Here is a 143,611-nt window from a genome sequence, read left to right as displayed (position 1 = left end):
TCAAAAAGAAACAAAAGGGCTCATGCTATCATTGTGGAAAGCCGGGACATTTCAAGAATGAATGTCGATTTTTAAAGAAGAAATCATCTTCTAAGGCTGATAATAACGAAAAGTTCGTTGCAATGATATCTGAAATTAATATGGCACAAGATGATAATACATGGTGGATTGATACCGGAGCAACCAAACATGTGTGCAAAGACAAAAGCATGTTCACAAAGTTCACACAATGTGAAAATGACAATGTCTTGTACATGGGAAATTCTTCCACCGCAACAATTAAAGGCAAAGGGTCTGTTGAACTACAATTCACTTCTGGAAAGGTTTTAACCTTAAATGATGTATATTATGTACCAGAAGTTAGGAAAAATTTAGTGTCTGGAAGTCTGTTGAATAAGTTTGGTTTCAAACTTGTTTTTGAGGCAGATAAGTTTATTTTGTCTAAGGGAGGAATTTTTGTGGGAAAAGGGTATATGTATGAAAGTATGTTCAAACTTAATATTATTAATAAGAATAAAAATACTATTTCTGCTTATATGGTTGAATCATTTTGTTTGTGGCATTATAGATTAGGTCATTTGAATTATAGAAAATTGAATGACATGTATAAATTAGATTTAATTCCTGTTTTTAATAATAATATTGAAAAATGCAATACCTGTATGTTGACTAAAATTACAAGAAATCCTTTCTCTAAGGTTAAAAGGAAAACAAAATTGCTTGATTTGATACATAGTGATTTATGTGACTTGTATAATACTCCTACATTAGGTGGAAAGAAATATTTTGTTACTTTTATTGATGATTGTTCTAGATATTGTTATGTATATTTATTGCATTCAAAAGATGAAGCGCTTGATAAATTTAAAGTTTATAAATCTGAAGTTGAACTTCAGTGTGAATCATTTATCAAGTGCTTAAGATCGGATAGAGGTGGAGAATACTATAATCCAAGTTATTTTGAACTCACTGGAATTGTCCATCAAGTTTCAGCCCCTTACACACCACAACAAAATGGTGTAGCTGAAAGGAAAAATAGAGTCTTGATTGAAATGGTAAATTCAATGTTATCATATTCAGGTCTTGGACAGGGTTTTTGGGGAGAAGCTGTTCTAACAGCTTGTCATATATTGAATAGAGTTCCTAATAAGGAAACTAAAATAACCCCCTATGAACAATGGAAGAAAAGGAAACCAAACCTTAATTATTTAAAGGTTTGGGGTTGTAGAGCTATTGTAAAAGTTCCAACACCTAAACGTAAAAAGTTAGGTGAAAGAGGAATTGAATGCATATTTATAGGTTATGCACATAATAGCAAGGCATATAGGTTCATAGTAATTGAACCAAATGATTCAATTTCAATTAATACGGTTATTGAATCAAGAGATGCTATTTTTGATGAAAATAGATTTAATTCTATATCAAGACAATTACAACCACAACAATTGATTCATTCTTCAAATGAGAATGAGATTCCATTGAAACAAATTGATAATAATGATGAATCTTGTCAAGAATTAAGAAGAAGTAAGAGGATTAAAAAGGTCAAAGATTTTGGACCAGATTTCATTATGTTTCTTGTAGAAGGAAAAGGTGAAAGTATATGCAATAAGATACCTTATTGTTATAATACCGAATCTGATCCTATTACATTTGAAGAAGCAGTGAAATCTCAAGACTCTGCTTTTTGGAAAGAAGCAATAAATGATGAAATGGATTCAATAATGGGAAATCAAACTTGGATCTTAGTTGATCTTCCACCAGGTTCCAAACCAATAGGTTGTAAATGGATCTTCAAAAAGAAAATGAAGGTCGATGGAACCATTGATAAATTTAAAGCAAGATTGGTAGCAAAAGGTTTTACACAAAGACAAGGTATTGATTACTTTGATACCTATGCTCCAGTAGCAAGAATTGCTACAATTAGACTATTAATATCACTTACCTCTATATATAATTTGGTTGTTCACCAAATGGATGTTAAAACTGCATTTTTAAATGGTGAATTGGAAGAGGAAGTGTACATGGAGCAACCGGAAGGATTTGTTGTTCCAGGACAAGAGCATAAGGTATGTAAGCTTGTTAAATCTTTATATGGGCTTAAACAAGCACCAAAACAATGGCACCAAAAGTTTGACAAGGTTGTTTTAGCTAATGGCTATAAAATAAATGAATCCGATAAGTGCATATATAGTAAATTTGATAATGGAAAGGGTGTTATAATTTGCTTATATGTAGATGACATGCTCATTTTTGGCACGGATTTGGAACAAATAGAAAACACAAAGAAATTCTTGTCAAACAACTTTGCTATGAAGGATATGGGTGTAGCAGATGTTATTCTTGGGATTAAAATAACCCGAGATGAAAGCACTATAGCTTTATCACAATCACATTACATTGAAAATGTGCTTAAAAAGTTTGATCTTTTCAACTGTATACCAGCATCTACACCCATGGATCCTCAATTAAAATTAGTATCTAATGCTGGTAGGAAAATTGATCAATTGAAATATGCAAGTCTAATTGGTTGTCTTATGTACATAATGACTTGTACAAGACCAGATATTGCATATGCTATTGGAAAATTGAGTAGATACACAAGTAATCCAAGTAGTTTGCATTGGCAAGCTTTAAATAGAGTACTTAGGTACTTAAAGAAAACTATTAACTATGGATTATGTTATAATGGATATCCTCCAGTTTTAGAAGGGTATTCGGATGCTAGTTGGATTACAAGTTTGGAAGATCATGCATCTACTAGTGGGTGGATCTTCAATCTTGGTGGAGGAGTCATTTCTTGGGGTTCCAAGAAACAAACATGTATTACTGATTCCACCATGGTAGCAGAATTTATTGCATTAGCCGCTGCATCTAAAGAAGCAGAATGGTTAAGAAATTTACTTTATGATGTACCTTTATGGCTTAAGCCAATTTCACCTATTTCTATCCGTTGTGATAGTGAGGCTACTCTAGCAAAGGCATATAGCCAAGTATATAATGGAAAGTCTAGACACATTGGATTAAGACATAGTTATGTCCGACAATTAATCTCTGATGGAGTGATCACTATTAATTATGTGAGGTCAAGTGAAAATTTGGCAGATCCTTTGACAAAAAGTCTTGCTAGAGATGCAGTAAAAAGGACCTCAAAGGGGATGAGACTCAAGCCTATTAATTAGAGTCACCCATGATGGAAACTCGACTCAACACTTGGTATAACGTCAAGTCTTGAGTTCAATGAGACAAAGTACATCATTAGTATGTGACTGTTAGCACTATAAATAAATCCATCCTAAGATTAAAGTGCTAGGTACCCGTAATGATAAGGGAAGGATGAGTAATGTACTCTTAATGGACCCATAACATAAATATGTTAGAGTATTATAATTACGGGAACACTTTTGATGGGATCTACTTATGTGAGTGGAAGTGTGGCCGCTTCTAGGAGCTTAAGGGCTTGGCTCTGACAGCACTCATGAAAAGAGGACATAGACACATGGCTATAATAGTGTCCCTAGATACTATGCATTGACTGATGTTGAAATCATTGTGTGAGATGTGTTCAGTTAATCAAATGGAATAGTTGGTTCAAAGCTTAGTCTACCATACAATTTCGATTAATTTTAACATGTTTTCACTAAGTGAAGGTTCAATCGTAAGACACCTTTATTTATGCAAATTGATTTCCAAGAATATCAAAATCTAAATATTTTGAAAATGGGGGGAGATTGTTGGAATATTTTCAAATATTTATAGTATCCCAATAACTATAAATGAATGGGTGTAATTAATCAAAAGATAAAACTTTTGGTCATTGGTCAAAAGTTATATCATTTGATTTTTTAAAAAGAATTATAACTATTCAAAAAATATTATTTGAATAGTTACAAAATTAAATGAATAATTATTATTATTTATTTATTCATAAAGACACCTATTGAAAGATGTCTCTATGAAGAGACATGAAAATTCCTATAAATAGGAATGGGATTTCATTTGGAAATCATATCAACAAATTCTAATATTATTTCTTCTCTTCCTTCATTTTCTAATATTATTAGATTATTCTATAAAGTATTGCTGCAGAAATCCTTTGTAGAAATTGAGTTTTTGTTATACATTACTCAGTGCATAGTGGACTATTCTCATCAGTGCAAAACGCAAATAGTCATTGGCTTCATTGTATCCTCGAGGTTAATTTGCTTGGAACTCGTTTGCACACTGAAGATAAGTGGGGGCGAATATAACCTTAAAGATAGTGGCTGGATACACGCCTTGGAGCCTGTCCTATTTCTTCTTTTTCTTTTCGAGTTCCGATTGTGTGTTCGAGTTTTTTCCTTATCGGAGTTTTGTACTAACACTAATTTGCAAGATCTACTTTCAAATTTGAAAGGCTACTACTAATTTACTTTGTGAATACCTGTAGTGTGCAAACAGAATCTGTTGCAGCAAAGATTGCTCCAATTGCTGAGGATTGTAGGGAACAATATAGTAAGGCAATCAAAAATGAAGAAAGCAAATTTGAAAACTAATTGAGCTATAAGGGCAGATACCTAGAAAATCTCCAATATCCAAGGAGCCAATGTCCATTTCATGTAAGTAGCACCTGTTTGAAGCATCAAACTTTCGTTCACATCCAACCAATACTAGGATTTTAATTAACAAATTAAGCCACACTGTAATATTACCAACTATGTTCCTTCATTATTTTTGAAGTATTTGTGTCTGAAACTTATGTTTGACATATATTCAAACATCATTATGGAGATATGACCCACTAAAGACCCTCCAAATACAGAAAACTTGAAAAGGTTAAACATTCTCGTGCTGTATACAAATCCGTATCCGCACTCACACCCAAGTCCGAATAACATAGGCCATCATTCTCTACAAGCGAAAACAAGAGAGAAAAGGAAAAAAAAGATTGTATCTGCACTACTGTAAACTGCACCTGTAAAGTTCTTAAAAATACCTAAAGATATAACTGTACAGGATATTAATGTACCAATAGCCCCAAACATCATGATGGTGATGAAGTTACGAAAAAATTGCTTCTTTTTCACCTTGAACCTGGTAGATAAAGCAAAGATTAGAAGGGCTTTAGACGATAAATAATGAACGAAATGAAGTCTTTACTTCATAATTTTAATTAGATAAACCCCCAAGATCATAGCACACTTTTATCCCTCTATTTATAATATTGAAAACACAGGGAATTTATTGTTAAGTTCAAACCAGAATATAGAATAAGCAACAAGCATGCGAAACAATTCTTAATTGTTGGTACCAAATATAAGGCAGCAGATTCGGTGGCACATGCTGCAGTAAAAGCTCGGTCTCATCATGTTAATAAAAAATGGCTTGGTGGTATGTTAACAAATTGACCCACTATTGACATGAGGCTTTATAAATCAAACAAAATAAAGTTTGTACATTTAACTAGTGTTGCATGTACATCTATTTTAGTTTCTACAAGCTAAACAACTTCCATATTCTTTGTCTAGAGAAATGGAAATGAAAGAAAGAACGAACTCACCCAGCATTGAATATATAATTGGGGGAAGAAGATAAATAAAGAAGAGATCTTCACTGAAGACTAAAAGACGTGAGCTTTTCCCCCCACTTCTCCACAAAATAATAACCCCAGTACAAAGGCCCTGCACATAACATCAATTAAATCAAATGTACTAAACGAGTAAAACACAGTCTAGTCAGAGTTGGATGGGGCTATGCGTTTGACATGACAATGTTGAATTGTTTTTCTTTTTTTTTTCTTATCTTCGAAGAATCCTTGCAGGATCATATCCCGTATCAATGTTCGAATATGTTTTGAAAACAAATGTTGAACATGAAAATAGATTAAAGCATATAATCCAAGCAAACAAAACTTAGCTGAATTATTCACAAACAAATAAATCTATGCCAATAAATGTCAAGAGAGAAACTCACAATCACAAGGGTGTAATTGATTCATTCATCCATCGATTCTCCTCCAAAAGATGACCGATCACGATACAAGCGCAAAGAAGAGCGACGAATAGGTTCAAAGAGACTACAGAGGCATGATCTGAAGTAAATAGTGTTTGCAACTTAGAAAATACAACAGCTAACGGTGATGCCACCATATTGATCTCTTTTTTGTATCAAAATATACTTTACAACAAGCTGATTTTTAATGTAGTTGTAATCCAAAGCTTTAGGCTGAGATTTTCCTTCAACACTGTGTATCTCCAAAAGGTTGTATGGCTCTCATGGCTGGTCGTTGTCATTAACTCTTTGATTAGACAAAGTATAGAATAACGAATATAAAATTAACACGAAAAAAAGAGAGAGAAAATAATTAATTTTAATTAGATAATAATGATAGTTAAAAATGTAGAAAGGATGAAGCAAGGTGAATCATTTAGAAACCGATATTTTTATCATGGAAAAAACAACAAAATATAATTTCTCTTTCGTTTTTCATTCTTGCACTTTCTCATCAACCAAACAACAAAAATAAAACATTAAAAAAATTGAATTAATTTGGAGCAAAAACACATGTACAAATTTAAACAAAAAAATTCCAAATATAAAATACTGTTTAAACCATTTTTTTGAAAACGAGAATCGACTTAGTTTGAAAACAAAAATTAAAACGGGAGTCGCTACCGATCTTTATTTGGTGTGATCGGATCACCCTTATTTTAATAAAACAATTTTAGTTTACTAAAACGGCATTTTGGTCTACGAATTTCAAGAGAATAAGTTCGAGAGTCGGTTACGTGTGAGGAAGGATTAGCGCCCCCGACACGCCCAAAAATTGGTACCGAATAGATTAGTTAGTGTCTTAATGTCGAAAATTGAAAATCGAAAATGAATTTGAAATATGATCTTTTCTATTAATATTGATTTTAAAATTTTTGAATTAGCTTAAATCAATTGTTTAAAGATTTCCTTATCTCGAGATATCGGAGTATCACATCCTGTAAGTTAGGACACAATACCATGAACTCCCGAGCATAAGGTCGTCTATAATTTTAATTGGAAATACATGTATTTTAAAACTCAAAAGGATATTTGGCTATTTAGAATCAACGAGGGAACCGAAACCCTGTAAGTTAGGGCACAATTCCTCGATGTTCCAAAACGCAAAACATTACCTTATTTTGAAATCCTCTTTTTGAAAAAATAACGAGTATGGTATTTTACAACGTACATTTATTTTGTTCAAAATGAAATAAAGCGATCTAAGTCGGATAAATATGTTGGGGTTTAATATACGATATGATTTAAACTAGGTAAAACAAAGATATAACGTAAAGCATGTAATAATACAATACGAATACGATATTATACAGGGGAATGGCAATAATATGTAAATATGAATGAACAAATTATAATACTCAATAGCAAAAACCCCATAACACATATTACTCGGATACCATCAATAATAATCAAAAGAATGAAATAAATAACATAAAGCCATTTAAAATAAATAACAAAACAATTTTAAATAAGTAATGCATAAAAAAATAAATTAAAAAAGTAGATATTATAAAAAAACAATTTAAAGGGAATAGTATAATATAATCTAGAATAATTAATACACAAAACAATTTAAAAATACAACTTGAAACGAATAGTATGTATAACAGTTTAGAAGAAAACATAGAATATCTAAAATAAACATTATATGGAAAACAAATTAAAAAAAAAGTATATATAATATATAAAAAGTGTATGAAATAATTTAATATAAGTAATATATATATGAAATCCTAAAGTAAATAATGATGAAGGTTTGTAATAAATAATGAAAGAATTTAAAATTATTCACATATATAAAATAGTATAACAAAATAATATATAAAAACGTAAAATAGATAATATATAAAATGGTTTGACGTAAATAACGTATAAAAATAATCAGAATAAATAATATGAAAATAGAAATTTGAAATAAATAACGTATAAGAACATTTTAAATAGAAAGACATATGTATATAAATAATCCTAAATAATATATAAAATTTAAAGTATATAAATAGTTTCAAAATAAATAATATGTCAAGACAGATTTAAAAGAAACACCATATACGTAGAATAATTTTAAGTAAATAGTCATGAACAATTTTATATAATAAAACAATTTGCAATAAATTATATGAGCACAACTTAAAATATATGAAGCAAATTTGAAAGGAATAGGCAGTTTATGATGAAGTAATGTAAAAAGAACAATGAAGCGATAAATACATTAACAAACAAACAAACAAACATTAACTAAATTGGTTTAATAATACAATCATAATAACGTTAATAAAATAAATTATTCAACACTTATAATGATGAAGATATGAATGAAATGAGTAATTTATGAAAGAAAGTAAAAAAAATGAATAAATAATAAAATAATAATACAAAGGCAAATGAAAATTGAAAGTAAATAAAAGAGTTATGAAATGATTCTAATTACATAAACTAGTAATGTTCATTGATGAATAAATAGACCATAGGTATATATAAACCAATAAATAGATGTACGAATAAATAAATTCGTACTAAGTTGAAATTTAATTAAAAGTTAAGGTAAAAATAGTAAGTAATGAAAAGAAGGCCAACAAGGACTGAAATGAGTCACGCTGAAACGAGGAGGGACTATCTGGGAAATATTCCCAGCCTTTATGCACATCATTTCAGCAGGGACTCAAATGTAATCAGAAGAAAATTATGCGGCCAGATTTATAAAACATAATAAAGTGGATGAGCGGACCAAATTGTGACGCGCACAAAGGTAGAAGGACCTCACACACAAATATCCCAATTATGGGAAACACGCGGATCCTGGTGCCCCATGTGGGTCGGGTCGGATTGGATTGACCCCCCAAAACGACTCCGTTTTGGGCGTATGGGGGGCCTAATGAAACTACGTCGTTTCGACGTTATATTTAAACCCCGCCTTTTTTTTTAATCCTCATTTCTGCCCTCTTTTCATAAAAAAAACTAAAGGAACCTTTAATCTCTCCCCTCTCTTCCCCATGCCGACGATCGGTTTCTTCGTCGCACCACCGCACCACCACCGTATCCGGTGGCCGGTAATGCGCAAAAAGGGGCTTTTAGCCTGCTTCAAACGGATCCAAAGCAAGGCTCTCCAAAATCCGAAGAAAAACGAAAGAAAAGGCTTCTCCCCTTCCCTTTTAGATCCGATCTAGACGAATGAGAAGAGTCTTTCGACGGTGTGACCGTGGGTTCTCCGGTAAGGTTCTTCATTTTCTTTTTGTGTTCAAAAGCAAAAATAAAATAAAATAAAACGAAAATTTGAAAATAAAAAGATCAACCTTTTTCTTGCTTTTGTTCTTTTATTTCTTAAATGTGCGTGTCCCAAAAAAAACTACAAATGGATGTTTCGACTTTTATAACCGAATTACATAGATTCATTTTTTGTTTTTTTCTTCTTGTCTGCTACTTTTTCTTCTTCTTTTCTTGTGTTTCGCGTGCTAGTTTCGTCTTGCAGGTGTCAGACGCGTAGAAGGCCGATGGTTGGTGCCCCAAGCGGTGGTGGTGGCGCGCGTGATGGCCAAGGGCAGAGGGGGGAGTGGCGGCTGAACTTTGGTGGCTAGGGGTAGGGTGGCTGCTGAAAAAAAGTTTAAGATAGTGGGCTGACTTGGGCTTTAGGGTTTTAGGTTATTGGGTTTATTTTGGGCTAAAATTTGGGTATTGGGTTTTAATTGGGTTTTGTTTTAATTTTGGGCCATGTATTGGACTATTTTTTTGTTTATTTGGTTTGGGTTCTTTTGGGCCAAAATTGGCTATTACAAAGTCAATTTGTTCTCTTCTTTTACTTCCTATCCTTTCTTCGTATCTCTACAACCAAACATACAAAAAAAAATCACCTAATTTATTCGGAGGATCAATAACATGCATGCGGAAAGCTTTCGATTTCAGCTCTTTTAAACTATATTTCCTTTTTGTAGATTTTATAAAAACAAGAAGGAATTTTGAAAGACGAATGAATTCGAAGAGAAAGCTTAGCAAACAAAAAAAAAAAGGAAAAGGAAACCTTTATTTCGAAAATTTCAGACGTGAATCTTCGAATCTCCCACCAATTTCGCAAAAAAATTGCATCAATTTTGAAAAAAATAATAATGAGAATTTGCTGCAAATAATTAAAAGAAGAACAAAAATTATGGATAGATTAGAGAGGAAAAGAAGTAGAGCGGGTTACGCGGGGAAATGGTGAAACACTGAACACAAAAAGGCATAAACATAAATTTGAATTAGGACCGTCGGATTTGTGAATCACGTGGTTTTTAAGTGATGGTTTTAATGTAAGACTCTGTGCAGCGGAATATGGTGGTTAAGATATAGAAATTAATAACGGTGTTCAATTTGTTAAAAAACGGTTTTGTTAAAAAGGGCAAACTTCTATCAATTTTATTAAACTATTAGTAAATTTATGTTGTAGTCATTAAACTTTAACAAATTACAAAATAATCATTGAATTATTTGAAAGTTTTTATTTAAATCGCTGAACTATTTGAAAGTTTTATTTAAATCATTGGGATGATAAATTTTTTTTTTTTAAGTTTGGCTAGTGAGCTCTAAGCGATGATTTGATGATCAATACGGTAGATTAGTTCCCATCGACAAGTAGAAAAAAAATATCTTAGATCCAAGCTGATCTGACAATCAATGTCGGAGATCGGAGAATAAAATTGTTTAGATTTTGATTAATAGATTTGTGATGTTAAATATTGTTTTATAAAGAAACTGAACTATTAAAGAGGAGAATGTAAACTTTTGATTGGTGTAGGCAGTATAAACAGAGAAGACTATATAGTAGCGATTTTAATAGCCCAATGACTTAAATGAAAACTTTCGAATAGTTCAATGACCATTTTATAACTGTTTAAAGTTGAGTGACCAAAACGTAAACTTATTGATAGTTTAGTGACCATGGGCGTACTTTACTCAAATAAAAAATTTGCAAATAAGATTAAAATAAGTGCCTTGTTTATTTTTTAGATTTAAAAATCTTATCAATGGAGTTAAAAAGTTCAGGTATATTGTGAAGTTAAAAAGCTCCATTAATGTCGATTAATTTGAGTCTTAGTTGGCTTCGGCATTATTTTAGTATAGGAGAATGTGGATTCGAGCGTAATAAAATACATTTATCTATCTATTTAAGGGAGGGGTTATAAATAATTTTAAGCCTAATAAAAAAAATGAAATAAATATTCATGCATGGCATTCTTCATTGAGCACTCTGTCATATCTATATGTATTTGATACATTTTTATACCATTAAAAGGCACTTTTAAGTCTAAGCAAACAATTATCATTCACTAAACCATTGAGTAAACTTAAGTTTGAAGCAATAATTTCTTATGAACAAAAGAGTCAAAAAAGTAAAAACACCCAATATATATTATTTGAACCAAAATTATAAGTTGAACTCCCACTTAATAATCTAGAATTTGATTTATAGTTATATATAGATAAAATAGCTATTATTCAAGAACACCTATGATCATATATTGAAAATTTGAGTCGATTGTTTTTTTCAGCAAAATATATGTTTTAAGAGACTCACTTTAAAATATATAAATTTGTTAAGTTGATCAGGATGCCTTTTATACATTATATCTCTATTAAAGGATAACTTTAAAATCTTTTTATCTCCCTCTTTCTAAACTCTCACCTTTATTGACTTTCAACATAGTTGTATGAATCATCGTCTTCTCAAATATGTATTAATATGTTCGGATTATGTAAACTGTAATATTTTTGTGAATTAAATGAAAATCATTCAAAGTTAGACATGAGATAAAACAAAATAAACCAAACAAGAATTCTTATCCTAATCTTTTTCACTGATAATTACTAGGGAAAAACAAATAATTTATATATAACAGCGTTGTAAATTAAAATATCGAAACTTGCATTAATTGGTTTCTTTACTTGATATGTTTAGGTGTATTCGGTATTTATTATCTTGGTAAAAATATTACAAAACTCCCTGTATAAGGTTAAGAAGCGCCTTTTAACTTGTTTACTGAAAATTAATAAATTAATCATTATATGTTAGATGAGTGAATAAAGTAGTCCTCCCATTAAAATTTGGTATTTATATATAATGAATAATAACAAATTTTAATATAAAAATTTATTCAATTTTTATTAAAATATTTTAAAATATAATTATTTATATAAAATTTTCAATTAACTTTTACAATCTTCCACGATTTTTAATTTTTTTAAAACTTTTACAGTAATTTACTATTTGATTACAGTTTTTTAAAAAATTCTAACAATTGTTTAATTTTTAAACAATTATATATATTCATGTTTTATATTTTTAAATATTTTTAGGGTTTTATTCCAAATGATTACATCATCATGAGGTCAACATATGCTATGTTCCAATTTATCATTAGTTAGATATCTCAGTCGGTTTTTTATTAACATCCAAGAATTGAACCGGGCTGGAGGTGGTTCAGCAGAAGAAGCGGGGATGTGATTTAAGATTCTATGATTGGATTACTCTGATGAATACATAGAAAAAAGAAATCGTCAAATGGGAGTTAAATTCAAGGAAAGTTTTGTATATACAATGAATGTTAGACTTGCAATGTAGATGTACTGATAAAATTCTTTAAATGGTGAACATTCCAAGGTTTTGTAAAGTTAGCTGTAAGAATCCAGCTACCATTAAAGAATATCCAGCCTTTTAGATGATAATCACTAGGGAAACAATGGTGTATAAATGAAGAACTTGATGTTCTCCAATGGAAAATTTTTCAGCTTTTTCCCCCCCCCCTCTTTCATATACTGTAATTATATCTTTCTTCCATGGTGTATAAATCTTTATAGGGTCTACCATAGCAGAAAAAAAGAAGAGATGAAAACACTTTATACATGGCCGAAACTTGCCACCTTGTGCTGCATTTATTGCTTCTTTTTTATTGCCTTTGCTTTTGCTGCTCCTTCACCAGATGTTGCAGGTTAAATTTCTCTTTTTACTCTTTTTACTGTAACCCATGTGTTCGTTTTTTTGTTTAAATGAAAATTTTGACCTTCTGTTTTGGTCCTGGATTTAAGCTTTGCTTTGATGATTTGATAAAAGATGTTGGGTTATGATAATTGATCTATAGACATTAGAAATTGGATCCAAATTTATTGAATGCTATCTCTTAAATGTTGATATCATGAATAAATTTTGGCTTCTGAGTTTCCCATAGTTTCAAGAGAACAATTTAAGTCTACTGTCAAGTCTACTGTCAATTTTCTGCGAAGTGCACTCATTTGTGTGTTGCGACATATTAATCACAATCTGATTCAGATTGTTGGGCATGAACATATGATAAAAAATCATAAGCCAAAATTGTCTTATTTGGGTCACAAATCCTCAAAGTGTTGTCACCTTTAAGTGCACTTTTAAAGTTTTGATAGAAGTTGTAGATGGTAGAATCCAAAATTATAGGTCTAGGGATATAGATAGAAGTTGTAGATAGTAGAATCCCAAATTAAACTTGTCAAATGCCACTTTAAGGTGGCTCATGAATCATTTGAGTTAAAATTGAGATTCATCTAGTTTTTAGATAATAAATTAGGGTTTCTTAAATCTTTTTTTTTTTTGCTTTTAAATAAAAGAAATTAGAGTCTACTGACATGAAAAGAAGTAGTAGATGCTAGAATTCAAACCTAAATTTGTTGAATGCCACATCTTAAAGGTGATTTCATGAAATAATTAAGTTAAAATCCAGATACACTTGGTTTTTAGATAACAATTTAAGTTCACAAGGTTACTTGTTTTTACAAAGAAAGTGGTAACCTAAAGACAGAGGAGAGAAATGTTAATACATAAATTCAAACCCAAATTTACTAAATGTAACCGCATAAAGGTAGCTATAAGAATTGAGTTACATTCAAGGTTGACATTGTTTCTAGATACCAATTTAAGTCCACATGAGCTGCTTCTTTTAGTACAAAGATCGTTGCAACTTAGATATAGGGGAAGGGTCTATTAAACATCACTTTTTAAAGGTGACTACATAAGTTAACAAAAATAAACTCTATGTTGACTGTGTTTTTAGATAACAGTTAGGGTCACCTGAGCTCACCTTATGCTTGACTTAGACATTGTAAGCCACTATTTTCCTTTTTTTTCTTTTGCTCAAACAATTTTGATTGAAGATAATAACAAAGGTTTTGCTAAGATGGTTTTGGAGCATGATGCCTGAAAAAATAATGTATAGAATTAGAAGGTAAAAGCCATATCTTCAATCTTACTTTGTTTTATGATTTTGGCTCTATCAACCGTAGATATTTATCATAATTGATTATGACAGACGTGATACAAAATGTGTCTGTCGGTGCAATTTAACAAAGAGGCTATTTGTTTGCAGATTGTTCCTTGAATTTCACTCCATACCCTTACCTACCAAGTGGTAACTGCATTGGTGAAAATGGGAAAGTCATCTTATGGGGCAGTATATCTTCACATCTTTGCTGTCGAAATGCCCTCAATGCCTTGTTTCAAGTTCTTGCAGTTCGAGCTAATCAAATACCAGACAGTATCATCTTCATTGGACAAGATTCATGGAACCAATGCAATTCTCCATTTCCATCACAACCATTAGTTTCCCTACACTCTTGTGGATTTGACAATTTTTACTCTGGCAGTTCCAAATGTTCAAACCTATCCCTGTCACAAATTCAGGGCAGTCCACCTTACTTGGAAGCAGTAAAGTTATGTTCTGACTTAAGTTCTTCATTTGACAACACCTGCAAGAACTGCACTGATGCCATAGCAAAGGTAGCTGAATCTCTGTTGGCACTAGTTCAAAGGCAAAAGGATCATACTGAAAGAACATTATGTAGTTTAGCTGCAGTTCTTTCGGTTGCTGCTGCAAATGTTACTGATAGCTCTTTTGGTCCAAATTTGTATAGCTGTATGTCTTCTTTAGATGATTTTGGTAAGGACCATAACTTGTTTAGAATCCTTTTTTTGCCTTACATTCAAGTCTATGTTCCAAGGACTCGCTAAATACCTGAAAAAACTCAAAAACATACTCGTATCTGATACTTACAACCGAGTCTGAGTAACGTAGGTGTTCAAGTTCCCTAACCCTGACTTTGAGCTTTTCTTTGCCTAACAGATCCAGGCTATATCAAACTCAAAAGTAAGTTGATTTTCTTATCTCATCTCTTGCATCTGTTTGATTCTGTTGAAGTCAGGGATTTAAACTATGGTTGCGGTTTAATCTTGGTGAATATTTTATAAAATGCTCACTGAAGTAATTTTATAGGGAACCTAGCAAAAGCACTTGTTGCAGTCTTTGTAGCAGCCATGGTGCTGATTTTGATCCTAGTCTTGGTAAAATTTGTGACCCTAAAGAAAAGCAAGATCCAAAAAAGGCTTCCAAAACCACTGCTACCAAAGGACATCAATAACTGGTCTTGCCTCTACATCTTCTCAAAGGCTGAGATTGAGAAAGCTATAAGCATTAACAATAGAAAGAAGAGTTTAGGCCGAGGGAGTGCCGGCGAAGTTTTCGAAGGCAGGTTGCCTAGTGGACAAGTTGTGGCCATCAAGCAGATAAAGAAAGGCAACTCTTTGGATTCTTTCACTAGGGAAGTTGCCGGTCTATCCCGGATTCGGCATCCGAACCTTGTGTCTTTGCTTGGTTGCTGTATCGAAGGCGATGAGCAGTATTTGGTCTTGGAATATTGTCATTCAGGGAATCTTGCTGACCATATCCTACGTAAAGTTTTCTTGCAACCATTACATGTTTGTTCTTTCTATCTGTAATTTGCTAATTTTCTATCCCAAATTGCAGTTTTCGTGCTTTAAGAAGGGCAGTGGCATTACAGATGCTGGGTTCGGGTCTCAGATCTTTTGAATGTCGCCGTTTAAGAGCGGAAATTTATAAACTGACCGAACTATGTTTCGTTTTCAGGGAAAGACACTGTCTTGACATGGGAAAAAAGAGTTAAGATCCTAAGAGATTGTGCACTCGGGCTGAGGTATCTCCACAATTACATTGATGGATGCATTGTGCATAGAGATATTAAGGTAACACAGATTATAACCTACTAATCTGTCTCTACGAACTATGCTGCTCCGACTTTTCATTTTCAGACACATATTCAGACATGAGTATGTATGATTCTGACATCCGAGTAACATAGTATATGATAATTGTTCCTGATACTGAATGCTTGTCTTATAGCTCACAAACATCCTCTTGACTGAAGATTTGGAGCCTAAACTCTCAGATTTCGGGCTGGCAAAGATGCTAGGAATGGAGGAAAGCAAAGTTTTCACTGATGTTAGAGGAACAATAGGTTATATGGATCCAGAATATATGAGCAATGCTAAGCTAACCTGTGCCAGTGATATCTACAGCTTTGGCATTGTAGCCTTGCAACTTCTTTCAGGACAGAAAGTTTTTGAGTTGGATCTCGATGCCAGTGAACAACTTACACGCAAAGTACATATTTTGAGTCTTTTAGCTGTCAATATTCACTGCAATTGATTGCCAACAATAAGTTTCATTTAAATCCGAATACTTGATGTAGGCAAAGGATGTGAGCATGGGAAATCGTCCATCAACAGATTTCGAAGATCCGAGGCTTCATGGGAATCTCAATAGGAAAGATTTCGAAGCCATTTTACAAATTGCAGTACTTTGTGTTGCCAAATCGAGTAGGGGCCGACCACCTATTGATGTTGTTTTTGATGAGTTAGAGAAGGCTTGGAAAAACACAGTGGCTGACATGGTTTAATTACCTTCAATCCCTTTCATTGTTTACATCTTATATATAGTTCAGAGCTGAATCACGTATTAATTCGTTGAAATATGTATACAGAAAATGAGGAAAGAAATTGGTCCATCAGCAACACCACAGTCAAGGTCCATGGAAGTGACTTCATTGTGAACGCAGAGGTTTCAGAAGGGTAATTCGGATACTTGTTTATAATAAAAGTTGTGGTAATATTATAAAGATGGAAATTAGGAAAAGTTATTTTCTTCATTAGACATTTTTGTGATTCACAGGAGAGAGTGAAGATTTAAAAAAAAAAAAAAAGAGTTTCAGAAAGAAGGAAGAGGTCTTTGGTCCTTGTAAGAAACTGGGAAGTTTATGTCAATTACTAGTGAATATCTCATTGACGCAGGCATATATATATATATATAGAGAGAGAGAGAGAGAGAGATGTGTATATTTGTTGATTTTCTGGTTTTCAAGCTAAAGTTGATGTTTTAAGAGGAAGATGTGAAATATTATGCAAGTCTATTAAGCTATGTGAGTTTTGCTGAAATATACTGTATTGTATTTCTTCTCTTAAAATATAGTATTTTTTAAGTGTCTAACAGCTTAAGAAACCAAATATTCATAAATTAGACTTAAAAATAAATTCATGAATTAGACTTAAAAGAACAAACTGGGGAAAAAGGGTTAATTTCAAACCACAATATATTCATTAATTATATGCAACATATTGAACTTATATTAGTGTATATTTTTCCGACATATTATATGCTGTTGGAAAATTAAACAAGCTCGGTCCCAAGTCTTAGTTCTTTATGTACACAGACCATCAGTGTTGAGAAGCAATGTAGTCCTTAGATTTCAACTCGATCAATGACACTATCATCGCCATTCTCTGACTCGGATTCTCCTCGATATATGATATTCATGATCGTCTTTGTGGCTTGGCCAACGGCATGAGAAGTTTTTCTAGCAGCCCCGGCAAAAACGGGTTGTATAGAGATGATAGGTAGACTAGCCCTTTCCTGAATCATTGCTGGGTATAAGAGGAAATGAGGTTAAATAAAATGAAACCAATACCGAGCCTTTATGTCGGGGGCGGTTCAAGAGCGAGTTTTGAACTTACACATGGTCTGTTGGTGGGCAAGCGAACCGATCTGTCGAATTCCAGCTTCAGCGGCCTGCACAGCTTGAGCTGATTTGTTCACACCATCGGCTATCTCTTGGCTAAGTGGCAATTGCAAACCAAAAGCATTATATTATTGTGGCATCGGAAAGGAAACAGAAATATCAAAAGTTGACATCATATTTATTATTCATTTAAGAAGTCATTACATCTGTCAACTATAATATGCAATGACTATGCAACAAAAGGATGAAAATACGAGTGTGCCAGTGTCGGATATAGGTATGTGTCTGACATGAGCATGTTCAATTTTCTCTTAATTTTTTTCTGATATCCTCATAACGATACTCCCGTACTTCAAGAAAAATAAAGACTCAGAGCAAAACAGTGCAAGAGTATACAACAAAAAAGACAAAGAAGATTTAATTGTTACCTTAAATCACTGATTTCCATGCCCGAAAGCCTAATCGCAGCCATTGTACTGGGAAGTTCCTCTCGAGCCGTATCTGCGAGCTTGGAAAGAGAAACTGCAGCTCTTCTCATGGCCTGCAAAACAGGAAACAATCAAAATAATTTTACCGATTATTAAATGCAAACTAGACATAATCATTATATCGAATTTGAAAACCTATCGTCAATTTTATCTCAACTGATGCATTCCTTTCTTTGATTGAGGCTGACATAGACTTCCTAATTATCGCATAAGGGGTAGTTTAAAATATAAAGTATAGTAGGCATAAGCCAAAATCCCCATGAACAACCTTGAACTAACTCATCACTGTTAAATTAGCATATAAAAACTACGACAAAGTTACAAATATGATGTCAGAACACTTACAAACAGTGTAGGAACAGCTGCAATGACCAGACTTGTAAACGCCAAAGAAGCCTGCATGTATCCAAGTGATTGGTGTCAACCAATCCGAAAATATAGAAAATTGAAACACCAAACATAATACTTAATACCAATGCACAACACTTGAATTTCTACCACTGCCTGCCTATAGAAAGAATCTATCTGATTTGCAGTAACAAGCCAAAGAAAACTGCAAAAAATAAAAATTATCCAACAAATTGTTCAAATACCATATGCATCCAACAAACTGCAAAAAACTGATTATAACAATGAAACTATAATCAACAAATGCAAAAAGAAATGATACATGAGAAAAGTATAGACTATCCTATGTTACTAAGACTCGAACATGAGTGTAGGATACGAATATGTTTCTAACACGAGTAAGTTCAATTTTTTCTAAGTTTTTATGTGTACTTGGAGGGCTCTAAAGAAAAAATAGAATAGTGGGAACGGCATACTATTATCAAGTTACTATTCCAACATTATCAAACATCAATTTCATATATATATATAGATATATATATATAAGCTACATGCAAACAAGAGCTGCTTATCAAATTTTGAAAATATCCATTAAGCAATAAGAAGCACTCACATAAAACATGCCCAAAACCAAGAACTGCCCTTAAACAACCTCAAAATAAACACTAAATAATCTCAAAACATTAAAGAACAATCCGTTTACAGAACATATTTAGCACACCTTCCAAGTAACGAGACTATCAATCAAATATTCTCTCTCACACATACGCACATATATAGCATGAAAATTCCACATACACACATATATAGCACACAATAACCTGAAAAGCCTTAAAACCATACCGTACAAGCAATAAAAGTGAACAGATAGAAGGCTTGATCACTCAAACTCATCTTTTGAGTTGGAATAAAATTTGGGACGATTGGATGACCAATCCCCACATTGTAATTCTCATTGGATTCTCCATCAAGATTAGATTTTGAGGTTTGGGGCAATCCATTGGACTCCAAATTGAACTCCTTTGTAGTTGAATTAGTATAAGGAGTGGAAGAACAAAGTGGGACGAAACAAGAAGAAGAGGATCTTGAACAAAAGGGAAGAGAAGAGGGTGCTTTCAAAAATGAAATTTGGGCTTTTGTCTTACAATGGAAAGAAAGGAATTGGAGTGAAGAATTTGATGTGGGGTTTGCGTTTAACAAGAGATTTTCTTTCATTTGAGGGGATTTTCTTGAAGAACAACGGTATTTTTGAGTTTCGGGAAAAAATGAATGAGGTGTGAATTTTTTATTTTTAATAGAGGAACTGAATTTTTATTTATTATTTTTAGGATAATGTTGTCTGTCCAACAACTGTTAGTACATTTTTGCTTACTTTGCTTTGTCTTGTCCGAACCTGAATACTTTATCCAAAAAACAGATTCACATAATAATAAATTTAATTTTTTTATAGCTAAATTTATTCTTCAATCTTTTAAAAAAATTGAATTTAATCATTATTTTTTTTAAAAATAAGTCAGATTATTAGATTTTAATAAAAATATTAATTAAAATATTAAATTCTTAAATATAACCGCATACATGATAATCTATATTTATTCCATGCGCTTTTTTAAAAAAAAGTTTAAAATTTTTTAAAAAAATTGAATTTTTTTATTTTTAAAATATTTTATCATTTTTAAATTATTTATTGACTTGTGTCATGTCAACATCAAGCACATAAATTGTCATGTGAGTTAGCACGCCAACATTGTTAAAATTTTAGTATTTTAATCAACATATTCTCTATAAAAAATGATTTTGACTTTTTTTTTACTTTCAAATTTAATTAAAAATATAAGTCAAATCGACAAAAAATGTAAACTTAAAAACTAAATTTATCATTATACATTCTAAATTTATGGTGACTAAAATAATTCAAAATTTTTTAAATTTTGAAATTCTGATTTATGTTCTAATGCATTCTTATAATAAATACATTATTGAATTTTTTAGTGTACTTATTTTTAAACTTTTACAATAAAAATTTTTATTTTTTAAATTTCATATCCGAATCAACTATAAGTAGAATCAAGAATTATAAAATACAACTTTAAAAATAATTTTGAGCATTGAATTTATACTTAAACCGATATTGTACTTAGATTATTATAAAGATTTTGATTAAGTTAGGACCACTTATAATCGGATCTCAACTAAAATAAATTATTAAAATATCTTTATTTTAACAAAGTGAAATATTAATTTAAGAGTTATTTTGTCTTTTAATATAAAATATAAAAAATCATAATTATAATCGAATTTGAACCCAAAACACTAAATATCTACTCTCCCGACTTCACCATTTCAAGTAAAGTAACATTTAGTTTTTATGCAAATTCTTAATAAATATATTATATAAATATATTCACTCACATCGTGGGTGTGTCATAATCTTATTAATATCGTCGTCGATTGAGTTAGTGTCACGAGTCAACTTCTTATCAACTCAAGAAAAATGGCAATGCTATGATAAACAATTGGAGTGTATTTAATATTTTTAAAATGATATATTTACCTATTTGAATTCCTTTTACTCACAACTTTTTTTAATTTCATACATATTGCATATGTGTTTTTATTTTTATTTTTAAATCTTATATTTCATTATTTTTTGTATGTTATTTATAAATTTATCCATGAGTTCTAAATACGTTATTTTCACATATAAATATACACGTGTGTGATAGAATTCTAATTGTATTTAAAAGTTATTTTAACAGCTTTAACCATTTATTTTAGAATTAATTTTGAGTAGAAATATTTTGTTGCTTTGAATAAATAAAAAATTGTGATTTTATAATTGTGAGATATAATATCAAAAATTATATTGTCTTTGGTGCCTTTCTTTTGACACGTTCTTTTTCTGCTCGTGTGGCATGCACCGTCTTTTTCTTCTTTTGTCTATGTCAGTTGCTGATTTAGTTAACTGTCTGTTTGGTTGATTGGGCCCTATTGTGGAGTGTTGGCATATGAGTAAGGAATAGCGGGACTTTCTCTTGGTGTTGGTGAAGAAGAGCCTTGGCAAATCGATTTTGGAGTTGATGACGGTACAGCAAGTGTTGTTCAATTTCAACTTATGAGGAATACTATGGCTAATGTTCAGCATGAGAGAAACGCTTCCTCTTTCAACTTTTCTACGAGATTGACGTGGATAGGGTGATTTGAGGAAGTCCGTACGTGGACTTTTAACAATCATTTTTTGCTTATTCACCGTCTAGGCGATTGGGGGGAACTAAGGATTGTGTCGTTTTTCTTGCACTTTTGGGTGCAAATCCATGATTTGTCAACTGGTCTCTTCTCGGAAGCAATGCCGCAACAATTTGAGAATTTTCTTGGCCAGTTTGTGGACTATGATGCAGCTGCGGTCGCTAAGGGATTCCGTGCCCAAATGCGTGTGTGGGCTCGCCTTGATGTTTGAGTTCCGTTGAAGCGACAGAAAAAAATAATCATCTCCAACCAATCCCATGTGTTTGTTCAGTTTCAATACGAGCATTTAACGCTATTTTGTTATGTATGTGATCGGCTTGGTTATACGAGCTTCAGTCACACGACAATGAAGCCACGTATAGAAGAAGCCCTAGCGATCCGAGAGGCTTTGTCTTCGTTGAAATCTTTATTGATTATAGAATCAAATTTGGTTTTGTAATTCAAGATTGTTATTGTGTTGTACACTTTTAGACTAGTCGGGATGCTACTAAGGAAAGCGGCTCATATCCTATTTAGGGTAGTTTTATCTAATTGACACATATGACTAAAATTGATATAGTTATGAATGTATGGAATAAGCATGTTAGCTTTGACGTAACGCTACTTTGAATTTTTTTTACTCTTTAGTTATTAATGAATTTTTTTTTAAAAAAATTTTATGTACCAAGTTAATTACCTATAAGGGATCTATATTTTTAATATATTTATTAATTAATAGTAAATTGGTTTGAATTAAATAATAAATATTTATTTTAAAATATTAAAATATTGTTATTAATATATTATATTTTAGACGCTCAAAATAAAAATAAATAAATAAATAAGCAATTTAACACATTACATAGTTCAATCATTTTGGTCTCTTCTATTAAAATCTCAAACAAAAATCTAACATATGTTTTTCTTTTAAATTTTGATTTTTTTTTCTTTTTCCTGATTCTTCTCCTTTTTCTTCTAACCCTAGTTGTCGCCAGTCAAAGAGCTCCACCACCAATGCTACGATGAATACAAAACCACTATCCAATGACAAGTCTTCACACCCTCAATCTATCTTTCTGTTTAAATTTTCCTAAAAAGCAACCAAAACCTACAAAACCTCAAGCCAAAGTTCTAAGTTGAAAACCTCAATCCACTGACGTCTACAGGTGGATCATTGCAACTTCAAGATATGTTGTTCTCCTCAACCCCTACTTTACCTTCATTCAGATTATTGAATAGAGCTCTAATGCCCAAATAACTAGTAAGCTCTAAAAGACAAGTTCTTCTCTCTATGCTTTTTTCCTTTGTTATTCTTTCTCTAATTTTTGCTTTGCTTCTAACTCTATGTCTTTTACTAGATTTTTTTTTGCATCCTTCATCCATTATAGAGGCTTTTTTTTATTTGCTTTTTTCGATTGGTGGTTTGATGGTTGTTGGTGTATGTGGGGTGAGGATTGCTCACGATTTATGTAACAACCTAAAATTTCAATGGTGTCGGAACAGTAATTCGAGATTACTAAATCCGATAAATAAGATTAGAAAATTAAATAAATATAATAGTTAGAAGTATGTGAGATATTAGAAATATTTTTAAATAGGTGAAATTAAAATTTAAGGAGAAAATATTAAATAAATTGAGTCGAAAATGAGATATCGAGACCCCGATTTCATAAAACCAAGTCGAAAATATTTTTATAAATATTTATAGAGTGTTAGTAATGCAGTATTAAAATTTCATTAAAAAAATTTAACATTTGGGTGGTCAATTAAATAAAAAGAACTAAATCAAAAAAGGTATAAAAGTTGCTAGAATGATTAAATAGCTTAGTTGTCAAATAAGAAAGGACCTAAAGTGTAAATAATCTCAAGGGAGATATTTTGGGCGGCACAAGCAGAGAAAAATCAGAAAAATTGAGGAAATAATGTAAAATTGGAAAATTACAAAATTAACTAAATAAAGATAGGACTAAAGTGGAAATATCTAGATTTCTCTTTATTTTCTTCATTCTCATCAGAAAAAAATGCCATAGGAGGGTTTTCTAAGCTCGTTTTCATAATTTTTGCATCAAGTGAGTAAATTATTTCCTTTTTCTTGTAATTTTTGTGTTTTTAAGACTTTTACAACTAGGTCCTACTATCTAATTCATTAGTTTTTGATTCTATGGATGATCTTGGAAGTTTCCATGGATGAGTGCTGAAATTTTATGATGAATTATCATGAAATTGAAGCTTTAGTTTGGTTGTGAGATGATTTATTTAAGTAATTTCAATAGAAATTGATGTTTAGGACCTAATTGTGAAAATGTTGAAATTAGATTTTGGTATTTAAATTCTGATTTCCAAAGGTTATGAAGTAGTTTAAAATGATATAATAAAGTCTTAATTGAGAAAATCAGCTCAACTGAGAGGTTAATTAAGTAGGGACTAAATTGTAAAAGCTGCACAGTTTAGGGTAAATATGTAATTTTGAAAATTGAAGGGCATAAAGCATGGATTGAATTGGAATTGAAGTAGATGCTGATGAGTAAATAATTTTATATTCTAGATTAAGAATCGAAAGATAAATGAGGAAAAGAAAGTTATCGAATAGCCCCTGAAATATTACAACTTTTACAAATTGGCCTAGGTAAGTTCATATGGTTGAATTGTACGACTAATTGTTAAATTAGAAATGAAGTGATGTTATCTATATGTTGCTATTGTATTATTAATAAAGTGAAACATTATAAAGATCGAATTGGAAGTTCAAATTGAGGAAAACGCAGGATTGAGTACGTTCGTGTTGTGACAAGTGATGAATTGACGAATAAGACCATGGTTAATTGATGGCAAAGTTATGACACGTAGGTATGGTATTATCCATATTGAGTTATGATGCATAGGTATGGTATTATCCATACCGAGTTATGATACGTAGGTATGGTATTATCCATACCGAGGTATGATACGTAGGTAAGTATTTTCCATACCGTATTGTGAAACTTAGGTATGGTTTTAACCATACTGAGTTGTGAATCGTGGCACTGAGCAAACGACGTACTCAAATTTGTAAGTCGTCCCTTAATTTGACATGTGTGGCTAAGTGATAGTTGAGGCTAAGTGTTGAACTATGAATTGATATTTGGGTATTGAGCTCAATTGACTGAACTCATCATTTGAAATTGTATTTGGCAGGAGTTGAATTTTTAATTTTATTGACTGAACTCACAGAGCTTACTTTGTGTGTTAATGGTTCCTGTAGATTTGTGTGATATCGGTGGATCAGATCAACACATCGGGATACACTATCCAGAGTTACACTGGTAGATTTTGAATACAACCTTTGATTTATATGGCATGTATAGGACAGGGTTGAAAGATGTAGTTTTGAAATATTGAAATTTGTATGTTTGAATATCTATGTTTTGAAGTTATTTTAGTAAGGTAATGAATGAAACCATTTTGACAAAATTAGGATAAAATAGTATTATGGTATGTTGGTAGATGAAAAACTTGTGTTTTGATTGATTTGGTTGATTGGTTTGGACATATTTGTGTATTTGAAGGTAGGTAAATTATAAAAAGGGTGACAAATGTGGTCTTAAAATGACTTATTTTTGTCCACACGGTTTGCCCTACGAGCATGTGTTGTAGCCATGTGTCCCCTGCAGCTTAAAATTTAAAAGTAGAATACTCTGAATTAAGCACACGGGCAGAGACATGAGCGTGTGTCTCAGCCGTGTAGGTAACATGGTCATAGACACGGCCATATGATTTGGCCGTGTGAAACCTGCACTTAAATTTAAAATAGCCACACGGCCTAGCACACGGGCGTGTGACTTGGCCGTGTGACTTCAATTTGTTCATAGGATGTAAGTTAGAGAGTTACACGAGATTAGGACATGAACATGTGTAATCACACGGCCTGCCCACATGGGCGTGTCCCTAAGCCACACGGGCGTGTGAGCCATGCATGTGTGAAAAAAAAATTTAGTAGTTTCGTGAAAATTTCTCTGAGACTCCGAATAAGTCCCGACTCGATTCTAATGTTCATATTGGGCCTTAAGGGTCCATTTAAGGGACGTTTGAATGTTTTCATTTATGAATGGTAAATTTGACTCGAATTGAGTATACATGCTTAGTTATCCTCAGTAATACTCTGTAATCCTATTCCGGCAACGGATACGAGTTAAGCGTATTACAATCTAAGTTTTTAGTTCTTTCCGAGTCAATTATGCTTTGCTTCTCTGAGCTTCATCTTACTTTCTAGAAAATTCACTTCTTAGAGAATTGCTCGCGAAAATGAGCAAGGCTGTGGATTTTAATAAAGTTGGAGATAGTGACCATTTAATTCTAAGTGCTTATTAGGATTGTCGCCACCGCCCCCAACATTTTACCATTAAATTCGATGAATGTTTGCAGCGAAGCAAAGAAATTGAAGTTGATATAATTTTGCAATTTAAGGCTAGATGAAAATACAATATTTTATAATTTAATTTAATTTAAATTTATGTCAATTTTTAAATTACTTCAAGAGTGGGGATTAATGCAGAAAGAACCGAATAAAATCGAAAGGAAGAGATTGCAATTATAAATAATAAGACTCAACCCTAAACCCTCTAAGTTCAACAACTTGACCTTTGTTAACCGTATCTATTGACTAAATAAACTAATATTTAAATAAAAATTTTACATATTTTCTTTTGTTAATTCATCATTATGCAAAATTTGAACCAACATTGAGTTAACATACAAATAATCTATTTATAGATAAATAATTTTTTATATAATATTTTAAAACAGAAGGCAAAACAATGATGTTTCTATAACATAAAAGGTGACTTTTTTTCAAAACTAAAGTATCATAATTAACAACAATAATTAATTCCCTCATCACTCCATCACTAGTAGTAATTAGTCCCGAATTGTTGAATTCTCTCTAATGAAATAAACTGTCACGCCAATGGAAATTTACCTGTATCATAGTCAGAGAAATTATTATATGCCCTTCACCCACGGTTTGCCCATCAACAAACCTCACCAGTCCAACTCGTTGGCACTCTTTAATCCCCGGCACTTTCGGCAAAGCTACCTTTGCTCTCCCCACCACGATGTAGCCTCTTGACGGCCCCGGATTCCCGCCGATCCGCATAACTTCCAGACTCAAAAACTTAGGTTCGGATGTAACAACATTGATCAATGGGATATTAAATAGTTGTTCCCATATAAATTTAGGATACCCTCTACTTGCACCAGTCTCGTACTGATCTGAAGGGTTAACCCAAAACACCACTCGATAATTCCTCCAATGAACTTCCGAGTACACGCTCGATGGTTCAATCTCTTCCGCATAATGGATGTGTATTTGTAGAATATAATTTGTTTTAACGAAATTTGGGTCTTGTATTCGCCTTATTTTTTGGATTGAATCTAACTGAGCCATTTTGTTTTTGTGCTGGATTTCCTTTTTCTCCTTCTCCACCTATAAAAAAATAAAAAAAAATTCAAAAGAATATTGGTTTCTTGTGCATTAAGTAAGAGAGAGAAAATCTGTCAGACTATAAAATTTACCTTCTTGTTTAGGTTCAATGCAAACATGGTTGAACTTTGAAGAAGAAATAAGAAAGATGAAAGCTTTAATTTTGTGTGTTAATGGAGATTGGGCGGTGAGTTTTAATTATAAATGTGATATAAAACAGTTTTAGTGAAAAAGGAACTCTTTCTATATATGGAATAGATTAAGATTAGATTAGATTACATTAGATTAGATTAGATTTAATAAAATAAATAGAGTAATAATTTGACCATATAGAGAAACTTTTATTTTATTTTAAGGGTGAAATTGCGTTTTTCTCCCTATACCGAAAAAAATGCGTTTTTCCTTGTACATTTGAGTGGTGGGGCAAAATGCATTCCAGCTTCTAACATAAGAACCTCTATAATATTATTACAGAAAAATATTCCATTAAAATCACAAGGATTTTTCTGTTTATACAAGTGAGTTAATTATTATGTAAAGCAATTAAATTTGTGATTAAATCAAACTAATATTATCAAGAAAATGTTGCAACCATATATTATTAATTATTATATGAAAGTTGACAAATTAGCGTATATTTTTTCACTGTGTAAATTTTGTAAAAAAAAATGATCATGTTTTAATCAAAATTATTTGCCTACTAGATTATAGATTTCATTCGATTCGGTCAGTGTCATGACTCGAGGAGATATCAAACCGGCTTCCGCGTTGGTTCGACTCGATAAGCATCAGAACGACTTCCCGCATGGTTGGTCTATCAGAAGGTGACATGCTTGTGCATATTAAAGCAATTTTCATGACTGTTAACATATGACAGACGGTTCTGTCATCTCGTTGATTCAACCGAGAATCGAGCATTCCAGGTGATAGCGAGTGATCTCGGATGTAATGTCTCACCCATGTTACGAGGTCGCCGCCTTGATCTAGTGGTTGAACTGGTGTTCTGCCTGTTAGTAACTCCAATAGGACAACTCCGTAGCTATAGATGTCGCATTTTTCGGTCACTTTCATTGTGTATGCATATTCTGCATTTTAAATGATCATGGCTCATTAGCTAAAAGCACACAAAAGCTTAATGTTTGCAACATTTTTATGCAGTAAAATTTTAATTACCTGGAGCAATGTAGCCATAAGAACCTGCAATTGCAGACATTGACTTGGATTGTGGCACATCCATGACTTTGGCTAATCCGAAATCACCGACACGAGCTTCAAACTTTTCGTTGAGCAATATGTTATTCGATTTTATATCACGGTGAAAAATCCGAGGCTTGCAATCATGATGCAGATAAGCAAGGCCTTGAGCAGCTCCCAATGCAATCATGAACCTTGTTCTCCAATCAAGATGGCAGGATGTACCATGAAGCAGCTCCCCCAAGCTACCTCTTGACATGTATTCATAAAGAAGGAGATTCGAACCTTGGTGATAGCAGAAACCGTAAAGCTTCACGATGTTCCGGTGCCGGATATTCCCCAATGTTAGAATTTCAGCTCGAAAGCTGTTGTCAACGTTATTATTGCCTTCCCGTTGTGAAGCAAGCTTCTTAACAGCAACGGCTTGACCACTTGGCAAGACAGCTTTATATACAGTTCCACAAGCTCCCCTACCAACAACAAAGCTCTCGTTGAAATTTTCGGTCGCTGCAACCAAGTCCTGGAATGTGAATCCTTCCTTTGGGGAGAAGTAAATGTCCGAAACTTGAGTACTTGGTGGCTTTTCTTGCAAAGTAGCAACCGTTCTAACCGGCCTTCTCATGAAATATATAATGACTGCTATTAAAACGAGAGAAACTCCACCGATAGTTGCTGCAATTATGGCAACAAGTTTACCTAACCGGATTTGTTTATCTTTCGTATCTGGCACACGAGGGGATGAAGATAATGGTGGATTGCAACCACCAAGAGGACCTCCACAGAGACCTCTGTTTTCGATAAAGCTGCTGATAGCCAGGTTGTTGAGGCGCGGTAGTGATGGTATAGGCCCTTTTAAGTCATTATATGAAAAGTTGTATCCGAATAAGCTTGGTAGATTAGCAAAAGAAGCAGGAATTTCGCCACTCAAATGGTTGTTATTAAGCATAAGGTATTCCAATAAAACGAGATTGCCGAGCTCTTGAGGGATTACTCCAGAGAGATTGTTGTAGCTGAGATTTAATGCAATTTGCAAGCCAGAGAGGGAACCTAAAGCAGCTGGTATATTGCCACTGAATGAGTTGCCCCCCATTTGTAACTCTGTCAAACGAATAAGATTTCCTAGCTCGGGAGGTATTATCCCGGACAGATCATTGTCTGAAAGCTTGAGAAGCTCCAACTGAGATAGTGCTCCAATCTCACCAGGTAAATTCCCCGTAAATCTGTTCCTGCTGAGATCGAGTCGTTGAAGCATTTTGCAGTTAAACAGTTCTGGTGGTATCCTTTCTATGAATGAGTTAGATGAGATGTTAAAGCTCGCCAACTGAGACAGATTACCGATCTCTCTTGGCAACTCTGATGTAAAGTAGTTATAATGAAGGTGTAGCCTTTGCAAAGCTTTGCAGTTCCCGATCTCCGCCGGAATCGGTCCTCTGAAGTTGTTCTGGCCTAGCTCGATCGCAGACAGATTAACTAACTTGCAAAGATTTGACGGAAGACTCCCTGTAAGGCTGTTTCCGGTTAAAAGAAGTTGAACTAATGGTAAGCAGTTTGTAACACCGGATGGGATATTCCCAGTGAGCTTGTTTGTCCCAAGGTTGAGAAACATCAGGTTCAAGTTATGACAAAGATGTCGAGGGATCCTTCCTGTTAATTGATTGTTGGATAAATCAACAACCCAAAGCAAGCTATAAGCCCCAAGTTTCCGAGGAATGGTACCGGTGAGTGAATTGTCAAAGAGCTGAAACATGATCAGTTCTTCCAAATACTGAAACCCGACCGGAATCCGACCAGTGAGATTATTTATGGAAAGATCAAGCTTTGACAAGTTCTTCAAACTGGTAAGCTCAACAGGGATAACACCAGTAAGCTGGTTTTCGAAAAGATAAAGCAAATTCAACCCTTTTATGTTGCTAAACTCAACCGGTATTTCTCCGGTCAACAAATTCTCTGAGAAATCGATCTGTTCGGCAAATGAAAGGTTCCCAATCTCCCTCGGGATCGTTCCATTCAACTCATTTCTGTAAAGAAACAAGTGCTTGAGATTTATAAGGTTCCCAAGCTCCTTGGGGACACTTCCAACAAGCTTGTTCTCATACAAAGCAAGAGTACTCAAATTCGTGCAATTGACAATCTCTCCCGGAATCGAACCAGTGAGTTGATTATCCCAAAGGATCAACTCTCTCAAACTCGTAAGCATCCCGATCTCCGCCGGAATCGAGCCGGTTAATTCATTTTGTGCAAGACCAAGGTACTGCAAACTCTCACATGAACCTATATTTGAAGGTAAACTCCCCGTCAACCGGTTCTGACCAGCTCGAAAACTCTTTAGGCTCTTAAGGTTGCAAAAAGAACTCGGCAATGATCCATTGATATCGTTGCTATATGCAAGCAATTGTGTCAAAGAAGAAAGGTTCCCAATCTCATCAGGGAAAGGCCCTGAGAATCTATTATTGTATATCTTTAGAGTTGTTAAATATGAAAGGGTGCCTATTTCTTTGGGAATTTGAGCTTCAAATTCATTGTCATTGAGATTAAGAATCTCCAAATTTGAACAATTCCTAATCTCTTTTGGGATGTTATTGGACAACCCATTGTGAGAAATATCAAGGACAGTCAACTGAACCAATCCACCAATGCTAGGAGACAAGGAACCAGACAGGTTCATTGAACTCAAGTTAAGAGACTGAACTACAAGATTGTAAGAATAATAATCAATGGGGGAGCAACTTACACCATTCCATCCACATGGAGTTGGGTCATTAGGGTTCCAATTGCTTAAATGATGGAACTTGTCAACAAGATTTCTCTTGATTTCAAGCAGGTATTGACCCTCTGAGTTAAGCCCTTTGGATTGATGAACTAAAAGGACATGAATAAGTACAAAAACAATGAACAACCGTCTCCATATTGATGATTTCCCCATATCCAAAGGTCTCATTCACATGAATATTTTCAAGCTGAAATCAGTATATAAAATCAAATCCCACAAACCTGGAGTTAAAAAGGAATGTTTTAAACTATGAATATATCAATACACATGTATTAAATTGTAAAAGTTGAATAGAATGAAATGCATAAATTAAACAGTAAACTGCAAATAAAACAAAAAGAACAGAGCTTGACATACCTCCATAGAGTTCATTTCCCAGAAAATATTTACACAAGGAAAAACTCAAAAAGGCTACAACTTTGAGTGAAGATATGAAATGGGGTTTTATTAAAGAAATGAAAAAACTATTTTTCAAATGGACTCAAAGTTGAATAAACTAAACAGCTTTTTATTTTTAACTTTATGGGATTATGCTAAAAGAAACAAAGAAAAGCCAAGGGTTTAGGATTTGTCTTTGTTTACAGAATGATTTTCAGACAACCCTTTTTTGTGCTTATGAAGGATTTTTATGTAAGAAAGAGATGGTCGATAAAGCATGATCATGTTCTTCTCTATCACTCCATCATCTCTTTGCCATTATATATTTTAGTGCTCCATAAAAGCTTTAAATATGAATATTTATTTTTTAAGTCTTTCTTCTTTACTCTCGTTCCAATCATATTACAATGTGTTCAGTGTATTTAAAGAAATCTAATTTTTGAGCGATCAACTTGCTTACAATGGAGAAAAAAAGGTACTATGTATATAGTCATCAGGTAGGTATAGTTAAAATTATAATTTAGGAATTTTCATATTTTAATTTATTATGTATTTACATTGAATTAGGAAATTAATATACGAATATATATGAAGAAATCATCTCATACAAAAAGTCTTTATATTTAATATGAAAATTAGAGAAAAAAATTACATATCCTCTTAAAATATATTTAAAAAATATAAAAATAATTAACATGATATAAATAAATAAATATATATATATAACATATTTATAGAGTTTAAAATTTATAATTTCAAATTGTGAGTTGCTAGAGATTCTTTTCAATATCAATAAGGCAACCGCCCATGTGAAAAAATTAATATTTTTCCACCTTATCTCCTCCCTATATGTTATTATTTTATAAAATCTATACTCATGTCAACTTGTAATCAGTTAGAGTTTGGATTTATTTAAAAACAACAATTTTTTTGAATTTAAATCTTAATTACTAATACAACAATTAATCATACTTAATTAACTATTTTATAACCTTTTTCTATATAAACAAAAATATTTAGAACATCATTCTCTAAGTTGTATTTTAAAATTTGCTTAATATAATATTTGATATCTAAATTTGGTATTTTTTAAAATTTGATATCTCAACTTTTTTTTTCCAATTTGATACTTAAACTTGATATTTTTTTCCTAATTTGTTACCTAAGCTTTTTTTAGGTTCAATTTAGTACTTAAATTTATTAAATGTTATATATATTACGCAAAACACTAACATTAAATTTTTTTTTGTTATGCTACAAAAATATTGTAATAATTTTTATATATATATAAACAAAAAAAAATTAGAACATCATTCTCTAAGTTACATTTTGAAATTTGATGAATAAAATCCATCCTTAAATTTTTCATTCTTTTTAATCAATAGGGCTAGATATTACAAAATAGAAGAGAATATCATTTATATATATATTTTTTTATATTAATCGAGCTAAAACTATATAAATTAATAAAAATTAACAGTTTAATCAAAAACTGAATTAAGATTTTAATATTTTTGTAGAATTATATTCTAACAAATTAAAATTTATAAAAAACTAATTTTTTTAATATATGTAAAGTAAGGAGATAAAATTCATAGTTACACCTAATATAGTAACCAAACAAAGTAGGTCCCTTTCCATCTTCATTCATTCTTTACCATCCCAAATGAAAATGGGCAAAGCCCATTGTTTATATTTGTTTATTTATTTATCTATTTTTATGATAACTTTGAATAATCTTCATTCTTTCCCTTAGTCAAGGTTGAAATGATATGCCTTTTTTTTTTTATATAGTTAAAGCTATACATATCCAGTATCCCCCATTTTTATACCTATGAGTTCCACTTATATAATTAAAAAACCATGAGTTTTTAACTTTTATATATTTTTACTCATTGTGTCTTAATTTGATTAACATAAGTATTATTATCATGAGTTATAGAATTATTTATAGTCTCTCTCTAACCCTTAACTAGGAGGATAATGTACTTTGGCGCATTTGAACTCACGTCCTCTTATACTGGCAACAATGCCTATATTAATCGAATTAAAACTCAATCAATAGATTACATTTAAATTTAATTATAAAAATATATGTTTTTTAACGGAGATTTAATTATAAATAAATAAATATTTATTTTTTTATATATTTAACCCCAATTTAATAACCCTTCTCACTAAATTAATTAACTAAGATAGTCAATGGAACCGAGCAAATTAAGTGAATTCGATTATTTTGGTTATGATATCATAAAAAACCAATTATCAATCATTTTTCATTAGACTTGGTTAAGTCGATTTTCAATTTTTTTTAGGTTAATTTTTTTATTAGTCTTTATGTGTAAGTCGTATATTTAGTCCATGCACTTTAATTTGGTTATTTTTATTTGTTACATTTACTAAGTTTTGTTATTTTCAAAATTTGATGCGACAAACGCATTATTATATATAATGTTATTTCAACTTACTATTTTCACATTTTCTTGTAAAAAAAAAGAACCTAGTTGGTGATTTAATAACTAACGTTTGCATAAGATTGAAGTTTTAAATTTTGAAAAATATAGGGACTAAGAATTATGAAATTAAAGAATATTGACTAAATCTATACCTATACGTTTAGTACAAGACTAATAGTAGAATTTAATAGAGATTTAACTGCTAGAATTTGGGTCGAGACGAAAATTTTAAAATCCGAAAGTATAGGGAAAAAAATTGATTAATTCGAAAATTATAGAAATTAAAATTGACCAAATTAAAGTATAGAGCTTAAATCCATTACTTATACATAATATAAGGACTAACAGGAGAATTTGACCATTTTCTTAAAATAATATTTAAAAGTATGCTCTTTTTTTTTGGTTCGAAATATTTATATTCTCACGACTGAGATGAAAGCCATCACATCTCTCCTTTATATCCAAAAACTACACTAACAATATGTTTAATATTTTTTTCGTACATATAAATAAAATATTTATAATAAAAAAACCACTCAAATTGGTTTTTGTATTGTTTCAAAAGTTGTCTTCAAATTGACTAGTTATGATTAGGTAACAACCCACTTATTTGATCAAGTCCATCCCAATTTTAAATAATTATTGATATTAATTTTAAAAATAGATACATATTTGATCAGTTCTTAGTTCGATTGATATAAGTATTGTTGTCAATATAATAGGACATAGGTTTGAGTGTATTGAAACGCATTATCCTTCTATTTATGGGTTGAAAAAAGAATATGAGTAATTCTAAATATTATATCAAAAAAGGAACAGACATGATCAAAACTTATAATAAAACCGTTTTAAAAAAATAAATAGATATTTTAGTTGAATTTGAGAGTTGAGAGGTTGGTATGTTTATTAATTATAAATAAATAAATAAAAACTCAACAAATTTGCATTATTTTTTCTCCCACCGCAACAAATTTATTCAAGGAAAACAAATATCATAGAAATTTCTTGAGTCTAGTAAGGTTCAAAAATCTAATTAATTGGCCATTAATTCTTTGAGAGCAGTGAATAAAAATATTAAATTTAAAAAATGAGTTTTTGAACAAAAAAATATTAAATTTATTTAAAATATGAAATCAATTTTGATAAATTCTAGCAATTTTTAATAATATTTTATTAAATATTATGTAAATTATTTCACTTCAAAATTAAATGTATAATAACATATAATACTATAACATAAACCTTATAATACTATAACGTAAACCTCACAAATATGTTAAATTATTTATGCTTAAAATTTTAATAAAAGAAAAAATATAAAATTATTAAATAGTAATAAAAAAACAACATAAATTAATTTTATTTTTTTTAAATATCGATAGTTTAAAATAGATTTAGATTTGTCATTTATAAATATAAATGGAATTTGAGTAGATTTTAAAAATTCATATTTCGACAATTGGTTGTTGACAAAGGCAAAAGCCCTCAATCTTGAGTACTTAAGTTTAATACCTACTATATGCAATTATATGCATGGGTCTTTAAATCCTATCATAAACTATTGTTATATGTGAGTTTTAGTTTATTTCGTTAATTTTAGTCTAGATTATAATGTTTTTAATCTGTTCGAACATATTTTTTGTTATACATCAATAATCATCGACATGAGTCCTAGAAAGGATCCAGGTCTCCAACCTGCGACTCGGATAGGTCTCACCAGAAGATTGAGTGTAAGGCAAACCACAAGAGGACAGCAAAGTGAGTTTGTGGATCCAGCTCGCGAGGCAAAGCCAAGGACTTAGCTTGCAGTAACCTAGGGAAAGTCTTAGTCTCAGCTCACATACACCCAATGAGCTTGCAGAAAAGACTGCATGCTCCGCAGGCCATCCAAACACTTGTCCAATAGGCACAGAGCCCACCTAGAATGTCAGTCCCAAGAACAGAAAGGACCACGTGCTCCGCAAACACATACCCAACAGACTTAGAGTTCGTAGAGAATGTCAGTACTAAAGGCAACAGAGTCAAGACAAAATAGTGAAGCCCTATCATGAGCTGTAATAGCATCTATAACAACATGTATAAATATTTGAACACTCGTATCAATAAGATACAAGAAAATATTACTCAACATATTTATTTTGTAATGTACTTATATTTCAAGTCACTTGAAGAACATAAATTATATTAACCTCATACAAGTCAACCGGACTGAAAATCATGGGCATTATTTCATTTTTTGATTTTAGATGTTTGTTTTATGGGTTATGTCGAGGTCCAAGACAATTTTCTTAAAAAATGTTGTTTTTAAAATTCAAATTTGTATTTCTCTTCAGGAGTGTAATGTATCTTACCTCTATACCTAACACTTATTATTACGTACATGATAATATTAGATAAATTTAATTAACATACAATGGGATATGAAAAATTAACATGAAACATAAATTCACTAGTGTTTTAAGCTTGAGTCCAACCCTCATTTTAAATACGCTTAATTTTTTTTGCTTGATCTCATTTTTCAAACTTAATTTTTTTACCAAACTCTCCTGAATTTCGACCAGACCTTCGAGCCTAATGGATAGTCCAATCCATTAAAAGATCTAGTCAAAACCATACTAGTAAATATAAAATTATAATATAATACAAAATATTTGAATCTAATATAAATACACAAATTCCTAAACAATCATCTAATAAAAGCCAACAATATCCTAACTCATTTTGGAAGGCATAAATTTTGAAAGGGTTAATATACTACTTGGTACATGATTTTATTTTTACTGTTTAATTATTTAAAGTTTTTAATTGTATTTTTTTATCTCAATTAAGTATCTATGTTTTTTTGAATAATTTCATTATAGGTTCTGATTATATATGTTTTTTTTCCAGACAATGTCTAGAGCACTCATATCCCTTCTTCAACCCATAAATAGGAGGATAATACGCTTCAGTACACTCGAACCCATATCCTCTTGCATTAGCAAAATGCTCATGTTAATCGAACTAAGACTCAATTGGCAATATCTATTTTTTTTACTAGAGCTTATGTGTCAAATATTCACTGGGTCACATAATATCATTTAGCGTGGACACCAAATTGAACATTGAAGCCAAACTCAAGTATAAAATAATTTATTAACCTACTGTGAATGAGCTAATCTTCCTTTTCCTATTTTGCAAATTCTTTTAAATTTATTTTACTCGTAATTTCAGATTACACAATTAGAAATATTTTTTTTATATTTTATAAATTTCACCTATTTATCTCAAAATTCGAAACAAAAAAAAACCATTAAGGTCTAATTATTAAGGAACCCCTTGAAGATATTGCACATGCATTTGCTATTGACTTTATCATACATAAATAATCACTTTTAGTGAGTAGCATAACCCAACTATTAAGCAAAATAATTATCAACATTAAATATTAATAAATATTACATCTTAAATCTTAATTATCCAAATTTTTTTATATTTTAAATTAATCTTACAGGCAAGAAATCAAGAGCAAATGATAGCAATATGAATTGAATCTTAACCAACTTTTTCCCTTTTAAAAAAATAATTTAATTTTATTTCCCCTAAGATGCCAAACACCACCCGTGAAGGCATGGATGACACGTACCCATCAACATTTTTATTTTAACATGCCAATATATGCTTGAAAATTAAATAATAGATTTAAAAAAACATGAATAATGCCATCAAATTTTTATTTATATTTATATTTAAATAATTAGATTTTAACATGGCGAGATATGATAAAAAAATTAAATAATTAGATAAAGAGAATATTAAATGTAGAATAATTTCATCAAAAAATTACATGAATATATTTAAAATTTATTTACTATAGTCTTTTTTTAAAATATATTTACTATAGTTTTTTACTATATTAAATTTGATGTAAATATATAATATACCATGACAAAAAAAAAACACAAATTATTCAAAAAAAGTACACAATTTGTCAAAAATTTATAAGTTTATTTGGCATAATTATACAATTAGTTTTTAATTTTTTATATTTTTCAATTTAATCTTTATTTTTTTAGTTAAAATTAGCCTTAAAATTAAAAAAAAGTCAAATTTGACCCTAGCCATTCAAAAAAGTTTAATGGTTAGTTTTTAACAAAAATTCGACTAAAACATTAATTTTTAAATATGGGAGCGTATATGACAATCTACGTGCATTTCATGCTACTATTTTGAATATTTATGAACTTTCTATATATTTTTTTTTAAGTTTGGTTTTTTTGAATATTTATCATTTTTAAATTATTTATTAATATGACATATAAGACAAATAATGTCATGTTAGCATGAAACATAAACTATCATGCAAGTTACTACACCGGCATCAATAAAAAGTTAATGTTTAGCCAACATTTCTATTAAAAAAATTATTTGACTCTTTTTAAAAATTTAAGGATCAAAATAATAAAAGATGTAAACGTTGAATGCTAAATTTGTTATTATGTAATTTTAATTTTAGTTTTATCCAGGAGGAATTATATAAATAAATACATTTGTGAGATGGGTGTAGCCAAAGGTCCAGGGAGTGGTTTTGGCCCTCTTTGACTAAATGGATTAATTTTTATTTTAGTACCTTCTAAATGTAAATAGCTCAATTTAATATTTTTAACTTGTTTTCAGTGTAGAAAATGTAATTTTGACCCCTTTCAAAGTTAAAAAATATATAATTTAAATAATTTAAATTTAAAATTTTTAACTTCAACCCCCAATTTTTTTAGTTTTATCTCAACCATCACATAAATCCTAGCTTCACCCCTCTATTTGTGAGCTTGAAATTTTCCTTAACGAGCTGACAGGCCAAATTTGTTCCCAAAGAAATATTTATAATCTCCTTTGGCATTTTTTTAGTGAATTTTTATTTTTATTTATTTTACATTGACTCTTTTTTTGGGTACAATTTAATTTATTTTTGGTGTACAATGAATCCTTCAGATTTCTCTTTTGGTATCAAATTGATGTTTCGCACTATAGTACGTTATAATTATATATTTTTTAATATTAATCATTATGTATTAATTAAAGATTTGATTTTAATATTTATGGAAAATATTATATAATTTTCTAGAAAGGACTTTTAATAATAAAGCACAAAATGTCCCTCTTTAATATTATTTTTGATACTTCCATGTTCATTATATTCAAAATTTATAGTTGTTCTTTTTAATAATATCGTCTCTTTTCTCTTCGAAAGTATAATATATCTTACCTTTACACTTAGCATTTACAATATATTAAAACAATATATCAAAAGCGTGTTTAAATGAGGAAATTATAAAAAATAATCCATAATTTTTTTTTAAGAGGGGATTTCAACAACTCAATTTCCTTTTTATTCTCATAATGTGGAACCAAGCAAGCCAACGGCCAAGTCTAACAGGCCACCCATAGAGAGGTCCAGGACTATTACTTATTTTTGAAAGTAGGGTTATCACTGATAGGCACGGGCTTTGACTTCCCTTGGTTTTGTAAAATTCTTTTTTTTTTTTTTGGTTTTTAAAATTTGTGAATTTATCAATAAAATATTTTTTATTTCTCAAAAAATTATAATTTAATTTCAGTTGTGTTAATATTTTTTTATTTTTCCAAATTAAATTTTAATAGAGAATAATTTTTTATTTTAACCAAAAAATTAACTTATTTAGTTTTTTCGATTTTGATTTATTCAAGTGAGACGGATTAGTATGTTTTAATTTTGGTTTAATTGGTTAATTCAATCGATTATCAATTTTTGAATCTCGAAATTAAACTGGCAGAAAAAATTGATTTATTTTATATTATTTTTAAATTATTATAAAATATAATATATTTTATAATATATAATCATATAAGCCCAAGAGTCAGTTAATTGAAAAAACTGATAAATCCAGCGGTTAAATCCGTAAAAGCCTAAACTAATTATTAAATAATACTAATCATATTGTATATGCTGCATTTGACTTTTCTTTTGCATTTTGTACCATGATTAGCTTCTTCATTTTTGTTGTATAGTTTAAAGAAAGTTCAATGGAATGGGACCGAAAACTCAACTATATCAGTACCACTTATTTGACTTTATATAAGTTCATAGCAAAAGAAGATAAACAAGCAGTGGGAGCTAGTCAATGGGAGAAAGATATTATTTCTGTAATGAACCGAAAGTTACGGTATCAGAAATTGAGTCTTCAGTACTATTTCCGTGAAATTTATTCATGAATATTTATTAGAAATATTTATGAATTATAGTTGAATGGTTATTTAGTGTTTAATTAAGTGAAGTAACTTGAATTTAGTTTAAAGGGCTAGATTGCATAAGGAATAAAAGTTTAATTATAGATTAAAGAAGTAAAAGGGACTAATCTAGCAATTAGACCCTAAGTGCCATGTGTGTGAATGTATGATATAACATGTGTAATAGTTGGTACATATATCTGTAATAGCTATAAGATATTTTATGTTATAGCTATTACACATGTTAATTTTATATTTATTATAGGTTAATAATAATATAATATAGTATAATGAATAAAGAATAATGAGCAAAGAATAGAAAAGTTACAGAGAGCAAACGTGAGAAAGAAAGAAGGAAAGACAGAAAGAAATAAAAAAGGGAAATTTCAGGATTAAGGCCCTAAAGTTTGATTGGTAAGTTGTTTTAGCTCATTTTCTTATGATTTTTATGTTTATGGATGCCTAATTCAAAGTTCTACATGTATGAGGTTAAAATGAAGAAAAATAGAGAATTTTTAGATATTGATTTAGTTGAATAAATTGAGGTTTTATGGGTTAAATTGATAGAAATTGAAGTTAGAAGTGATTAGTTAAAGGAATTTCTAAGTTAGGTTTAAATAGGGACTAAGTTGAATAGAGCTCAAAATTTATGTTTTATAATGAATTTTATGAGTTAGAAATTGTTAATGAGTTGATTAAAAGAGAATATGAAGCTTAAGTTAAAGAAAAAAAGATTAGTAATGGAAAAAGGACGAAATTAGAATTTTTGTAAAAGTTTGGTAGAAAGTGAAAATGTGTTTTATGAATTAATATATTGATGATTTTTAATTATATGATTGTTAGTAGCAAACGTAGCACCGGATACGTCATCAAAGAAGGGAAAAGAGAAAGTGATCGAAGATATCGATTAAATTCGATAAATAATGGTTTGCATTTCTATAAACCGAGCTTAATCGTTATTGCTATATTTGATATTTATATTGTATGAAAATGTGAATGAGGTAAGTATTTTTACCATATTGAAATGAATGCGATTTTGAATACCCTATTAACAGTGTCGGGCTAGTCGGATATAGTTGACATGTCATAGGAATTGGAAGTATTGGGATATTCCGACATTGAGTCGATGAGACACTATGTGTCGACTACTGTTAAAGTTTCGGATTTGTTCCGATGAAGTACTTTGTGTACTATAATGTTAAAGTTCCGGATTTATTCCGATGAAGCACTATGTGCTTATCCCGGAGTGTGGGTTGGATCCGTGTATCCGTCAGTGTCCGAGTTATGTTAATAAGGGTAAATAAAGTAAAGGTTATTAAAGTACTGATTGATATTGAATAATAGCAATAATGTGTTTGAATTACCATGTTTTAAAGTTGATTAAGCTATTGTTTATAGAAATACCACTGAGAGTATTCTCAGCGTACGGTTTGTTTCCGTGCGCAGGCTAGGTACGAAAGTATAAGGACTCAGCATACAAGCCGATCCCCAAACTCAAATTGGTGAAGTTTCTATCTTTTTGGAAAATGGCATTGTACCTAGGATGTCTTTTGGTCATTTTGAAAGTATCTAAGTTGTTAAGTGATATTTTGGTATGTTTTGTAAATGTTACCAAAACCTTAAGTATGGTATGTTTTGATATGTTAGTGAAGAGTAATAAGAGGAAGTGTTGGTAAATATTGTAGAGAGAAGAAATGAAGATGTTATAAACTTAGTTATCAACATTTTATACTAAAACAGATTTGGACAGTAGCGGTAGTCCAACTTTGAAAATATACCAAAAATAGTATAAAGTGAATTAGATAATGAATAAAATTTGTAATTTAAGCTTAATGAATCTATTTTTATATGGAAGACATAAAATAGGTAAAAGAGTTGTGTTTTATGAGATATTTACGTTTTGGTGAAACAGGGTTAGAACAATTTCTGGATTCCCTGTTCTTACTTTAAAAATTCACCATAAATTGTGGATTAAGAATTATGACTCAAACTTTATTTGTATGGATTCCTTATTGAGCCTATTTTTAATTGAAACAAATGGCATAGTCATTGGATTTCTGTACAGGAATAAATTTGATTCGTAGTGCACAAGGGTCAGAGTAGCCGAACCCTGAAACAGGGGAGACTTTTTCTAATAAACTGTACTAATTGGCCTGACCAAAAATTCTAGAAAAAAATTAGTAAGTAGATATATGAGTCTAGTTTCAGGAAAAATTTACAGAATTAGATTTTGAGTTTCGTAACTCGAGATATGATTTTTTTAGCGACCATGACGCAGATGGATAGTTTACTACGAAAACTGTTTAAGTGCTAAGATAAGTTTTGTAATGTCTCCTGCTCGACTCCGGCGACGGTCTCGGATAGGGGGACGTTACAAGCTTGATTGGTATCAGAGCTAATTAGGTTTAGTCGGTTCTAGGACTAAATCGAATGTCAATGTGAATTTAGAGGTATATGCCATTACTGAGTCAAATTTGAGTTGGGATTGGATGCTGATATGTTTGTTGAATATTTTCGTTTTATAGCATCAAGAATGTCTGATAAAAGCATTGAGGATACTGATCAAGAGATGTATAGTGAAGATGATGAACCGTATAATGTGAATGAATCGGAGTCTGCAACTCCAAGTGTGAATCCGGTAGGAAATCAACCGAATGTTGGAAGTGATAATACTGAAGTCTTTAGAATAATCGTCGATGCCCTTCAAAAAGCGGTAAGAACTATGCCTGCTACGTCCTCTATCCCTATTACCCGAAGAGCTCCAATTAAAGAATTGAGAAAATATGGAGCTACAAAATTTTTGGGTGCGAAGGGAATTGATTCGACTATTGCTGAAAATTGGTTAAAGACTACAAATAAAGTTCTGAAGCAACTTGAATGTACACCACAAGAAAGCTTAGTGTGTTTTGTCTCATTACTACAAGATGAAGCTTTCGTATGGTGGGAATCAGTGATTCAGAATGTACTTGAGGAACAGATAAGTTGGGACTTCTTTCAAAAAGAGTTTCAAAAGAAGTATTTGGGAGAAATGTACATAGAGGACAAAAGACAAGAGTTCTTAACACTGAAACAAGGTGAGATGCTCATAGTGGATTATGAACGAGAATTTCTGAGATTGAGCAGATATGCCACTGAGTTTGTACCGACTGAAGCTGACCGATGTAAAAGATTTTTAATAAGATTACGTGATGAATTTAGACTACAGTTGATGCCTCTTAGAATCACTGAGTTTGCGGATTTAACGGAAAGAGCTAAGATGATTGAACAAATTCTCGGAAGGGATAAAAAGTCTGAAGTTGCTCGTTCGACTGAAAAACGTCCCGGAATGGTTAGTTCAAGTCCGCAGCCTAAGCGGTCAAAGGAATCACGAGGTAATTGGAGATTTAGTTCTCGATCGGAAAGGAGTGATCGAGGTCGGAAAAGACAGACTACTGTGTCTACTGGCAGTATCCGAAGTCCAGTTCAGAATACTGAAATTCCAATATGTGAGCATTGTGGAAACTGACACAAAGAGGAGTGTAGAAAGTTGACTGGAGATTGTTTCCGTTGTGGAGCTACCGATCACTTTATTAAAGATTGCCCAAAGATATCTGGAACAACACCGACAGTAGTGCAAAGATCTGAATTTGCTTCCAGAGGCCGGGGATCAGGCCGAAGTAGTTTGTTTGCTAGAGGTGGTACTAGAAGAACTAGTGAGAGTGCTACACAACAATCTGAAGCTAAAGCTCCAGCTCGAGCGTATGTTGTGAGGACTCGAGAAGAGAAAGATGCTTATGATATGGTGACAGGTATATTCTTATTGAATTCAGCACCCGTTTATGCTTTAATAGACCCTGGGTCATCACATTCATATGCTAATACGAAAGTAGTTGAAACAAAAAAATTAGAGTCTGAATTGTCTAAAGTTATGATAGAAGTGTCTAGTCCACTGGGACAAACTACTTTAGTGAACCATATATGTCGAAGATGTTCGTTAATGATTCAAGATAGAATATTCCCTGTTGATCTGTTGATTATGCCATTTGGCGACTTTGATGTTATTTTGGGAATGGACTGGTTATCAGATCATGGAGTGATTTTAGACTGTTATAAGAAGAAGTTTATTGTTCAGAATGAAAGTGAAGATAGAATTGAAGTAAATGGTATTCGGACTAGTGGATCAATTCGTATTGTTTCGGCCATTAAAGCTAGCAAGCTTCTTCATCGAGGTTGTAATGCTTTCTTAGCATATGTGATTAATTCGGATTCAGTTGAAAGTCAGTGTAGTAAAATTCGGACTGTATGTGAATTTTCTGATGTATTCCCTGAGGAATTACCTGGATTACCCCCTGATCGAGAGGTAGAATTTGTGATTGAAGTCTACCCAGGTACAGATCCGGTATCGATACCTCCGTACCGTATGGCACCTACTGAGCTAAAGGAATTAAAAGTACAGTTGCAAGACTTATTGGACAGAGGTTTTATACGACCTAGTACATCACCATGGGGAGCTCCAATGTTATTTGTTAAGAAGAAATATGGGTCGATACGGTTGTGCATTGATTATCGACAACTCAACAAAGTGACTGTCAAGAACAAGTATCCACTTCCCCGAATAGATGATTTGTTTGATCAACTGAAAGAAGCTTCCGTATTTTCAAAGATTGATCTGAGGCCGGGATACTATCAGTTGAAAGTAAAAGAGTGCGACATATTGAAGACGGCATTCCGTACGAGGTATGGGCATTATGAATTTTTAGTGATGCCATTTGGACTGACAAATGCCCCTACTGCTTTTATGGATCTTATGAATCGGATTTTTCAGCCATACTTGGATCAGTTCGTAGTAGTTTTTATCGACGACATTTTGGTGTATTCCAAGTCAGAAAAAGATCATGAGCAACATCTCCAGATTGTTTTGCAAATACTACGAGAAAAGCAATTGTACGGAAAATTGAGCAAGTGTGAATTCTGGTTATCAGAAGTTGTGTTTCTTGGTCATGTCGTATCAGCGGATGGAATTAGAGTGGATCCAAAGAAGATTGAAGCAGTTATTCAGTGGAAAGTTCCTAAGAATGTGTAATACCCCGAAAATTTTACAGTAAAATATTATCCGTGATATAGTAAAATAAGGAAATAAAGTGACAAAAAGGGAATTTTTGAGTGATGTCAATATTGAGAAGTATATTATGATATATTAATTCAAGAAAGAACTAAATTGCAAAGATGAGAAAAGTCTTGTTGCACAAGAGTAAATACTCAAAATTTAAGGGGTTGAAGTGTAAATATAAAAAAGTTGAAGGACAAATGGTGCAAATATTTTAAGGATGGAATGATCTAGAAACCAAGAAAATTTGATGAATTAGGACCAAATTGAATAGGTAAAAAAATTATGAGGGTCTAAATCGCAATTTTACCAAATTAAGTGATGACTCAAGGATGGAATTCTAAAAGATCATGAAGGGAAAAATGGTCAATTAGTAAGAGAGAGAATTCTAGAATGTAATGATTATGTTGATGATATTTTAAATTAATTCATTAGATAAATATTATTTTATTAATATTTTATGAGATGTTTATTATTATTATTATTATTTATTTAGTATAAAAGGAAGGAAAGATGAAGAATTATCAACACATTTCCTTTCCCATGCAAACTAACGTAAGATAAGAAGAAGAAAAGAAGTTTGCTTTCTTTACAATTTAGTCCTTCCACCAAAAATTCATTATTTTCACCTAAAAATTGAAAGAATTTCCATAGCCATCAAGAGAGAAAGATAGCAAGGAGATGATGGGGAGCAAGAATATCAAGTTGGATTCAAGAAATTGAAGCTGGAGGAGAGAGAAAAATCAAGTTAAAGATTGAAGTCAATAAGAAAAGGTAAGTACATCAAGATTTCAATATGTTTTTAAGTTTGTTATTATTGATAAAGCATGGAAATAATGTTATAGTAGAGTTTTCTTACATAAGGTCCTATGTTCTTGATATGTTAGTGAAGAAAAAAATAAGAGAAAGTGATGAGAAATGGTGTAGAAAAAGAAAATAAGGATGTTATAACATGGTAATTAATATCTTGTACTAAAACAGTTTTGGACAGCTGCAGTAGTCTAACTTTGAAAAATCATCAAAAATTGTAGAAATCTAATTATAGGATGAATAAAATATGAAATTAAATCTTGTTAAGTATGGTTTCTTATAGAAGAAATTATGTAAGCAATGGAATTCTAAATCATGAGATATGATGAATTTTGTGAGACAAGGTCAGAGTGATTTCGGGTTCCCCTGTTCTGAATTTGTAAAATCATAAAAAATATTGGATAAAAATAATTAGGGGCTTAAATTTATATGTTTAGAATCCTGAATGATTCTATTTTAAATAGAAACAAATATGAACATCATTCGAATTCTGTACAAGGAGATAATTAATTTTTAGTGAAGAAGGGTCACAACTGTCAGACAGCAGAATAGGGGTAACTTTAAAGAATAAAATGTACTTATTGACTAAACCAAAAATTCTGAAAATTTTATGGTAAGAAGATATATGAGTCTAGTTTCAGGAAAAATTAGTGGATCTTAATTTGGAGTCCTATAGCTCCAGATATAAATAATTTAGTGACTATGACACAAATGGACAAATTGAATATTCATAAAAGTAAATAATAAAGATTATAGATAATGTTACTTACAAGTGTGCTACATACATCAAGGATGTGGAATGGAGAGGAGGAGGAGGAAAACATATATGAATATTAATTAAGCATGGCTAATTTGCATATTTTAGGCTTAGGGACTAAATTGAATAAAAGTAAAATTTTATGGGTAATTTTGTAAAAATGTCAGAAATGACCAAATTGCATGAAATGGATTATTTTATTATTTAAATTAAAAAATTGAATGAAATTATTAATTTAGTTCAAGATCGGGGGAAAACATGTTTTAGGGATTAAATTGAAAAGTGTTGAAATTATGGAAAATTCTGATATTTTATAGAATTCATGGGCTGTTATCAATATATATGAGAATAATAGCTGGAAATAAGGATTAAATTGCAAGAATTTTATTTTCCTGACCCTAAGGACGAAATCGTCATTAATTAAAAGTTTAGGGGCAAAATGATAATTTTGCCTAGAGCATTAATTAAATGCATTAGAAGATGAAATGAATGAAAATGATGATCAAATTTATTTATAAAGATCCGGGCGACTCAAATATGAGACTTGATCGTAGAAAAGAAAAGATATCGGATAAATGAAATTATAAACACAAACAAGCAATGAGGTAAGTTTGTGTAACTTGAATTGTATTTTAAATACTTGAAATATGTGGTTATGTGATGAAAATATGATTTGAATGTTCAATTCATGATATTTGATGAAATATTGATAATACTCGATATAAATTGAAAATAAATCCAGTTGAATGAAAGGAAAATTCGACGGATCTCTGAAAAGGAATTGACGGTAAAAAGGATCTAGCCCGGACGGGTGATCCTATTCTGATATAGCCCTCCCGAAGAATACGTGTAAAATGGATTTAGCCCAGACGGGTAATCCGAATTAGGGTCTGAATTTAGCCTGGACTAGTAATTCAGATCCAAGCTCATTAGAGTAATTGTCGTTGCAGGGGATTTAGCCTGGACTGATAATCCCGACAATACTCTATGAGTTTATATTACAGGGGATTTAGCCTGGACTGGTAATCCCACTATAAGGATGAGGTTCGCGGGAATGTGCTCTCTGATATGAAATGTGTAAGACCATGGTTGAAAGATACCATGGCAGCCTGATATGAAATGTGTAAGACCATGGTTGAAAGATACCATGGCAACATGACAGAAAATGAGTAAGACCATAGTTGAAAGACACTATGGCATCATGTCAAAGATAAAGAAGACCGTGGATGGGAGACGCTCTAACATCTGTTGAACAATTGATATTCAAGTAATATGTATCAGATGACGAATGGTTATATGAAATAATTATGAAGATAGATAAACGAAATAAGTATAAGTACATAGAATATAATTTATGTTAAGTTTGATATAAGCTATTACCAGAATAAATATACATAAAATATATGAAAATGATGGAGTATGAAATATTGATATAATGAAATGAATGATATATGCTTATGAAGAAACGGTAAGAGCATGATATGTTTCATGACATGTACATATATGATTATCTTTGATATGTTGATACAAGGAAATTATGTAAGTTGAGACTATTATTAAACTCAAGTGCGATATGTCGAGAAAATAGATATATCAATGTTGAATTTATATGAGATATGTGCAAGTATACTAACAATGTTGCTGTTCGATGCTTATACAAGTGTCAAACTGTTGATTGAATGGTAATATATTTATTTATATGATGCATTGAATCGGTAAGTATTTAAATTATTATTTTTAGTGATCTGTAAATGGTTGTAATGCTCCGAAACCCTGTTCTAGCAGCGGATACGAGTTAGGGGTGTTACAGAATGTATCAGAGGTACGAAGTTTTCTCGGATTGGCTGGTTACTATCGAAGATTCGTCAACGGATTTTCAAAGATAGCCTTATCGATGACCAAGCTGCTATAGAAGAATATTCTATTTGTTTGGAATGAGCAATGTCAGAAAAGTTTTGAAGCATTAAAACGAATGTTAACAGAGGCACCGGTGTTGACTTTACCAGAATCAGAAAGAGATTTTGTAGTGTACAGTGATGCTTCATTGAGTGGACTGGGATGTGTACTGATGCAGAACGGGAAAGTCATTGCTTATGCTTCACGGCAACTGAAACCGCATGAACGCAACTATCCAACTCATGATTTAGAATTAGCAGCTGTAATTTTTGCCTTGAAGATTTGGAGGCACTATCTTTATGGTGAAAAGTGCTATGTTTATACGGATCATAAAAGTTTGAAGTATCTGCTTTCGCAAAAAGAATTGAATCTGAGACAAAGGCGTTGGATAGAGCTTCTAAAAGACTATGATTGTGTCATAGACTATCATCCAGGGAAGGCTAATGTAGTAGCCGACGCACTGAGTAGAAAAGCTGCGATTGAATTACGAGCAATGTTTGCACAACTTAGTATCACTGAAGATGGAAGCCTTTTGACTGAATTAAGAATAAAGCCAGTAATGTTTGATCGAATCAGATCAGCACAGTTAGAAGATGATAAGTTGTTAAAGAAAAGAGAGATTGTAACACCCCTATCCCGTAACCGTCGCCAGAATAGGACGAGACGTTACCAGAAATTAGGAATCAGATCAGAACAGTAAAATTTTGAACCTTTTCTTAAATAAAAGATCATTTATTTATATAACTAATAGACACAAACAAATATCGAAGTTAAAACTTATAAAAGTAAACTTCCATAAGATGCCATATTCGCATGGCTTATATACAATAGTCAAAATATCATTCTATTTATAGCCTATCCTATACATGCCATAAGCTAAGTCCAAATCACACGATTACTACAATAGTAGATAGTGTGACGAAGTGCTGACGATCCCCGAGCTAATAGTAAGAGTCAACGATCTACAAAAATAAACAGAGAAACATAACATGCAAAGTAAGCTTTCATAAGCTTAGAAAGTCTTAAGCAATTTAAACAGTTGAACTTAAAAACAAACCAAATGTTCGAAATCACATAACACTTTCTGAGTACAATACTATTTGGCTGATTATGCACAAACATATATCATTTTACTCCGTTTATACTCAAACTCATATAAACATAGTATTTACAAGCTTCCGGATTAACTTTAATTCTTTCAAATTTCACTAGTGTATCATTTCTTACCCACACTTACTTTCAACATTCATAGTTAAATAGCATATCGAAAACTATCTTGTAACTTTGCATAATAACTGAATGCACACATATACAAATATACATATGAATTTTACAACATCTTTTCATATGCTTCTCATTACACATTCTTAATTCCCGTCAGATCAATCTCACATATAATATATATATCACATACCTGAATCACTTAATGTGCAATACGAGTTCAATTTATCATCTTAGCATAGGATCTCGTAGTCATATACTTTATCAATTTCACTAACACTTGGCCTGCGAGGTATAAAACCCAAACATAACACCAGCACGAAGCCTACGGGACTTTAAACTCAGATATAATACCAGCACTAGGCCTGCGGGATTTAACCCGGATATAATACCAGCATGAAGCCTGCGGGATTTAACCCGGATATAATCTCAACACAATTTATTTTATATACTTTTTACTATCTTTGGCCTCATCAAATATCTAATAATACCCACTTTTCACAATTGGTCATTTGGCCCCATTATGTACACATAAACATATGTACATTTCACACTTGCCCTTCGGTCGCAACACATACACAAGTACATATATAAGATAATGCTTTTATCATTACTTGCTAATACATCATATACTTTGCTTTCATTTAAATAACCACTCATCCATATTACATTTCTAAGTAACCATTCAGCCTCACTATACAAATAAGATAGCACACATTTTCATAAAGGCCCTTCAGATAACTTGCACACATTTAATATTAGCCATTTCGGCCTCACCACATATACATATCTTGTACATCAATTTCATCATATCAAAATCACTTATATATCATTTCCTAACGTCACAATTCAAAATTCACATATGGTTTTAATCAATATCTTATAAGCAACTCAAACAGTTTTATCAATGATTACAACATAATCACAAATTCACTACAAGCTGTCTTCCTGAGCAATAGTCATTAAATTATTTGTAACTGGAGCTACGAAACTTCAAATCAAGTGCCGTAAATTTTCCCTGAAAATAGACTCATATATATTTCATCCATAAAATTTTTAGAATTTTTGGTTTGGCCAAACAATACCAGATTTTTCTTAAAGTTTCCCCTGTTTCACTGTTTGACTAATCTGACCACTCTTCACTTCGAATCAAATTTCTCATTGTAAAGAATTCAAAATATGTTCTCGTTGATTTCATTTGAAACTAGAGTCATTAAGCTTTAATTACATAATTTTTTTTAGCCTCTAACTCAACTCCGACAATTTATGGTGATTTTCTAAAATCACGCTATTGCTACTGTCCCAAGCAGATCTATTACAATTTACTCTTAAATTTCCAAAAGTTCAAACACTTAAGAACTTACTAAGATCTCAATTTCCCTTCTTAAATTTCCTAATCACATTAGTAGTTTCACTTACTTGTTAACATTAACCCACAATTCATCTCAGAATTCATTCGGTAATTTCATCACATAATTTATTAAAATACCATTTCCTTATATTGATTTCAAATACATTCAAGAATTTGAAGCATAATTTCATAGCCAAATGTAATCACTATTCGGCATTTACAAGAAATTCATAGTAATTTATTCGAGTCTTAACTCATGATACTTTCAGTTATTCCATCTTATCTTATGTATTCAAAATACCATTCACACATATTAGTTCATAAGACATTTGGCTATCACACAAAGTCCTCACTAAATTCATACTCATTCTATTTACCATTACTTAACCGAAACACAGAGATCATATATCATTCTCTAAAACTCTTTTAGCATATACCTCATTTCCATGCACAATTCAATCGAGTAAGTTATCCTTTCGGCTCATATTATGAACATTACTAATCATTCGAAAGTATATATATTTATATATCACATATACTAAAACTTTATTCTATATTCATTTAATCTTTACACACATAAATTCAACTTAATCGTTTAAGAGCTTACCTCAAAAGTTATCGTACGGCTATATCGACTACATGACTACCTTCGTTTTTTTTCCTCGATCCGAGTTTGTCCCCATAAGCTCTTGATGCTCAATCAACAATTTTTAACTTCAAATTTGCAAACAGCAATGTCATCACTTTACATAACAGAAATTAAATTTCATTACTTAAACTATCCACGACAATCACCTTCCGAGCACCTTAATTTTCTTTAAGCTAAACCACCTCATAGTATACATATACACATTCGGCTAATTATAAAACAAATCAGCACTCATAACCGAATCATTAACTAAAATCACATTCGGTAATATGCTTAAATAATTTCAATATTTATTAACATCTAAAACTAATTTGCTTGGGGTGCCATGAATTATTCAAATCGGCCGAATATCATTGAATTTCTAAAATCATGCTTATAACCACTTGGCCGAATTTCACATATCAAAGCCACTTATATATATTATTCAAAATATTTAACAACACTTAAAAATCCAAAACCATAAAACTCAATTCATATAACACCAAACTCAATGCTAAATCACCCTAGGCACATTCGGCACTAGCACTAGCACAAGCACACACACATTTAACTTTTCTAAAATTCAACTTTTAACAAGCTCTCTATGCTTCCATGATAAAAATCGAATGCTCATCTTACCACCAACATGCATATTTAATTATCTCAAGCCTCTCTTAATCAATTTTATTCATAATAGCATGAACTCAACAATCCATTACTCATACAAAACAACATAACCGAAAATCCCTTCATGAACTAATCACTCACATGTAACATACTTTTCAAAAACAAGCTCATAAACATATGAATTTCGGTATCAAATTGTCCATTGAACATTCGTTTACTATCTTCTATCCTCAACTCAAATTTCCTCACTCATTTTCACTAAGGCCGAATCTAAAATGCCTCATAAAAATTAAATTTATCAAGTGGGTTTCGCTAGAAAAAAAAGAGAAACACAAATTCATCAACAATTTACAAAACCACATCAAATTACCTTCAAATTTGCCTCCAATTAACCGAATGGTCCCCAAAACCATCATTCACTCTTCTTCTTTTTATGAAATTCGGCTAGGTGAAGAAACAAAGATGAGTTCTTGTTTTCTTCCCCCATTCTTATTTTATTTTTATCAATAACTATATAATAATAAATATATCAATAAACTACTTAAAAAAATATCAATTCATTTTTATACATATAAAATATGCTTATTTTGCTCACCAAAACCATCATGGCCGGCCACTAACATTAAAAGTGGCAATTTGACATGCAAACCGACTTATTTGCATCATTCAATAATTAATCACTTAAAATAAGCCACACATATATTCAAAGCTTCTCACATAAGTCCTTTTTATTTAGAAACACATTCAAATTAACAAAAATCAAAGCATTCAAATTTCACACATGCATGATCATATATTTTAGACATAAAATATTATATTCAAATTTTTTTTCTGTGACTCGGTTTAGCGGTCCCGAAACCACTTCCCGACTAGGGTCAGAATAGGGCTGTCACAGAGATGATTCGGGATGGTACAACAGAAAATTTTAGCATTGATGGAAATGGCTGTCTAAGATTTCAGAATCGACTTTGCATTCTGAATAATTCTGAGTTGAAAGAGTTAATTTTTCGAGAAGCTCATAATAGTCCATTTGCATTTCATCCTGGAGGTATGAAAATGTATCGTGATTTGCGTGAATTGTATTGGTGGTCGGGAATGAAAAAAGATATAACTGAATATGTGGCAAAGTGTTTGACTTGTCAACTAGTGAAGGCAGAACATCAAGTTCCATCGGGATTACTTCAACCCATCAATATTCCTGAATAGAAATGGGACCGAATAACGATGTACTTTGTGACGGGATTACCGATGTCTACAAGTAAAAAGAATGCTATTTGGGTAATAGTTGATCGACTTACGAAGTCAGCTCATTTCTTAGCTGTGAGAACCGATTGGTCGTTAAAGAAACTTGCTGAGGTTTATGTTCGGGAAATCATTAGATTACATGGTATTCCAAAATCAATAATTTCTGACAGAGATCCAAGGTTTACGTCAAGGTTTTGGAAGCAATTACATGAATCTTTCGGTACTCGACTTCACTTTAGTACAGCTTTTCATCCACAGACTGATGGTCAATCTGAACGGGTAATACAAATTTTAGAAGATATGCTTCGAGCCTGTATGATTGATTTTGAGTATAACTGGGAATTTTATTTGTCATTAGCCGAATTTGTGTATAATAATAGTTTCCAGTCAAGTATACAGATGGCACCGTATGAGGCTTTGTATGGACGAAGATGCCGATCACCCGTATGTTGGACAGAACTGAATGAGAAGAAGATGATTGGACCTGAATTGGTTCAAGAAACGGAAAGTACAGTTAAGAAAATTCGGGAAAGATTGAAAACTGCTTTTGATAGACAGAAATCGTATGCAGATTTGAAACGACGGGATATTGAATACTCAGTCGGGGATAAAGTATTTTTAAAGGTTTCACCTCGGAAGAAAATTCTAAGATTTGGTCAAAAAGGAAAATTAAGTCCTCGTTTTATTGGGCCTTACGAAGTTATTGAGAGAATTGGACCAGTAGCGTATCGATTGGCCTTACCTCCTGAACTACAGAAAATGCACGATGTCTTCCATGTTTCTATGCTAAGAAGATATTGATCAGATCCTTCACATGTTATTATGACCGAGAATGTAGAGATTCGACCTGACTTATCGTATGAAGAAGAACCAATTGAGATTCTAGCACGAGAGGTAAAAGAATTACGTAATAAACATATTCCTTTAGTAAAAGTGCTATGGCGAAGTCACAGTGTTGAAGAAGCTACATGGGAACCGGAAGAAACGGTGAGATCTCAATACCCCCATCTCTTTTCAGGTAAATTTCGAGGACGAAATTTATTAAGGGGGAGAGAATTGTAATGAATCGAAAGTTACGGTATCGAAAATTGAGTCTTGAGTACTGTTTCTGTGAAATTTATTCATAAATATTTATTAGAAATATTTATGAATTATAGTTGAATGGTTATTTAGTGTTTAATTAAGTGAAGTAGCTTGAATTTAGTTTAAAGGGTTAAATTGCATAAGGAATAAAAGTTTAATTATAGATTAAAGAAGTAAAAGGGACTAATCTAGCAATTAGACCCTAAGCGTCATGTGTGTGAATGTATGATATAACATGTGTAATAGTTGGTACATATGTGTAATAGCTATAAGATATTTTATGTTATAGCTATTACACATGTTAATTTTATATTTATTATAGGTTAATAATAATATAATATAGTATAATGAATAAAGAATAATGAGTAAAGAATAGAAAAGTTACAAAGAGCAAACGTGAGAAAGAAAGAAAGAAAGAAAGATAGAAAGACTAACAGAGAGCAAACGTGAGAAAGAAAGAAGGAAAGAAATAAATAAATAAAAAAGGGAAATTTGAGGATTAAGGCCCTAAAGTTTGATTGGTAAGTTGTTTTAGCTCATTTTCTTATGATTTTTATGTTTATGGATGCCTAATTCAAAGTTCTACATGTATGAGGTTAAAATGAAGAAAAATAGAGAATTTTTAGATATTGATTTAGTTGAATAAATTGAGGTTTTATGGGTTAAATTGATAAAAATTGAAGTTAGAAGTGATTAGTTAAAGGAATTTCTAAGTTAGGTTTAAATAGGGACTAAGTTGAATAGAGCTCAAAATTTATGTTTTATAATGAATTTTATGAGTTAGAAATTGTTAATGAGTTGATTAAAAGAGAATATGAAGCTTAAGTTAAAGAAAAAAAGATTAGTAATGGAAAAAGGACGAAATTGGAATTTTTGTAAAAGTTTGGTAGAAAGTGAAAATGTGTTTTATGAATTAATATATTGATGATTTTTAATTATATGATTGTTAGTAGCAAACGTAGCACCGGATACGTCATCAAAGAAGGGAAAAGAGAAAGTGAACGAAGATATCGATTAAATTCGATAAATAATGTTTTGTATTTCTATAAACCGAGCTTAATCGTTATTGCTATATTTGATATTTATATTGTATGAAAATGTGAATGAGGTAAGTATTTTTACCATATTGAAATGAATGTAATTTTGAATACCCTATTAACAGTGTCGGGCTAGTCGGATATAGTTGACATGTCATAGGAATTGGAAGTATTGGGATATTCCGACATTGAGTCGATGAGACACTATGTGTCGACTACTGTTAAAGTTTCGGATTTGTTCCGATGAAGTACTTTGTGTACTATAATGTTAAAGTTCCGGATTTATTCTGATGAAGCACTATGTACTTATCCCGGAGCATGGGTTGGATCCGTGTATCCGTCAGTGTCCGAGTTATGTTAATGAGGGTAAATAAAGTAAAGGTTATTAAAGTACTGATTGATATTGAATAATAGCAATAATGTGTTTGAATTACCATGTTTTAAAGTTGATTAAGCTATTGTTTATAGAAATACCACTGAGAGTATTCTCAGCGTACGGTTTGTTTCCGTGCACAGGCTAGGTACGAAAGTATAAGGACTCAGCATACAAGCCGATCCCCAAACTCAAATTGGTGAAGTTTCTATCTTTTTGGAAAATGGCATTGTACCTAGGATGTCTTTTGGTCATTTTGAAAGTATCTAAGTTGTTAAGTGATATTTTGGTATGTTTTGTAAATGTTACCAAAACCTTAAGTATGGTATGTTTTGATATGTTAGTGAAGAGTAATAAGAGGAAGTGTTGGTAAATATTGTAGAGAGAAGAAATGAAGATGTTATAAACTTAGTTATCAACATTTTATACTAAAACAGATTTGGACAATAGCGGTAGTCCAACTTTGAAAACATACCAAAAATAGTATAAAGTGAATTAGATAATGAATAAAATTTGTAATTGAAGCTTAATGAATCTATTTTTATATGGAAGAAATAAAATAGGTAAAAGTGTAACGCCCCAATTTTCGGGAATTCTGTGAATGTTGGTAAAATTTCATGCTTTGATTTTGTCATTTATGAGTGAAATTATGAAATAGAACCTATGTGAAAATGTTTGAAAATGCTATAGGCTAAATTGAAGTGGCCAAATAAATAGGAGTGCAAAATAGGAGGATTTGCATGACAAACCTCCCATTTTACATGAAGTGGCCAGCCATCATGTTGTTGTAGACAAAATGTGCACTTGATATCCATAATTTATGGTACAAATTGATACAAATTGATAATAGGTTAGGTAAATGTTCCATGATAATGGGTTAGGTAAATGTTTCATGATAATGGGTTAGGTAAATGTTTCATGATAAGAATTTCATGTCTTTTGTATTAAAGAATTAAATGGATGAAATATGAAGTTTTATTAAAAGAAAAACGGGTGAAAAGAACAAAGTTTTGTCCATCTTTGTTCATCATAGCTGAAAGTTAGAGAAGAGAAAGGAGAGGAGAAAGCTCTTGAGTATTCGGTCATTAGGAGGAGGAAAATTGAAGGTAAGTTCTTGGTACCTTGCTTCTATTTTGAGGTTCATGAGTTCTTCTTGATTCTACCTTAACTCTTGAAGTATATTTTGATTTTTAGTTCTGTTGTGAGCATTTAGTCTTGAATTAAAATGAAGGAAATGGTTGTTGTTTCATGTTCTTTTGATGAAAAATGGAAGATAGGTGAAGTTGAGCCAAACAAATGAGCATGCATGTGCCTTAGATGTTAAAGGGAAAAATCAGCTAACATGTTGTGCTTTAAAATGATGAAATGGAGATTATACTTAAGTAAAATCATAGATATGTGATGATTGATTGGTGATATACATGTTTAAATAACATGCATGCAAGGTATGTGTGAAAGAGTGATTTGGTAATAAATCTGCTTGGGACAGCAGCAGTAACTTGACTTTGGAAAATCACCATAAATTATGGGAGAAGGATTAGAAGCTGAATAAATTATGTAATTAAAGCTTAATGAGTCTAGTTTCAAATGGAATAAACGAGAACATATTTTGAATTCTGTACAATGAGAAATTTGATTTGTAATGAAGAGTGGTCAGATTAGTCAAACAGTGAAACATGGGAAACTTTAAGAAAAATCTGGTATTGATTGGCCATACCAAAAATTCTGAAAATTTTATGGATAGAATATATATGAGTTTATTTTCAGGGAAAATTAACGGCACTTGATTTGGAGTTTCGTAGCTCCAGTTATAAATGATTTAGTGACTGTTGTTCAGGAAGACAGTTTGCAGTGAAATTATGATTATGTGGTAAACATTGACAAAAATTTGTTAATGAGTTGCTTATTAATTTCTTATAAGCTTACTATGATCTGTAGGTGTGGTTGGTCGAATATTGTAAGGGGTTAATATGTAGTTCGTATTTGAATAGTTAGATTAACGTGTTAGTAATCCAATTGTAGGCAGTTCGTGTGTGGATCTCGTCAGCATATCATCGCAAATAGGTATGTAACTAACACCCTCTTTCTTAGTCTAGATCGGCAAAAGCCGAAAAGCTGAAATGCCGAAAACCGGTATTTTGTAGATTTGCGAGTGTGCGAATGCTCGTGAGGTAAATCGATTAATGTTTTTGGTAAGCTGCAATGTTTGGACTGCAAAGTGCATGATTTCTGTGCCCTCGATATTTTTAGGCTTAATGGGCCAAAATTGGAATGATGGGCCAACGGGCCCAATTCGGTAAGAACTCTCGATACGTGATTCTGTTAGTACGTGAAAAGTAGAAATATGCATGAAAACCCCTAAAATAGATAAATTACTGAAATACCTTTAAAAGTGGAAAATTTACAGTTTTACCCTTAGTAGATAAATTACCGAAATACCCCTAGGGTTAAATTGACCTAAATGCATGTTTGACTGTTGTTATTTACTGCATGCCATGTTGTTATTATCTGATGCATGGGATTTGGGATATTGACGGAGGAAGTACTGAAAGTGACTTGTCCACGTACTGGAGGCTTTGCCTCAATTTACTGTTAACTGAGCAGCAATGCTGCAACTGTGGAGTGTTGGGCTGGGTGGGTTAAGCTATCCCCACATGGAGTGTATGGCTGGTACAGGTGGAGTGTAGTGGTTGGTGGGTTGAGTAGTCTCCCCAAATGGGCTTGCATATGTTATTGATGTTGCATGTATTTTGAAATGGGCCTATGGGCCATACTGTTATCTGAATAAGGGGCTAAGGCCCAGTTTATTGTAATCTGAAAAGGGCTCTGGTCCAGTACCACTGTTACCTGGATGGGCTTAGGCCCAATAGGCTTGAGCTGACTTGGGCTTTGAATGGGTTTTCCTTACACACTGAGTTTCCCCAAACTCACCCCTTTTATTTTCATCCACGCAGGAAATCCCCAACCATAGTGGGCTTGGAGCTGTGAGGGAATTCGGAGTGGCCACCCGTTCTGAAAGTTTGATTTTCTTCTGGTGAGCTGGACATCCTTTTATTTACGTTTGAAGTTTTGGGTTTTTAAATGTAATAAAGCCGCTTAATTATTTTTTATGGTTTTAATATGTATTACTAAGATAGGTATTATTTATTTTAACTGTTGAAATTGGATAGCTTTAGGGCGCATTTTCAAAAACAACAATTGATTTCAAAATAACACGACAACAAATAAAGCTTCCGCAATGAAAGTATTTTCCAAAATTAATCACTTTTCCTAAAAATGACTTAATCAAATCGGTTTCCTAGAAATATCCATGACGTTAAGGTGTGGCAATGGCGGTATGCATGTCTAGGATTGGATCCGAAGGGAGCTTGGTACTTAAGCAGTCCGATGGACTCACCACCTCTTTTCCGGTTTCCTACCTGGTGCACAACTTCCATTCACTTTAACCTATAATGAAATTATCTTTTAAAACACTAAGTAGGTTTTTCTGGATCAACAATATAAAATGTTTTTAACGCTTCGATGTGGCATGTCGAATCCAGCCATAACGTCTGGGCCGGGTTTGGGGTGCTACAAAAAGAGTTGTATTTTATGAGATATTTACGTTTTGGTGAAACAGGGTTAGAACAATTTATGGATTCCTTGTTCTGACTTTAGAAATTCACCATAAATTGTGTATTAAGAATTAGGACTCAAATTTTATTTGTATGGATTCCTTATTGAGTCTATTTTTAATTGAAACAAATGGCATAGTCATTGGATTTCTGTACAGGAAGAAATTTGATTCGTAGTGCACAAGGGTCAGAGTAGCCGAACCCTAAAACAGGGGAGACTTTTTCTAATAAACTGTACTAATTGGCCTGACCAAAAATTCTAGAAAAAAATTAGTAAGTTGATATATGAGTCTAGTTTCAGGGAAAATTTACGGAATTAGATTTCGAGTTTCGTAACTCGAGATATGATTTTTTTAGCGACCGTGACGCAGATGGATAGTTTACTATGAAAACTGTTTAAGTGTTAAGATAAGTTTTGTAATGTCTCCTGCTCGACTCCGGCGACGGTCTCGGGTAGGGGGATGTTACAATTTCAGACTTGAGTGTCGGTTTGATGTAATGGAAAGTAGTTATTTTTTCGATAATTTAATCAGTTGGAAAGTTATTTCAACATTTGATATATCAAATTTTATTTATTTCCGTTGGAATTTAACTTTCTTTTAGGAGTTACTTTTCTGTAAATATGGCAATGTGATTCCATGATAAAAAGTGATAAAGTTACTTTCCTAGGTAGATTAGAAAGTTAAAAAATTATTAAGACAAAATTAATCCTATTTTGTATTGATTTAGGGTATTAGTCTATCAAAGCTATCAATTTTCAAGTCCGAAAAATCAGCTTACCAATTGACTTGCGATGCATTTTTAAATGAGGTTCAGACATTTTTGGAGCGATATATCTTCTGCTCGAAGAAAGAGTTATCTCTTAGTTCCGAAACGCATTTTGAATCATCTTATTTTGAGTTCAGAAGCCCAATGTATGATCGTTTTAGTGAAGGCTATGTAAGCAAAATTTTCAGGATTTTGGTTAAAACATTAATTTTGTGTTTTGGACTTTGTTTAGCTTTTAAATCATATTGAGTTCAATTTTAAGGATTAATTTTGATTATATATAAGTCCCATAATGTATTTATGAAATTTATATTTTAGGGATTTATTTATTATGAGTTTTTAAGTATTTTAGATTAATTTAGTTTCAAGAGTAAGATTATGACTAGATCAATTTTTTTAGAGACAAAGGAAGGGCTATTTCCTTGTTTTTCAAGTATTTTATTTTGTGAGATTCAATTATTGTTTTTATTCCGAAGATTCTCTTTACTTAATCTAGTTCAAGATTTTGAGGGGAAGTTCTTCTAACTCTGGCTTGCCAAGGATTCGTTCTTGGAGTGTTTGTTAGAGTTATTGATTAAGTTTGTCATGAAATCTTTCTCGAAGAATTCAATCAAACACTTATAAATTTATTTATCTCCATCGGTTTATCTATTCCATCTCCCATCTTTATTTTCATTACCTTTATTTATCTTGCTATTAAGTTTTGTTTTAACCATTATACTTGTTGTTTTCGTGTTATTAGGTATCAAGAAAGCATATTTTAAAGCTTAAAAACTCACATTACTTGTTGCTCAAGACACTAGATTCGGTCTAAATTCACCGAGTTAAAATCAAATCATCTCCTTCGAAACAACTTTGGATTAATTTGAGACTTGTGTGAAGGCTACCCTCTTACCAATACTAGATATATTTGGTTGCACACTTTGAAAACCAAAAATGAAACGGTTAATTTTTCAAAATCATCACCTTTAGAAGAAAAATTTTTGTAACAGTAAATTAGTTTCATTTTATACAAATGATGGTGGTGAATTTTAGCTTGTAGAACTGCATCTTACTTCCCAAGATATAAAATATCTCAAATATCCATTTTATAACGCATCACTGTTGCTAAACGTTGCCATAGACACAATAAAAATAGCTAAAACGCTTGTTACGCCCAACATTCATCCCATTTAATTTTTGGAACTTCACCTACAAATAGGGTAGTTAGGAGGCTCCAATGAGACCCGGTCCTCTTAAATCCTTTAAAATTTTTAAAAATTTTAATTAGTAAAAGTAAAATTACAATTTAGCTTCTTTAAAAATGATAAAAATTTGATTTAATCCTTTACAAATTATAAAGATATAAGTTATTCAAATGGTGAAATTATATTTTTACTATTATAAAATTTATAATTTAATTTCAACCTCTAAAAGAATTTTTTGATTTTATCCCTACCTACAAATATGCAATTTATCTCTTAAATAGTCAACCCACAATATTTCTCCAAAATACTCCTTGATGATGAAAGAAATTAAAAAACATTACAAGTTTTTGCCTACTTTTATCATCCATAGCTAAAACCATATCAATGTAATTTACCACCAAGTGGATTTTCATAATTAAATAAGATGGAAGAACTGAGCTTTACAAAGCTCAATTATTGCTAGAGGGTACACTTAGCGAGAAGGTATGGATTATCATTCTACTTTTAGGCCCTTCATTAAGCTTACCACCATTATCAGTGGCTATTCCAAATCAATAGCCACTACAACAGACTGTCGTCAACAATGTCTTTCTACAAGGCAATCTTGATGAATAGGTTTATATGAGGCAACCATCGAGTTTTGAAGATCAAAACCATTTGACTATTTTTGTTAGTTAAATGATACATGGACATAAGCAATCATCTTAGCAATGAAACACAGAACTCACAAATTTTCTACTGCAAATTGGCTTCATACTATCCGCCTATGATGCATCCTTATTTATCCATGATGACTTTGGTATTTTAATCTATCTACTTGTCTATTTAAGTGATATTATTGTAACAAGTAGTGATTCACTAGTTGTTGAATAGGTTACTACTTTTGTTTCACATAGACTTTCACTTAAGAAGTTGGTTGATTAATTCCTTTTCCTTGAAATTAAAGTAATACTAAATATAGATAGTTTATCCTTATTATAAAGCAAATACATTTAGGATATCCTAAATAGCATAGGGATGCAAGATGGCAAAGGAATTCTTACTCTACTGAGCTCCTCTCACCATTACAAACTTCAAGGTGCATCTAACTCTGTTGATGCCACTGTATACCTGTGAACAATCATTCTTAGTTTTTGCATCCTCTATCATCCAGACATTGGAAATCAGTAAAACACAACTTCAATACTTGAAATGAACCTCCAACTATGGTCTTCGATTCACACACCATTCAGATCCAAATCTTTATATGTACTCAAATTTTGATTTGGTAGGTAATCATATTCATAGCAGTTTGACAACTAGATATATTCTTTGTTTTGGGTAAAATCATGTAAGTTGGTCTTCAAAAAAATAATTATTCATTGTTTGCTCCTTCATTAAAGTTAAATATAGAGCGATCGCAACTGTTGCCCCTAAAATGCTTTGGATAATGAATTTGGTAAAATATCTCAAACTTTTGCCATCTCATAATGTAACAGCCCGTTTTTCAGTGGTATCGGAAACAGTGGTTTCGGGGTCACCAAATTCGACGAGTGAGTTTGTAAATATTATTATTTAATATTTACAAGTCAAATGTGATTTAAAAAAAAAAGTTTTTGATTTGATAATTTATGTTATATAAGTGATTTATTAAGTTCAAGTGGTTTTAGAAATTAAGGTATCGGGACCTTATTTTTATAAACTGAGCCGTAAATATTTTTATAAATATTTACGAAGTGTTATTAAGGTGGTATTAAAATTTCGTTAAGAAATTTTAATGTTTCGATGGTTAATTAATTAAAAAAGATCAAATTAAAAAAAGTACATTCTTGGGACTCCGTTCCCGTAAATTGGACTCGTAAATATTTATTATATTTACGAAGCTAGTTGTGTAGTTTATTAGGTTTCAATTAAGTGAATTTGCTTGAATTAAAAGTAATTAGGTATAAGAACTAAATTGCATATAGGGTAAAAATTAAATTATAGATTAAAGAAAATTTTAAGGGACTAAATAAGCAATTATGTCATTGAATCATGAGGCGGCATAAGTATGAAGATATTTATAAAATTTAAAGTTAAAATATATATTATAATATTATAATATTATATATTAATTATTAAGTATATATATTATATTATATTATAATGATAAAATAAAAGAAAAAGGAAATAGAAAAAGAAAGAAACAAACGGAGAAGCAAAACGAAAAAGAAAAAGGAGAAAGAAACAGACAAAGGGCCTTAGGGTTTCAAAAGTTCAAAGTTTAATTAGTTAGTAAATTTAGTCTCTTTTTCTTATAATTTTTATGTTTTTGAAATCTCGATGTTAAATATTACCCGAATCATGTCAAAATTTTAGAAATTATTGAATTTTTAAGTGTTGTCTATGTTGAATAATTTGAGTATCGAGAACTAAATTGATAGATTAAGTTAGAAATGAAAAAGGATTGAATTGTAGAATAAATTGTAAATTTTGAGTAATAGGGACTAAGTTGTGAAAATTTTGAAATTTAGGGATTTAAAGTGAAAATAGGGAGTTAAATTTAGTTTAAAGTGAAATTTGTGTGAAAATATAGGATTAAATGTAAAGAAATAAAGTTAGTATCAGTTTAGGGACTAAATTAAAAATTAGGCAAATATTGAGAAAAAATTGAAATATGCAATATGAAATTGAATTGTTTTGTATTGATGAATTTTTAATTGTTTTAATTCAGTAGCTAACGTCGTACCGGAAATCCTTAACTAAAAAGGGGAAAGATAAAGTCGACAAGAAATAGCTCGAAATTTCTGGCTTGTATTTCTATAATCCGAAGCTAGTTATTAATTGTTGTAATTTTTTTTTAATGTATATGGCAAGTGTTGAGGTGAGTAATTGATATTTGGATAATTGATTGAATGAATTGAATTAGTATATATATATTGAATGGATTGATTTTTGAATTGAAATGAATATATGTGTAATTATGTGATTATATATAAAAAAAATCAGTATTGGATATTGATTATACCTAAAATGTGAAATTAAACCCTATTAATTGTATCGGGCTGAGTCGGATATAGATGGCATGCCATAGGATTGGAAGAGTTCAGGATTTCTTCGACTTCGAGTTGATGAGACACTGGGTGTCAATTTACTACTTCGGATTAATTCGAGGAGGCATCGGGTACCAATTTACTTCGGTTTAGCTTATGAGATACTAGGTGTCAAATTATTACTTCGAATTATCCGATGAGACACTGGGTGCCAAACTGGTATGTTTTGGTTGGATTCGTGTATCCGTCCGAGTCCATGATATGTTAATAAGGGTAAATGAATAATAAAGTTTATAATTGATAGTGAAATGGCATGGTATGAGAAATGGAAGTGAGATAGTGAATTAAAAATAGAATGTGAAATATGTTGCAAACATATGGAATGATTAATGCAATTGTATAATGAAATGTGAAATAAATTGTGAAAAGCTATTTATATAACAAGTGATGAGAATTAAGTATGGTATAAAATGATGTATTTATGATTTGAGTATTGAATGGTTAATGCTATTGTATAAATAAATGTGAATTTTAGATACTCAATTGTGCTTAGTATTTAATTGTGTCTATTATATTATTTTGTCTTTAAATATTTGGATTATAGAAATAACACTGAGTTTATACTCAGAGTACGGTTTTGTTTTCCTACGTAGGTTAGGCACTTAACTTTTGATCGCCAATTCAGCATCCAACAATGATCCCAAACTCAAATGTCGTGATGTTTATCATTTGTGTCTACATAATAGTTATGTTGTAGTTTGATTATAAATGAGGTTATAAGTTTAATTTTGGTTGGTTTTATACGTATAAATATGTGTTTGTTTTTGAAGTCATATTATAGCATGGTAAATTGAACTAAATCTAGATAGGTGCATGTGAATTTAATTCTATGTTTAAGTGCTCATGAACTAGGCAAATTGATTTGGATTTGGTATGTTTATAATTTGGATTAAAATGATGCTTTGATGACTTGTTTTGAAGATATGAAATGTTTGAAATTTCTGTTTGTTTGATCTGTGAACTCCTGTAATACTCCGCAACCCGGTTCCGATGAGGGATACGGGTTGGAGGTGTTACATATCCTCCAAAAATCTTCTATGATAATTAAGGCGTGGCTTCTTGCAATCAACATTTGATATTAATAGCAAAATAAAGTATCTTAAGAAAAAAATTACATTTCGTTTGTGACCATACATAACATAAAAATCTCTATGTCACATTTTCACTATCAATCATATTGTTGATACACTTATAAAAACACTATCCAAAGAAACTTTCACATATAACCTCAACAAGCTTGATGTTGCTCCACAATCCCAAAGTTAACGAGACATATTGACTAACCAAGTTTTTTACTATCAACCTTTTCTATTATTTAATTTTAAATTTATTGAAATTAGTCTATTTTATTTAGGAGTTTTGTTAGTTGATAGTTGTTAGCCTCTTATTTAGAAATAGATGCACATTTTCACAAATTTTAAGGTGTCTTTAAATAGACGGTGTATTTATTTCCAATAAAATTAAAAATAATAGTACTGTTGATATTAATTACTGTAATTGTGAGATAAAAATTTTATTGCATCATACCCATCACCCATCCAAAAACACCCTCAATGGAGATGGAGCGGTGATCCGATAGGTTTTCAAATAAACCCGAATGAGTTTAGGTAAAGAAATTCTAGCATCCTTTTATCATGCTTGTTTGGAACAGTGAAGTGATGATGGTAAATGATCTTTAATTATTCATGAAAAAAACAACATTAAATATTCCATTAACATCCTACCAACTTAACCTATGTATATTCATCCTTAAATAATGTTTTGAGACCAAAAGTAATTAGGCGCCGCATAGTTCGATGTAAGGTTGTCCTTATTGTTTTTCCATGTCTCTTATTAGGTTGAAAGTTACCTAATGGTAACTGTTGTTAATTTATTTCAATCTTTTCTCCAATTGTGTTCCAATTATAAGATTTAACTGTATTATTTAAAGCTGATTTTTTAGTATTTATAAATAAACCGCGACGAAAAATAAATAAAATATCCCCAAAGGGAAAGGATCAATTGATACAAGAGACTCGAAAAAAAAGTCTACAACATAGATAGATTTATAATTTCATTCAAACAAGTTTCTATTTAGATTTCAATTTTAAATTGCTGTGTAGATGTCCATAAGGATTTAGACTTTAGTGAGAACGACATGTATCACTTTACGTTATTACTAAATAAATTAATTTTATTTACTTCTCAGCTTATGATTGAGATCGAAACAATTCATTATATTAACATTTATCAAACCCAATTTTAATAAACTCATTTTACTTTCTACACGTTTATCATATATGATAAATTAAAATCTCATATGCATTATATAAAATTTGGTACAACTATTTAATGACCATCAGAACACTTTCACTGACGCTTCCTGTAGTTAAGCGACTATGAAGGCACCAAGGATAATGTAAAAGACTAGTTTATAATTATTTTTACCGACACTTGCAAATTAATGTGGACAAAAAATGAATGATGTTATAGCATACATCTCTATCATGGAGTCAATGTGTCATCCACTTTCCTCCACTCATTAAAACCTAAACAAGTTATTAAATGCCTAGTCTATTTCATACAACCTGCTTAGTTTGAAATTTAAAGGATGATGATGAGGACATTCAAATATTAATGCTACCAAATATAATTATCCCAATTAATTCAGTTTCTTTTTGTGTAAAAATAAAATGGAGTTTTGGTCGAATAATGTTTAAGTTAAAAGCTTATTATTTCGTTAATAAAAAAACGAGATATCAACAAATTAAGAAGAAAATCGATTAACCCAAACTACCAGATTCACTTATTATTATTGCCAAAAATGAAAAAGCTACCTTATTATTATTGACACAATTGACTAAGTCATTATTAACAAATTTATGTTGTAATAAATGCTAAAGAAAGTTGCATGTGAGTTTTATTAGCTAATTAATGTGGGATTAGACTCGAGGGTCACATGAAAAAAGCGTAAATATTTAGTGAATTACCATTGATTTTAATGTTAAAAACCATTTAATTATTAGAAAATATATATTTCATACTTTATCTGTATCGAGTTTTAAAAATTGTTTTAGTTCAATTGATACTAAAATGCATTATTCTTTTATTTAAGAATTGAGAATGAATTATGAGTAATTTTAGATCTTTTATAAAAAAAAATTATACTAAGATTTATATTTAAAAAATGCTTTATAATTTATTTTCTTTGATGTCACTTCATAATAGTAATTAGTAAATAGCATTGTTTTATATGTTTATGATAAGGGCTAATTCCAAGTGTTGTTTGGGCTTAAAATGATGTAATTTATATGGCCTATTAGATTATAATATGGGTGAAATTATTTTATAACAATTAAATTTATTAAAAATTTAAATAAGAAAGAAATGAATTTTTATTTAAATAATGAAATTAAAAATTTAAGATTTATTATGTTGAAGATCTAAAGCTTTCCTCATGTAATTTTGTATCGATTTATTAAAATATATACCATTGTGATAATACAATTTACTTTATAAAATAAATTATTATTTTTTGGTAATTTTTTAAATTTAGTGTTCGATTGACTTATAATAACAATTTCATCAAGGTTTTAATATAAGTAAAAATATAAAAATCATATAATAATATAACTTACTTTATAAAATGAATCGATTTTTAATAATTTTCCAACTAAGTTGATTTCTAATCGGTTCGTAACACCAACTCAGTCAAAACTTTAAATATAAGTATAAACTAAAACATTACATTACAGTTCATCAAGAAATTGATTAATTACAACCAAAGCATTAGGAAGGACACAATAGAAATCCATGGCTAAGCAAATACCCAACAAGATTTTTTTTTCCCTTATTATCCTTACTAGAACATGTAAGTACTTTAAACTAAGTCCTTGGAATGGTGTCCAAAGCCAATAAAGAGCTTAGATTCATGGGACTCATGTAATTTGTCGACCCTCTCAATATCATGTTGACGATAATCCTGTTTGCCTTCTCCGACGGATGGAACGGATCCCAAAAGGCATACAAGTCACGGTTCGGACACAAATTAGATGCTATGGTACATAATCCTAGTCCATTGTAAGGTCCTTGCCCACAACATGCTATCTTTGATGTAGTAAATCCTGTGAATAAAATTCAAACAATAAGATATGTAGGCTTAGAGTAGATTTGTTCTTAAGCCGAGGTAGTCGCCTAAGCTCGAGGCCAGTCCAAATTTTGTGAGGGCTTGGGTGAAAATATTAAGCCTATTTAAAATATGAATCAAGCTCGGGCTTGAACATTTAAGGCTTCAGCTTGACTTGACCTATTTTTAAGTTTTTAATGTATTATATTATGTAATTTAAAATGTATATAGAAATTAAATCTATATAGTAATATATAATACCATAATGTAAACATTAAAAAGAAAAATTAAGATGTCTATAAAATTTTAACAAATGAAAAAATATATACAATTAATTAATCATTAAATATTAAATTAAAATAATATAAATATTTTTAAAAAAATTTAAAAATCATATAAGTGGGCCTAAATAAACTTGGGTTAACCGATTACAAAAATAAGTGAGATTGTACAAAATTTTAAGTCCTTAGCTTGAACAAACATAAAAGTGCTTTAATATCATACTTAAATCCTATGGGATTCAGCCAATGAATCGAAATGCCTCTAGTTGTGAAGAGAAAAACAAAAGATATCCCTATACTAATTAGCAAAAAGGTAAATTGATTTAATATGTTTCGAAAGGTTTAAATGTGTAGCAAAAATCCAAAATATTTGGTAGCATTCATAATGATCATTGGTAGGTTGCCCTAATAAATGAAGTTTGGGTCCTTTTTTAATTTTATTTGATTAATGAGCCATATTGTTAGTGTGGAACAAATAAATTCGAATTGGTTTAATTTAATTGATTTATACATTTGTTTTTAAAAAATTATATTTAATAAATTCGGATTAGGATATACGTACCAAAGGCTCCGGGGTTACTAATGAAATCATTGGTTTGTTGTTGTGTATTAGCAGCAATGAAAACATTAGCACCAAGATCACTGTTGAGTCCATTTATCATTTGAACCAGTTGTGGGTTAAACAAGCCGGCAGCTCGTTGCAACTCGGCTGCACATTGACCATTCGGGCTCCGCATGGCTAATTCGGCAGGAACACAACCCAATGGTCCGGTGCCGGTCACCAGAACCTTCCTCGCTCCAAGTTCGTACAGTCTCTGCAACATAATTTTATGCCATTGTTTTTTGTTACATTTATGCAAGTTCATGTGGCACATAATTTGAAATTAGGGTTTTTGAAAATTTTACCATTAGAAGTTTTCTGTACTCGGAGATAAGATATCTAACGTAATCCGGTAGACTGAATTGTCGAGATCTTGCGGAAAATGGGACCAAGAAGTAGTTGTTCACAAAATCATTGCCGCCGACAGTGATGAGTACGAGAGCTTCTGATACAATCCGCTGTGCTTTGGTGGTACCGACGAGGTTAGCTAACCGGCCCTGGTATTCTTGAAAGTATTCAAATTGCCTGAACATTCTTATAATGTTTATCTGCAGTGTCACAATGCCATGGACTCAGAGATTAAATTACGGTCCCATCGTCATTTTCGGACTCATAAAATAACAATCATAACGTCACGAAATGAAAGAAACTTGAGGACTTACAAATTGTATTCCGGTGTCATTAAGGATACCAATACCAGCCGAAGCAAAGTTGGCACCAACAAGTAGCCTATCTCCATTGAGTTCCGGACTCAAATACGGCAGTAGCGGCTCCGAACCGAGTGCTTCACCTGATTTTATAATACACACACATTAAGTCCATATGATATAAGCAACATAAAAAACAGAACAAAAGAAGCAGAAATCGATCTCAACTGATGAAATCGGGTATGTTTTTGCCATTCGAGAAGCGACCAGTGGGGCGACGACCCGGAGTGTCAATGCCATAAGGAGGTGAATCGGCTCGAGCAGTGGTAGCTAGATAATTGTTGTTGCCATTGTCGACCAACGAGTCACCGAATACGAAGAATGCCCTGGCAGCTTCGACTTGAGTCTTTGAAACTGCCATTGCAAGGGTTAAAACTAGAACCAGCCATGAAACAAGAGCCAGTGAACTCGCCATTATCGAAGAGCTGAGAATGAGAGTAATACACTAAAAGCCACTTCTTTATTGCAGTCTTTGCCTTGGCTTGTGAATATCAAAGAATAGGCAACTGGTTATATATATAGGTAACATGACATACACTTTATGATATCTAAACTTGTAATAGTACGTTCGATATGAATATATTTATTTTTGTACTCCTTTTTTAATATATATCGAATATGTGAATACTTAAAAAGAAAATGAAATATCCTTGTTTGTTTACCATTTCTATTGAATTATCTACTTCTAGTGCTCTAAATTAATGAAATACATAATTCAATGATTTAAGGGTTGCAAATGGTCATTTGGGGTTAGCTTGTCATAAATGTCAAAATGGGTAGGTTTTATTTCCCCTAAAATAATAGCCTTTAGAACAGTTGAACATGAAAATGTTGAACAATATATGATTATTTTTACCTAAAAAATTTTGGGTTTCAGGTGCTTTATTACTTCTATTATTATCTTTTTACGATCTTTGAAACTTTGCTTTCCAAAAGTTTGATTAATCACTTTGAACCACTTCAAGTTTGTTATTTGGTGGCAAATCTTTTAATTATATATTAAAAGTGCAGTAAATCTTAAGGAATAAATCAGTTAAGGTTGTATGTCAATACTTTAAGGATCAAAGTTTGAGTCGTTGGCTTGATAGTTAGGGTGTTCACCATTTCAGATGTAATTTAGGTTTAAATCGTGTTAATTGCGTTGTTGTTATGGGTTTATCTTCCTCTTGTAATTCACGATAATAATAATAAAAGCACTTACTAAGATATTTCTTTTCTCAATTATAAAATAAAGAGGGTTAATGTATTAAAGTTTATATTATTAAAGTAATAATTTATTATATATTTTTTTATAATTAGAGGTAAGGGTTGAATTGATAGGGGTTGAAAATCATATTAAATTAATTCATAATAATGCTTATATAATATTAAAACCATATGTCTTAAATTTATTTTTAATTGATTAAATTAAAACATTTTCCACAAATAAGAAAATTAATATAACAAGCATGGTTAACACAATGTGTTTAAGACATATTATATTTGTGTAAAATCTTTTTTATATATAGTATGTTTTGTATTATTATACATTTAAGCATATTCGAATTTACAATTTTCAAATTGTTACAATAATAACAATGTCAATTAAGTTAATACTTAGTCATTTATAATTTTTTAATTATTTATGTTTGCACTATTAATACCAAAAAGAAATATGTGTCAAAATATGATGTTAGTCCAATTATTAACACTATTATTATTTTCCATCAAAATTTATCAAATCAGTATGTTTATTTTCCATCAATTACAGAGCCGAAATTAAAAAATTATTTTAAGGGCCAGAAATTAATAATCTGTGGAGACCAAAATATAATTGACTATTATACTAATTTGTAATTTAATAAAAATTGAAGGGATTATATAGAGAATTTTCCATTCAGGGGACCTAACCAGTGCTTACCCCTTGTGTTTATCCTTGATTAATCATATGTCATGTTATATTAGGATAACTTAATTAAAATACTAATTTTTAAAAAATAATAATAATTTTTAATAAAATTAATGATTAAACTAAAAATTTTAAATTCACAAAGTACTAATATTTAATTAAGGGTTTAAGAGAAATTATAAATAGTTCTGAACATTGTATCAAAAAAATAGATAAGATAAAAATTGTTAAAAAGAATTTTTTAATATAAAAATTAAAGTTCAAATATTATCGAATGCTACCATATATTTACTAATTGCCGCATTAATTATTCTCCAATAATTGTGTATTCACCAAAATATCTACTTTCCTTTCTAACAAACACCAAAATATCTACCTATCTTTCATTTTCAGCCATTTTAACGTACTTTTTAATAAGGTTTTTTTTTTCATATAAGGGGAAAATTCCACCAATGTAATTTAAATAAAAAGATGCATAATTATTGAGTCATAATTTTTTTATATATTGAATAATTAAGAAAAAATCCTCTTTTTTTCTCTCTTTTTCATTTGTTTCGTTATTATTTCGCTATTTATTGCATATCTTTTTCCATTTAATGTGGCTTCTCTCTTTTTAGTTTATAGATCTACTTATGAATATTATTATTGTCTTCACAAATTGTGATGGATAGATAGTGGTGTCTGTCGTCACTGAAACTCCACCGACCACTAACAATTTCTATTGGAAAATGGGTGATTTTTTTGTTGACTTCTTAATATGTTTTTGTTTTGAAAGCATTTCAGAATAATAAATGATTTCATAAGTCGATTTGGATTTGTGCTATTTTGAGTTGTATATGTTTTTCTTGTTTGTTTGTTTTCTATTACTTCATAAATCTTCACTTTTAGAAGTTTTATTTGTCTGCTCTTGTAACACATTTACTAGTCTTGCTTTTGCAAGCAGTTTTAGGGATGGTTTTGTCGCCGTCCTCTCCAACTCTAGTTTGGTGGATGCTTAATTTTTTGTCGATTTTTCCTGCGTGCCGCTTAGGATCATTTAGGGTTGATTTCCTTATCGTAATAGTTGATTACATGCCTGAGTTGTGGCAAAGTCGATTGCCAGCATGCCATAATGTTCAATTGATATTGAGGTTGAAGCCTTTGTCTTGTTGATGGAGGTTGCCCTTCACCGCTGTCGACAAATGTTTGTTATTTTTTCTTTTACCTGAATTGTATGGCCCCGTTCATAGAATGGAGTAATGAATTTTTCCTTTCAATTTTCTATTGGCAAAATGACTTATTTGGCCATCCAACTTTACAAAAGAAATCATTTTAGCCTTCCATTAAATTTTTTTACCTTTTTTTACCATTAAACTTGTAACACTACAAAACCTGACCGAGAAGTTTAGATCGAATCTCAAAGGTTACATTGATCGCCAAATTGTTTTGAAACATTTCTAGTTTAACAAAATGGAATATAAAACAATACTTAAGTTACATAAAAATCTCAGAAAATAAAGTCCCAAAATTACAAAATATCCAGTCCAAGTAACGCTTAAGTGCATATAACACAAAATTCGTACCATAGTTTTCAAAACCATTTATTTAAAACTCAGAACTAAAGAAAATACTTTATTAGCCCGTTCAAAAACATGCCCCTCCGTGACTTCCGACATGCCAAGTCCAACTACAAATATCGAGAATACCTGAAAAGGGAAAACTCAGGAGTGAGCTACACGAGCTTAGTGTGAGTTCGAAAATGACATAAAAACGATAGTCAAGTGTCACAATAAAAAATATCTCATTGGCAACATGATATACGAATAGACATCACAAACAATCAAACGTATCAGTATTAAAACACATCAATCTATATAAAATTAGCCTCGCAGTTAGACAGACGGATAGAATGCATCAATATGAAACCCATCTATCCAGCCAAACACCTCTCCGACCCCCATTCACTCCACATATGAGCTAATCAAGCTCAACCAACCATGCACACTACATAGGACCTCGAAAGGCCCATCCAACCTTACACACCACGTATTTGGACTAAGCCACTCAAATGATAATATGCAGCCGAGCTAACATATGTGTAGTACAGTACGGTAAATCGTTGTACAGATAAATTGCAGTTAAAATTGTCAAATCAGAATAGATCAGACTTCCTTCTCTTTGCAACAAAACCCAAAATTTATGCTAATGTATGTATGCAGACAGACTTTTAGATTCAAAGAGCACGACTTACAGGCAATCACACAGACACTAAAGCTTATATACAGTCGATCAAATACCGAATTCCATGCGATTGCAAAATGCACACAATTTGGAATCAGACATACAGAAACATAGTATCGATTCAGAAATGCTCTTACACATACACAAGCTAAATATCAAATTTTCTCAGGTCCTATCATCAGGCGAGGTTTCATTTCACAATGCACATTACAAATGCGCTTGACCAAAACGAAAGTTTAAGACTACATTTACAAATAATCACACGATCCTAAGCCGTATCGGAGTCCCTAACACCCAAACGGAGGCACCAACAAACGTTGGACGACACAAGAAAAGAACAAATCAAGTTATGCTACAAAGTGAAAATATACGTAATAGGGCCACACGGCAGTGTAACTCTCTGTCCATTTGTGTTAAAATAAGGTGCAGGGCAGACACGACCGTGTGAAAAACGACAAATAAATCCTTAAATCTCTAAAATTAGCCACACGGGTGTGTGGCCAGGCCATGTGGCACCAAAATTTGCCCAAAAACCCTAATTCCAAAAGCACACAGCCGTGTGAACCACCTATGTGAGGCACACGCCACGAAATCACACTGGAACAAGCTGCAATACGTGCCTTTCATGCCGAAATGACCAACTGCCCTCGATAACTCAGAAATATATCAAACCACCCATAATTTCAAGCCATTCCACGATAATCGACCTTTCAATTGGTCGATTTCAAAAACACACACAACGTCTAATTTCACAGAAACAAGTCGAAAATCTGATAACGAAAAGGAAGGGTTTCCGAACACCCACACGAAATTACTGAATTTCATAGAATTGAATCAACAATTCGCAAATAAATTTAAAGATGTTCAAACTCACACCTTAATTCACGATAAAACCCCAAACGATCAGTGAACCACAATGCCCTTTACTTGATACTCAATTGTATCTCCCTCTAAAACTCAAAATGATTGAAGACGATGAAACCACAACAACGCAAAAAGGAAATTCGTGAGAAAAAAGGTGTGGACTCGAACTTGAAACCCTAGACTAAACTAACACTCAACCTACCACCAAATCAGCAGACTCATTCTAACACTAAAACGCAAAAACACGCATAATTGGTCGAGCTATGCACTGACCCTAATCACAGAACTCAAAACTTCTAACCTCGAAATCTGGGGTGTTACAAAACTTGTCTTGTTTTGTCAAATCACCTCAAAATGGATGAAAAAAATTTAACATTTTTAACTTTGTTGACATGACATACACATGGATGACATGTCAACATTTAATTTAAAAATTCAAAAATATTATAATTTTTTTAAAAAATTAAAAATCATTAAAAAATATAAAAATATATTTTATAAAAATAATTAAATGCTGACATATCATCCACATGATAATCCACATGTATGCCACATCAGCAAAGTTAACAGATATTAACTTTTTCATCTATTTTAAGGCGATTTGACAAAAATACAAATTCAATGGTTAAAAGAAATAAAAAAATTTAAATGAAAAACTAAAATATTTTCTTTTATAAAGTCGGAGGCCATAAAAATGATTATGCATTTTTTATTTACGTTTACACATAACAAAAGGAAAATACAATATTTATACACTAATTGCCACATTTTTTAATTGCTTATTAATCTTCCAACATCTGTTTCACATCTTATTCACCAAAATATACATTCCTTCATTTTCAGTCCTTTTAATGTACTTTTTAATAAATTCTTTTTATATTTTTTATTTGAGGAATTTTTTTGGCATAATTATTGAAACAAATTATTATAATTTCCTCTTCTTCTTTTTTTCAAATTTAACCTAATAACAAGTAGGGTAAAATTGTAAGGATATTTATCTAAACTCTAAAAAGCATTACACTACAATTATAAGAGCTATAAAGTTGATATTGGCATTTTGACCATCACTGTACAAAATTCCTTTGTGTTAGATCTTCATCGATTTTCACCCATTTGGTACGTTATTAATTTGGACCCACCAATGAAATTTACTACATGACTGCCATTGTCGGTTTTTATTGTGGTGGACCTTTTTGAAAAAAATAATAAATTAGTCTTTAAATTGGTGATAATTGGATACCAATTTATGTCTTATAGATTTTAGTTATTTGTTTAATCTAGACATGATTTTTGCAATTTAAATTCCATTATTTTAATTAATAAATAATCATTTAACTTTTGTTTAAAAATAATAATAATTTATAAATTAAGTATGATTTTTTTTCGGATTTTATTTTAATTTAATTTAATAATGTATATCTTTTGTCGCCTGATTTAAGTTTAAATATATATTTAATTATAATTATTTATTAATTGAAGGAATATGTTTATATATAGATTCACATTTGCTGGAAAATTACTTATTTATGATTTAATATATTATTCAGTATTTAAGTTTGATTTTTTAAAATATGGTATATATGTTTTTTATTTAATGGAGTATTTGTATTTGACAAAATATTATTTTTTAGTGTTTAATTAAGGTTAAAGTTCACTACTGATATTATTAAGTTTGAATTTTTATGATTTTATTAATAGAATACATTTATTTTTAATTATGAATTTGTTTAATTTTATCCTTAATTTGTTAAAAGCTGTAATTTTTTCGGGTTTTAAACTTGATTTGATAAAAGTTAATTGCTAATGTTATTAGTTAATTATGATTTTTTTTATAGAATCAATCCTAAAAACCCAAATTAAACGCTAAATATTTGACACCGTTATTTTTAAGTACCAAAATATATAACTTTTGCCAAATATAAATATCACATTGAAAGTTGGATCAAAAATATAAGTATTGCATTAAAAAAACAGTTTTAAATTCGAGTACCAAATAATGCATTAAAATATTATTATTGCTATTTCTCTTCAACCTGTTATTTCAAGCTCTTAATTTTTTTTAAAAAAAAATTACCACAGCTACAAGAACAATTAATATTTATTCTAAAAAATAATTAATATTAGTTTTTATCTTTTAGAGCAATTTATATTTAGCAAAAGAAAATAAAAAATAAATTATTTAACAATTTTTTATAAATAATTTCGTTTATATTAATTAATTAATGATAAACTAAGGTTAAAGAATGGAGTTTTTATTTTAATAAATATTGAAGTGGGTGGACATGTATTTATTTAAATTTATTAGATACAACTAATGATCCAACAAAATTGGGGGCTACATTTCATTATTAAATTTGAATATCATTTCATAATTTAATTGTTGAATGTCCATTCTACCAATAATAAAAACCATTAATTCAACTATTATTTTTTAGAAAATATATTTGATATATTATTAAATTAAAAAAATTAAATTTTATGTTGAAAATCAGTAGTCTCCTATGCCACAGGTTATTTTTCTTCCTTTAAGCTTTTAGGTGAACTAACTATGTCTTCCCTTTGAATCTTGAAATTACCATAAAAAAAATTTACACAAGTTTTAACTAATTTAATAAACTAATGATACAATCATAATCATAATGGAAAATTGCACCATATTACTTTATCACTACTTTCCATGAAGGACTACATTATTCATTCCATCCCTTAAAACTTAAAACCCTGTATTTTAAAATTAAATAGATTTTTTTTGTAATTTTAAATTTTAAATTTTAAATTTATCATTAATTATTAAAAATATTTTTTATTGAAATTTTCATTTGAAACATTAATGTAATATAAGTGAGGCATGACACTCAACTTTCAAAAGTTGATTAAAAGAGAATCTTTTATTATTATTATTGTTACTTTGAAGGTACAATGATTTTAATTATCATAAGTATCGAATTAAATAAAATTTTATACAAATAAAGTAATTATATTATAATAAGGATAAAGGTTTTTAAATATAAGAATTGAGTTTTGAACATAATATTAATCAACTTGAAATTTATATGATTTTATTGTTGAACCAAAAACACGATTAGTTAAATAATTAAATAAATAAATCTAATATTGAATCCGCACAGTTACAATTATAGATTTTAATATTTTCAAGACCTCATCATGGAGATTAAGATCAAATTAATAACAAGTGTTGATATAAACAGACAATTTGAAGGTTATTGAAGTTATCCAAATATCGAAATCAAGGCCTTCCAGCTCATCATTAATTAGGTATATTCACCACTTCCTAAAGAATGTAGGGAGCTGACTATTGGAATACATCCCTAGAGAAAAAAAAAAAAAACATCGAATAGCGAAAAATAATTTTAACAAGGAGGAAGGGTTGTAGTTGTTTGCACAAAGTCTCTTTATTTTAATTTAATTTAATGTAACTTTTTTATTTTTTCTTTAAAAAAATAAAGCAATAATTCATTTGCTATTAATATTTGTATGTTTTAGGTATTAAGAATTAAATTATTCTTTAAATCACAATAATAATAATTCTTGTTATTTTTGTGATGTGATGTGATGTGATTTAAAGGTGGTAGGAAAGAATGAGAAAGGAAACAAAGCTTAAATCAACCATGAAAGTTAAGTATTTTTTATAAGTTAATATAATTTTGGTATAATAATAAATTTATTTTTAATGTTTATATTTTTATTAATTTATCGTTTATTTTATTTTAGTTAAATTTAGATTGTAAATTTTTAAAGTAGTTAAATTTAATTATCGATTTTTCAAAATAAATTAAATTGTTTTTTAATAAAAATACTGACTAAAATACTAAATTATTATGCATTACCGCCTGTATGTTAATCTACATGTTTTTCACACTAATTTTTTTATAATTATATATTTTTATATTTTTTAATAATTTTTTACTTTTTACTATTTTTATAATTTTTAAATTATTTATTGATGTGACATATACGATAAATGTGAGATGTCAATACTAGCATTTATGTTAAAAAGGGTGATTTGACTTTTTTGAATAACTAATGATGAAATTTAATTTTAAAAAAAATTAAATTGACGAAAGATATAAATGTTGAGGGCTAAATTTATCGACCCCTAAATCACCCTTTCGCCCCTTTAAAATTTATAATATTAGAAATAAATAAATGATAAACATTATGTCCGTCCCTCCCAAAAATCATAATTCAATTTTGGCTTCCTTAAACAATATTCTAGTTTCATCCCTATTTATCATTATGCCGATAACTTTTAGCCATTGAATTTGACTTTGATACTTACATTTTTTTTATCCACTTTGATATTTAAACTTGACAACTAAGCTTATTTTAATCATTGAATTTGACAAATGTAAAAATTTAATGATATGGTACTATAAAATTGTACTACATCATTTAATCTTAATAAAATCTAAATTTAAAAATCAAATTAAATCTAATTATCAAGTTGAAGCATAAAAAAAGAAAAAATATATAAATATTAAATAACAAATTCACCTATATTAATATGTAAAGGTCCACATTGCGGTGCAGATATTGGTGTTTAGAGGAATGGATGAAATGAAAGCCACTTGTGTCCATGTGAAGTAGGTTGACTTTTGTAAAACCATTCCCACATAATTGGTTGCCATGTGTCAGATAAGTTGATTATATGTGGTTCCACAACTAGGATTGAATCCAGCTCTTTTCTTTTGGGCTTCATACCTCATAAGGCCCAGTGATTTAACAATAACAAAATAATAATGAAAAATATTTGGTACATTAGTAAATTTTTTAAATCCTACAAATAGGATAATTGGGTTAACAAGTGTCTTATATAGAAATATATTAAAATATTACAAATATATTTAAAAAAAACATGATGATTATTTAATGTTACTTGTCAAATAAAATAAATACATGATCAATGTACCAAATACTAATTTAATAATAATAGGAAAAATAACAAATACTTGATAAGTGAAGTTTTTAAACTCCACAAATAAATTTAGGATGATAACAAGTGTTCTACTTTCATAGAGTATAAAGAGGATAGAATTCGATACACTAACAATATACTTTTTTAATTCCAAAAAATAAACTTAAAAAAACTGCCATGTGTCTTATTTATTTGTCATCACCCTAACTCTGTATATGGAGTTTTTAAATTTCACTAATAGTTTACTAAATATTTTTTCATAATAAAAAAGTATATTAGAGTACCAAATATTAACCCATAATAATAATAATTTAATTTATTATGTTCTATTAATGTATTATTTTGGTCTTTCTAGTTTAGTCCAATACTTGAAGGGTTAAAATGGGTTAGCGAGACTAATCCTAGCCCATTACCAAATAATGGCTCTTTTGTCCATGAAATATTCAATTTGATTGGATTGTCATATATAAAGGGAGGAGGATTAAGTTGTCTAGATTCAAAATTTTTTTTTAAGGACAGAACTATGTATATGTTGGGAGGGGATCCTGATGTTATTTTATGAGAGCTGGGCCTTGCTAGTCCCTTGGAATCGCCACTGACGTCAATTTATTATTGCATTTTGTTATATTTTATTATTATTTATATTTGGCCGTATTATTTAGTCTTAGTTATGTCTCTACTTAGTTTTAATGTCAATTAACAGGTAAAATACTTTCTCACATTTTCTAGCTACCTTCAAAAATATTCGAAATGAGAAAAAAAACATATTCAATAAGAATAATTTAAATTTTTACCATAGCTTACTCATTAACAAATAATGCATACAATTTGAAGCATATCATAATCGTAACAAATTCTAATGTGACACTAAATAAAATAAATAAGAAAATTCAATTTTTAATAACTGAGTCGAATCTAAATTTAATTTAAGTCATTCATACAATTACTTTTAAAAGACAACATTTTATAAATTTAGATTCGAATCTCAGTATTTATGAATTCCAATCTTACTTATATCAAAAAAAAAATAAACCGGAAAACAAAAACCCAATTAAATAATAGAGAACTAATGTATTTTAAGATATGCTAAACCCTTGAATCTAATTCCATGATGGTACTAAGGTTCATTGGGTGCATGTACTTAGTTGAACCAGTAATGATCTGTTGTACGATCAGCCTGTTAGCTCTTTCCGAAGGATGGAATGGATCCCAAAATGCATAAATGTCTCGATTCGGACATAAGTTTGATGCAATCGTGCATAACCCAATACCATTGTAAGGTCCTTGACCACAACAAGCTATCTTGGACGTAACAAAACCTAATCAAAACATGCAGATGATTAGTATGGTTGAGAGTATGGGGATTCGGGTACTTGTCTTGTAAGATTTTTGGAATGTCCCTCGGCTTCTCAAGGTTGCAAATAGCCATTTTTAGCTTTAACAATAAATATTGTGCAGTGCCTGGGGGCCAATCGAAGCCTTTAATTCTCAGTTGGATCTATAATGGCATTTATTTCAATATGGTCCCACTATTTTATCTGTTTTTCAACAAACATCTTTTACAGTTCGGTAAAGTTATTACATGTTGCAATGTATAGGCAAGCATTAAATGCCATGTTCTAAATTTATATTTTTTTTTTATAAATCTTAAATTTATATGTAAATTTTAATTTAATGTATAATTATATTCATAAAAAATTGGGAATAACATAGATTAAATATGGAAAGAAAATGTACCGAATTGTTGGGGGTTATTGATCCAATCCATGTGCATTTCATTTGTATTTACTGCAACGAAAATATCTGCTCCAAGCTCATTGTTGAGTCCGCTGAGCATTTCAGCAAGTTGTGGGTTGAACAAAGCTGAGGCTCGTTGCAGCTCGATCGCGCATTCACCGGCTCTGCTGTGTTGAGCTAGTTCCGCCGGGACGCAACCTAATGGTCCGGTTCCAGTCACCAATACCCTCCTTGCCCCTAACTCATACAGCCTCTGCAAAGTAAAATACAATATGTTATTCAACTTTTTTTATTTTTCTTAAGGCATTTGTGTCCAAAACGTGAATAAATGCATTAATTTGAATTTAAACATCAAAATAAATCTACCTAAATCCGAAATTTAATCTAATTAATTTATGAAAATTACAAATTAAATGTGACATTTACTAAGATTTAAATCTCCACATCTATAACCTTTTTCCCGGATTTTAATTTTATTACAGAAAAAAAAATGTCTGTCGGCTTTAAATGTATCAACTGAAAAAAGTACCATAACGCATGCTGGCTTCACCAACTAAACCAAACTTGATAAATAAAGTAGAGTTAAATTATGCTATTAGTCCCTATGCTTTTTTTGAATTTTAGATTTAGTCCATGATTTTAAAAGTTAAAATATTCAATCTTTCTATTTTTTCAATTTAAAAATCTTAGTCTAATCATTATTGATATTGGTAATTTCGTAAAAAAAATTTGCCATCTTAACATTTTTATTTTCTGTTAATAATATGCCACGTCATATGGTGGTAGTCTAATCAATATGTCAAATTGATAAATTTTAATGATTAGACTGAATTTTTTAAATCAGAAATGTAAGAGAACTTAAATTTTAACTTTTTAAGTATAATGATTAAATCTCAAATTTTATCAAAATATAGGGAATAACAGTAAATTTTAACCTAATAGTAATTCACCCTCTGCTCTTTCTAGATTCCATGAAAGCTGGAACGGGGAAACTTGTCTATATATATTGTTTCTAGTGCTTTAATTGGTGATCACATTGTGGCATTTTATCTAGATTTACTAAACCGGTTAGAAAGGGCAGTAGTTGAGCACAATAAATTCTTCAATAATGATGGAAGGCGAGAACAAAATATATGGTACGAGCAATGGGCAAGTTTTTACCAAAAGAATTTTCCGGTACTCGGAAATTATATAGACGACGTAATCAGGGAGTGCGAATTGCCGTGACCGTGCCGAGAACGGCACCAAGTAGTAGTTGTTTACGAAGTCGTTGCCACCTAGGGTCATTAGAACAAGTGCTTCATTCACTAGGCGTTGTGTTTGTTCAGATCCAATAAGTGCACTCACTCGTTGCTGATATTGCCTGAAGTACTGTAATTGCTCGCCGATTCTAATTATATTGACCTACAAAATAAAACGAAGTTTAGTCCAGTTGGTCCAGGTACTCCAACCACATCTGTAACCTGTTTTCTTATAAAATGAAAATAGACTTACGAATTGGACTCCGGTGTCGTTGAGAATGCCGATTCCAGCTGAAGCAAAGTTGGCACCAATAAGAAGCCTTTGTCCGTTTAGCTCCGGGCTCAGATATGGCAATGTTGGTTCAGAGCCAATTTGCTCACCTAAATAACCCATGAAAACAGCAGATTGAAACATGTCATACTTCAGACAGACCAAAAAAAGACATGTCTGAAAAAAAATGAAGGAACATACTTATAAGATCTGGGATGTTAAGGCCATTAGAGAACCGGCCAGTAGCTCTATGAGTAGGATAGTCGATACCGTAAGGGTAAGCATCAGCACGAGCCGTGGTAGCTAGATAGTTGTTGTTACCGTTATCGACTAATGAATCTCCGAACACGAAAAACGCCCTCGCGGCCTCAGCTTGAGGACCTACATTGCCTAAAGTAAACAGCAGACCGAAAATCGTAACCAATGTGAACGAGTTCTCCATTGGAAATGGCTCTAAGATAAACTGTGAAATGGTAGATAGCACCGTTGCCTATATATAAGCTCTCTTTTTTTTTTGCATATATGCTGTTTCCATTAATGCATTTGTCTACCTCCATTGATGTTAGCTAAGATAATGGCTACCATAACACTAATGCCAGTTTAGGTCGGGTCAAGGAACTTTTTTATTTTTACTTTTTTCAAACTCGATTTGATTAGACTCGTAGTTTTAAATTTATTAATTAATTAATATAAAAGACTTTAAATTACCATAGAAGGGCTGGTAATTGTCCACAAAGTCTCTTGTAGGACCATATGTTTGGGATAGGTGACAATGAAAATATAGCTGGCATGCAATGAATAAAATCATGTGGACGAAATTTAGGCAAATTTTAATAGAAATAAATTTTAAATTTATGAATTAATCAATATTTCAAAACATTAACTAGTAATAATGTTGAACTAAACAAAATCATTAAGTACCATTAAATTAGCTAGATTATACGTGGTCTTTTTCTTTTCTTTTTTTAAATTGTGTCCATAGGATTAATGTATTTTTTCTTTCTTTTAGATATGATGGAGTTGTTTTAGGATGATAAAAATTGAATCGTTTATTGAATTTTGAATTAATTCATTTAAAATAGATTGAATTTTATTCATGAAAAGTGGGTACATGGTGGGGTGAATTTTGTTTGCACAGTGGGTATGAAGCAATTCTCGCCTAGCTATAAACAAATTATCATTTTATCTTGTATATTCATAACTATTATAACAATAAATTTGTTATAAAAAATTTCATATGTTTATATTTAATTTTTTTTCCTGATTGAAAATATTAGAAATAATTAACAAAAATTAAATTGAACTGAAACGAGATAGAACAAGGACGAATGCATCAATATCCATAGAGGCAATAATGATTTTTAATATTATACGGGACAAATGCTATAACAGAATGTGCTACCTGTAAAAAATTGTGTATTTCATTGCCATCTGAAATTACTGTTCAATCCATTCATAGGCTGGTATTCCTATTTAATAAATATATTTTAATTAAAAATATTAATATTAATATAAATATAAAATAAATATTTTTATTTTTTATTTTTTTAAACTAAAAAGAAATTCAAGTACTTTGATGATATCCACATATAAACTATAAATGCATCAATTCAATTAGTTAATTCAGCAATATGTGTGTACAGTTGAGCACTAAATTACAAATATTGAAAAATGGGGTAAGTTTGTCATTACAAATATTGAAAAATGGGGTAAATTTGTCATTCACCTGGCAGGCTACTGTACAAGAAAGCTAATAATTTGTTAGGGATTGGCTAATAATAATCCCTTTAGGAGGTGAAATTTGTCACTCTCATGACCCTAACCTTTTTGCATGAAGGAAGAAACCATTCAATGCTATCATGCATGAATTTGTTCAATTATTGATCCCTTCATGAAACCCATTTAATTATATATCACTTGAGCTTATATTATGCCTTAAACTTGAATTTTAATATTTGGATGGTTATCTAACCCCAAGAATGAATAGATGTAATTATTTGGTCAATTATGTAAGATGCGATAGGTATGTCTATGTTGTGCTAAGTGGAATAATTGTGGGTATACTAAATAAGCAATTATATCCTAATTTGTAGACTGAAGTCTAATCAAGCAATATTATATGCTAAATAAGCAAATACTACATACTTGTATTATGTGGTCACACACAAAGTTGTTGACAGTACCTTTCAGCCCTAATATATGCTAAATATGCAACCCTCTTACGTTAATATATGCTAAATAAGTAATTTTAGGATTGTTCAAACGGTTGGTTCGATTAATATTTGAACTAAATTATCATTAATTGAATTACTCGAAATAATTTAACTATTAATCGAACTTAAGTTTTTTTCAAATATATTAACAGAATCAAAATTTATATGTTTTTTTGTCTTTTAATTAAAATAAGACATTAAAAAAATTACATAAATCTTGAAAGTTAACAACTAAACAGAAAGTTAATAATTATATATAATAATTATTATTTATTTCGGTTAATTAGTTAATTCAGTTAATTATCCGATTTCGAATTGAATTAACCGATCAATTAACCGAATTAGATCGGTTCAATTAATTAATTCGGTTTTAACTGAACTATGAATATCCTTACTCAACCCGACCTATGGATGACTCTAGTTAACACAGTTAAACTCTCGTTGAAAAAGGGAAAAAGAAAAAAAACCTTTATTATTAGAAGTATGTCAATTTAGAGTGAATTCACTGGATATTTGATTGCCATGAAAATGTTGTTGACGTGGATCGTCATGTTAAAGAGTTTTATTGATATAATTTAAGAGTTTAAAATTTTAATTGAATGTATTTTTCGTAAAAGGACTTAATTGATTTTTTATTAAAGCTAAGAGATCTTTTAACCCTTAAGTCCAAATTATAAAAAAATTAAAATAATAATTTAATGATTTTCGATAGGTGTCTTAATACTTTTTATTTTAGAAAACAAAACAAAGTGATAAAATATTTAATGGGAAAAATCCACGTTCCTTATCATCTCATATTTAAAAACTAATTATAATCAGACAAACTTAAAAAAAAAATGGATCCACTTGATTTCTACCATAGGTGGGTTAGTTGGACCATGTGATTAATTTGCATTGCATTTAATTTCGAAAGAGAACTTTTATGGTTGTTGTTATTTTTTGAATTTGTATCGATTGAGTAATAGTTTGATTAGTATAAATATTGTTACTAATATAAGAGATTGTAGGTTTGAATGCGCTGAAGTACATTATCGTACTATTGATGGGTTGAGGAGGGATTAGAGGTAGTTCTAAAAATTGTATCAAGAAAATAGATATGAGTAGAACCTTTAATGAGATTATTAAAAAAAATCGAATTTATCCTTTCATTATTAGTTTAATTGCCGTTGTTGTATATTGGAGAGATCAATAAATTACATTAGAGGGTTAAAAATAAATTATAAATTCTAGATTAATATTTTCTTTGAACCAAAAGTTAATTAATTTATCTGAATTCTTTTGAGATTCGTATAATTATGTTTAAAAAGAGAACATTTAACTACTAATAAATATTGTGTGCACTTGTAAAATAAATTATAAGTTGAGATATAGAGACGAGATTATTAGAAAAAGCAATCAAAATTCTATACATAAATTAAAAAAATAAATATAAACGACGAAAGAAAGAAATTTATCGAATTTAATATTTACAATTTATTAATCTCAAAATTAAGCTTTTGTATTAAAATAATTTAAAGTGAAATATAAGAATTGGAGAGTTGTATTGTATGTGAAATATTTAATAAGACCAACTACTTTCCCCAACAAAATTTTAAGAGGCAAATTAATTCAACCATCCACCAATTTAACATTCATTTCCAACATATTTTTCTATTATTTTCCTATTCCTATCCTAAGTTAGATGGCATTGGAATTTGTACCTGTTCAATCTTTTTATGCTTAAAGTTTCTGATAAATTTACTTGTAATTAATAAGACTAAAATTATAATAATATTTTAATGTGAGATAAAAAAACTAAACACATCGCACTAAAAATAAATACTTATCCAAATTATTCGAGGCATTAATTCATGCTATATTTCGCTAAGTAACTGAGTTGAAGAAAGTCTTTGTGAAAGCTTCTGAAGTTAATGACGGAGAAGGATGGAGGATGAAATGTTTGAGTTAGTAGGGATAAAATCTTGGGAGCCACCCAAGAATTTTTGTAAAATCCCATTTGAGTTAAACCATCTCTTTGGGTTTTGTCATTTGAGTCTGTCTGCTCATTTTGTTGAGCTTAAATTATGAAGTTAATATATTTTTTTTCCTCCTCTAAACTTCTACTTAATTGATAACTAATTTTTTTTGGGACTTAATTAATATCTAAACTTCAATTTCATCACACTTTGGTATCTGAGTAGAAATTTCGTTAAAATATGTTGACGGGACATTGACAACCAATAACATCACGACATGTAGTAGTCCCATATTTTGACACGTGATAAAAAATAAAATTTATAATTATTCCACACATAAGGAATGAACCTAGACAAATAGTTGTTTAAGTATAATTTTTTTAGTAATTTTATATATTTTTATAATATTATTAAATTAAAAATACATAAAATTCGATATTTTATAAAATCTACATTTTATACATTTTTATATATTTTTAAATTTTATATATTTATATTTATAAATGTATAAAATATTATGCGGAATAATATATTTTATAAATATAAGATTTTATATATCTTTAATTTCATAATTTCATAATAATATGATATTTTATTAAAATTAAAAATATATAAAAATACTTTAAAAATATCTACCATAAATCTAAACATGTCAAGATCCAAATGTATTTAGAGAATCAATTATTTAGGCCCATTCCTTATATGTAAAAAATATAATTTTTAAATATTTTTTTATTTTTGTTACATGTCAAAATATAAGACATCACCTATTAATATGATATTGACCATCAATATATTTTAAGGTGTTATTGTTTAAAATTTAAATATATCAAAATAACTTTCAAACATGAACATTAAAAAAAAAAAGGTTTATAACACCATTAGACGAAATATTTGATTAAGCCAAAATTTTCAGGAATTCATTGCAAGTAGCGAAGGTAGCGAAGGTTAATGAACAGTGTTACTTTTCAAATTTCAAGTAACCTTTCTGATTATCAAACAATAATTTAGCAAAAGTCAATTTATTTTCTATATATAGGCAAACAATTATTTCCTTCAATTGAAAATATTAATCGGCAGTTGAGTAGGATTGCAACTACATCTGATTATTTGCGGCCCACTCCGCCAGAGTTAAATAACTGTTAAAAAATGAGGAAGTTTGAATAAAAATATAAATTTGAAAATGAGTTTAGATAAAAAAATTATCTTTTAAATAAGTCGGGTTATGAGTAAGATTTTTTTCAAGTCGAATCTAGCTCAAATTTAAAAAGAAAAAGTTATTGTTTTGCTGTCAGCTACTGAACTGCTCTATCCCGCAATAAAAAGAAACCAAATTAATGGACAAACAAAAATTGAATGCACTCCTCTTCCATATATGTACAAATAGAATAGTTTATTTATACAGTATGGTAAAGGAGCCCCTCTATGATCATTGATCATAGAAATAAATAGAAAAAGGAAGGGATATTTTAATCCTTACCAACTTGATCTTGTTGCCCCCGCAACAAACATGCATGAATTATTTGGATATTATATTGCTATTATATGGTTATTGATCATTTTGCTATTATATTGTTATTATTTTATTACTATTATTTGAATATTGTATAACTTTTATTTTATTGTTAATTTTGCTACTATTTTAGAGATATTTGGTTGCTAAGTTGCACATATCTTAATATGATTTAAGTATAAAGATTTTTTTAAAATTTATTTTTAATTTGTTGGAAAATATTAATTTTAATATTTTTAGTCTATTCGATGTATTATAATTTTTAAATTTATTTTTATATAAAAATAATATAAAAAATTTAATACAGGCGGGTCAGACCGAATCGGACTTGGGTTTAACAAAATTCTAAACACAGTTGTTAGGCTAAGCTCGAGCCTAGAAAGCATGTCAAGAATTTTGCTCTAGCCTAGTCCAAACCTAGTCCATGATCAACTTTAATTCCAGCAAAGAGTTCTTTTTGTTCCATTTTAGCGCTTTTTCCTTGACTACAAAATCAATGTAAATTGGGTCGGATCAAAGCGAATACTTTAATAAAAAGTTGAAAATTTAGCAACTTTGAAATGCTAAATAAAAGTTTTAATACCTGTTCTTATCAAATTTATTATGGTTCAATTTCACCATACATAAATCTTATTCAAATTTATTTTAATTATTAATTTAGTTATACACCTTGATTAAAAAAAATTAATATTAGTTTAGGGTAAACTATAAAAATAGTCACTTTTGTTTACCTCAAATTATATTTTAGTCACTTATGTTTGAAATGTTATGTTTTAGTCACTTACGTTATTGTTTTGTTACGAAGTGGTCACTCTACCGTTAAGCTCCATTACCTCCCTAACAACGATCCTATGTAGCATTCTAAATGGGTTTTAAATGCCAACTTAGATATTTTACGTGGCAGTCCAAATTAAATTTATTTAATTAAAAACTTATTTTCATCCAAGAAAATGACCATCCAAGTTGGTATTTAAAATCCATTTGGACTACCATGTAGGACTGTCGTTAGGGAAGTAACGGAGCTTAACGGTAGAGTGACCACTTTGTAATAAAACGATAACATAAGTGATTAAAATGTAATATTTTAAATATAAGTAACTAAAATGTAATTTGAGGCAAACAAAAGTGACCACTTTTATAGTTTACCCATTAATTTATACAAAATTCATGAAATGAATATATAATTGAAAGGTAATTGGATGTTGAAATTCAGGACATGACCTGCCAAATAAGCTTACACATTTATCATTATATATCTTCTTTCTTTTGAAGGCATATTTATCATATATAACACTATTCTTCCCTTGTTTCAATATTATCCTAATTACGCTATAACATTATCGCAATCAATTGGGCTGAATATAAAGAATTTAATATCTCAAATTAAATAGTATTGTCTAAATATTAACATGAATTAATTTAATTAATTAAATATTCGTTAATACTTTAATAAAATATCAAAATTCGAGTCTGATTGTATTTTTATTTATTTTCTTGTATTTTAATTTAAAATAAGTGAGATAAATTTAAATTCAACACTAACATAAAAAAACTCGTAAAGTAAGCTTAGCCCAGAATTAGTAGACCATGAAGGCTTTTTAAGGGATGATCTCCCGCAAGAGCATTAGTGCTTCCTCTATTACGTTCAAAAAGCTTCTACAAGCTTTTCTTTTTTCATAGCTCAATCAAAGAAGCACAATATGCAGGAGCAATCTAGTGATCCTAACTATGCAGAAGAGCCATGCAACAAGATTGTTTGATTTGGGCACCTTCCTAATCAGCCCAGGATAGAGAATAAGATGATGATATTTTGATTTATATTCATATATATATATAGATAAAGTTCTATCAAGTTATGATTTCCTCCGTTCTATAAGAGGTCAATTTAGATGATTCAACTAATCCCAAAACATATAATACAGTTTAATAATAAAATACAATGTTTAAAAAGAAATTTTAATCGGGGACATAAATTTGAGATAATATCACAAGTTAATCTGATATTAATTTAGTTAAAAAATTATTTTTTTAAATAGTCTAAAATAAAATCACAATAATAAGATCAAATTTTGTTATCAATCTTTGTATTATGCGGAAGTTGATGATTTAATCTCAATACTTTAAATTTGTTAGTTTTAGTCCATGTATTTTTTAAAATAGTCATTTTTAGTTTCTATACTTTTTAAAGTTTAGTCATGATTCAAACAGTAACAATTAAATTGTAACACCCTTAACTCGTATCCATTGTTGGGATAGGGTTACAGAGCATTACCAGGGTTTACGGATAAATCATATAGAAATTTCAAACATTTCGTTACATATCAATACTCATAATAAAACCAATCAAAATCATATATATCGTCCCTTAAACGAGCCCTCAAGACCTGAAATACATATTAAAAACAAGTCGGGACTAAATGGAAACCTCAGAGAATTTTTCAAAAATATTTAAAATTTTCAACATTAGAGGGGTCACATGGCCGTATGACTCACACGGTCAGGAGACACGCTCGATTCTCAGACCGTGTGGACATTCGAAATAGGGACACACGACGGTGTCTCAGCCCGTGTCCATACCCGTGTAACTCTCTAACTTAGGTCACACGGCCGTGTCCATACCTGTGTAACTCTCCGGCCGTGTGAGCATACTGACTTGCATTCGTAAAAGATACAATGGACACACGGCTATTTCACCTAGCCGTGTGTGCACGGCTGAGACACACGCCCGTGTCTCTACTCGTGTGGACCAAAATAGACCATTTTCTAAGCCACATTTCTCACCCAAATTTATACCAACCTAGCCTCAACAATTTACACATCAACAAGCCATGACAAGACATTCAACACAAGCTAAAATAAAGTCTTAAACATGTATTTTTATCACATACAACCAATATACCCATAGATACCTCTAATGACAATTTAAAAATATGTCCACTAATGTCCAAACTTACCTATCTAATTTATCTAAGTTAGCAAAGTTCACTATAACTCAATTACATACATACATTCATACATACATACATACATACATACATACATACATACATACATACATACATACCTTAATTTCATACCAATATGTAAGTTGTTATATAAACAAAATATTATTCATAATATTTACATAAGCTAAGTTTTGACCAAAATCGAAAAAAAGCCTATACATGCCATATAAACTGTATTTAATGTTTCAAAAACTACCGAGATAAGCTGAATAGTATGACTTGAGTGCTGATCCAATCGTCCAACCTTCCGAAAATCTATAAAGACATTAAACAACATATATAAGTTTAATGAAGCTTAGTAAGTTTGATAGGTTAAACAAAGTCTTACCGAACTTACTATAACAAGTCAAATAAATAAAATCATTCATGTCAATTCCCTGTCATTCACTGTCAATTTCCTATCATTCACAACTTCTATTGATAAATACATTCGTATTCAATCCCATATAAAAATAAATAATATGTCTTTTAAATTCATTTAATAAATCACCTTACTGAAATTTTTCCATTCGAAGAACGACTTATGGATGAGAGTATATCGTTAACAGAAGCTCATAAGAGTTGATCCTTTCAAATACGACAATAGAAGCTTGAAAGATGAATAGAAGCTCGTAAGAGCTAATTCACCCAAATATGCCGAATAGAAAGTAAACACGAGAGTTCGCAACAAATATTAAACCCCGGTTTACTTGGGAAAAATGCCGTTGTCTCCTTCCAATACCATCATCACCAAATTACGAATATACTGAAATTCCACGTTCCATTCAAACCGAAATCCAATTCTATATATGAAAATTGCTAGCTAATATGATTACGTATATGAGAATATATTTGTCGCATAAGATTTTGAAAATAACAAAGCTTAATGAATTTAATGATAACCATTTGTTCATGACTGAAATTTTAGAATTCGAAAAATATAAAGACTAAAATGACTAAATTAAAGTGCATAGACTAAACATGAATTAGACATAGTACATTGACTAATATCGTAATTTAACGGGGTATTTAAGTCATTTTAATTTAAAAAAATACTTCTATGTATATTTTTAAAAAATAATAAAAATAATTGTTCCCCACTTTTTCTCGTGTATATTTTTATCATTAACTCTGAGTATAATTTTTATTATTTTATCAATAATTTTAAAATTTTAAAATTAATCATTAGTAATTTTATTATGTTTAGTTTTAAAAATATTTATTGGGTTCATATACAAAATTATTAAATGTAATAAAAATAATTGCTTAAAATATAAATGATAAACTTTATAAACATTAATATTAAAAAATAAATATTTTATTATTTTTAAACTAATAAAATAGATTCTAAAAAAAAAAACTAATAAAATAGATGCTATTGGCCCAAAAGAGGAAACATGGAAAATTATAGATTCCTATAAATACTGTAATCTCCAATCACCATTAGCATTACCATTACGATCAAAAAGCCAATTGCCAAGTGCCATTCTTTGATGCGCTTACTCTTTTTCTTCTTCTCGCTACCCAATCAAAACCCTCTTCCCACTCGTCCAATCCCCCCGCCGAGTCCACTCGTCACCGCCGCCGCCGCCGCCGCCGCTTACTCCAACTCGGAGATCGTCAAATCCAATGGCGATCCCTCCTAAGTCCGTTGGTGCCGTTATCCCCACCGAGGACGGTCTAGCAAGCAGGTTCTGGATCAAGTTTCGTAGAGAATCTGTGCTTTCTCTTTACTCGCCTTTTGTTGTTTGTTTGGCTTCTGGGTCTCTCGAGATCGACACCTTTCGTCATTGTATTGCCCAAGATGTGCACTTCCTCAAAGCTTTTGCTCAAGCGTTAGTCCTTTTTTCCTCTTTTAACATTTTCTTTGTCTTTTCCATGGATTTTCAATCTGGGTTTTGTTTGTTCTGGAGAATATATCTTTGGGTTTTCTTCTTTTTCTGTTAAAGAAATGTAGTCACAAGCTTGAGTTCTTTAGGTTTCTTTTTTCCTTCTGGGCTTTATTTTGTGATCATTTATTAACTTGTGTATTAAAATTTATCATTTCTTGGATAGTAGAATCTTGAGTTTCTTTTTCTTGATAATCTGTTGCTAAATAGGTGAATTTTGTGAATGCAATTTACTTCATTGTTTAAGTTATTTAATTTTTTGGTACTATTGGATGGTTGCTTTTGGGGTCTGCGAAAAGGGAAGTGAATTGGAATCTCAATCTTGGATGGTTGAGTATTCTTTAGATTGCTTACCCAGTTTGGTTAGAAGAAACTGAAAATGAATATTTTTAATTATCAAGATTATTTTTTCTTCTGCATCTAAATTTAGACGTTAATGAATCTTAGTTATTGATTGCTGAGAAAGTGTAGGACAAGGAATGGAGTGAAAATTTTAATTTCCAAGCACCATTTGGTTACTTAAGTAATTTTTCGGATGTTTCTTTTCTTTTCTTTTTGTCAGCTTTCTCAGTAGCCAATTGGATGGTTATATTTGTTATTATTTGATGGAAAAGGTAATTATATTGCTCAAGTAATTACCTTTTCTCATCTAGTTTTTAAGTAGAATTGACGTCTGCTGTTTATTAGAATGTCCTTAATTGATTTCTTGTTTTCTTTGATCCGGATTTTAGGTATGAATTGGCAGAAGACTGTGCAGATGATGACGATGCAAAGTTAGCAATCTCTAAGCTAAGGAAGGGTGTTTTGGAGGCGCTGAAATTGCATAATTCTTTTGTACAGGTATGATGAAAGGATCCATCATTTCTTTTGCTTAGCGCATGCTCAATTATTGGACAAGTTGAAGATGGATAAAGGATATTGAATTTCAATTTAACCATTGCTTGTAGATATATAAAATATCGTTTTACCGAGGTAAAGCGGGATTTACTTGGAAAAGATTGGCGTCTATAAGATGCTACCTCGGGGGTCCAATTTGCATGTGATATCATATTCAGTAGAAGTTTAATCCTAAGTTTTCTTCTATACCAAGTAAATCTTGATAATGTTGGATTTTGATGAGGTTTGGACTTTGGAGTTTGATATGGTAAGTCCAGTAAATTATAACTAGGAGAAATCTTATATCGAGATTTGAGGAAATAATCAGAGCTTAGATAGTACTATCTGCCGTGTTATGATGTTTACAATCCATATGCATATCGGTATCTCCTTGGTCCTTAATTCTTGTCTGTGAGGGTCTCCACTTTATCTGAAATTCGGAGTTCTGCAGGAGTGGGGTTTGGACTTTGTTAAAGAATGCCCTGTCAATTCTGCAACTTTAAAGTACACAGAATTTGTACTGGCAACAGCTTCGGGGAAGGTTGAAGGACTGAAAGCTCCAGGAAAACTTGACACTCCATTTGAGAAAACAAAGATTGCAGCTTATACTCTGGGGGCTATGACACCTTGCATGAGGCTGTATGCCTTTCTTGGTAAAGAATTGGAGGCAGTTCTAGACCCCAATGAGCATGACCACCCATACAAAAAGTGGATAGGAAATTATTCTTCCGAGGGTTTTCAGGTATGGCATTGATTGGAGTCTTTGTTTCTAATGGTCAGCTGGGTTCTCAGAGGAGAATATCATTAAATAAATGGCCTTTTAAGTCCCATGGCTCAACTATTGATTCTTTGAATTTAGGCGACAACTCTGCAAACAGAAGACTTGCTGGATAAACTTAGTGTCTCTTTGACAGGCGAGGAACTAAACATCATTGAGAAGCTTTATCACCAAGCAATGAAACTTGAAATAGAATTCTTCTATGCTCAAACGCTTACTCAGCCCACTGTTATTCCTCTGACTAAGGAGCATGACCCTGCTCGAAATCGTCTCATGATATTTTCCGATTTTGATCTTACTTGCACAGTTGTTGATTCATCTGCCATTTTGGCCGAGATAGCAATAGTGACCGCTCCTAAATCTGATCAGAACCAACCCGAAGGTCAAATTACTAGGATGTCTTCTTCTGAGTTGAGGAACACATGGGGTGAACTTTCCCAACAATACACAGAAGAGTACGAACAATGCATAGAAAGCATGTTGCCATCCGACAAAGGTATTTTATTATACTGCAATACCACCTTAAAGCTTTTACTCTACGTTTAATCTTCAAACAGACTTTGCTGGATTACATTTCAGTTAGTTCCTTTTATGTTGATATTTTTATTTCACGTGGTTTTACAGAGGAGTTCAACTATGAAACTCTGCATACAGCACTTGAGAAACTCTCAGATTTTGAGAAAAGGGCAAATTCTAGAGTGATCGAATCAGGGGTACTGAAGGGTCTAAACTTTGAAGACATTAAACGAGCCGGTGAACGATTGATTCTTCAAGATGGCTGCACTAATTTCCTTCAGAAAATTGTAAAGGATGAAAATCTTAATGCCAATGTCCATCTTCTTTCTTATTGTTGGTGTGGTGATCTCATCCGGGCTGCATTTTCGTCAGGTATGACCCTTCCCTCCTAACATTACACTATGATCTCTTGAGCAACCTGTTCTGAATAATATCCCCGATGTCTAACATTCGATAGAAACCGAAAGTCTATTTGTTTCTAAGACAAACCAATTTGTTGATTTGAAGCAAGGGGTTTAGATGTTGTCAACATACACGCAAATGAACTCAGCTTTCAAGAATCTGTGTCCACGGGTGAAATCATTATGGAAGTGCAGTCTCCAATCGACAAGATTGAAGCTTTCAATAAAATCATACAAGGCTGTAGCGATGACAAAAGGAACTTAACTGTTTACATCGGGGACTCGGTTGGCGATTTGCTTTGCCTACTGAAAGCAGATATAGGTATAGTGATTGGATCGAGTTCAAGCCTAAGAACAGTGGGGGATCATTATGGAGTTTCGTTTGTGCCATTGTTCCCTGGTTTGGTTAAGAAACAGAAGGAATATGGTGCTGATGGAAGCTGTTGTATTTGGAAGGGCCAATCAGGCATTCTTTACACTGCCTCTGGTTGGGATGACATTCATGCCTTATTTTTTGGACATTAGAGATTTTTTTGTAAATTTTGGGTTGGAAAGGCGTCATTTTCCATGTTAGTTAGGATTCTATGTTACTCTGACTTGGGTGCATCTTCAATTTTTCGGGTTCTTTCACAGGTTATTTTTCATGTATTGTGAGTGTTGTTGAAAATGTGTCGGATATAGAGTGAGAGTAGGATCATTTTTTACAGAGAGGGGCAAAGGGGGGCAGCAACCCAAAGAAACCCTTTTTGATATGTTTGGGCGGCTGGCCCCTGTTGAAATCTTCAACAGAAAACTTTTTGACAATATTACTGTAATCACCATATATGTGAATAAAGTTTTTTTTTTTTACATTTTGATCTCACTGAAATTTATTTACTTTCTCACAGTGTGTTTGAATTATAAGAAAGATGTGAATGAATCAATAAATTCCATTAAAAACTTGAATGATGCTACCACGTCTTAAGAATTAAATGAAAACAGCTAAATGTAACATTTCGAGGCTTCTTTTCTTTGACAATCTATACATATATATATAAACATTATATATATACTGGAGTTGATGATTTTTTTTTCTTTACAATATAAAATTAAAAAATCATAATCTGTTGTTCTCCATATATATATGTAATAGCTGAATTAAAATCTTTTCAGAGAAATTTCAAGCAACAGATTTGGTATTGTTATCATTTATAGAGCCCAAATGGCAGATTTTATTATTGTTGCCATCGCCACTGCCATTGTTTCCATTGCTACGTTTCTTCTTACTTCCAAAATTAATCGATATTTCGAATTGGAAAGTATTACCGAAACATGAAAACAATTTGATACCACGACCGCTTCTTTTCTTCCTCGATCTCCTCCTCGATTTCACGGCCTGAGGTGGGATTTCCGACCGCCACCTCTCTAATTTCTTCGATAGTTCTTCTTCCCTTTCTTTCTTAGTCCATTCCGATATCTTACTCGTTTCTTTCGTCTCCGGTTGGTTGTTTCCCGGCGGTTGATACAACCCTTTGGCAATGGCTGCCGCCACAACCGAAGCTGAAGGTCCGACGTCGGAATTACAAAGCGAGTCACCATTCACCATGCTTCCGCCATTGCATTTAACCTCGGAACCACTGGAACCTGAACCGCATTTAACAATGGAACCTTGAGGCCTTTTCTCATAGTTTTCCTCCGCTGTTAACTCGGAGCTTATGTTGGCATTTGTCTCATGATTCTCATGGACACTGCCGCCGCCGCCGTGGATTGTTGGTTCTGGCTTTGGGTCTTCTACCTGAGGGGTGCTTCGCATTGAACTATCAACGAGGGCAACCTCCATTTTAAGAATCCCTTGAGGGCGGCCAGAGGGGCGGCGGATTTGAAGCGTGACGGTTCTCCTGGCTGAGTCATTGCTTTTGGCGTCGGCAACGGATCGCAAATGGAAAATATCGTTAATCAAAACATTAACGGATCCAACCAAAGCATCTTTAACCCACGCTGCGGCGTAGATCTCAACGGCGATCGTCGCATCCTCGGAGTTTAAGAACTTGTCGTCGACTTTGAACTTGAAAGGGTCGTTCCAAATCGGGTCAGTTCCGCCTTTCTGATCGACTCCGGTGGAAAGCTTCTCGTCGGGTTTGACCCAAACCACCGCATAGGTTTTCATGTTTTTGGAGACCGGAGTAAGGTCTTCGGCTGAAACGAGGTTAATCTCAAGAACCCGGGAATGAGTAGAAGGAGGAGCAGGAGGATCCATGGTGGTGGTTGAGACACGGCGGAGTGCCACCTCAAAGTCGGCCTAAGTCACCAACAACAATCTACGCATGCATGAAAGACAAATGCATGCAAAGCAACGAACATGGGGAATAAAATACGGGGAATAGTTTTTGGGGCGAAATTAATGGAAGGAAAGTTTGTTAATTTGGCATCATTTTAATTACACCGTTACTTTTTTTTTTAATTTTAATTTTTAATTAATTAACTTGTTCTATTGTTTAAGTACATTAATTAAGCTTAAATTATTATAACTCTGGTTTGAATTCAAGTCAAAACTCATAATTTAACTGTATTTCGTTCAACTAGTTTGCTGTAAATTTGCTAAATCTATCCAACTTTCCTTTTATATATTTATCCTATATTTAAGATTTTCGATAAATTAAATATTAATTTAATTACAAAATCTAAAATAATTTATTTCATTCTCTAACTTTATAAAAAAAAATTAATCATCCATTTAACTTTTATATTTTTTATTTTTAAATTCATGTTTTTCTATTAAATTATTTTAAAATAAATAAAAAATAATATTTTTTAATTTTATTAACGTGATTTACATAATTACATAATAAATGATACGCTAACATTTAATTAATTTTAACAATGGAAGTAGGGCAACCACTTTTAAAATGATATTTGCTTTTGAGGACTTGGACACATAACTCGTTACCTTTGGTGATAATACCAATCCCCAATTTGAAAAGAAAAGATTTGTTTGATCACGTAATCGACTTAATCCAAGGCCCCCGTTCTCCACAGGTTGACAAACAGAGTTCCATTCCACTAATGCGGGCTTTCTTGAATTAGTAGTAAAACCCCAAATGAAAGCACGAGCAATTTTTTCAATTTCATTACACACTTAAAATTTTATTTTATTTGATTCGGTTTAAAAAATTTAAGATATAACTCATTTGTTAAATAAATAAAATAAAAAGGTAAAATTAGAGATCTATGAAGGGTGTTATACGGATCTTACCACACAAGTTGAATTCGTATTGGATTATGGGTCATTTAATCCTTAAAAATTACGTATAGTCAGAAAACCTCTTGTATTATTGCTTTCAATATTAGTGAATTTTCTCCTTTTTTACCTGTGATTTTTCTCGATAAGAGTTTTCACATAAAATATGTATGTTATTTTTCTTTTCTTATTGCTTTGCAATTATTCCTACTACCATTATCAACGTATAATACAATAATAATCATGTTAATCTGCATAAAACAAAATGAAAGGTAAAAAAAAATATAAATCGCTTAAAATTAAATTAATTTTATATTATTATAAGTGAACTAAAATAATAAAATATAATAAAAACAATGAATTAAATTTGTATTGAGATACAAGGCAATATATATATATATAAACACTTCATTTAATAACCTTAATGGTAATCAAATTTTTTTTTAAAAAAAAGTAACTCTAATTCAATAAGCTTAGTTACCATTGTACAATTAACCTTCACATGTTTGATACATAATAATTAAAATAAATAATTGGACTTTATAAAATATTGTAAAGTACACTTTAAAGTTAGCCCAAAGTTAATCTAAAACTTCAAATTTTGTTATTTTCATATTGTCCTAAATAAAAAGACTATAATTTGAACTACTGAATTCGAAATTATGCATTTCAAAAAAATATTTTAAATTTTTAAAAAAAATCTTGAGTCACAAGAAAACAATTCAATTGTAAATGTTTGGATTCTATTCAAAAATTCATTTCAAATTTACTCACTATTTTTCCTTCGGAAACAACTTTAACAAATTCAATTTAATAAATATTTTTTTTCCTTTTCAGGGAAAGAGGTAGAGATAGTTAATAGATGAAGATTAATGATAACCAAATATTTTTGACATTAAGTCTTTCACCACTACAAAAATTAAGTAATTGCTTGGTCAAAATGAAGAAAAAATGTCTGAGGGAACAGTTTTTCTCAAAATTGTATTTCGAAGTTGTGATATTAAATTTAATCAAAATTTTTGTTATAATTAGAATTTATCATACAGAAAAATAATATAATACATAAAATTTATATATATTTTGTAAAGTAATTGAGTATATTGTTTTTATTTCTTTTAAATGTTGAGAAATTACTTGAATAGATAATTTAATTAAAATTTTTAAGTGGATAGTTTTTTTTATATTAGGTGATAAGTTTTTTTTCTTAAAAATAGTATTTTAATAATAAATTTGTAAAAAACTGTATTGGGGTTACTCCCTTATTATAGATTTTAATTTTTTCAAAAAAATAATTTATTTATGCAATAACGATATGAGCAGTTATTACTATGCATAACAACTAAAGAACAAAATACAAAAGCAATTAGTTATGCAATTCGATTTTCACCTATGATTTCAAGAGTTTACATATAGAGATAATCAACTATCTTTAATCCTCTACAAATAATGATTTAGGTCTTACTATTAACTAGTATAGCAACCTCACTTTTGCATCTAAGATTTAAATCTCTCTCCATTAGATTCTTTCTTAATAACTTAATTAGTTTGTAAAACTAAGTGACCCACTTATTTTACTTACAACAATGCACTCTCAAAAGTAATTCTTAATGAATAGATTAAGTGCTAAACTCTCAGTACTCTCACATATATCATTGTTTTTGAACTTGCTAACATACGGATCAAATACAAACAAAATCCCCACTAAAGTAGCAATTAAATCAATATTTAGAATATCTCAATAAAATTTAAGATAATTTAGAGATATCTAAAATAAGTTTTTAAGTTAGTTAATCTAATTTCCTTTATACAAAGAATTTGATTTGCTTGATTCAACATGTAATGATTTGTTGTCCCAAATGATCAACCTTCAAAGATGGGCCAACACATTCATGAGATCAACAAAGTAAACTTGAAGAGTTCCAAACTCAGTTATAACTTTTTAGTATCACTGCTCTCATAACTACCTCATTTTTCGTACTTTCATCAATTGAGCAAGGCATATATGTAGTTTTTTTTTTTTTGCATATTTATTCTAGTTTAATAGCTGGTGATTAATTTTACTTTTAAATTTCACTGTTTGCTTGCTCGATTTAACAGGATCGAAAAAGTTTTTTCCTCAATTAAAACCAATGTTTTTAAAACCAGTCTGAAGAACGATTGAACTGTTTAATCCGTGATTTGATACACACTAATTGAATCTCAAGCTAAAAACCGATTGAACTAGTGGCTGAATTGATTGAGCAACTTTTCTCTATTTTTAATAATTTTTATTTATTTTATGAATTTTTAAAAAATTATTTGATCGAACCGAAAATTGATGGCCTAATCAGTTCAACCACTAGTCTAGTTTTGAAAACTTTAATCAAAACCATGAACCAAAAATGCTTACATTTGTACTAGAAATCTAAGATGAGAGGAAGAAGAAAGAAAATATATATACATTTAAAAAGAAAAAAATAATACTTTTGTGTTGTTTGCCACATAATAGTTTTTAATTGGTTATATTTTTTAAATAGACATAACAGTTTGATTAACACAACTTGAGAAAAAATAATAATTTAAATACCACTTGAGACCAAAAAAATTAAGTATTAATATGAAAAAAATAATATAATTTAAATACTAATTTGTAGGCTAAAACTAAAAATATATTATGCTTGAATAATTTCTTACCAATTAATTATTCAAATCTCTTCTATAAAAAAAATTAATTCTAAATATTGTAGCTAACAAATATGAGTATATTTGGATAGCACAAAACAATTGAACAAAGGTGTAATTATTAGGGTGATAATTACACTCTATTGTAATTACAAGGAATTGTAATTCCTTCAACATGTTTGGTTGACAATGTGTAATTACATTGTAATTCTTTAGGTCATATTTGATAGTACAAATTGTAATTACACAATTACATAATTTATATTTTTAAAAATATTAATTACTATAAAAATTATTAGTATGATAAAAATACTAAACAAGTAATAAAAATTAAAATCAAATCATCACATATATTATGTTTGTCTAAAAAATAGTTGATAATACGATTATTAATAAAAAATAACAAGAACAACAAGCATCATATGCAATTTTATCTAATTTTTCTAGTGCCTGTTGGGCTATTCCCTTTTTAATATTTAACATATGCTCCTTATCATTATGTGTTGGTCTTTGACAGAATTCATTGTCATCTAAATTTGAATATGCATCATTATGATCATCATGTTCTTATTCTTCCATGGAGTCTTCGAAGTATAGATCATCTAATACCACCTATGATTGAAGTTATAAAATATCCAACATGCTAGTACGATCTAACCTTTTTTTTATACCATACTAATACGATTTTGCTAATATGTATTGCATGTCTCAAATTAAAGAGTTTACGAGTTGCTTATGACACTTGTGTCTGACACCATTCTCTCAAATGATATTATACTTCATGATATAGTGCAAGAAAATCTTTTGTATTTGCATAATTAACACCAACCTTATAATATTTTTGGTTCACAATCCAAATAATTTGTAACTTTAATTATGAATAACTTATATAAATTTAATTTAAGAAAAGACTTATGCTAAGTTATATCCATTTTTATAATACGTAAATTAAGTAAAAAACAATATAAAATTGTCTTTTATAAATAAGTTATGATAAAAAAAACTATAACATTCGAACTTTGGAGACAATATTGTTGGGAGGAGCAACCATGAACCTTGAACATGAATCATAAAACAAACATGCATAATATCCAAAAAAAAAAAACCTATAACATTTTTAAATAAGTAATTGTTTTGCCAATTGAGTTTTAACTCGATTGACATGAACATTGTTGCTAATGCAGGAGAATATAAGTTTGAGTGCACTGAAGCGTATTACCCTCCTATTTATGAGTTGGGGAGAACTAATAGGTAGTTCTAAACATTATTTTAAAAGAACAAATATGATTAGAACCTATAATGAGATTGTTCAAAAAAAAGTATATTATTTTTATAATATATAACATGGACATATAAATAAATTATGTCCATATTTTTTTATCATAATTTTTTATAAATAAATATATTATAACACTTTTATAACATGTAAATTACTTTTTATAATAAACTTTTTAGTCATAACTATATAAAATACACAAATTATTTTTATAACATATTATTTTTTGAATTTATAATATAATAAAAAATTTATATCATAATCATTTCAAACATTCATTCGTATTCATGCTTATAATATAATTTTTAACTTATATAAAAATAAATTTTTAAAATTAAATTTAGGTGTAATTATTTACATAATTACTTCAATTTTCACCATTCCCTTAAAATTAAAAAAATATAATTAGACTACTCTAATTAGATCCAATACGATAGGATGATTACTTAAATATGTCAACTTGGTACAATTACAAGCAATTTCACCTAGATTTAATGATTAGGTTACTTTCCAATCAGTAACTACATATGTTTTTATGTATTTTAATGTATTTACATAAATAAATTATAAAATATGATAGTAAAATTAAACAAAATGAGTACCTATTCCATTGAATTTCTACTTTAATGAAACATCAAATCAAACCGTAGTACCATGACAACTATTAGAATAATAATAAATTCCACCCAATCAAACCAGCTGATAATTCAATGACTCTTCAATCCATAACACTAGAACAATAATTTCCACCTTTTTATTCAATGACAAATGAAAATTCACCAATTACTACCACCAAAACAAATACACCATTTACTTAACCTACGTTCATAAAGAATCCAAAAATTAAAATCAATAAATAAAACATATTCCAAGATGGACATGATCCAAATAGACGCAAATTCAAGAGCTAACACAAAATCAACCATAGCATTGAAATTATTAAATGAACCAACCAGGACACCGTGAAGGAAAATAGGATTTGAATTTTTAGTGAGCTTGTTTAATCTTGGATTCAATTATCACGTACCGGAATAAAACTCGTTCATGTGAAAATTGGTTAAATAAAGCTGGATCTCCAATTGCATGAGTCATCGTGTTTTTGTCAAATCATACACACACGTCGGGAGTTACACCATGCAAGGCCAAGCTCAAAAGTTTTCCACCAATATTGAATTCCGATGTACAGTCGTCGCCCATTCAAGGCAACAGCATTCTCTTTCTATTGCTCACCATAGTAGCAATGTGTTGAGCTCTTCTATAGCACCTATAGAGACATAAAAATCAAGACAAAAACTACATATATATTACAAGTATCCTGAAAAAAATTAAACATATTCATTTCCAATACTGACACCCGAATCTGAGTAATCCATACGTACCCTTCAAACTTAGAAGGGAGCCTCAAGTGATTCGTCCCAAACTTCTGCACTTCCATTAGAGGCATCTTCGACATCTTCTTCCATTGAAAGCCGAATATATTCTCTATGTGCAAAACGGTCCCATTCCGTCAATGTAGGATTCTCACGTTCCTGTTATCCAAAGCTTGTAAAAATTTGCAAATGGTATACAAATACAATTTCTTTTTGAAGGTAAATATCAAACAAGTAAATATATAAGAGCTCACGTGTCACATTTACCTGACGAATGAGGAACGGGTCGCGAGATTCAAAGGCCATGAATTTGTTGAGATTGAAAAGGATATTGAAAGCATTTCCTGAAAGTTTAGAACCTTTTAGGTCACGCAATGTGATGCAGCTGTCATCCTACGAAGAAGAATATTTCTATGTCAAACATGTAAAACAGTTTTATCTTCATTAGTAGCAGTGAGTGTATACGAATGACAAGTCACAACATTCAATAAAAATTCAGCTGCTAATGGTCCAAACCATCATATAGCAAAAAGTGGTCCACATTATAATTAGCTCAGAGGGTTAAATCTGATTAAATGATCTAATTGTAAAGCAGCCATGTAACCTGGTTCAAGATGAAGATGAAAAGACACGAACTAAACATTTTCCAGAAACCTGCCTTCCAGACAATTATTGTGTTATTATACCAGCATATATCTTAAGTTTGAAATTACAAGCAGGTCATAGCAGGGATGTACATCATCCATTTCCAGAAACACACTCGGATATTCACAAGACTAAATAGACAGAAAAAAGGAACAATGATAAAATGGCAAACCTCCGGTTTAATCATGTCCATTATCTGACATAAGATGTCCTCAAAGAACACAGGCTCTTGCGCCATGCATTCCATTCGATGCAACTGCTCCTCATAAAAAAATTGCATTTCATTACGTGTTAGAACTCCATTGCCATCCAAATCTATACACTTTAACCTACAGCAAAAAAAAAAATTTCTGAATTACTGGCTAGTAATGGCATGATTCCCCTCCCCACCCAGCTAAACTATGTGAAAGCATTCCATAAGAGAACAAAAGCATGAAAATGAAACTTAGAAGATATAAAAACACTGAAAAAAAAAATCTAGCCAAGAATCAACAGAAAAAAAAGGAAACTCAGGATTGGAAATGCAGTCTTAATGAGATCATTCTAACCCTCTTGACCGCAGGGGCAGAAAATTCTAATGCAAATACTTATAAAGCTGCTTATGAATCAGTAACATCCTTTATTTCTTTCATTAAATTTGATTGATCAAGACTAATTCCCCAGCCAATAGTTTCTGATAGGTCTTTCTGAATTTTTTGGTAAGAAGTATAGAAAAAACAAGCTGTTTTCAAGTATTTTTGGGGGACATTTTCAGTAAAGATTTTTCATAAGAAAGATGAAAGGTGTGTTTACTTCAATACAATGAAGTGAGCATTGAAATTAACAATCAGTTCACAAAGTCCACTGCAATATCCTTGAGTCTACAGAGAAAGAGCACAAAATATATACCAATACTCAAGACTAGGCTCGGATGACTTGTCCTCCTCAGCTAGGATAAAGTAAACAAAATCTTCATACCCCATCTTTCCTTCCACCTTACTGGTAAACTTTCTTGGAACCTAAGATGATATGAAAGCATAACATGAGTGAAAGTTCAAAAATTGAAAATAAATCTAATTTGAAGAAACAGAGAAAGTGATAGAAGACTACAGAGCTGAATAGACAACATTCGATTAATGAAATCTTCTTTCTGCAGGAAAAATGCGATTCGGAGCAAAGAACAAAAATATCATCTGACTTGAACAAACCTGAGAAAATATCCTATCAACAATCCGGTAGGTAAGCGCATGGTTACTGTATCTGATAAGGTTCTCCTTGTCAATCAAGAAATCATGATCTGTATCCAGCTCCCAAAATTTGCAGTATATTACATAAAAATGTTCATATGAAAAGTACCTGTATATATGATTTTTTTCCAAAGAAGGGAAAAGGATTTAAACGTAAAAAGATTTGGTATCTGAGAGAATATATTAAGCATGCATAAAAAAAAGCAATTATACAAACTTATTGTTGATTTTACGGAATTAGAAAGCAAACAAAATCAGTTTCCTATTCCATGCATTCAAGTAGGTTCAAGCCAAGCATCTACCTCAAAACTTTGTTAATGTCATCTTCCTCATCAGCATGTAGCATGGCATGAACCAAGTTTCCACGTTTCAACTCCCTAAGAGTGAGGCGACCATTCCCAGCTCTATTTATGTAGTAAAATATTCGGTATATTACAGTTTCAGCTGGCAATGTGCAACAAAAGTAATGTCAAACAAGCAACATTAGATAAAAATGAATGGTGTATTCAGCAGCACCATGGACAATCTAGACTTGCAAGCAATCATAAAAACCGAGAGTTGGTAATTTGTGCTAATTGCCTGAGCAGTAATAAACACCATGTAGACTGGGAAAAGGCCCCTGCCATGTTAAGACAAATATACACTAAGCTAAAACGCATGAATTGATCAGATATTTTGGTTTCATTTTCATTCACACAATTATACACAATACGTTCCAAAAGCAACATCTCATATGCTCATCAAATTGTCAACAAATCACTCATTCTAATATAATCAGAAGAAGATAAGATTACTTCACATTAAACTGCAAAGTAGTTTATAAGAATTTCTTGAATGAATTCATCATCCTAAAATAAGCATTTCTGAAACATGGAAGTTAAGCCGTTGAAACTAGAGACTAATACAATAGCTATACTGCAAATCATTCTTACCAAAGACAACCAAAAAAGGAAACAAAAAACAAAAATCCTGTTTTCTATGCTACAGTCGTTTTATTAATAATATTTAGCATAGCATTCTACGTTACCAAACACATCAGAGACAGAACAACTTCATCAAAGAAACAGGGTGAACTGCAATCATAGAAATTGACATGAAAATAGATGGATTATCAGAATTTGTGAGTTCAGATCTTAGTGGTTCCAGTATTTAATGAAGGAAACCTTCAGGAACAACTCAATGTCAGTGTCCAAATGCCTTAGATATTTTATAAGGAGGGGGGAAATTTGGAAAGAGAAAAAATCTAACATCTTAGAAATCCATTTGAAGTGCAAAAACAGCCAAAATCTATCAAACAGATGAAAACAAACCATATCTTTCCTGAAACTCCGGTGTACTCTGTAAGAACTCCAACCCTGGATGAGTTGCCAATAGTTCTTGGAGTAAAGGTTTAAAGTCATCCTGTCAGATTGGAAAGAACACAAGAAGTTAAGCTTAAACATGAACTATTTGACTATCAATCAATATTGTAGTTGATTTAAGCTCTCAAAAATGCATTAAGACCTGAGTGAGGTATTTGAGATCCGGTTGCTTTAATATTGTAAATATTTGTGTTGCTATATCCATTGTCAACATGCTGCCGTTGATCCAATAATCAATAAAAGCATCTCTGAAAGCAAATGAGGAAAATTCAATAAAAGCAACAACATAAAATAATTAAAATGACATCACAGCTAAAAAGCAATTACAAGGAAAACTACTAAATGGTTAGGAATCTGATTCTAAGAAACATTTTCATCTGCTTATCACCACCATTAGTAATTTAAAGTTAAAACACATAGTTATCCAACAAGGCCCAGCATGAAGAGCACCTCACAACAGAAAAGAATCAAAATATGAATTCTCATATTTTTCAAAGACATATCCTGGAAGTTACAAAGGATGTGATGGATCTTAGATGGCAACATAGCTGTTCCATTTCCACGAACAAAAAAGTATACCTTGTAACCAAACCAGTGTTGTTAACATCAACTTTTCTGAAAAGTGATGTGGAGAAAAATGTTGGCAGCTTGCAGATTTCCTTGGTCACTAGTTTGAATTCTGATATACATAAATATAAAGTAAACAGGAATATCAGAAGAATTCAAGAAATGTTGGTTACAGCAATGCGTACATGCATATTACCAGGCAGTTGCAGCCCATCTGGGTGGCCACAGAAAAACTGACTGATTTGAGATATGCATTGTTCTTTTAGTTCCTTTGGAGGTAGACGGCCTTTTTCAAAGTAAAACTGAGGCATTTTCAAGAATCAATATAACAAGCTATCACCAAATTTCTGAATAGAAACGCATATATGGCAGATAAAACACTACCAAGGTCAAAAATGGAGAAAGAAAAATATCATATCAATTAACCAGGATCCAAACCTGTGGTATTAATTCTTTCACAGGCTCGCTAACTACTTTCAGTGGAGAACCCAAGTTTGAAGGACCAGCCCTTTGTTTTGCTATTCGAGGGGAACCAGATGTACTTCTTGGTGAAAGGGGAGGAGCACTGCCAGCAGGAAACATGGAAGGTAAAGTATTGCTTGTGGCAGTACTTCCAGATGAAGTACTTCCAGGAACATTCAAGGGATTACCCGCCTTTGCATCATTAATCAATGACGTTACCTAGCAAGGAACAAAAATTAACCAATGATGCCCATCCACTCCTAGGCTCAGAGGGAGGTTTTAACAAATATATTAATTCCATATGCTGTGCTTCAAAGACACTTGGGGAAGGGGGGGTGGGGGGCGGATTCCATATTTAAATACAAAACAACATAGATGTTATCATGATTCCAGACTAGACAAGCTATTCCGGATATTGTTAAGACCGTTGAACTTCCACTTAAAAATCAATTTACAGAGCGAACTCTAAACTTGACCTTTGTTGGACAACACTTCTTAACAGAGACGTCTACAGAAACAACAATCTCAGGTCACAAAATTCCCCTCAAATCCATCTAATCCATTAAACTACCTTAGTTTCTTCTAGAAATATGGCCTTCACACACACACATATATCAAAATGATCCTGCATCAGATATACAATCATTATCATAAAATCAAACTACTTTTCTTAAAAGCAATAATTTTTGTCATCGAATAAACGAGCAATGAACTGATCATAAAATCAATTATTTTGATTTCGAGTAATCAAAGCACAAATCAAATCGAATCAAACACCGTTAATTAGGTATAGAAATTAAAGAAGAAAAAGTACCAGCTTGTAAGTCGCGGGAAGAGAAAGCCACTGTTCGAAAAGCTTTTGAGTGAAGTCAGGATAGGATTTGAGAGCTAAGGGAGACACCTCCTGGAGTTGCAATAGCTCCGCATCCAAACACGCAATATCTCCAACAGCAACAGTCTCCATTTCCTTTTCTTCGCATAACCAAAACTAGCTTTCAGAAATGAACAGATCTAAGTTCAGAACAACATTTTAAATAATTAATCAAAAACGTGAATTGAAAAAATTCCGATTCGGAGAAGAGAAACCATCGGAAAACTCTAGATCTTCATCTAATGAGGTAGACGAAATCTTTTTTCTTATTTTTCCGTTTTTCATTTTGACTTTTAAGTGATTGGGAGGAGAGAAAACGAAAGAAAAATGAAATTATTTTATTTTATTTTAATTAATGTAGAAAAAGAGACCAATGCGATTCAAGAGGGAGATTAGCTAAGAAATTGCAGAGATTTAAGTAACAGTTGAGGGGGGAAAAATAGAAGCAGAATTTGAAAATAACTGAATAACCGGTCTGGCGGGAACGACTTGAACCGGTCTGGAGCAGCAACTCGATTTTTTTTTGGTAAAAAGTACCTTGCAAGTCACTTTATTATAGGAATTTGATCAAATTAGTCCTTCTATTAATAAATAGATTAATTTAGTCTTTATACTATTAAAAAGAATCAAATAAGGCTAAATTTTAACAAGTTAACATTTAATGTTTAAAATAACATGAAAAATATTTTTCATTTGCAGTTCAACTTTAAATAAAATATTTCATTTACAAAACATTAAAAGCTTTAAAAATAAAACTATGTTAAACCATTTCTTAAACAATTATGTTAGCTTTATTAAAATTTAACCTTATTTAAATCCTGTTAATAATACATTGATTAAATTAATTAATTTAATAAGAATTACTAAATATTTTCACTTTTTATTTTATGCCAGATTCGGTTCAACCCGGTTTTAATTAATATTTATTAATTCATTATTGACAAAATATATATATCAAAAAGAAAAAAGAAATTATTATCTTTGATTGACTGAACCACAGATGAAATAATAAAATATTTGTATGTAAATTTTCAATTGGCATTAATATCATGTTCAATCTTTGGACAAAAGACTCGTGCTCACTTATATATGAATCACATTTTTATATTTTTGTAACGTTGTAATACTATATAAAATAGTTTATCTTATATAAAATTTAATATATTAATAATTGAGATAAATCTTAAAATATATATGAGTTTTGATTTAATATGCAATTTGATATATAAATTTTAATATTTTTATTCCATATTTTTACAATGTGACACATGAATTTTAATATTGTGTAATTATATGCATGAAATTTTAATATTAATTCAATTTTCACAACCACTGACATCTTTACTAGCGCTATATCATTTTATGTTATTATGTATAAAAATAATTAAATTTACCAAATATGAAAATAATGAACTGGTTTATTTTTATAAATGTGTATAATTAAACAAAAATTGAAGTATCATGCTACAATTGAAGCAAAATTATAATTTTATGTGTATAATTTCATAAAATCAACACTCGTATATAATATTGTATACTAAATCAAAATTAATGTGTTATTTTAAGATTTATTCTTTTAATAATTTATATATAAATAAAGTTTAATATATTTGTATATTGATAATACTATGTAATATTTTATCACGTTTTAATATTTTTATTTAAGATATTTATATATTTGTAATATCTAATTTTACTTAATATTATTGTATTGTTATCAATTTTGAGTCGGCATTGAGTTAACTTGTGACACTATTAAATATATTATTAATACTATAAATCCTACCACATACGTATGCGTGTGCAAATCACAAATTTTGAACACAAATTTATGTTTAAAAATAGCATACAATAAATAACGAAATGTAAGGTTTGAAACTAATAATAACAACACATATGCAATATGTAGGAAATTAAAATAAAAAATAGTTTCACTTGTGAGGAAAAGAAAATTGAAATAGGTAAATATATCATAGTAAGAATATTAAATGCATTTCAATTGTTTATCAATGTATTATCTTTTTTTTATAGCACGTCAAAAAGGTATCAAATTAGTGAAAAAAATTCAATATTTTAAAGAAATCCTATCAAATGCGTATGTGTGAAAACCACCATTTCAAATTACAAATATATGTTTAAAAATAACATACAATAAATAATGAAATGTACTATATGATGCTAATTAATAATAATATATTGATCTTATTAAAAAAAACAGATTAAATTGCTTATCTTGATTTTATCATCAATATTAAGTCGATGTTGAGTTAACTTGTAATGTCAACTCAATCAAATACATTATCAACGGATAGGGATAGTAAAGTGTGCATAATAAAATTAAAATGTATTAAAAATATTAAAATAAAACTTTAATTAAGTGATAAATTATAGGTTATTTTTTAATACAATTAACATAGATCAAAATCCCATCATATCCACATTTTTATTAATTTTTTTAAGTGAAAAAACTAAAATACTCTTGAATCATATTACTCATTTTAATTACAAAAAAGCATTCCTTTAATTTCCTAATCAAGTCTATGTCCAATTAACTCGTGACACCAACTTTATCAATAATTTTATTAATAGTATAGATATATAATTTGTAAAAGTAATATAGTTTGTATTACTAAAATTAAAATGTATAAATATATCAACATAGAGCTTTAACTGTGTAATGTAGTTGGTTTGGATTTAAATCCAACCATATGCATATTTTTATTAATTTTTTTTAAATAGAAAAGATTAAAAATACTCTCAAATAATATAAATTATTTTAATTACAAAAGGTCATTTTTATAATTTTATAACTGAGTTGATAACCCAGTTAAAGGTTACACCGACTCAGTAAAACACTTAAATAATAGTATAAATAAATAACGAATTTAGATATCCTAATCTAAATATAATTTCCAGTTATTTGTAAATGTAAAAAATTATAAATAAACTTGAGTATAATGTTATTTAATTTGAATTCGAATTTAAATTTAAACAGTAACATTCAAACTTAACGTAAATAATAAACAAATATAAATTTAAAAACAATCATGCAAATTACAAATATCCGACATTAGCTTGAATCTAAGTTCTCACCCTTCCCCTCCTTTCACAACCAAGTGACAATTCCCTAATCTTAAAACAGACACAGATGGCTCTCACTTCAATTCTTTTTGAAGTATTTATCTCTGATATTTATGCTTAATACATATATTCGTAATACATTTTGAATATAAATATAAAAGTATGATCTCAAAATATATATACATATATAAAAGCTGTAGGAAAAAAATCGAATAACATTATTTAATTGCATCACGCGAAAGCAACTAAATTAAAAGAATGAGAATGAATGAATCTGTTCGGACAAAAATATGAATAAATATTAACAATTTGCCAGTGCAGCCTTACCTTGAATAAATATTAACAAATTGGATGGAATTTTCTGTATCCGAATTTTCAAATCCTCCTTTTCATGAATCTACGATAACATAGCATGACAACGAGTAAGACAATTGTATATATGATGTTTTCCAATCGAGAAATATGGAATTGCTGTGACAAGACTGGTTTATGTGTGTACGATATATGTTCGAGTTGAAATGGGAATTTAAACGGTTATGTTAAAACGAAGTGTCTTTCTTACCGAATGGAACATTCATCACTTTCTATCATCTGTAACCCTTGAATGGCGCTCGAAGCTTTGATTCTGATCTTCACGGATAGCTTGTGAAGTTGTAGCTTTGGAGAGAGATGATCTTGGCTCAGACCCAGAATGGAGTCTCTGGCCTCCTGAGAGGCGACTACTACCTGAAAGAAGCCAACTTGATCTATCGCTGGGCCCCACAGAAGAGGTTGTCGGCCTGCTGCTTGAGGCAACTGCTCTCTTGGACAAGCTGCTAGGACGGGTGGTAGAACTTCGTCCCCTTCCAGAATCATTATCCTGGGAAGGAAAAGAGAAAATGAGAGATCCATAGTAGTCTTCAGAATAAAGATGAACTCTAGGGTACTGATTATGAAATGGTCAAAGACATGGAAAGATGCATCAAAAGTTATTCCAAGAAGTAGATCCCCGACTATGTTACTTGGACTTGTGTGTGAGTCAGGCATAGATATGTGTTCAAGGGTATGCTCAATTTTTTCCGAAATTCCCAAGTATGTGGAGGATTATATCACCATACTCATATCAGGATACATATCAAACACGGATGTCAGACTTGGGTACTGCATAAACAATAGAGTTGAAGCAAAAACATATGATCCCGATACATATAGGAAATGGGGAGAAAAACAATAAATAAGAGTCGATGCAACAATTTACTGCAGTCAACACCAACCTCATCTTTTGCTGGCAATGCCTTCTCTGATACCTTCTGTTTTGAAGGATCACTAAGATGTCCACCACCTGATGCATTTTTCCTTGTAAATACCTCAACGGCACCTGAAGATCTATCTCGTTGCTCTCGTCCTGCTATTGGAAACATGCAAGAAAAAGAGAGAAAATGCATTAGGATTCACTCAACAAAAGGGAAAACATTTTTGCTTCTACAAAGTAACCTAGAAAGTTTTGTATCGCCTTCTGTAAAATTGCAGGGTTTTATATCCAAGCCTCAAGCAACAAAATTTTGATTGAAAATTGCATCTAAGTCGAGTAAATCGAACACATCCTTTGTAGTCCAAACATTTTAATCACAAAAAAATTATCCCCCTCCCAAAAGCCTCTCTAGAGAACAGAGCACACCTGATAGCTTTTCTGTTCTTTCGGCAGATGCTCCAGAATTTAAGGCAGCTTTTCCACTAGACGGCTGAAAAGACACAATAAAGGGATTAAGAATAATCCTGATAGGAGAAATGTACACCTCAAGGTTGCGTAGCACTGACCCGTTGTCTGGAGCTACCAGTGAGCTGTGGATACTTGAGTATGGTCCAGTCATACACAAAGTCAAACTGATATCCTGCAAATAAAACCACCTCAGGAATCAAACAAGGCCATATGCATTCCACCATCATCCAAAGAATTATTTGCAAATGATGTTTTCACATGATATTACAGGCAAGCAAACATATCATGTTTCCAACATCTTGAAAGCAAGCTAGCAAAGAACGAGCCTCAGACACGTTATTCATATTGCTACAACGAACTGTGTTCTCCACATGTTTCAAATGCATCAGAACAGGAGTTCAGACACATCTCGTTTTGTCCACTATCGTTACTAAATAAATCCTTGTTCAATTTCAAGGTTTGTAAGTTACATACAGATATTGGGTACATACAAATATGGCACAGCACCACCAATGTACATGCAGTTTATTATACAGTTAAATCACCCTAACAAAAATGGAAGAAACCAGAAAGCAACCCAACTTTCAATTTCTTCCCACTATAGTTCACAAAACTTTATGGGTATTCGGTCATACTTTTGATGGTAACAGTCTTGTTTAGACCCACAGAGATTAGGCCATTCATAACTTTGAAAACATTTTTGGGCATTGCAAGGGATACAAAAAGCTCCTAACTTCCGGTATGAAATGAGATATGACAAGAGTATTTCAAAAATGAAACAAAGTCTTTTGTTCTTACCCTCTCGAATAAACAACTCACGGAAAAGCCTCTTCAAATATGAATAATCCGGTTTGTCTTCAAAGCGTAATGAACGACAATAATGGAAGTATGATACAAACTCTGATGGATATGACTTGCAGAGTACCTAAAGGTACAATTTGCATTTTAAAGTAATGAGTTATAAAAAAGGGAAGCATAGTGATACTTCAAAGTTACTACCCTTGCTCGAATCACATATTCAGAATTCAGTATGAGTGCACTATGCATTAAACTGTAAGCTAGTACACTATATGCAAGTGACAAGTTGAAACTTAAAATACCTCAACAGGGGTTACCATCTTCTTTTCACTGATTTTATCATATTTTTGCTTCTTTGTTCCTGCCTTCAGGCCCTGCCAGGGGAGGCTGATGCCAGCGGTATACAAAAGTAAAGAATGTGACTAATGAACAACATATTTCAAATCAACACTTACAACAGACAAAAGAAAAGTGCTTATGTTATTACCTTCCTCGTAAGAAATACATGAGCACATAACCCAGTGATTCCAAATCATCTCTTCGGCTTTGTTCTGCACGTAAATGGAGAAATATTCAGATCACAGATCAATAAGCAGCATAAAAGAATGACTAAGGTGACACTTTACCCACCAACTCCAAGGTGAGTGTTAACGCTTGCATATCGAGCTGTGCCTGTAAGATTCTTGTTCTCTCTGTGAAGATAGCAAATTCATAGAAGTTGAAGCAAATTTTGAACATGAAGACTAAGTAGATGAACAACCACTCAAATAAACAATGAACAACCACTCAAATAAACAATTAAAACTATTCCTAGATGCTCGCCAGAATGTGATTACTTTATAGATTTTATACTGGCATGTAAGCAATGGAACAACAAACAATGCAAGCAAAAACAAGTCAAATACCACAACTGCTCAAGAACTTTTAAAGGGCACTGATGACTCGCTGGTCTAGCCTGTTCAGTTAGATGTTATCATTCTCAAGGGGAGTCATCACCTAGAAGCATTTAGTTTACAAATATCTACCTCTGAGACAGAAACATTTTGCATACAACAGATAAAAATAGAAGATCAAGGGAACTGCAGGAAACTAGAGCTTGTGCCACTATTGTGGATAAGAAACAAATGACAAATGCATACCTATAGGGTATGTGTTTATGACTTTGAAGATCCCTATACTTTTTAGCAAGGCCATAATCAATGATATACACCTGATACAAAATTAATGTAATGGTTAGTAGCAAGTCAAGGCTTTCAGTAATGGCCCTGTGTATACCAAGTAGCACGCATCCACAATATAGAATCTTGCACGTCTCCTCTCTTTGAACTTCTCAATTAAGCACAGTACATTTGTTACGGATGGAAAGAATCAATAGAATAAAGGCAAGAATCAAGGATGCAATCAAGATCAGACAAATTAACGCAAAAATATAAAATATTACCAATTAATTGTTCTATAGAATATTCTAGTCTTATTTATGTCTTTTAGTCAAGTCCTATAATAAATGGATTAGAATCCTTATTATTATGTACTGTCTAAATTAGTCAACCTAGCCTTGTTATTTGAACAGCAAAATATAATGAAAAAGCAAGCAGAAATTTAGTCAACTTTGAGATAGACATCTCTCTCTCTCTCTTCGATCTCCAAGGTTGGTAGTCCCCTTTGAAGAGCTCCATTCTTTCTTTTATAATTTTTTCACCATAGGTTCTCACAAAACCAAGCCAAATCATCCCGTGACTAGATCCCTATCTAAGGCTTGTAACGACATTTCAGATACTGAAGCTCACAGTGCAAGCACAAGAGAATTAATTTTTATTCTGCAAAAACAACTTTCTTGTACTCTTATTGGAATCTGGAACTATTCATCAATAAAAATGAGTATAGTCTTGAATAATGAGACAACTTCATAAGAAAATCTTAAGAATCGTATACCGGGATTAGAAAGATTTAATATAACAAGTTTTACTTCCGTAAGTTCCTGCTTTCTCTATTGTCACCATGCATGAAGTACACTGCATCTTAAAGCAGTGCAGCCCACCATAAAACTAGAAAGTGAAAGCATTGCATTAGTTCAAGTACCTGATTTGCTTTTCGTCCCAAACCCATCAGAAAGTTATCGGGTTTTATATCACGGTGAAGAAATCCCCTTGAGTGCATAAACTCAACTCTGTTGATCTAAAGGGTAACACAAATAGAAGAACTCATCACACTTGACGCAAATTTAGACAGAAAAACAATTTCTCCAGCAAGACAAGTAAACATACTAACTGATCTGCAAGCATTAACACAGACTTCAAAGAGAGCTTTCGATTGCAGTAGTTGTACAAGTCCTCAAGGCTTGGCCCTAGAAGCTCAATAACCATAACATTGTAGTCACCTTCAACCCCAAACCACTTGAGTTGGGGAATTCCCGCTTCATAAAAACAAAAGACAAAATAAACAATGAACTTTAGCTAATTTATTTCATATTCAGTTTATATCTTCACAATTGATTAAACTTACAAAAATAAATAATTAGCAGAGCAAATAACAAAACCTTACTTCCGCCTTGAAGAAGCATGTACAACTTTGACTCGTAGTGAAGCTGAGGGTGCCTGGTCTTCGCAGGTTCCTGAAGATGTAGGGTAAACAAAGGCTTGATACAATGAGATTAAAGTAGAGAATCAGGAGAAATATTCTAAAATTACTACTTATAGCATTTCGGCAAGAAAATGAAGCTCAATATTCTAGAATGCATGGCATTATTGCAATATCTAACGTACTTTTATGAAGCAGCAAATCTCAGTGTATGTAGCTCTATTTTCGAAAGTTACCAAATTGTTTTATGTATCCCGCATCTGACCTTCAACAGAGATCATTCTTACACAGCTTTGAGGAAACAAAAAACTTTAAATTTCCCCAAAAAAGATACTAATCCAAAAATCCATTCATCTTTAACGGCATTTTCCAATCCATCACAAGTTACCATTTTAGAATCCACTCTATTCAATATAGTAACCAACTCAAAACTTGACCATAGTTAACGGCATGTTTTCGATCCAATAAATCTCTTTTAACTCACAAGAGACATTGAGAAATCAGCAGAAAATCTCAGAATAAATTATACAAAGTCACATTTTCACTGAAAAAAAAAATCACCGATTGGTAATATTGATATTGCAAACAGAACAACCTGAACTCGACTACGCCGTATGTAATACAAACATTTAAAAAAATGTACACTGATCTCTAAAAATATTCTTATATCGGGCGATCACATGCAGATATCTAAAATCAGTAAACCACTGACAAAAATTTAACTAATCAAATGTGTTTAACTCAAAAAAAAAAAGAAAGAAAGAGAGAGAAGAAGATAAGGCTCGAACCATCTTTATAGCAATTTCTTCCCCTGTCTCTGTATTGACCCCTATTAAAAAAATAGAGTTATCAGAATAATTACTTTAAATTTAAAAAGTAAAATTTATTAAGGAGAAAGGAGAGAAAGAGATTTACCGAGGTAAAGCTCGCCAAAAGATCCAGCTCCTATCTTTCGACCAATTTTAAACTTTCCACCAACAACACGATCCATTATAATTGATTAAAATTCTATTGATTATTCAAATAGAATTAATCAAATAATAATAAATTAATCAAAAAAGTCGTAAATTATTGGATCAATGAGCCACATTATTGAATAAAAACGAAAAGCAAACAAAAAGTAGTGAATTATTTTCGTGGAAAAGGCTTCAATAAGATTGAACGAAAACAAGGAAGATAATCAAATAAAGAGATGAAAAGAAGGCGGGAAATTTGAGAGAGATGGAGAGAGACAGAATGGAAGATTCTAATAAAGAAGAAGAAATTTTCTGCTTCTCTGATTTCTGATGAAAAGGAAAAAAGGAAAGAAGATCAGGTTTTTTTTTCCTTAAACCAAAGAAAATTATTATTATTATTATTTTTCTTGTGATTTCTTCTTCTAAGTCTCTGTATCTTTCTCTCTAATTATCCATTTGCTTTGTTGCACGGTTAAGAAGGTGGCTCAGAAGGCACTTAAAAAACACGTGTATAATAGCTTTAATTTTTGTTTTTGCTTAATGCATCTTTTAGTCCTTAAAATATACAGATTCTCTTATTTTGATCCTTAAAATTTTTTTATCATATCAAGCGCTAACATTATACGTCGTCGTTCACCGATTTAGTCCTTTCTAACATTAAAATGGGTAAAGTACAGAAATAGTAACCGAACTATTAGTGTGTTCTATTTTGGTTATTATATTTTTAATTTTTCTAATTTAATCACTAAACTATTTAATATCAATTTTTTGGGTAAGGTTAACATTAGTTTGAAATTTGATCAAAATGCTGACATGTTTTTTTATTAGTTTAATAACAAATTTAGCTTATATATGTTATCAATTTGATTCTAAATGTAAAAATTCAACAAATTTAAGCTTTAATGTTTACAAAATTTATCATTTTAGTTCAAATTCTAAAAAAATCAATAAATTTAACCCTTAACGTTTACAAATAACAATTTTTAATTTTTAAAAATTTTGTAAATTTTTTAAAAGAAAAACCCAACATCCAAAAGTCTATTTCAATTTTCTGTGTAGGGATATAATCGATCCATTTGTAAAATTAAATTAAGAAAATGTATTTAAATTTCAGTTTTTACCTTTTTTTGTTATCTACTTTTAGATGATATATCTAATTGATCAATCTCGATAACTTCTTTTTATATTCATCTTTTTAATTTATTTATTTTTATGAGCATGCGTGGAATTTGTTTTTATACGATGTATTTAGAAATATTTTTTTTTGAATTGATCACTCATAAATTGATATTTAGGGATATACCCGATCCAATTGATTATAATCTATGTACTTAAATTATTTAATTGTATAATTTTGAGGGTTTTTTTTAAATTTTTTTACTTCACTTTTTATATATAACAAATATTATGTTTTTAATTTATGTATTTAAAATGATTTACATAAAATAAATAATAAAGAAAGTAAAAAAAAATGAGAGAGTAAAAGAGCACGTATTTTGTTAATCAATAACTTTTAAATGTAGATAGGTGGGTGAAGGGTAATAATTAATTTAGAAAAAGTTAAAAAAATGCTTAAATAAAATAATTATAAATTCAAATTGTTTCCTGTACGAATTTTAAGTTGACAGTTCTAATATCTCACATCAATTGAAAATTGTGGTTTTCTAATTTAATTTAACTTTCCACAAATTGAATATAGATGTATATTATCAGTGTCAATGGGGTGCTGGTAATCCATCTCTGATTAGAATGTGAATCTGGGAAGATGGGGTGATTCCACCCAATTGAATGCCTTGTCCTTTATTAGAAGTAATCTCTGTATAAGACATCAGAGTTGAATGCCTTCATGCACGGCAAGAGCCTCAACTTCAAGGGTAAAGCTAGCCAAGAAACCTTGTTCCCTCCCAGCAACTAAACACCCATAGAATCTCTAATGATTACCCCAATTCCAGCTATAGTAAGCTTGCTAAATAAAATATTTTAGTAACCAATAATATTGTGGCAAATGTCACATATATAACTACATCAGAACCGTATGTTTCGTATAAATATATGATATATGATCTCTAATTTTAATGATATACAACATATAATTGAACGATTGGTTATATAAGAAATTGAACATATAAATAATGTATGAATGATTGAGTAAACATATAAATGATTGAATAGAAATTTACAAAACCAAAGTTGAATGAAGTTCAACGTATAATTTGATTGGATTGAGTATTTATAAATGATTAATCATCTGGAATCCGGATAACATTGATGAACATCTTACAAAATAGGTAACATTTAACCTCTCCTCCATGCTCAAGCTTTCCCTATAATTCCAAAACATCCCAAAGGAAAGATCTTTCTGGACATGTCTTATGTAGTATGTTCTTCAGGTTTCCTGCTTTTAGCTTTTCTTGAAGTTCAATCTTCCTAAATTCAGGAATTTGCTGATGTATGATATGTGCATACAATTAGTTGCTTCCAGAAATTAATAATAATAAAAGAAGAGTTTAAACCGTGATTTAAGCGAAATTTGTATTACCTTTATCAACCATAGAAAGTACATTGTTGAATAAATTGCTTGTGCTTCGAAATCCTCGAATTCCATATCTTGAATGGTCGAGCAGGGATCTAGGAGACATAATTCTTTATCCAAAAAGATATTGATTTCGTTAGCCATGCTGGTGGAATGGCACGAAATACCATCTGTAGTTGTCATCCAATGCCGTATCAAACAAAGGGACAGGAAACGACGATGAAGCCAGAGAGCCTGTGAATGATGAACTATATAAACTAAAATTTTTTGAAGGATCGAAAGAAAGAATATGTAAATTGGACGCTACATAAATAACACTAGGCCAAAAAGTGTCATCTGGCTCAAATAGACTGTAAATATGATGTAATTACGAAGAACAAGTGCATTGATTCTGTATGAAACCCTCTTCATGATCTTTTATTTGAAGGAAGAGACGAGGAGATAAGCTCGTACCTCTCTTCCTATATAACGTTTTATTAACGCTTCATTCAAATCAAGTTCCTCCTGCCAAATTCAAATTTTTGAAGGGGTCAAACAAGCAAATAATCGATAAATTGTTTCAGAATGCATCAAGGAAGACTAATGCATCCATCTCATGTGCATATGCGTTATTCTTTCTTATCAGCCAAGACAACAAAAGAAAGTGCAGATTTGCACGAGTCTGCCAAGGAATTACCTTCACGACTTGATAGTTTTCTACATCATAAGAAGGGTCGTCACCTTGTTTATTCTCTGAAATCCCGAGCATTAGCCGCTGCAAATCCAGGTACAGTAAGTTACACGAAAAAAAAGTAATACTTGACTTGATGGGATTAAACTAATAAAGATTTCGGATTTCCTACAGGTAAAATAATATACTTTCCCTTTATTCTCTGAACTATAAATATGTTTAGATTGAAACATAGAAGCTTACTCTGCGATAGTGAAAACATGAATTATCGGCAACATGCAGCCCAGCCCAATCTCTGGATTTCTTTAACTCGTAAAGCATCTGAAAGTTCAAATTTACATCAATAAGACAATGTATGTGAAACTTAAAAAAAGGATGCTATGTTGAATCGTAATATGTTGGCATTTAAAAACCAAAAAAACACTGCCTCTCCTCTGAAAAATCAGTGTTAAATACAGCCAAGAGTCGTCAATTATTCGCTTTTCCGGGGACATAAATGCAAGAGACCTAGATATAGTGGTACAACACTATAGAACAATTCAATAATCCATATAATCTAAGCGTCTAACCTGTTCTCTAGTCATATAGGAAACTAACCAGCAGCGATGATTCCAAGCTCGATAGTTCATTTTTGATCTCTGCATATAGAAAAATATGAACTACATTAAGTGCAGTTCTACCCATAAGCATCGTATAACCATTGATGGTTGATGAATAAAAACACATATATTCCACCAAATAAAAAAAACAAAAAGATGACAATATCTTTAACAAATTCATAAGAACTTTGATAGGTTATCGACCTAAGATGCACACGAGAAATCAAACAGCTTAATGCAGTGAAATCCCTAGGTTAATACTTTCAGGTAAACCACTTCTTGAGAGAGAAGAAAAGAAAGAAATCAAGGATTTACTTCGAGAAAGCTAATTAAACCTCGGCTATTTTTTCAACGAGCTCGGATTCTTTTGCTATGATCTGTTGCAGATTCGAATATTTCCCAGCAATCATCTTGATCACCCACCGCCTGTGACTCCAAGCTTGTTCACTTTTATGTGAATAAGAAAGAACAAGTGCAGACAAGTGAAGTTCATCCGTAAACATTGGCAGCTGCTGCTTCTTCGACACAACTAGCTTCCTAATGGCATGATACAAAAACTATGGTCATGATCTAAGAAATAATAATGAAAGATAAAACTTGCAAAACTATGCCATGACCATAAGCATAAGGAGCTTTGAAACTTTAAGCATGTCGTCACGCAAAGACAATCTCAATGCTTGGTTAGGTCATTTTCGAAGTTTATGCCTGATTCTTGGTCAGATTGAACTTAAACCGAGCCTTGAAAAACCAATAAACTAGCCCATGAACAGAGAATTGAATTCAGTAGCAGGGTATAAGTGGGAGTAACAATTGCCAATCATCTTCCCGGAAATTGAATTTCGCATCCGAATTGCAAGTTAATGGAAGAAGTAAAAACATAGATATAAATGGGAATTACAAAAACCTGGCATTCCAAGCTGTGCCAAGATCACAACTTAACAATAAAAGCGCTCTACTGTGCTTCATGACTTCACTTTCGAAAGATTGGCAAGATGATGAAGGATAAACCATGTTCTTATCCTCGTGCTTATTAACCGATAAGTCACTATGTGTCTTATATTGTTCCATCGCATCCATAAATGCACTTTTTGCAGCTTTACACACGGGAAGAAGAATCTCAGTGGAAATTCCCAACTTATGATCTCTATTCCAAAATTTCGTATTTGCTGGTCTGAAAGCACCATCCGCGGATGAATTACTGGATTCACTGCACTCTTTGCTGAGAGTGATAAACTGAGATGGGTGAATAAGCCCCACTTCATCTCTGAATTCAAGAACAGAAAATCTTATAAATTAAGAATATATATATGCATCTACAAGAAAATTAAATATATATTGCTTTACATTAAAATCAAAATTTCTAATGTTTCACTTTTTTATTTTAAACATTCCAAAGCTACTTCACCCAAAAAAAAAAAAATCCAAAGCATCTACCTTTTGTTCTCAAATGAACAGACACGCTGCCAAAGCCCCAACAAATGAATCCCTAAATAAAATTTCAATCAAATGCAAAAAAAAGAAAAAAGGAAAAAAGAAAACTTTATTTCAACTATATTCAGCTCGTATTCTTAAATTTAAATTTTCATTTCAACGATTAGAGTTGTACAGTTTTATCTTGAAAGAAAGTTTCACAACAATTTCTTTCATTTTCGTCCATTTTCTTAATAACCCAATAAAAAGGAAATCTGATATAATGCAAAAATTAACATAATCAATTTATAAATGTTAATTAAAAAACGATCTAATTTTTGAAACAAAATATGGTAACTCACATGAGAGGATCAGATTCCAAAATTGTCTCCAACTGATTTAGCAGATCCATCGCCTTTCTTCATCCCACGAATTTTCTCAAAAAAGAAGAAGAAGCTTTAAATAGAAGAAGAAATTTGAAAAGAATAAAAAAAAGTAATTTGTAATTTTCTATTTTTTGACGAGGTTTAACCAGTGACGTCATTTACTAGGGTTCAATTAGTGGAAAATTACATTTAAGCACTGGATTTTGCGCTAATTACAATTCAAGACCATTTTTCAAGTAGCCCAGGTGAATTAGAGAATTCCACTTATATGTAATTTGAAAGGCAAATATATTTTTTCAACTTTTCATGAAATTTCCCTCTCCAGATCCCAGAAAAGATTTTTTTTTTAATTAATATGTGAAAAACCCATCAAAGTTTATCTTGTCATCATCATCAAGACATCAACTTTGAGCTTCCATTCGCTTCAACCTATTTTTTATTCATAAAAAATCTCAGTAGGGATGCAAGGGTTTTCCGATGGCGGCGCCGATTTGGGTCAGCTTCAATCAACCATGCGCAACATCGAAGTCGCTTGCACTTCGATTCAGGTTCACCTTTTACTCACTTAAGATTGTAACTGTGTAGATGCTTTATCATATTACTTCATTTGCTTCGTTTACTTATCTTTTTTTTTTCTTTTCTTTTTTTATATCTCTGGTGCGACTGAAATTTACTCTCTGTTTTATTTACTAGTTGAAAAATGTGAAGTTTTTTTTTTTACTTGGTTTGGGTTCTTTTTAACACTTAATTGTATTCCATTTGTTTTGGGAGCAGATGCATATAAATCCAACAGCGGCAGAGGCAACGATATTGGCATTATCACAGTCGCCTCAACCGTACACAGCATGTCGATTTATCCTTGGTGAGTTAAGCTAACTGAATGTAGATACCAATGATTCAATGCAGTTCTTATAGTATTTAGTTTTTGGCTCCTGAAAAAGTTAATAAAAAAGTGGAGTTTTGCTGTTCTAAGAAATAGTGGAAATGTGGTTCAGATTCAAATATGGTTAACCCTTTAAGAATGTAAAATCATTCAAAATACATAATCGTTTCTGTATCCAACCACACCTTGTTGGTTGCAAAAGCAACCATTGGACAGTATTTAAGATGCTCATAAGTGGTATGTGGATCCAATGAAAGCTTTATGTTTGTTTTAGTAGTAGCCTATGATGATTTGGTAGAAAACTCTATATGTGCCAAATATTGTTGAAGGTGCTCTATGGGATGTATTAACAGACAATTTATATGCTAATAAAATTGCAGTGTTTGATCTCTTTGCTGGTTTTTTGTTCATAGAATTTTATGCCCCTTATGTTTCTACACTCATGTTTCATCTTGTTTAGATTGGTGCTAGGGGTTGACGCTAACGTTTACTATTCCACTTTTTGGAAAGGATACTAGTTGTGGCTGTTGTTTTTATTTTATTTTTAAAAAGGTTATGCCTTAGTCAAATTTTCAATGTCTTGAAATGATTGTCTTTCTTATCTGGGTCACAATGGTAATGATCACTATTGAAGGTGTATCACTATTGAAGGTGTATTTTCTACTGGTTGTGATGGTCATTTGACCTTTTTTTAATAAGCTTGAAACATTCTGTACCAGAACCCGGCGAGATTTCCCTGCTTAATATAGTTTATATGGTTAGCTATCTAATATTTCATGCTAAAATTCACTTTATTATTCAGAAAATTCTCAGGTGCCCAATGCAAGGTTTCAGGCTGCTGCAGCCATTCGAGATGCAGCTATCAGAGAATGGAGTTTTCTTTCCAATGAAGAAAGGAGAAGTTTGATTAGGTACCTTCAGCCTTTTGAAGATTACATTATGCTGAAGTATTGCTATTTTTAAAACAGAGTAGTGTCAGCATTAAGCAACGCACAAAAGTTTGTCTTTTTCAATTAAAAATTGCCTCCGTTTGTTTTGTCGCTTATGCCTTTTCTTTTTCCAATTAAATTCTGTTTTTGGTTTGCAGTTTCTGTCTGTGCTTTGTTATGCAACATGCTAGTTCACCAGAGGGCTATGTCCAAGCAAAGGTGTCTTCTGTGGCTGCTCAATTGATGAAAAGAGGCTGGTAGGTTGCATGAGCTTCCAAATGTAACATGTGCATATGCATACTAGCAATTATGACCTTTGTTCTCAGGAATATTGCTTGCTTCATTTCATTAAGATTTAAGTAACATTCAAGGCATTGCTATTGAATTCCACATATGCTCCGAGATATTGGAACGTTGTAATTATTTAAATGAATATTTTATTTGTAGGCTTGACTTTACAGAAGCTGAGAAGGAGGCATTCTTTTATCAGGTATGAGTCCCATTGTCATCATCCATTAGCCTTTCTGCTGATGTAGTTGTGATTTAACTTACATGTTGTCTTTCTAATGATGTTCTATTTGTTTATTTTACTTGCTTAGTTACTTAAAGAAAGATATAGATCATATATGTTCTGCTTATATCCTTCTCTCTCCATTACATAGAGGTGCAGAGGTTCAATAACATTTCGGAGGGTGACAAAGTAAACTTATTTAATTATGTTTACCTCTAAGCTGTATGTGGTTTAGTATATAAGTAATGTCTCATACAACTTAAACTATGTCAAGTTTTTCCACTGTTCGAACTCATTTCAGGTCACCAGTTGTGAATAGGAATGTCTTAAAAGTTTCATGACTACAGGTTAACCAGGCCATTCTTGGAGCTCATGGAGTGGATGTGCAGTTCATAGGAGTGAATTTCTTAGAATCTTTGGTATGCAGAGATTTTTTTAGGATTCTAATTGGTCTTTTGTTCTATCTTTCATTATGTGCTTTATATTTTACACTGCTTTAGATTTTACACTCCACTTTCTTCTTTTAGGTTTCTGAATTTTCACCTTCTACTTCAAGTGCCATGGGTCTTCCCAGGGAATTTCACGAGCAGTGTCGGACATCATTAGAGCTAAACTATTTGAAGGTTCCTTCAATTTCTCTTTACCTTGTGTTAATACTACTGGTTTATTGATGTTTCCGTTAAAGGATAGGCTCTTGTATCTGCAGAGGTTCCTTTTAACTTGACATTTTTACTTGTCCAACCCTTACATGTGTTTTGATTCATAGATGTTCTACTGTTGGGCACGAGATGCTGCTTTAAGTGTCACAAACAAAATAATGGAACCTAATGCTGTGATACCTGAGGTTAAAGTTTGTACTGCTGCACTACGGCTCATGCTTCAAATTCTGAATTGGGAGTTTCGGAGTAATCCAACCAGCATGAAAGCCGGTATTGATGTTTTTTCAGCTGGAGTTAGACATGACAATGCTTCATCTAAGAGGTCTGAATGTGTCTTAGTGCAGGTATGTTATTTGGAGTATCTGATATTGGCTCTGCTTGCACACACATGCACGCACCTTAACTTTGAAACATTCCAATTACATCTTCATGGAAGATAACATGAATGCTTTGGCATCTGTAATCCTTTGGAGACTTCCAAATAGGAGAATACTGTCATCAACCAAATGTACAACATTTGTTCTAACCTATTGCAAAGAGATTCAATGTTTTTTAGATGCTGTATTTGAGTAATTTACTTGCACAAATCATGTTGATTCTCGTTTTTGTTGCAATTTTATGTAGCCTGGGCCTGCGTGGTTTAATGTTTTAATCTCAAGTGGCCATGTTAGTTGGTTGCTCAGCTTATATTCAGCGCTTAGACAGAAGTTTTCCCGTGAAGGTTATTGGATTGATTGCCCTATTGCAGTCTCTGCTCGAAAGCTAATTGTACAGTTATGCTCTTTGACAGGAACCATATTTCCTTCTGGTATGTGTTTCATTTAATACCTTTATGTTGATTATTATTTGTTCTATTTGTATTTTTGTTTTAAATATATATATTTATTGCTTCTTTGGTATAATATTTGTTCCAGTTGTTTGATGAATCTCTTGAAGTATATAATTGATGACCATTAGTTGCTTTGTGTACTTATTGCTGTGCAATTACAATGTCAGTGTCTTACTTATTGTTCAGGTCAAATTGTTCATGTACTTGCTTTGCTTTGAATAGGATGAATGAAGTTATGGCATGTTAACATAACAGATTCCTTATGACGGAAAGCTTTTTGTCTTGCTGAAACTAAACAGTTTGACTAGAACCATGCAAATTGTGAGATAAAAAATCCATTTATTTCTAAGACTAAAATCTTTGAAGTTTGTTTTCCAATTTATTTCTTGTTAGCCGGGGTCCTTGGTTAAATTTAAGGTTTTAACAGATTAATTTTATTAAATAATTTTAGATAGTGGGAAAATGCAAGAGAATCATTTGCTACAACTGCTATCTGGTATATTACAGTGGATAGATCCTCCTGATGTTGTTTCAAAAGCTATTGAGGAGGGGAAAAGTGAAAGGTTGGTTTTCCATATTTGCTCTTCAGTTGAACATCGACTTCTATGTTTATGAGCTTGCCATGAAGTGACAAGGTTTCTACTGTATTATCTAGTGAGATGCTCGATGGTTGCCGTGCATTGCTCTCTATTGCAACTGCTACGACTCCTTTTGTGTTTGATCAACTCTTGAAAGCCATAAGGTAAGTAATATGATGCTAGTCATTTTATTTTACTTTATTCTTTGTCTAGTCCTGAAACAATATTATCTTATTGCTTCGCTGCTTAGGCCTTATGGTACTCTTACCTTGCTGTCCACCTTGATGTGTGAAGTTGTTAAAGTTCTCATGACTAATAATACTGATGAGGAGACTTGGAGCTGGGAGGCCAGAGATATCTTGTTAGATACGTGGACTATTCTTCTTGTGGTACGTTGTTCTAGCTTGCTAGAATGTTTATATTTTGTTGCCTTACAATAATCTATCAGTTTATTTCAGTTTCTACTAGGACATTATTTAGTGTGAACAAGACCTATATATTGGGTGAGTCTGGTCATTTTAGGTCAAGTCTTAAAACTTCTGGATCCATTTTGGGTTTGGATCATTTCATGTTTAGGTTGTTTTAGTTTTTCAGATTCGGAAGAATTGACTGCTTTAGTGTGAATATATCATTTGTAAGTTCATTTGGTGGTGGCCATTGTATTAAAATGTGTTTTACAACTTGTCAGCCTATGGATGGTAGTGGTGGTGATGCATCGCTTCCTTCGGAAGGGAAACATGATGCTGCAAATGTCTTTGCCATGATTGTAGAGTCTGAGCTAAAAGGTAATCATAATATCTTACTGACTGTGTTGCTTCACTACAGTGCACTTGTTATTCAACATTCTGCTCTTTTACCAGTGAATGTAATATTTTTTTGTTTGGTTGAGATATAGTAGCTTCTGCTTCAGTGACAAATGATGAAGATGATTCTGACTATCTTCAGGCTTCTATTTCTGGTAAGGAAGGAGACTTCTTCTTTATCTCATTTTTGGATGAACACTATTCAACATTGTTGTTGTGGTTCCTTGCAGCAATGGATGAAAGATTAAGTTCGTATGCTCTCATAGCAAGAGCAGCAATTGATGTCACAATTCCTCTGCTCACAAGACTGTTTTCTGAGCATTTTGCACGGCTTCATCAGGTGCTCTTTTCACATTCACCCCCCCAAAAAACTGATTTCCGTGGCACATTAGATTTTATTGAGATGTTGTTGGATGGATCTCTTTGTTTTTTTCCCTAAAAGTTACTTTGTTTGCGTGTAGGGAAGAGGCATTATTGATCCTACTGAAACTTTGGAAGAACTTTACTCACTATTGTTAATAACTGGACATGTACTTGCTGATGAAGGAGAGGGAGAAACGCCTTTGGTAATTTCTTTTTCTTTTCTACATATTCCAAAGCTTTGTTAGGCAAGAGGATTTATTGTTTGTGTATGTGAGAGCATAATTTTTTTCCCCATTCCAATCGTAAGCTTTTGTGTCTTGATTCTATATTCATTGTTGTTATTCATATAGTATATTAACTATTGTCAAATTGATTGCCCTTGTGGAATATCTCAGCAGTTACAAGGATTGTAGCTAATCTATTTGAACATTTTTATTTGATTTATTCCACACGTGTTGATCTTCAGAATATATTACTGAAAACAGTGATCAATGGCTTTTCTCGTTATGATGTGGGATATTAAAGTCAGTATGGCTAATTGAGTACTGGGTAGGTCCCTTGGTTTTAGATTGTCGTGTTTCATTTTCTTCTCCTAGGAAGGTGCCTATATTTTTCTCCCAGAAGTTTAAGGTGTTTCTACTAGCATTTAATGTGCTGTTTTTTGTTTAAATTTCTAAGCTTATTGTACCTTAAACAAGCCATTTGTCTTACTTGGAATTGATTCTTGTTCTGTTATTTGACTTAGGTACCAACTGCCATACAAACTAACTTTGTTGACGTTGTAGAAGCCGAAAAGCATCCTGTTGTTGTTCTCTCGGGGTACAATTTCACTTTCTTTTTATTACTTTCTTATGGAAGCGTATTGATTTTATCTATTTTTTTACTCATTTATCACTAATTGATATATGACATGGTTCTTTTTGATGGTCGTTTTCATTTCATGCAGTTCAATTATAAGGTTTGCTGAACAGGGCATGGATCCAGAAGTACGAGCGGCTATTTTCAGTCCTCGACTTATGGAGGTAAGATTTCCTTTCTCTAGCAAGTTAAACTTGTTTGTTGCGTGTTACCTTAACCCTTGTTCCTCTAACATGATTATCTTGATGCCATGTATAGGCTGTCATATGGTTTCTGGCACGATGGTCTCATACATACCTAATGCCTCTTGAAGAAGCTAACTGCCTAAGTAATGATTATCAGCAGCAGCATCAGTCAATAAACTCTAGAAAAGCTTTATTAAGTTTTTTTGGAGAACATAATCAGGGACAAGTTGTTCTCAACATTATTGTTCGCATCTCTACGATGACATTGATGTCATACCCTGGGGAGAAGGATTTGCAGGTACAAGATTTAACCTTTTTCTTGTGAAACTTTCTTGTCTATTGTTTGACATCTACCTGGTGCCCCTTCAGTTCTCTTGTTATTTTTGGAGGGAGCATGTTGCTTGTTATAGGCAGGAATGCAACCATGTTGATTCCATAATGCTGAATTTTGCAAAATTTCAATTAGTTTGTTACGAGTTCAAATGTTCAATATTTTTAGGTTACAAGAAGTGTGATGATGCTTTGTCTCCTTTGATGATCTGTGAGCTATGCTAAAAGCTTGATTATGGAAATTGTTACTTGACTTTCTTATGTTATGCTTTTTATATTCTATATTGTCCCAAATTTTAATATGTTATCAACGGAGTAATTGATGCTTCTTTTGTTTTTCCTTCCTCTTTACCCAGGGTCTTACTTGCCACCATCTGCTTCACACTCTAGTTCGCCGGAAAACCATTTGTTATCAGCTTGTTTCATTGGTGAGTCCCATGTGATTTCATATTTACCTTTGAAATCCATTAACTATATCAGATCTGTCCCATAGTGTTTGCATTGACTTTCAGATTTCTATTAAGTTTTGTTATAAACTTTGGAGTTGCCTGCCTTTTACATCTTTCTCTATTTTGTTCTTCTACACCGCGGGGTTATCCTTCTGCCTCCCACCCCCACAACCCCCCCCCAAAAAAAAAAAAATCCCAAGGCTGTTCCTTTTGATGTTAAAAGTGTAATTGTTAGAAGGTTTGTGCAGAAACTTAATTACATAGAATAAATTCAATTAGTTTATGTTGAATATTAAGTCAAACATATTTGTACATCTTTATATTCCTATTTAATTGATGGATTCCCGGAACCTGCATTTATCACATAAAATTATGGTTAACTTGAGCTAGGTAAATCTAATCTATGTTTTGCAGGATTCATGGCGTGACCTAGCAAATGCTTTTACAAATGAGAAAAGTTTGTTCTTGTTGAGTTCTGCCAATCAGGTAAGAATGTGCTATAACTCATTCTTCCATACCTATCATTGCTCCTATTTGTGTAGTATAATGCTTTTTTCTCCTGCTCCAGCGTTCACTGGCTCAGACCCTTGTTCTCTCTGCTTCTGGACTGAGAAATTCAGAGGCTGCAAATCAGTAAGTCTTGCGTTTTTGGGGCATGGGAAGGGATTGCCCTTTGCCTTTTTTGTTGTAAAACTTGAGCTGTTGATGGCCTAATGTCCTTTCATTGTTTTCAAAGATATGTAAAGGGTCTCATGGGTCATATGACAACCTATCTGGTGGAACTATCTAATAGAAGTGATCTCAAAAGCGTTGCACACCAGCCGGATATCATCATGTCGGTAAGGATATAAAACATTAATTGCAAAATGTTTTTAATTATTTAGTCACTTGAAGTAGTTTTTCATTTAAGTCATGGACATTATGTAGGTTAGTTGCTTGTTGGAGAGGCTTCGTGGAGCTGCTGCTGCTGCAGGACCTAGAAGACAAAGAGCGATGTATGAGATTGGTATCTCTGTAATGAACCCTGTGCTACTTCTTCTCGAAGTTTACAAGGATGAGGTATTACATAATTCCATCCCTTTTCCTTTTTGGTAGATCATGTTTTGAAGCATATTTTTCCATGAAACTACAGTTTTTATCTTTTTCTTTTTAGCACATAAGCAGGTATCTAACAGTTAATTAGCTCTCTATAGAAATCTGCCACTCTGTAAATCCAATTTATTTTAATTTACGGGAAGCAATATGTCTTTGTTGATGTGGAAACCTAGTTATTGGGCCAAGTTAATGTTATTTATTTGCAATTTACTTCTGAACTATGTTACTTGGACGAGGTGTTAGTGCCGTGTATAGGTACTTGCCAGACATGTGCCTGTTCAATTTTTTCTTTTTCAAGTTTTTGAGGGTCCTTGGAGGGTCATATACCCATACTAATATATGGATATGGATCTGAGTTGGGTTCATGGAAAATGAAGAGTCGGAGTAGCATAGCTTTAGAATGTTGTTAGCTACTTAACACCACAAGAAGTGATTTAGTTTTTCTTTCTACCAATTTTGGCTTCTGATGACTTCATTTCTGGTGAATTGATTCTGCTTTTTCCAATTCCTGTTTAACCTGTAATGAAACTTAAACTTCATTAGAAACATAGGGAGTTTTTATACTAATCTTTAATTATTGCACAGTCTGCAGTTGTATACCTGCTACTCAAATTTGTTGTTGACTGGGTAGATGGACAAATATCCTATCTAGAGTCTCGAGAAACTGCTTCTGTAATTGATTTCTGCATGCGTTTGCTCCAGCTTTACTCATCACACAATATTGGAAAGGTAATTTTTGTTCAAACTCCTTAAAAATTTCCCACGGTGCTCTGATTAAAGTTCACTGTCTCTTTATTATCTCCATCTTAAAATTTCTGCTTAAGTGACATTTCAACTATGGAGGTACCCTATTTTAATTATCCATATCTGTAGTTGCCCTCTCTGTCTATTTTTGTGGGGTATACTTGCATTTTACGTTAAAAGCTTCTGAAATTTAAAAAAGAACTCAATGATCATGCAAAAAGAAGAATATCTTCATGCTAGATAATATTTTCATTGTTTCAAGCTGTAAGAACTATTTTTGTGGCTATTTTCAGAAAAGGATATTTATTTAGCTCTGTAGTGTAGTTCAGTTTAGTTCCAATGCTAAAACTTTGAGCTTACTCCCAAAGTAGTGGAAGTAATTTCTAATATTGTGCCAATTATATTGTTGCTTTTAGAACTTTTATGCAAGCAATTCCATGGAGAGATTTCCTTTGCCTTCCTCTTATCTTATTTTCCTGTTAGTTTGCTTTATTGTGGTATTACCATTACTAGAAAGCTAAAAATCTTTGTTGAAGACTTTCTTTATCAAGTATATTTTCGCACAAGAGTTCACTTTGATAGTGGTTCCCTGTGCTTATGTTTTTTCCAGAATACTAAAGTTCTCTTATTTGGGTTTCGAAATCCATGTTTGTTGAACCAGAGTTATTCAAGATAGTGAACTCTTCAAGGGCAAGGGTTCATTAATACTTCAACATGACTTTTTTAGTTTTCCTTCATTCTTCCGGATAATCCTTGCTCCTGCCACTCTTACTGTACTATTCACCTAAGTCACCAATGATGTACTGTACCGTTTACAACTCTGCAAAGATTTTTCATTTTCAGATATCAATAAGTCTTTCAAGCACTTTACTTAGTGAGGCAAAGACTGAGAAATACAAAGATTTGCGTGCTCTTCTTCAACTTCTTTCAAGTCTTTGTTCAAAAGATCTGGTAGGTTTAAGTCCTTTGCCAGTTGATTCTTACGTTGGGTGTAAGATTTATCACTTAACATTGACCATTTTTTGTAGGTTGATTTCTCATCAGATTCCATTGAAGCTGCAGGCATTAATATATCTCAGGTTAGTAATTCATTGTTACTGTTGTTAAATCTCCAGAATGGTGTTTGATGTTCCTCTTGCAGGTTGTTTTCTTTGGCCTTCACATAGTCACTCCTTTGATATCTTTGGAGCTGCTGAAATACCCAAAACTTTGTCATGATGTAAGTAGTCTATCCATTTCAATGAAGTAGCCCATGTTCTTTTCTGGAAGCTAATTATTAGTGTTTATTCTGCAGTACTTCTCACTTCTGTCACATATTGTGGAGGTGTACCCTGAAACACTTGCACAATTAAACAGTGAGGCATTTGCTCATATTATAGGAACTCTGGATTTTGGACTTCACCATCAGGTAAAGTGCTATCCATATTATCACTTATGATGTTAATGTTTTCCACTTTTCACCTTGCTGGCCAAACACAAGTCTTCTAACACCCCCTCTCTCCCGCTGCATGAACTCGATATTTCTCCACTACCTGAGTTGGGTAGTGTAAGACAGACGAGTTAGGTGGGGCCTTTATATTTGATAAGTCTGGAATTTGTTTGGCTTTCTTTAGTTTTCCGCATTATGAATATTGTTTTGCAAGTTTTCTTGAAGATAGAATTTGTACTTTTACCATCTCAAGCATAGTTATTTTCAATTTTTGTCATTGATTATACAGGACTTAGAAGTAGTTAGCATGTGCTTGGGAGCTCTGAAAGCTCTTGCTGCATACAACTATCGGGAGATCTGTGCGGGTAAAACTGGATTGGTTTCTGCAGGACATGGAAATTCACCCGAAGGAATTTTCAGCCAGTTTCTACGTTCCTTATTGCAATTGCTCCTTTTTGAAGATTACAGGTATTTAGAAGCTAATTTCTGTAATAAGCTTTACATGAACAAGTGCAAGTGAACATTTGATGCCTGACCGATCCTTTTGGTTTTCCATATGATTGTACCTTAATTTGTTCGTAATTTCAGTCCTGATCTGGTTAGCGCTGCAGCAGATGCTCTCCTTCCGTTGATCCTTTGTGAGCAAGGCCTATACCAGGTTTTCCTTCAATTTCTTGATAATTATAATGCTTATTGGTGCATGTTTTAATAATTCAGTGAGCTTGAAGAGCTACGATCTGGCCTTCAAGCACTTGATTTCATTATATTAATAGATACTGCATGTATAGTTATTAAACTTCCCGTGCTATTTATGCCCGTGTTATTAAATGTCCTAGAATTCTGCTTTGGCACAAATATGAAGATTCTCATGTTATTGCATTGCTTCTTCTGCAGAAATTAGGCAATGAGTTAATTGAGAGGCAGACAAATCCAGCACTCAAATCAAGACTGGCAAATGCATTGCACTCACTCACAAGTTCAAACCATCTTGCTTCAAGGCTAGACCGTGTCAACTACCAGAGATTTAGGAAGAATTTAAACAGCTTTCTGGTAGAAGTTCGGGGGTTTCTGCGAACAATATAATGTGGGATCTTTTACAATGTTGCCAGATAATTTTGCCATATCATTCTTTGTGTGATAAAAAATGGAGAAGAAAAACTGGAATCAAAAGAGATTACCCATTTTTAGGATTCTGTCAATACTTGTTGATGTTCTGTAGAATTAGCGGAGTGAAGATCAGTGGTGCGAAACAGCTTGACTGTGAAGACATAGTACCCTTGCAGAATTGACAGAACAAGAGGAATGACTGGTTTCGATTTCTCTGGTCTTTTTTTGACTCCAACGGGTAGATGGAAGCATCACATCTTGTGGTTTTGAGGTGCATCCCTCTGACAAATGGAGTTTGATCCTAATGGTTGTAGGCTGTTACGGCTTTTACATCATCAGAAGGTTACATCATCAGAAGGGCCAAGTACTCGGTTCTTTATCCGAATTCGCTGTGGTTTGTAATTTAAGAACTTTAAATTAGATGCAAAGCTTGCATGCAAAGTACATTGTGATTGCTTGATATGGAGAAGAGCCAGCCTACTTTTTTGTACAAACTATATAAATAATTGATATTTTGGGTACTTATTTTTTCCTCTTATTTATATCAAGAGTTCATTTCAGAGTAAAATAGATGAAGGGAAAAAAGTAAGATCAACCTTTTTTTTCTTCATGTATCTGTAATAATTTAAAATTTCGGGTTAGGTTTGGTGTTACGAGTTAATTGGATATTACTTTAATTAAGTAAAATGTAAATAAAGACAATTTATAAGAGATGCATAATTTATTATTAGGGTTAAATGAATAATTTAATTTTAAAAGGGACAAAATTGTTCAAAAACCCTTGGTAAAAATTTAAAAAAATCAACGAAATTTAGGAAGAAAAGTTAACATAATTGAGCCCTTTCGTTAGAGTGACGACTTGGTTATGGTTGTGGTTGTGGGAATGGTTGTTGTGCACCAGTTTGCAGCTAATCCAGGGTTGCTTGAAGCTGTGGTTGAGTTTGTAGGTCTTGTTCTTGTTCATCTCTATTTGCAAGAATATCTAAGTTGGATTGAGCTATGTCGAGATGTTGATTTGGGTATAGAATATAATATTTGAGTGGCGGGTACTCTGTATAGTTTTGCATAATATGAGTAACGTGTCATACGGATTGTGTGGATCATAATGACAACTTGGTTATGTTGTAGTTGGGAGAACGCTTGCTCTGCACCAGTTTGCAGTTGGTTTTGGGTTGCTTGAGGCTACATTCAAGCTTGTGGGTCTTGTTATTGTTCATCTCTATTTGTGGGAATACTTAAGCTGGAGTAAGCTGAGTTCGCTGATGCTCTTCACACCAATTGTGGAATGATGATTCATCCAGTGGATAGAGAGCTGTAGGTGGAGGAAGATGAGGCAAAGGTACTGCAGAAATGGGAGATTGGAGAGAGAATTAAGAGAATGAGAGGTCGAAGAAGGAAGAACATCATTTACTATGAGATTAAAGAGAGGTATATAAGGTTGACTTTCTAATACCATGTGTCCTCTTTTGATTGGTGATTTTATTATTTAATAATTTTTTATTGGATTGATTATATGATTTGATATGATTTGAGTTCAATCTAAATTTGACTCGTACAAAAAATGATTACACAAAAACTATTTGTTTTTCCAAAAATGATTACTACAGAGATGAGAGAGTGGAGAGAAAATTAAGAAAATGAGAGATCGAAAAAGAAAGAGAATCATTTACTATGAATTTACCCTATGGGTTAAAATACAAGTGTTATTTGTTAATGTATCAATTTATCCATTTTTTTTACAGATATTTCTTAGGTTAATATATATATATCAACTATTACTAAATTCTTAATGGAAACCAAAATCTTTCTACTATTACTAAATTTCCTATTGAAATTTAATTTAATTTTTATGATAGGAAAAATACAATTTTATCATTTTAATAGATTATATCTTTATAATTTTTAAAAGATTAAATCAAATTTTTATAATTTAAGGAAGCCAAAGTGTAATTTTATCTTTATTAGTTTAAAATTTTAAAAATTTTAAAGGGGACATTTGAAAAATTTTTCATTTTAGTTGGGGGGGGGGGCCAGGGCTCCTGCTGACCTCCCTAGTTGTCACTGGTCGTCTCTCTATAACAGGCAACAACTTAGCAGACAAATGAGGTTGTTATAAAGAGAGTAGACTGTATATCAATAATATTTCTGATTACTTTAATGTCATAAGTTAACTCAATATTTTTTAATATTAAATTTTCTTTTCACTAATTTGATAACTTTCCGACATGTTATAGAAAAATTACAATATCATGATAAACAATTGAAATACATTTAATATTCTTAATATAATGTATTTACCTATTTTAATTTTTTTTCCTCTCAAAATAAATTATTTTTTATTTTAATTTCATACATATTGTATGTGCATTGTTTTTATTATTAGTTTCAAACTTAATGTTTTATTATTTTTTGTATGCTATTTTTAAACATATAGCTATATTTTAAATACTTAATTTTCATATGTGTAATAGAATCTTTAATATTTATAAATATTTTGGAGCTTAAAGGTTTTGAAACACAATTAATAAATACAGTATAAATACAATAAAATTAATAAAATTAAAATTAATGTACTATAAAAATAATGTGTTACAATTAGTAAAGAAAATATTTATTTATATGATCATATGAGTAATGGAAAACACTTTATATTTGAGTTTTATTTTTCATATTTAGGGTATGTATAGTGGATAATAATAATTAATTTCTTTTTTGTAAGTGTCTCTAAAAAAAATAAATAATTGATTATAAAATATTCTTTATTTTTATGAGTGGAAAACGAATTTCAATGACATGATTAAAAGATAATATGAATAATCGCTAGGTGCATTAAAGATTTTGATTAGAAACAAAATTAACAAATAAAATTATTTATCTTAAAATAACAAAGCACACAACTGTAAGAGAGATGATTTGTTTTTATGTTTAAGATGAAACTCATATTAAACTTTTACTGTTACATTCAACTTAACCCTTTCATTATAATTAGATTATTTTATATATAGAGGTATCAATGGATAGATGCTATAATAGAGTATACGGGGGAGCTAAGCTGACACAGGAGGAGGTGGGAGAGCTGACGGTGGCGATAGAGGTGGTTGAGTTGACGCTGGCGGTGGTGGAGAAGCTGACGATGGAGGTGGCAGTAGTGGTACTGGCCGAGTGTGATGCGGCCACCAAGGCCAAGGTTCGTTAAAATAGTGGTGGTGGAATTGAGAATGGAGTTTCGGAGATGGCGGAGGTCGTAGGTAGCGTCTTTCACCAATCATCCGCTTCTTCTGCACTACCCTGAACCTGTTCAGAAAGTGACGGAGAGAGATTTCATACAAGGAAGATGACAGCGCTGATACAGGCCGTTCAGCTTCAGTAGCTTCGACCGATGATTTTGGGCCGCCATGTGAGAGTAAGACTAAGAGGGCCGCTACGAAAACGAAAATTAGTTGCAGGCTTATCCAAGAATTGAGCTTCATTGCCATCGCTGCTGCTAATTAACACTGCTGCACAGAATTGGGTTCGACGAGGGTATGTATATTAATCATGTCCACGTTATTCACGCATCATAAATGTAGATTTGGTCATTTATGTTTTACTAATTTATTGCCTTGTAATTGTGTTTATATATTATGTTTAATAAATTTTGGTACCTTAACAATTTGTAATTTAAATATTTTAAAATATTATTGTAATCATGTTGATTTGTATAATTATGTTATAATTATTTCGTGTTTAATATTATTGAATCTATATTTATATTATAATTAAACATTTGATTATATTTGGAAAGATTTCGAATAAGTTTTATCGAACAATTAAACACTAAAAACTACGAGATTCAAATTATAAAACGGATGAATACACCTATATCTATACTAAAAATAATAATAATAATTAAATACTTAAATGAGTTGATGTAAAAGATTTACTAAAATGTCTTTCTTATTTAAAAATAAAAATAAAATTAATATTTTTTTATATTTTATATAAAAAATTTTAAAACCTCTAAAACAGTTTGCATAATGTGATATCAATTTGATAAACTCCAAGTTTTCAAAATCTCAATGTTATTATTTCAACAAAAATCTCATTAAATTTTTATATAAATTAATATTTTGTAAACACAATTTTTTTCACTCCAATATTTCAGAATCTAATTTAATTTAAACGTGTAGACTTTTTGCATAAAATAAACTAGTAGTGCACCACTAGTTGACCCATTTTGCTTGTGCAGTCAACTTTAGTCAAGCCTAAGGTCTACCACTGGGAGTTATTATTTATTTTTTAGTAATTTAACTTTTTATATATTTAAAATGCCGTATCTTATACTAATGTTTGAAACTGTGTTAAACAAAAGCATGAACTAAAACTTTAAAAAGTAAAGAGATGGAATAAAGATTGAAGGGTTAATATAATTTTTACCCTAAATTTGGTAATTAGATGTATTTTATTATTTTGATTTGATTATTAAGTTCACTTTGATACTTGAATTTAGATTTTGTAAAAGTGTGATGATGTCATGTTTTGAAATTATGATAAGTCATTATTTGAAAATAAAAATATATAATATTTAAAATTTTAAATATATATTTTTGAATTTTGAGGCAATCACATGACACAATATTCAAAGTGGTATATCATCACATTTTTATGAAATCTAAGTTAGATGACTAAAATGAGAATGAGTACCATTAGTATGTGGAGTGTATTAACGGTGAACGACACCGGAGTGGGATCTTTGCTCCTTAGACCAAGAAAATCAATTGATAGCAGAAAGGGGAACATTTGGGTAGAAGGAAAGGCAAAGAAATGCAAAAGATCAAATTTTTTTTTTGGGGGAACATTTACCTTTTAGGAATCTGGCACTGACACAAGCTTTTAGGGCTTACTTTTGGAGAGTAGGTACCAGCTAAGTCTAGCCTGACTTTTAATTTGTTTTCTTTTTCAATTTCGTTTTGTTTGTTATTTTGGTTCTTGTTTTTAATTTTGTTTGTTCTTCACTCTCGTAGGCTCATCTTCAATGGGTTAGCTTGTACTTTGATTTGTTTTATTATTAAATCTAGCCTGGTTCATTTCAAAAAAAAAAAAATAAGGATAATATAACAGTGCATAAGCCACATGCATTATCAATCAACTACATTAAGCCACATCATCAATGAGTACTTATGGCAAGGGGATCAATAAGGAGGAGATCAGGAGGAGAAGGTGATGGACGTTCGGAGGGCAATTCACCTATGACAAACAGAAAACCGAAGGAATGAGCAGAGAAGGAAAGGAGGAGAAGGGAAACGAAAGGATCAAGTTCTTAGGCGGAGTGCTTGGGGAAAGAAGTCAAATCCATGATATATAGTGTGTTGGGCTATATATAGGGGAGGTCCCTTTATTTGGTAGTACCACATCACCAAAAATTCAAAATGTTAGGTTACTCGTGTGGTCGGCTAGGTTGCAGGGCAATTATATGTCAGTTGTCATCAAACGCAGTACTGTGTGGTCCTACTATGACATTCTCCTCCCTGAGGTAGTACGAGGTTGTTATGCCTTAGTGGTCCTTTAGTGGTCCCCTTTGGAAGATAAAAGTGGGTGGCCAAAAGCAAGTGGCTAGTCATGGATGACAAGCCAAGTGGTTATTACTATGGACATCGTTATTACTATGGACATCACTAAGAACCAGCCAGATGTCATTATTGAGAGTACAAGGCAAAGGGCCATCCGTGGGTTCTTGCTAAGCGTATAACAAGAACCAACAAATTTAATAAACTTCAAAAATAGACTAAAGGGTTAGAAAAGCCCTAGGTGAAAATTAAAAAAAAAATCAATTAAGCCTTTTTGGAAAAAAAAGAACACCTAGTTGAGCATAGTGATTCAAAAAAATCAATTGACCATTTTTATTAATAGAAACCGTCAATTAATCGATTTTACCATTAACCGTGTTGACATGGCTAACGAAAGCCACCAATAGTTGCTATATAAAAGTTTGCTAACCCGGCATACCATGTAAAAAAAGAAAAAATATTTTAGAAAATAAAGTCTTGCTTTGAAAAAATTAATTGAAATATGCATATATCAAGGTTCATTTGATCTATGATAACTATTTGTCCATATTCATTTTAGAAGAATGCAAAACTAAAAAAAAATTATAAAAATGTTTATAATTATTAAAAAATTCTAAAATATCATAAAAATTAAAAATAGAAAAAATTAAAAAATTTTAAAAATTATAAAAAAATAAAAAATAAATAAAAATGTGCATTTAAAATGTGCCTAGACAATTAATTATCCATATTCATTTTGGATGGGTTCAAAACTATAACAAATTTA

General features: G+C 31.2%; 12 protein-coding genes, 1 long non-coding RNA gene and 1 pseudogene across 22 annotated transcripts; 4 read left to right on the top strand and 10 right to left on the bottom strand.

Moving 5' to 3' along the window:
* LOC107936290 (sodium/hydrogen exchanger 2-like) overlaps positions 1 to 6,128 on the bottom strand; it is a 20,277-nt pseudogene extending 14,149 nt beyond the window's left edge.
* Positions 6,129 to 8,752: 2,624 nt separating this feature from the next.
* On the top strand, positions 8,753 to 9,826 carry LOC107936281 (uncharacterized). The gene is made up of 2 exons (XR_001694379.2): positions 8,753 to 9,241; positions 9,487 to 9,826. It is a non-coding gene; the product is annotated as an uncharacterized lncRNA (long non-coding RNA).
* Positions 9,827 to 12,469: 2,643 nt separating this feature from the next.
* LOC107936292 (probable leucine-rich repeat receptor-like protein kinase At5g49770) lies at positions 12,470 to 17,311 on the top strand. Of its 2 annotated transcripts, XM_041075149.1 has the most exons (9): positions 12,470 to 12,989; positions 14,394 to 14,963; positions 15,147 to 15,170; positions 15,297 to 15,752; positions 15,948 to 16,063; positions 16,221 to 16,481; positions 16,570 to 16,770; positions 16,861 to 16,948; positions 17,049 to 17,311. In XM_041075149.1, the coding sequence occupies exons 1-8, from the start codon at positions 12,752 to 12,754 to the stop codon at positions 16,927 to 16,929; spliced, it is 1,935 nt and encodes a 644-aa protein (XP_040931083.1). In that variant the 5' UTR covers positions 12,470 to 12,751; the 3' UTR covers positions 16,930 to 16,948; positions 17,049 to 17,311. The 2 variants fall into 2 exon arrangements, with proteins under 2 accessions (XP_040931083.1, XP_040931082.1); XM_041075148.1 differs by having other exon boundaries at positions 12,471 to 12,989; positions 16,861 to 17,311.
* Positions 17,312 to 17,448: 137 nt separating this feature from the next.
* Positions 17,449 to 20,060, bottom strand: LOC121204722 (uncharacterized). Its single transcript, XM_041075150.1, has 5 exons — positions 19,572 to 20,060; positions 18,726 to 18,776; positions 18,321 to 18,433; positions 17,888 to 17,988; positions 17,449 to 17,797 (listed from the first exon to the last, which is right to left on the bottom strand). Exons 1-5 carry the CDS (start codon positions 19,941 to 19,943, stop codon positions 17,616 to 17,618), a joined length of 819 nt encoding a protein of 272 aa, XP_040931084.1. The 5' UTR covers positions 19,944 to 20,060; the 3' UTR covers positions 17,449 to 17,615.
* A 6,622-nt stretch (positions 20,061 to 26,682) lies between these two features.
* LOC121204721 (uncharacterized) lies at positions 26,683 to 27,640 on the bottom strand. Its single transcript, XM_041075147.1, has 2 exons — positions 27,504 to 27,640; positions 26,683 to 27,414 (listed from the first exon to the last, which is right to left on the bottom strand). The coding sequence occupies exons 1-2, from the start codon at positions 27,528 to 27,530 to the stop codon at positions 26,872 to 26,874; spliced, it is 570 nt and encodes a 189-aa protein (XP_040931081.1). The 5' UTR covers positions 27,531 to 27,640; the 3' UTR covers positions 26,683 to 26,871.
* A 354-nt stretch (positions 27,641 to 27,994) lies between these two features.
* Positions 27,995 to 32,143, bottom strand: LOC107899181 (probable leucine-rich repeat receptor-like protein kinase At5g63930). Its single transcript, XM_016824811.2, has 3 exons — positions 31,733 to 32,143; positions 28,585 to 31,596; positions 27,995 to 28,496 (listed from the first exon to the last, which is right to left on the bottom strand). The coding sequence occupies exons 2-3, from the start codon at positions 31,541 to 31,543 to the stop codon at positions 28,126 to 28,128; spliced, it is 3,330 nt and encodes a 1,109-aa protein (XP_016680300.2). The 5' UTR covers positions 31,544 to 31,596; positions 31,733 to 32,143; the 3' UTR covers positions 27,995 to 28,125.
* A 36,739-nt stretch (positions 32,144 to 68,882) lies between these two features.
* Positions 68,883 to 71,595, bottom strand: LOC107899180 (GDSL esterase/lipase At5g18430). Its single transcript, XM_016824810.2, has 5 exons — positions 71,069 to 71,595; positions 70,856 to 70,983; positions 70,499 to 70,741; positions 70,155 to 70,407; positions 68,883 to 69,309 (listed from the first exon to the last, which is right to left on the bottom strand). Exons 1-5 carry the CDS (start codon positions 71,313 to 71,315, stop codon positions 69,071 to 69,073), a joined length of 1,110 nt encoding a protein of 369 aa, XP_016680299.2. The 5' UTR covers positions 71,316 to 71,595; the 3' UTR covers positions 68,883 to 69,070.
* Positions 71,596 to 81,580: 9,985 nt separating this feature from the next.
* Positions 81,581 to 84,718, bottom strand: LOC121204720 (GDSL esterase/lipase LTL1). Its single transcript, XM_041075146.1, has 5 exons — positions 84,259 to 84,718; positions 84,040 to 84,167; positions 83,707 to 83,949; positions 82,546 to 82,798; positions 81,581 to 82,127 (listed from the first exon to the last, which is right to left on the bottom strand). The coding sequence occupies exons 1-5, from the start codon at positions 84,497 to 84,499 to the stop codon at positions 81,895 to 81,897; spliced, it is 1,098 nt and encodes a 365-aa protein (XP_040931080.1). The 5' UTR covers positions 84,500 to 84,718; the 3' UTR covers positions 81,581 to 81,894.
* A 9,406-nt stretch (positions 84,719 to 94,124) lies between these two features.
* LOC107958274 (bifunctional TH2 protein, mitochondrial) lies at positions 94,125 to 98,031 on the top strand. Its single transcript, XM_041075145.1, has 6 exons — positions 94,125 to 94,557; positions 95,343 to 95,451; positions 95,939 to 96,229; positions 96,347 to 96,761; positions 96,890 to 97,153; positions 97,289 to 98,031. The coding sequence occupies exons 1-6, from the start codon at positions 94,352 to 94,354 to the stop codon at positions 97,705 to 97,707; spliced, it is 1,704 nt and encodes a 567-aa protein (XP_040931079.1). The 5' UTR covers positions 94,125 to 94,351; the 3' UTR covers positions 97,708 to 98,031.
* Positions 98,032 to 98,270: 239 nt separating this feature from the next.
* LOC107958264 (uncharacterized) lies at positions 98,271 to 99,526 on the bottom strand. Its single transcript, XM_016893978.2, has one exon. The coding sequence runs from the start codon at positions 99,416 to 99,418 to the stop codon at positions 98,342 to 98,344; it is 1,077 nt and encodes a 358-aa protein (XP_016749467.2). The 5' UTR covers positions 99,419 to 99,526; the 3' UTR covers positions 98,271 to 98,341.
* A 5,488-nt stretch (positions 99,527 to 105,014) lies between these two features.
* On the bottom strand, positions 105,015 to 111,177 carry LOC107895147 (serine/threonine protein phosphatase 2A regulatory subunit B''beta). The gene is made up of 13 exons (XM_016820393.2): positions 110,782 to 111,177; positions 109,944 to 110,186; positions 109,702 to 109,807; positions 109,518 to 109,617; positions 109,081 to 109,186; positions 108,888 to 108,978; positions 107,880 to 108,021; positions 107,539 to 107,686; positions 107,240 to 107,349; positions 106,524 to 106,680; positions 105,974 to 106,099; positions 105,716 to 105,865; positions 105,015 to 105,600 (listed from the first exon to the last, which is right to left on the bottom strand). Exons 1-12 carry the CDS (start codon positions 110,929 to 110,931, stop codon positions 105,725 to 105,727), a joined length of 1,620 nt encoding a protein of 539 aa, XP_016675882.2. The 5' UTR covers positions 110,932 to 111,177; the 3' UTR covers positions 105,015 to 105,600; positions 105,716 to 105,724.
* A 2,963-nt stretch (positions 111,178 to 114,140) lies between these two features.
* On the bottom strand, positions 114,141 to 120,414 carry LOC107895153 (casein kinase I). 3 transcript variants are annotated; one of them, XM_016820403.2, is made up of 15 exons: positions 119,909 to 120,414; positions 119,782 to 119,822; positions 118,958 to 119,027; positions 118,681 to 118,829; positions 118,496 to 118,591; positions 117,556 to 117,626; positions 117,047 to 117,108; positions 116,904 to 116,967; positions 116,719 to 116,803; positions 116,417 to 116,543; positions 115,717 to 115,790; positions 115,577 to 115,640; positions 115,173 to 115,306; positions 114,482 to 114,778; positions 114,141 to 114,316 (listed from the first exon to the last, which is right to left on the bottom strand). In XM_016820403.2, exons 1-14 carry the CDS (start codon positions 119,982 to 119,984, stop codon positions 114,497 to 114,499), a joined length of 1,395 nt encoding a protein of 464 aa, XP_016675892.1. In that variant the 5' UTR covers positions 119,985 to 120,414; the 3' UTR covers positions 114,141 to 114,316; positions 114,482 to 114,496. The 3 variants fall into 3 exon arrangements, with proteins under 3 accessions (XP_016675892.1, XP_016675903.1, XP_016675920.1); XM_016820414.2 differs by having other exon boundaries at positions 115,173 to 115,303; XM_016820431.2 differs by having other exon boundaries at positions 118,953 to 119,027; positions 119,909 to 119,925.
* A 1,665-nt stretch (positions 120,415 to 122,079) lies between these two features.
* On the bottom strand, positions 122,080 to 125,680 carry LOC107895130 (protein prenyltransferase alpha subunit repeat-containing protein 1). 3 transcript variants are annotated; one of them, XM_016820380.2, is made up of 10 exons: positions 125,524 to 125,624; positions 125,186 to 125,237; positions 124,656 to 125,015; positions 124,087 to 124,288; positions 123,722 to 123,790; positions 123,396 to 123,473; positions 123,159 to 123,236; positions 122,936 to 122,986; positions 122,489 to 122,716; positions 122,080 to 122,393 (listed from the first exon to the last, which is right to left on the bottom strand). In XM_016820380.2, the coding sequence occupies exons 3-10, from the start codon at positions 124,826 to 124,828 to the stop codon at positions 122,274 to 122,276; spliced, it is 999 nt and encodes a 332-aa protein (XP_016675869.2). In that variant the 5' UTR covers positions 124,829 to 125,015; positions 125,186 to 125,237; positions 125,524 to 125,624; the 3' UTR covers positions 122,080 to 122,273. The 3 variants fall into 3 exon arrangements, with proteins under 3 accessions (XP_016675869.2, XP_016675855.2, XP_016675864.2); XM_016820366.2 differs by lacking the exon at positions 125,186 to 125,237 and having other exon boundaries at positions 125,524 to 125,661; XM_016820375.2 differs by lacking the exons at positions 122,936 to 122,986; positions 125,186 to 125,237 and having other exon boundaries at positions 125,524 to 125,680.
* Positions 125,681 to 125,862: 182 nt separating this feature from the next.
* Positions 125,863 to 137,824, top strand: LOC107958256 (exportin-4). Of its 5 annotated transcripts, none has more exons than XM_041075142.1 (32): positions 125,863 to 126,095; positions 126,322 to 126,409; positions 127,233 to 127,341; positions 127,518 to 127,616; positions 127,807 to 127,849; positions 128,218 to 128,289; positions 128,398 to 128,493; positions 128,637 to 128,873; positions 129,154 to 129,337; positions 129,810 to 129,921; positions 130,014 to 130,100; positions 130,187 to 130,325; positions 130,625 to 130,721; positions 130,835 to 130,894; positions 130,970 to 131,079; positions 131,201 to 131,305; positions 131,848 to 131,921; positions 132,049 to 132,124; positions 132,219 to 132,443; positions 132,832 to 132,903; positions 133,339 to 133,410; positions 133,493 to 133,557; positions 133,661 to 133,763; positions 133,852 to 133,983; positions 134,605 to 134,748; positions 135,607 to 135,714; positions 135,792 to 135,842; positions 135,905 to 135,982; positions 136,058 to 136,171; positions 136,482 to 136,660; positions 136,781 to 136,850; positions 137,087 to 137,824. In XM_041075142.1, the coding sequence occupies exons 1-32, from the start codon at positions 126,009 to 126,011 to the stop codon at positions 137,273 to 137,275; spliced, it is 3,477 nt and encodes a 1,158-aa protein (XP_040931076.1). In that variant the 5' UTR covers positions 125,863 to 126,008; the 3' UTR covers positions 137,276 to 137,824. The 5 variants fall into 5 exon arrangements, 4 of the variants coding, with proteins under 4 accessions (XP_040931076.1, XP_040931075.1, XP_040931078.1 ...); XM_041075141.1 differs by having other exon boundaries at positions 130,832 to 130,894; XM_041075144.1 differs by having other exon boundaries at positions 130,832 to 130,894; positions 136,807 to 136,850; positions 137,087 to 137,210.
* The last annotated feature ends 5,787 nt before the right edge of the window (positions 137,825 to 143,611 follow it).

This window comes from Gossypium hirsutum, chromosome A08 (genome assembly GCF_007990345.1).
Source record: "Gossypium hirsutum isolate 1008001.06 chromosome A08, Gossypium_hirsutum_v2.1, whole genome shotgun sequence".
NCBI classification, from domain to species: Eukaryota; Viridiplantae; Streptophyta; class Magnoliopsida; order Malvales; family Malvaceae; genus Gossypium; species Gossypium hirsutum.
This window is presented reverse-complemented; position numbering and strand designations above follow the sequence as displayed.

Excerpts from the sequence above, each read along its gene's own strand:
- LOC107899180 (XM_016824810.2), bottom strand. The coding sequence starts at position 71,315 with ATGGCGAGTTCACTGGCTCTTGTTTCATGGCTGGTTCTAGTTTTAACC. Across the intron at positions 70,408-70,498 it reads AGTACAGAAAACTTCTAATG|AGACTGTACGAACTTGGAGC; the intron begins GTAAAATTTTCA and ends ATTATGTTGCAG. Across the intron at positions 69,310-70,154 it reads TAGTAACCCCGGAGCCTTTG|GATTTACTACATCAAAGATA; the intron begins GTACGTATATCC and ends TTTTATTCACAG.
- LOC107958256 (XM_041075141.1), top strand. The coding sequence starts at position 126,009 with ATGCAAGGGTTTTCCGATGGCGGCGCCGATTTGGGTCAGCTTCAATCA. Across the intron at positions 128,874-129,153 it reads CTGAATGTGTCTTAGTGCAG|CCTGGGCCTGCGTGGTTTAA; the intron begins GTATGTTATTTG and ends AATTTTATGTAG. Across the intron at positions 133,984-134,604 it reads TCGAAGTTTACAAGGATGAG|TCTGCAGTTGTATACCTGCT; the intron begins GTATTACATAAT and ends ATTATTGCACAG.
- LOC107895147 (XM_016820393.2), bottom strand. The coding sequence starts at position 110,931 with ATGGAGACTGTTGCTGTTGGAGATATTGCGTGTTTGGATGCGGAGCTA. Across the intron at positions 109,187-109,517 it reads AACACTGGTTTGGTTACAAG|AGATGCTTTTATTGATTATT; the intron begins GTATACTTTTTT and ends ATTTGCTTTCAG. Across the intron at positions 107,687-107,879 it reads GACATTAACAAAGTTTTGAG|GTACTTTTCATATGAACATT; the intron begins GTAGATGCTTGG and ends TCATATATACAG.
- LOC121204721 (XM_041075147.1), bottom strand. The coding sequence starts at position 27,530 with ATGTTTGCATTGAACCTAAACAAGAAG. Across the intron at positions 27,415-27,503 it reads CATTGAACCTAAACAAGAAG|GTGGAGAAGGAGAAAAAGGA; the intron begins GTAAATTTTATA and ends ATTTTTTTATAG.
- LOC107958264 (XM_016893978.2), bottom strand. The coding sequence starts at position 99,418 with ATGGATCCTCCTGCTCCTCCTTCTACTCATTCCCGGGTTCTTGAGATT.
- LOC121204720 (XM_041075146.1), bottom strand. The coding sequence starts at position 84,499 with ATGGAGAACTCGTTCACATTGGTTACGATTTTCGGTCTGCTGTTTACT. Across the intron at positions 84,168-84,258 it reads TAACATCCCAGATCTTATAA|GTGAGCAAATTGGCTCTGAA; the intron begins GTATGTTCCTTC and ends TGGGTTATTTAG. Across the intron at positions 82,799-83,706 it reads AGTACCGGAAAATTCTTTTG|AGGCTGTATGAGTTAGGGGC; the intron begins GTAAAAACTTGC and ends TTTACTTTGCAG.
- LOC107958274 (XM_041075145.1), top strand. The coding sequence starts at position 94,352 with ATGGCGATCCCTCCTAAGTCCGTTGGTGCCGTTATCCCCACCGAGGAC. Across the intron at positions 95,452-95,938 it reads TGCATAATTCTTTTGTACAG|GAGTGGGGTTTGGACTTTGT; the intron begins GTATGATGAAAG and ends GGAGTTCTGCAG. Across the intron at positions 97,154-97,288 it reads CCGGGCTGCATTTTCGTCAG|CAAGGGGTTTAGATGTTGTC; the intron begins GTATGACCCTTC and ends GTTGATTTGAAG.
- LOC107936292 (XM_041075149.1), top strand. The coding sequence starts at position 12,752 with ATGAAGAACTTGATGTTCTCCAATGGAAAATTTTTCAGCTTTTTCCCC. Across the intron at positions 14,964-15,146 it reads GTCTTCTTTAGATGATTTTG|ATCCAGGCTATATCAAACTC; the intron begins GTAAGGACCATA and ends TTTGCCTAACAG. Across the intron at positions 16,064-16,220 it reads TTGTGCATAGAGATATTAAG|CTCACAAACATCCTCTTGAC; the intron begins GTAACACAGATT and ends CTTGTCTTATAG.
- LOC107895130 (XM_016820366.2), bottom strand. The coding sequence starts at position 125,573 with ATGGATCTGCTAAATCAGTTGGAGACAATTTTGGAATCTGATCCTCTC. Across the intron at positions 123,791-124,086 it reads TCGTTGAAAAAATAGCCGAG|AGATCAAAAATGAACTATCG; the intron begins GTTTAATTAGCT and ends TTCTATATGCAG. Across the intron at positions 123,474-123,721 it reads CCTATATGACTAGAGAACAG|ATGCTTTACGAGTTAAAGAA; the intron begins GTTAGACGCTTA and ends TTGAACTTTCAG.
- LOC121204722 (XM_041075150.1), bottom strand. The coding sequence starts at position 19,943 with ATGAAAGAAAATCTCTTGTTAAACGCAAACCCCACATCAAATTCTTCA. Across the intron at positions 18,777-19,571 it reads TCACTTTTATTGCTTGTACG|GCTTCTTTGGCGTTTACAAG; the intron begins GTATGGTTTTAA and ends GGATACATGCAG. Across the intron at positions 17,989-18,320 it reads ATGGAAATCAGTGATTTAAG|CCAAGAGATAGCCGATGGTG; the intron begins GTAACAATTAAA and ends ATTGCCACTTAG.
- LOC107899181 (XM_016824811.2), bottom strand. The coding sequence starts at position 31,543 with ATGAGACCTTTGGATATGGGGAAATCATCAATATGGAGACGGTTGTTC. Across the intron at positions 28,497-28,584 it reads TTATGGCTACATTGCTCCAG|AATATGCATACACAATGAAA; the intron begins GTAATTAAAATT and ends TTTAAAATGCAG.
- LOC107895153 (XM_016820403.2), bottom strand. The coding sequence starts at position 119,984 with ATGGATCGTGTTGTTGGTGGAAAGTTTAAAATTGGTCGAAAGATAGGA. Across the intron at positions 119,028-119,781 it reads AAGAAATTGCTATAAAGATG|GAACCTGCGAAGACCAGGCA; the intron begins GTTCGAGCCTTA and ends CTACATCTTCAG. Across the intron at positions 116,968-117,046 it reads TAACACTCACCTTGGAGTTG|AACAAAGCCGAAGAGATGAT; the intron begins GTGGGTAAAGTG and ends ATTTACGTGCAG.